The sequence below is a fragment of the Stegastes partitus genome, unplaced genomic scaffold, assembly GCF_000690725.1.
Source record: "Stegastes partitus isolate 25-593 unplaced genomic scaffold, Stegastes_partitus-1.0.2 Scaffold43, whole genome shotgun sequence".
NCBI lineage: Eukaryota > Metazoa > Chordata > Actinopteri > Pomacentridae > Stegastes > Stegastes partitus.
Window position 1 is genome coordinate 262,543 of NW_007577774.1, and position 139,915 is coordinate 402,457.

A 139,915-nucleotide genomic window follows, 5' to 3' on the forward strand; every position below is an offset into this window, starting at 1 on the left:
AAGCTGCTCTAAAGTCTCATCTTTCTGCTGAGAAGAGCCACAGGTGCAAACTTTCATCACCTCATTTAGTTTCACTTCCGTCTCCTCCAAGCTGTTACCCAAGACTTCCATCTTGAGCAAGACTTCACTCAGCTCCTGCTCCTTCCTGTCCAGGAGCCTCTCATAGCCTTCTCGTATCTCCTGTGTTTCCGACTCCCTTTGCTGCACCTTCCCCAATGCCACCTGCAGTTCCTCACAAGCTCTCTCGTACGAGTGCTCCAGGTTGTAGTAGTGAGTTTCATCTGTTTTCAAGCGGCCCTGCAGCCTGCTCACCTCCCGGTCCGCCTCTGATAACTGGTTCTGCAGCTCTTGGCAGCGGTGGTCGGCCTGTCCTCGTTCTTCTTGGAGCTGCTGCACGGCAGATACAGTACATGTCAGCTCCTCTTGAAGCTGCCGTTGCGCCTCCTCGATTTCCCTCGTCCATGTCTGGCTCTTATTAAGGCTCTCCACCTGCTGCTCGGCTCTGTCCAGTTTCTCTTGAAGGTCTTGCGAGTGTCGCTCGGCCTGGGCCAGACTGGTAGCCAGGCTCCTCCGCTCTCTCTCCTGACTCGCTTGAAGGAGCGCCAGGTGCTTCTGCAGTCGAACCTCTTTCTGAGCCTGAGCATCCTCGTGAGCCTGAAGCTGAGCGGACACTTCTTGGAGATTATTCCTCAGCTGCTCAGCCTCCTGCTGGAGACTTTGGTAGCTCTGTAACTCCTGCTGCAGCTGTGCCAAGCGGGACTCGGTCTCCCTCCTCTTCTCCTCACTGATGCTCAGCTGGGACTTCAGGGAGGCCACACGTTGCTCCCACTCCTCCTGCTGCTCCTGGAACCGCCGGCGATCCTGCTCTAGATGAGCTTGTGCGAGTGCCGTGGCATCTCCTGTAACCAGCAGCTGAGCTTGTTGGGCTAAGAGGTCGACTCTTCGTCGTAGCTCAGCTTCTCTGGCTTCCTCATGACTCCTCTTTTGTGCCTCCATCTCAAGGCGGAGGTTGTGATTCGTCTTCTGCAGCTGCTGTAAAGCCAAAGCTTGCTCTGAAGATGAACTTGTGCCATTCTACAAGACAACAAAACACTGCTTTTTACATATATAACATTTTACTTCCTGACATTTTAAAAGACAAGTTTGCATTTTCAAGAAAGAATTTGGTGTGACAGAGAAATGTAACCTGGATGATAGACACTTGCTTGTCAGCTGAACTTCAGAGGAAATGAGGACGGTGGATTTTGTTACACATCACAGACATTAAAAATCATTTAAGAAGGAACCTTTTTTGTCCAGCATGGACAGTGGTAACTATCACACCAATAATGTTTCAGCTATACACATGGGCACATCAGTGTTGTTTTACAATAGACTGTATTTTCTGGAGTACAGGGTGATTTTTAGAAGACTTTTAAAGTTTTAAAGGGAAAACACTGAGCAAGAAGCCAGTTTCAGCTCTGTACCTTTGCTCATGGACAAAAAACAAGCCTCCAAAATGTCACTGGGCTCAAACGCAGCAACAGGAATCCACTCCAGCTCCACCAGAAAAAGGATGATGCTGGATCTATGGTTATTCATGGTATGGTAAAACAATCCAAACAGCTAACATTTACTTATTTTTACTTATTTCGAATGCTCTGTTTGTGTTACATGTCGCTAATTTGGTTAAGTTTTATATTATAATCTTTGATTTGCATCAACCACAAGGAAGAAAGATCATCTTTTAGGCAGCGTAAGGCTGAAATGTTGGAGCCCTAACAATGCACATCAATGATTTTGGGGGGCGAGGCCTCTGAAGGAGCACTGAATGGAACTGCTTACACCACCTTTAATCATAATATATATGCAACTTATTAAAAGTGCTGCTCATATAAATTCAAATGCATATGTTTTTGAGTCTTTTCTGCATTGTACCTGTGGACAAAACCTCAAATGGCTCTCCCGCTCCTGTTGCAGCTCATCCTGCAGATTCTTGTTCAGTTGCTGGAGTCGAGACAGTTCCCTCTGAGTTTGTTCCAGCTGTAGAGAGATTTTAGCAAATACAAAATGCATCATTTTTTTTGTACATCTCACTGAATGTCTCACTAGATTTAGTTGCTTGTTATTTCCAGGTCGGTATCACTTCAGCGTGAAGGTTGGCATTGTTATGTGGTGAAATTACAAATGTGATCTCACCTCTTTGACAAGTTGCCCAGTTTTCTGCTCGCACTGAAGCGTTTCTTTGCCTTTTGTGCAGTTGCAGGCAGTGTTTGTTGATACCTGTTCATCTTCCCTCTGGGGTGTGGTTGTAACATGCCCAGTCGAACTCTTGTTTGAATGTTCGTCAAAACGCTCGCCATTTTGGAGCACATCTGTGGAATCAGAGCTTTGGGATCCTTCAACACACGATGAGGCCTCCGTCACACCTGGCGCACAGAAAAAACACAGAAGTCCATTTTGTTCAGTGTGATCTGTGACAAAACAATATGTTGCCATGTATTTCTCATATTTCAGTATTCATGCAAAGCTGCATTTCACACCCGCAACTTAAACTTTTCTGGATTTCAATTAGGATTATATCAAGAACTGACTCACTGAATGTAATTTAATTAAAGTATTTCTATATCATAAATGAAAATCTAATATATACAGAAGGAATCTACATCAATTTTACATTTGGAGCTTTCATTCTCAAACCAGCTAATAAAAAAAACAACATTTATCTCAGTTAGTTTAATGGCTCACCAGTTTGTGTGGTTTCAACAAGGCATTGATGAGCACCTTCGCCCTCCTCCGCCTGATGTGGAGGACTGGTAGGAGATGATTCAGAGGAGGCCGAGGGCGAAGCAGGGAGAGGAGAAGGTAAAGAGTTCCCATCAGTTGAGCTCTGTGCAGTTTCCAGCTGCAGTTTGGGCTCCTGTTCTTCCTGCTGTCCAGGTGAATCCTCCGTTCGGTCACCAGCTCTGAGCTCTTGGAGCAGCTCTGTCTCCTGCTCTGAAAGGGAGCTGTGAACAAAAGCAGAAACTTTATTACACAAAGGCAAATTTGTTGAGTTAAATCCACAACCATCCTGATCAGCCTGCTGTGTCAATTCAGGACAGAATTCAAGAAATATGCTGCTGCAGCATCTCAGATTTTGTACAGTGTTTACTTCTTTGCAATTAAGAACCCAAAATGAACTTCTGCAAAATATTTTTGCTGAATATTGAGAATTTTATCAGTTTTCAGACCTGGGAATTTTTTGATTGCACCCTCAAAAAATGTCTTGTCTGGAGAGCTATTTTAAGGTTTTAATAGTTCCACAAATACAACGCTAATAGCCATGAAAGTTGGTGAAGACAGAACTGTTTCCAGCAAATGTATGACTTCTGCAGATGCCACTTTTTTTTCTTTATTGGCACTTGAAAATAGAAGAAAGCACAAGTATCCATTTTTCATGACATTTCACCAACGTTAAAGCCTCTAACATCAGAAGAACTTGATCTGTTGCAAGTATTATAAGCAAAGGCTCCACTTTTTTTTTTTTGTTGTTGCTATTTTGACATGTTAAAGTGGTGATGTGGACTCATTTGTAGGAAGTCTGGTGTGCACACGGGTCTATGTGTTGTCATTATATGGGCAAAGTTGCATGTTGTCTTCATGTTTGAATACAGCAACACATTCTGCCTGACTGAATGTTCCTGTACATGCGTACTTAATGACATAAACCCTCAGTAAGTCAGACCTACTGGCAGATCCCTGGAGATCTGTTAATAATGGAGTAAACAGTATTTTATCTACAAGTTTGACACCAATGATGCAGCACTTGAAGAAATAAAATAAAGTCTACCTCGCAGCGTCATGTGTAGGACTGGGCCGCACGTTCTTCAACACTGCTTGGACCCAGTTGCTTCTCATCCCGGCAGTCATTGCACACAGTGTGTACACGCCATCTTTTGTCTGTGGAAACAGAAATGTGATTTATTGCCACATCTTTTAGGGAAATGTAGTGGATGTGCTGACTATAAAAACTGTTAACCAGTTGTATTCATTGCCAACACTGTTTATCTTAACTGTTAGATTTCTTCGATTTACCCTCAAGCAGCTTGATTCTTGCTAATAAAAAAAAAAAACAGCACTTTTTAAACAAGCTTTTAAAATGGTCTGTAAAAGAATATTTATAGCAAGTACTGATGCGTTTTAAGCTGTTTTCATCAAGTGGGATGTAACAAAAACTACAAGTGCAGAATTGTGAGAGATAACAGATTTGTACTAGAAAATTTTCATTAAAAAAACACGGTACAGAAGAAAAATTGCTGAATTAAAGGTCAATACAACAGGTAACTTCAGGTAAGTAGAGAGATAAAATGAGGAGTTAGTTTTGAAAGGAAATCACAAGAAACTATGTTTGACAATAATACCTCAGTTTTAGAATTAGAATAGTAAGAACTGGATTGAATTTGACGACATTGAGATCCATTCACTGCACACATCTTTAAAAAGAACAATGCACAGCTTGACATAGTTGAGTTATTTTACATACTTTCCCTTAGCTGTTTCCTAATTTTTTTGTTATACACTTCTAAACATTTAACATGTCAACACAAAAGCTACTCATACTCGCTGTGTGTGTTGGATTTTGTTTTATTTGCATTAACTCAGTTTAAAGTAAATACTAAATGATCTTGCAGTGCAATAACAGAGTGACCAAGTTCCACAGAATCAGCAACACAGTTTAATGATTATGCACAGGAAGAATTATATTGCTTCGATAAATAATAAAAGCCCGTGATGGATCCCACCTTTAGCACCCAGTAAAAATCCAGAATAGACCACTTCTATAATTGTATAATTAAGTTAATGTAGCTCTCACGTTTATGTGGAGGGACAAGATTATAGTCATTGTATGTAATATGCTGATCATGCTGACAGACCATGACCTCTGTGGCCTTTAAACATTTACAGCAGCATCAGTGTGTTAACGTTTAATTAGAAAACAGTATTATTATAAGTACCTGTTTCTTTCCTTTGTTGCAGTGATGGAGACATGCAGCAGTGGGAACCAAAGAGGACGACTCCGGCGGCTGAGGGGAGCTGCTGGGTTTCATTTTCTCAGCATTATCGCCGCGGCACTGGTCGTTTTTACTTCTTTAATGAAAATATAAATAAAATAGATTAACACAACCCCAATCGTTGCAAAAGAATGACATTTCAGAGCGCAATAACCAAAATGTAAATTTAAAAAAATCTTGAAAACAAACCTCATTTGCTCCACAGAGGACGAACGTTGGCCAGAGTTAAAGATTTTCTTTCCTGTGGGTTGTGATTTCTTTACTTGTGAACTTGCAGCTATGTGGTTTGGATCTGTTGAAGAAATAATGTAAAGAAACAGCTGAATATGAATTTGAGGAGATTCTTAAGTGCACAATTATCATTATTTACTATTAAAGTGAGCAAAAATTTAGATGGCATAATAAAAAAAAATTGGCACAACATGTAGATTAATACAAGTATTAAAGAATAAATTCTGATAAATATCTGTACATCTACATACAAACTACAAATACAGACACACAGATTAACCATGAGTAGTATTACCATTTCCAGAGGCTCTTTGGTCCAGTCTGCTGAGCGAGCGGCTGCTTCTTATGAACGGAGCAGCAGTGAGGGAGCTGGTTTGGAGGGACGAGAAGCTCCGGCTGCTGCTGAGGCGGAGAGCTGATCCGGCTGTCTGGTGGCCGAGGCTGCCTCTTTTCAAACTGCCACCGACTTTATTGCCAGTCGAGTCGCCGCCTCTGCTGCTGAGGCTGTTGCTCCTTCCACCACTAACGCTGGTTTTACTGCTGACGGCCTGTTTCAGTCCACTGCTTACAGGTGCTGCTGGATCCTTTGAACAGCGCAGAGAGAGAGAGAGCTGAGGTCACAAAAAGGTCAAATTCTGCATGTTGATGATGATATTTGTATGTCAAACATCACACCTCCTTAACCTCGAGTCCCGACTTGGACCCTTTGACTCATGCAATCCGATCACCACTGGAGAGACTTTTAATCCTGACAAGAGCTCTTAATTTACTTAAGTACCATCTGACCGACGCTGCGATTATGCACGCACACAAACACGCGCTTTAGACTTAATCACACTTTGGAGAGCACGTCAGATAAAAGCAGTCTATTTCAGTCCGAGTAGATGCAACCTCACCAACTGCAGAGGCAATGAATCTGTGGCTGCAGCACGCGACAGAGAAATCAATTAGAAGAAGCTTGAGGAGTCCTGACTTTGCGATTCGTGCAGGTTTTAACTGCGCTGACTTGATCTCCAGCCACTAATGGCTTCATAAATCAAGTGTACGCACATCTCGCGAAAAACAGGAAACTGTGTCCACGCTAAATGGACAACACAGCTGGTGGAGTTAAACACCTTCACATATACAGTTAGTTTTAGTTACACTGCTCGAGGAGGGGAAGCTGTTTAAACAGAGAAACACAGGATGCACATTCAGCACAATTTGTGTCTTCTTCCCCCAAAATGAAACAACAACATGCAAAAATGTAAAATAGGTCTGTTCGATGTGCTCATGCGTGAGAATGGTTCTGGTTTTTGGATGCCACTTATTGGGAGGAGTAGAAAATGATGAATCAGTTTCACATTTTCAACAAAACTGCTGCGTTGAAAACAATCGACTGGAACAGGAAAATTAAAAAAGGTCTGAATAATTTGGAATATCTCCTACTGGCAGGTATCTCGTCCTAACTTACTCTTGTTGTGATGAAATATGTTCTATATGTACAATGTGTGTATTCCACCAAAACAGAGCAACAAAAAATGCATATTTTATGTCATGTTACCTGATTTTGTGGCATTCAAATGTGCCAAATTGTAATACTTTACCCCTAAATATATATTTTTTATTGCTGAATGTTTTCTAATCGGGGCAATAAAACAGCGAGAGGTGTCACCGAGCAAATCCTTGTTTCGACTGCATTTATATTCCCAGAAGCATCACTAACTCTGCAGCATTCTGAATTTCTAGACGAGCACTCACCTTTCCTCCTTTCTTCTGTGCAGGTTTGCTGGTCTTAGTGTTGACCAGGGTCTCGTGCCAACTGCTATGAATGAGATGAAGACAACATAAATCATCGATGCACCCTGCACTTCCACGAAACACTTATTTAATAATGTTGTTATGTTCCTGTGGGGATAATTTAATTTATGTTCTATAACAACACATTCACAACAGATAAGTCCAATTTATGGCCTTAATTTGAAAAGAAATCATAGATATTATGTTCATTTCTAAAGCAGCCAGTGAATGCTTAGTGGATGTAACCTAACTTGAATGTGACCCTGAACCTGTGTGGCTATTTTTCTCATCAACTCAATAACTCATGTAGCAGATGAGAAGTGTTCAGACAAATTGAATTGAAAGACAGGCATTTATGTACTCAATATGTAAGCTGTCTACTCTATAGTTTAATATCTTTTTCTGTTGGAAAGTTGTCAGTCACAACCATTTATTAATTTATTCTTAATTTTAACTGCACATCTCTGGAAGACAAACAGCCTAGTAACTGAGGCACCGATCTACACAATATTGTGTTGTGTACATTTCAGGTATATCTTTGTTACATTAACTAAATTAATCTATTTTACACAGACACTAAAGAAATAAAAATTGACCTACCTCTGCTTCTTGGACGTCATATTCAGCAGCACAATAAGACAAAACACCCTGATTGCGACTATTTTAGAAATGTGACAACTTCTGGCTGATATTGTTGCCCATCTGCAAAAAGAGCCTCAAGTGAACAAACACGTCTGTACAACAGCGTCCCAAAGAAACAAACATAATCCCACGTGAGTCGACCAACTCCATTAGAGTTTCACAGGATTAGGCCGGCAGATTAACAGGATTACTACACTGTAATTTTAGTGAACTTGACATTCCAGCCTACGGTGTCCATATACTGCTAATATCTATCAAGTTAATATCAAGTCTCACATCAGGAGAAAACAGCTGTGGAATGAAAAACACACTCAGGTCTCAGGATATTGGCTGCTGAGTGTGTGTTTGCTCTGCTGAGGACACACAGCGACACAACTGTCCCCGTGAATCAGTGAGCCATGGCCTGACCTGAACTATCGAGAACAATTACTTAGATACAACACTTGTCTGAGTAAAAGCCCCACTGATACGATGAGAATAAAAGAGGGCTTTCACATCATGAAATTAGAGCCAAAGTGCCAAAACTAATAAGTCATTTAGCTGTGTGTTGCCAAGACAGTAAATGTAAAGCAGTAGATAATAGCTGAGAGATGTAAAATTATTAGAAGTACATAATGTCAGAAGAAAAAGCAAAATGAAGTGGTAATTGTTTGATAATTGGGTGAGTGAGGTTTTTTTTTCTTAGAAATTACAACTTTTCTGAAGTTTAATCTTATGCCATAATGCAACTCTGACTCATTATATTAGATAACATAAACTTTAACACTGAGTCAGTTTCCTCATATGACTTGAAGAAAGACAGACAGTTAGGAATAACTGGATAAATAAGTTCAAAAATTGTTTTACAATTTTAATTTAAATTTAAAAATTAAAAAAAAGATGATTAAAAAATATAAATATAACAATAACAATAATAATAACAATAACAACAACAACAACAACAACAACAATAATAATAATAATAATAATAATAATATCGAAGGGAATGCAGTGTGAAAACATTTGTCTCAAAGTTTTGGTTTCATCATTCATAGAATAGAATAGAATAGAATAGAATAGAATAGAATAGAATAGAATAGAGTTTGATTGCCACACCTACATTACAGTACAGGTACACTTGAATTGTTTGTGCATTTTCTTGGGTCAGCTTTTTATATAGGAAAATAACAATAATTAAAATAAATTCAAATAAAATAAAGAAGAAGAGCAGCAGCAATAAAATAATACAAATATATATTTTAAAAATAAAATAAATACCCTTTTTTTTTTTTTTTTTTTTAAAGTACTTTGTATAAAAGTGTTAAAAAATAGATACCCTGAGAAAGTAATTGCACACATTTTGTGGTACACAAAAGTTATATTGCATTTTGTTTTTTCACCTATGCATCTACTGTATCTACAATTTGATATTAGATATTTTATTTTATTTATTTATTTTGTAATTTATTTTATTTGATCTCATCTTGGGTTTCCGCCTGTGTTATTTAGGATCGCTTTCCCTTAGTTCCTCAATTATTGTTTCACTGCATTTTTATTCCTTTCACCTGTAAAGCACTTCATTTGTATAACAAAGTGTTATTTGAATGTCTGACTGATTTATTTGTCTATGTTTGTCTCTGTAATCTTAAAGATGCTGTGTTTTCTCAGCTCTGAGAACTCGGCCGCTGATTGGCTGCCGGCCACGTGACCTCACAGCTGATTTTGTTGGATGAACTGTTTTGCTTTTAGCTCATCATTCCATGTAGCCATTTCTGGTTAGCATAGCTGTAGGGTAGCATAGCCGTCATTTGCCAGCTTTAGCAGCGCTACTATGGCCCAGGCAGCACAGGCTAATGCATTTGACGCAAACAACACTCAGATTCAGGTGGAACACGACAAAAAGCGCCGACAGTTTGTTATAAGGCTAAATGGTAAGTTCACCATGCAAACGTTAGCGTGCTAGTTAGCTGGCTACTGCTAGCTGAGAAAGGTTGGTGGAACATTAGCTTCCTCTGATGCTAACATCGTCGGCGTTCCCTTATTGATAACTCCGGCTGCCATTTCATACACAACAGGCATTATTCAGTTCACATTGTGGCTATTTTGGCATTGTTTTATTGTCAGGAACGAGGCCAAGACAATAAAACCAGATGAAAGCTACTGACTTCCCTGACTTGTAACTTCATCAGCTTCTTGTGGGCACGATGAAAAAAATTTTCCTTGTTGCATTCCTGAAGACAAACATGCCACAAATGGACATCCCTTAGCTTTATATGTAAAGGTTTCTTATAACAACCCAGTTTCTTTCTCCAGCCTTAATTAATCCCTAAAACATGAGTCGTTTCAACTTTCCTGATTTGGCATTCTCTGCATTTTATTACCCACACCTATTTATGGGTTGTGGCACTTCTTCTTTTTTTAGTTCAAAACCAAAGTATGTACTCAGTGATTTATACTTTTTCAAGTTTTTAAACTAACTGCCATTCATTTTTGCTTTGAATGTTTTAGTCTATGACAAACTTGACCATTTCTGTTGCATGTGTCTTTTACTTTAATGTTTTCATAGCTGTGTGGGATGTGTTTACAGCAAAATGTTGGAAGCCATTGTTATCAGAACCAAGATCTTTATCAGTCTCTGCCTCTCTTCACTTAGCAACATTATCCCATTTTCACTGGTCTTTCTAAGCAGCCATTTTGCAGTATCATATGTGGATCTGCTATTACACCTTGATTGATAAATAAACCCTTGGCTTACATATAGCTGTAAATGTTAAAATGTTGTAAGCACATGCTACAAGTTTTGTGTGTGTTTGCTGCCTCTCATTTTTTCCCTGCATGCTCTTGCAAGGTGGGGTCAAGCTGCTGTTTGGAAAAAAAAAAAAAACACAAAAAACTGGATGGGGTGGAGGCTAGTTTAACACCAACATGAGCTACAACTTCTGTCTGCCCTCAGGGTCTCACGATCGTGCAGTTCTTCTGTATGAATATGTTGGGAAGAAGACTGTGGACCTGCAACACACCGAAGTTCCAGATGCTTACAGAGGGAGAGGAATTGCCAAACATCTGGCCAAGGTAAAGCTGACTCTTAGAGTTTAGTTTGAAACAAGACAACTTTTTGATCAATATGCTGCTGTTCACTGCTATGCACTAAAACACCAAGTCACATTCCTTGTGTATGAAAACCTACTTGGCAGTAAAACCTTTCTGATTCAGGCATTTGAATTCATATTTTAAAGGCTTAATGTGGTCATATGCATAAAATTAAGTACATTTAACACCAGCAAGTTGTGTTGATATGAACAGATAATAATAAAAATAAAGATTTTTTTTTGAGTCGTGTTGCTTTGGCCACCCATTTTCGTCTACACTTGAACCACAAATAGGTTTTAGAATCGTGCTTTAAAGGGACATTCAAAGTAAACTATTGGTTGATTAATTGATTAACAATTATGTGGATTATTTTTTCTGCTTTTTGTGGTCTTACAGTAAATTGTCATTATGTTTGTGTTTTGGACTGTTTGTCACACACACAAAAAAACATTTCATGGCATTGGCTTTTGCTATAGGCTGGACTTTTCTGATGCTTGACATATTGATCAATTATGAAAATGATCACTAGTTTAAGCTTTAATTTAAACCTCATACATTTGAGTGAATGGCACTCAAGTGTATGTGTGTGCATATGAATCCAAATTTTCACAATCGATTAGTTGTCAAATTAATAACTTCCTGTTTTCATAATCAACTAGTCGGTCTGAGTAATTTATTGAGAGGAAAAGTCTAAATTTTCTTATTCTAGATTCTTAAATATTTATATTTTCTTATTTTTTTCAAACCTATATAACAGGAAAACCTTATGTAGTTTATTTTGAAAAAAGAAAAGGTATCGTATTTCAGTGATTGCTTTACAGTTTTTACCACTTTGACGTGGCAAATGTATTAAGGCACACTTGAGAAAATTGAATGTTTATGTTTCAGTATAAAATGTGTTCTGAAGACTTGCCTGAACAGTTCAGTTGTGATTTTATGCATTGTGTGACGGCAGGCAGCCATGGATTTTGTGGTGGAAGAGGACCTGAAAGCACACCTGACCTGCTGGTACATTCAGAAATATGTCAAAGAGAATCCTCAGCCACAGTACTTTGAACATATTTATCAATGACTCTACATGGCTCCAAAACAGAGAAGAGCTGGAGAAAGAGACTCCCAGGAGAGAAATACTGTGTGGCAGCATGCTTTGGAGTTACAGGATGATACACAACAAAGGACCTTCCAGGCCTTGTTAAACATGACAGCGGGTGAATCCAGAGACAACTGATCTCACACCAAAGACGCCTGTGAGGTGAACGTTGGATCGACCGGTCAGTTAAGTCCATACCAGGGGGATTCACGCTCTACACAGGCAGGAGGGGAATCAGCCAGTCACGACTTGTAAAAACAAAGCAACCAAAGGTTAAGCATGTTACCTCAGGCAGAAACTTCCAGGATCTATACTCAGCACTGACTTGAAGCAAATGTTAGGCATGTATTGCAAGCAGATGTGAGTCAAACGTTAAAGTGTGTTGCAAACTTCTGTCCTTTCTTGGACTCACTGGTTGTGAGCAGCGCCCCCAGACGACCGACCCTGGCGTCTTTCTCTGGGACGGTTTGGATGAAAAGCAATTATGACTCCACTGACACTCAAAATGATTGAGACGTTTAGTTTTTAACTCCTTTATGATGTTTTATTATTATTATTCTTTTCCAGTTTTTCCCACTTTTAGAAATTGTGTTTCTTAGGGCTAAAGTGTTAGATAGAAGATTGTGTGTTTGAATGCATCTTCAACACATCAAGCTACTCTACATATTTTTTTAGGTGATTGCAAAGAGGCATAGGCACATTTGGTGGGTAATGAATTGTTTTTAAAAAATAAAAGCTGTATTTTTAAGATGTGTATTTTCCCAAACCCTCAGTTTAGTTCAAATTTTCCTCCAAACTACTTCCCACTTACAGAAATGAAATGCTCATTATTGGAGTCATAAATAAAAAAGTGGTGGGATGCGTAAGCCACAGAATCCAAACTGAAATTGAAAGTGCAATCCTAACTAAGCCTCAAGACAAGCTCATTTTCTTTAATGTACATGTTAAATGTGAGATGCACCCTTGTGATGAACTGCTTTTTAAGTCTGTCACTGTACGGCGCAACACTTCAGCGTGGATATAGATGAATATCTCTGCTCAAACCAGCAACAAAAACAACACTGTTATATTCAGGGCATTTATTTCTATGGTGTCAGACACTCCTTTGTTCTGTCATTCAGGAAAATGACATTGGGTGGCTGAAGCTTAGCCTTTTCCTGTCATTTTATCGTTTTTTTCCCCATTAAAGACTACTGTACTCATCTGATGTCAAATGATAAAATTAATCACAAAAAAACAATATTTTGGAGAGAAAAAAAAACAACCTTTTTTGGCTCTTCAGGTGGTTTTGCTGTTGACAATCTTAAGTGTTGAGAAGAAAAATACCTCAGGTTACTCAACACGCCTTGGCAGGACAGTGCAGAGTCTGTCTCCTTTAATAACTTAGAAAACCACCTGCAGGAAACCAATATCTCTTTGTAGAACTTTCCTTTGGTGGCACTCGTCTAGTCATAGGTCAAGGCACTCGAGCTTAATATTTCATTTTTCTTTTATATTTGTGTGCTTCTTTGGAAGGAAACAAATGCCCCACTTAAGTTTCAAGCTGTTGTCTCTAAGAAATGCATCATGATGTTGCAATCCTTGTTACATTGTTTTGTGCTTGAGACACTTTTTATTTCTCCGTACTTGTTGTCAATAAAGAAATGAATCTAATACACATCATATTATTCATGGTATGTGTTGCTCACAAAACGGAAGAATGTGCACATACGTATATGGCAATTTCTTAGGAGAGTATTTGACACTGTTACAATGATCACATGCTGATAACTTATGTGTTTACAATGACAGTTCATGTTTTACTGCTTTGACTAGTTTCTGTCTGCAGGGAAGGTCTCTTAATGCTTCAACTCAGCTGTTTGTGTTTCGGTATTTTTAAGGGTGTGGGCTTAGAGTATTTGTTTTTCTCGTATTCACACAGTACACACATTTCAATATTGAGGCACAAGAGTAGTTTATCACACACTGTCCACCTCAAAACACTTCTACATGGTCAGATAGACACTGAAATAATTACTACATGTGCAGCAATGCATGAGTTACTTAAGAACAGACTACTTTAAACTATGAGTGCATATCAAATGAAATCACAGCAGGCAATTTAAGTTTGTTGTTAATTTATGTTTTGTTGGTTCACGATGAGGGACATTTAAAGCTACTCTGTGTAGGTCCTAAAAGGCTCTACGTTGGCGCCATCAGGTGGCAAAACGAAGACAGGCCATTATAAATTAATTGACTAAGCAGGTGTAGGGTAGAAAATAAGATATACTCATTTCCACACCAAAGCAAGTGATAGCATTAATTAAAATTATTAAACCAACCTTTGAATTATTCGTCCAGCGATATAATCTCAGAGTCAGCATAATAATTCTAATAAACTGTTTACTCTTGGTGATCAGTCAAGAGTGTTTTATAAAGTTAAGGGAATTAACTTAGAGCTCAGGTAGCTAAAGATCGGATGCGTAAAGTGACTGAAAGTAAGCTATAGAAAACACAGGAAACAACTGTATACACACACAACATTTATTACTAACTAAAACAAACAAATAACAACAACAAATATAAATTAAAGCCGCAAGCGGCGATGGGCGGGTCCTCGCCCTACGCTTGTCGGCCTTCGCGCATGGTGGGGTGTGGCGCAAACCTGTTCCGGGCGGGACTGTGATCCGGCATGTGGAGTTTGGGGCAGATCGGAGCAAGTGTGGCCTAGTTACGAGTCACTTCCTGTTTAGTGGCAAAAATGGCAAAAAGCAAAAATGTCCTGGCATGGTTGCTGTTTTTCCAACATGGTGGATTTCCTGTTGAGTTTACAGAAACATGCTAATGGACTTTTTTGTGCGTCACAAGTTGTTACACATGTGTGGCAAATGTCGTAGTTGTAGGTGGAACGTAGCCGCGATGGGACTATGTTGAAATATTGTAGGGGGCGCAGTTGAGCCGTGTTGCATTTTAGACCTTGGAGCGGAGAGACGTTTTTATTTGTGCCGACGAGCTCTACATGCCTACCAAATTGCGTAGCTGTAGGTCATACGTGCTGTGGAGCCATTTTGGCAGTGACATGTCCAAGTCCCTTAAAATATCAAATTTTTCGCCAGTCCTGGTGTATGTGGTGATTTCGGTGAGTTTTCGTGCAAGTTAAGGCCCTCAAAATCGCGTTTCAAAAGTCGGTAAAATAATAATAAATAATAATAATAATCACAAGGGTTACAATAGGGTCCTTGCACTGGTGTGCTCGGACCCTAAATATAAAATACAAACAATGATGGAAATACTGGTTGAGAATATGAGTGTGAAAAACCAAATGTGGAACAGAGTGATGGCTTGGAGACTTAAAAGTCCTTTCACCTGAAGCAGCAGATAATCTGTTAAATTTGGAATATTGGTCGAAAGGCCAATTGTAATCATGAAACACCCGTTTAGAGACAGAAGCTTGATACTTGCAGTTTCCCGGGTGCAGCAGCATCTGGAAGACAAGGCCTTCAGCTTGAGTTGGGTCAGGGTGTGGCAGTTGAAGTTGCTAACATTGGACCAAAGTGGGAGATTCTATGGCCTTCAGAAAATCCGCAGTCTTTCGGGTGAAATGCCTTTTAATAGTAAAACTACTGACCAATCACAGCGAGCTCCGTTCCCAGAGAAGCTGTTAGATATGACACCCTTGTATTACAGGGAGGTCATGAGGTGGTCAGAGTTTTGCTCTGAAAGTAACAATGTTCCTTCAGAACTATATGTACTTGTACTGATACAAAGCTAAGTTTGTTGGAAATGAATGTGTCGCATGTATAGCTTCACGGGGAGTCTAAACATGAGTTAGCTATCTTGTACGATTACAGAAATAACACAATGCTTAGGATATGGTTATATAACAAGCTGATAAATTAAAGAAGGACTTATCCAACTGTAATTAAGCTTTGGGGTATTTATCAGAATAGCATTTAACAACACTTAAACTAATATCAGATATTAGCGTCCCATTAAGATCCTCTGGTGCTTTTTCCCATTGTCTGTTGATCGCATTCCTTTAAGTCCAGAGCAGAGAGAGGAGGAGGGGTAGAGCAATAAAGATCACCCATTTGGTTAGTCAGGCTCTCCTTGAGTGTCTCTTATCTGATAGTTCTCTTTGAAGCTCTGGTGGTGTGATCTGTTGCTTTACACTCTGGGTTCTGGTTGTCCTGGCTTTGGCTACAGGCCGTCTGCGAGGCTGATCTACACACACCTATGACCTGCAGGAAAGTTCTGTGTCTTTTGGGCAGCTGTGTCTGTTCATATCCTACCCAGGTAGAGATGATCCATGTGAAACAGCAGAAAGAAAGTTCACATAAGGATGAGCGCTTCATGATTCCTCTGTTGCTCTCATGTTACCAGATACCGTCTTATGATGCTTAAAAAGACATAACTAGTAAAATCTAGATGTGTTCCTAATTGCATCAGGTCTGTGAATCTTGATATAAAATGTTTTTTGGGAACTTGCATTGAATGACTGAATTCTACATAGCGTGCATGTAAGTCATTCCACTTTTTGTGAGTCAAACATGCACATAAGTACCTGATAAATCTTTGATAGTGTGGCCTGGCATGATACACCACCAGCAACACAAAAACAGACAGACTGAGGTTGTGTCACACTATTGTGCGCTGCTAACAACACAGAGGCACTTGCTCCACAAATAGGTGAAAAATAATCAGCAATTGGGTTCAGACTCCTTAAAGTCTTGAATGTAAATCATCTGCAAAATATCTCCTGGTTACTGAGGAACCTGGAACATATAGTGCAACATAAAGTGAGTGACGCAGCTGCCCGCGGTGCTGCAGTACTGCATGTCCCCTCAGTCACCACATTTAACCAGGCAGCCATGTCCAAGGTCCTCTACAAATGTCAGTGTCACAGACAGCAGCTTAGGGTTAAAACAGAGTCAGTCTGTAGCTGCCACTGAGAACATGGAGGTCGTGTCCTCTGATTTTGTTCTGGGAATCTGTGCGGATGAACAATCTGAGGGGTATTTATGATTTACAATTAATAACCTACACATGGTAATTATTTTACAAGCAAACTCCACCATGTTTAGGATTGATAGATATACCTAAGTTTGACTACTACAAACCCCCTAAAAGTCTACACTGGGATACTGGTGCTGTTACAGTCCCTTGCTTGGAAATATAAACATATTTCTGACTCTTTTAATTTGAAATTTCTCAGCCTGCTTGCGTAAATGTGACCCTGTGTATAAATAATTTTTTTTTATCCTGATCAAAGAACAAGTAAATAAGCCCAAGAATCTTATCAGGCATTCATTGAAACTTTAAATGATATACCATGGATGTATTTATAATATAATCATTTATTTATAGTTGTCTGGATGGGAGTAAAATGGCCTTTAGCTTATGTTGAATTTTTTTTTGAAGAAAATCCAGAATAAACAGCCAGTTGCTATGACTTGGACTCATCGTCTCAGTATAGGAATAATAAAATCATGTGTGCAACTTCTTCTATCATTCATAATTAATTGGTTTATTTTTAATTAATGATTATGGCATTCATTTATTAATACACTTCAGCAGCACATACACCAAACTTTCCAGTTTCACTGAAATTATAAAGCTATTTCACATATTACACTGATATTGATATTGAACATACTATTGAGAAAGTAATACTGCAGTTATATTATTGTTCAGTGTTAAGATGTTTCAGCTGATCTTCCTGCAGAAGGTGGAGGAGTTTTACAGCAGAAAAGATCTCTTGTGGCATTATAGAACATTTTATTCCTAAAAAAAAACATAGCCAAAAAATAGATTTATTAATAGAAGGACAAAAAGATAACAAAAACCTTGTGTAAAAACCTTTGACTCTAATCTGAAACAAGAACTTTGAAGTTGACTTTATGCAACATTTAGACTTCTGTAGTGGAAATGTACGTAAAGTGGCACATATTTAGACAGATACACGCCTCCTTTGCATATTTATTTACTGAAACTAAACATGTTTGCATATGTTTATACATTCACACAACTGCACTTTGCACTACTTAAGCCATTACTTTTTTGTACATGTTCAGCAATGTGTGACTCCAATTTACTATCTTTAAAAGAATAAGCTGCTTTCATAGATACACTTGCACAAGCTATTTTGTTTTCTACTAGATGTTTCTGTTGTATATCTGACTGTGTGAATGCACTGACAGGATTGCTGCTTTATTTCCTTGTGAACTGTGAAATGACAATGGAGGAATTATTTTCTTTTCTATTCTATTTAAAAATAAAATATCATCAAACTTGTAATGCAAAACATAATCGTCCTATTGCCAGTAATCAACTGGGGAAGTTTCATGGTGATATCTATTCACCTGTTGTGACTCCCCCTGAATATTCTAAGTCCTGGTTGAGTCACAGCCCCAGGGTTAAATATCATTTAAAAGTCATGCACATTTGCCGATATGTGTAATTGATTGATTGATTGATTGATTGTGTATTAATACGTCATCAACACGTCATTTGAAGCTGCTACAGTTGTTGTTTCTGTCACAGTGTTTGGTTCCAGCTGATCTTCTGACCGCAGCCATTATTATAGTCAGGTTACAGCACGCGAACACGCAGCTCAGACCAGCGCGCGGACCCACACTGAGCACGCGAGGACACAATATGGGTGAGGAGTCGACACGCACGCATTTCACGGCAAAACTACACAGATAGACAACGTGTTATACTGTGTATTGTATTACATATAGTGTGTTGCTACGGATTTAACAATGCATGCAATAGTACATTTAAATACCTAATGGCTCCTGTGTTTATTTGCAGTTTAATTTCGTGTAGTTATTTAACTGATTATTAGAGTATAAACAAACATACCTTCATTCATTTCTGCTAAATTTATTTAGATTGTGGTCTGACCTCTCAAACTTCTGTGTGCCATTACAAAATACGTCAAGGCAGGCACTCTGCCTTCATAGCATTATGGGAATTGTAGTCCGTTGTCCACTCCATCTGAGGTGCCAATAATCCTAATACACTACATTACCCAGAATGCTGAGTCATGGTAAACGTCAACTGCAATCACAGTTGTATCTCCAACATGGCGTCGCTGGGAAGGAGGCGCGGTGTCCCAGTAAGCAGGGAGAGGTCAGTTACTCCACATCTTGGCCATTAAACGAAAATATTTTACCACGTTGCATGTTTTTGTCGATGTCACCGTTCACCTGATCCCGAACATGCACACCGTTCGGGACTCAAAGTTAAACGCCAACACGAGAAGTCGGAATTTTAGCCCATGGTAAGCTAACGTTAGCTGGCTAACGTGTACGGCTAGCTAACGTTAGCAAGGAAACAAACTAGCAGCTCATGTGATGTTTTGGTTATTCCGCAGCGGCCGATTAACTGCGTGAAAAGTTAGATTTTACCGTGTGTCAAAGCGAAAACCGGAGCGATATTATGCGGCTTGCACGCTGCACGACTGCGGCTCAGCTTAGAGTGTTGTCCGCTGTGTTTGTCGACCTGTTCTGGAAGTAAAACGGTTCTCAACTTAGCTGGCCAGTCCTCCAACTTTCTACCATGTAAGCGAGTTAGCTAATGTACCGAACCGACGCTCAGGTACAGTGTGTCCCCTGCATCGGGACTCTAAGAAGACTTTCACTTGAATCTAAATTATTTTAAATTTTATCTTGGCTAATACTCCGCAGTCTTTGGAGCCGCTTCTTATCTGTTCAGTCGTTGAAGTTTGTTTGCCATTTACTCAAGGTGCACTTAAAGGCCTCGGAGTGTTGACACTGATCCACACACGTCTCTGTTGTATTTAAACGGAATTTGCGGGAAAATATCAGTTTGTATAAATGTTTTTGTCCTTAAATAATACTCTTATAATTACCTAGAGAAATGCAGACGTGCTCTCTGCATTTTGACTTTTGTTAATTATGACCTGATGTAAAATAGGAATTAACACGTGTTTTTTCCAGGGCTGATATCAACACCGAATATTATTAATGAAGGAAACTAATATTTACAACTGATTTTTACATTTGCAGTAACAATATAGAAACAGGTATAAAAACACAAAGCTTTTCGATATATATACTTAATTAATAGAGAAGTTTTCAACATTTATTCTTCAGTGTTTACAGTCTGTTATTCATGACATGTAAGCAATCGGACAGTGCAGTGAGCAGGACATTGATCAACATTGCTATAGATGGAGGTGACTGCATCAGAATCAAAGTAGGGTGTTTTCAAACTAACTTATTTTTTTTAGCCAGACGTCAGTTCAAAACAACACCAACAATTAGAAAATTTCTGAATATTGGATCAGATAATCAACAGCAGTCGATCAATCTCTAATGTGAAGCAAACCACAGCAAAATCGCTTATGCGACCCAAGTATACACATTGAAAACAACAATGTTAATAAATAATTTGTGGTTACATGTAATGTAGAACACCATTAAGAATTTAGATTGAACTTGTGTTCGTATATTCACACATCTCACAAGTATCATTGTAACCAAATGTCAATAAGTTGTTGGTATTAGTATGCTAAAGCATTGACTGAACATCAACAAATTAACATTAAATCCCAACTGATATGTCTCAACATAAGCAGATAATTAGGGAACACAATCTTAGATTATTGAGTCTTTTCATTCTAAACTCTGTTCTTTCTCTTACTGTTACCTGCCTGCTGTTTTGTTTCTGCACAGGGGAGTGATGGCGGCGTCAGACTGCTACATCGTGCACGAGATCTACAATGGGGAGAATGCGCAGGACCAGTTTGAGTATGAGCTGGAGCAGGCACTGGAGGCCCAGTATAAATACATTGTTATCGAGCCCACGCGGATCGGAGATGAGACGGCCCGGTGGATTACCGTGGGCAACTGCCTGCACAAGACGGCTGTGTTGTCAGGCGCCGCTTGCCTCCTGACACCACTTTCACTGCCCGTTGAATACTCGCGCTACGTGGCGTTGCCCGCGGGCGCCCTCAGCGTGGCCTGCGCTGCCCTCTACGGGATTTCGTGGCAGTTTGACCCCTGCTGCAAGTACCAGGTGGAATATGACAGCCAAAAACTCTCGCGGCTGCCCCTGCATACACTGACCTCCTCGACGCCCGTGGTATTGGTACGCAGGGATGACATCCACAGAAAGAGACTCCATAATACGATAGCACTGGCGGCCCTGGCGTATTGCGCCAAGAAGATCTATGAACTCTATGCGGTATGAGTGCACTCTGAAGAGGATTTAAGAACCAACAGAAAAAGGAAAAAACAAACAAAAAAACAGAACCTACCCACCCCCAGATGTAAGAAAAGTGGAAGTCACGATCAGGCCCAGCAGTTAGCGCCACATGTGGTGGGTGCTTCCATTTTGAACTTTGATCAGAGGGATATAGTTAAAACTAGAAGGAATTGTTTTTTTCCCTTACATTTCCTTTACTTCTATGTGACAACAACAGCACACTTATCTCTGTAGTACCCTTGCGCCTCCTCCCCTGCGCTCTCCACCTGCATCCTTGACACGCAAGAAGCTAGTTCACAAGGGTATGGCAGCAGTTCCTGCGGACTGAATTGTATTGGAGTGCCGTGGACAGACATGTTTTGTGTACCAAACTCTTTCCCTTTTCCCTCGTAGTTTTACTGTACCCCTTTCTTGCTGATCAGTACATCACCCTTCATTAAACATTAGGATATTTCAAACTCACTTTTCTGTACTTTACTTTTTTCATTAAATGCATTCTACATGATGTCATAAAAGAGCAGATGGCTCAAACGTATTTGAGATTGTGTCTTGTTCATGTAGATTTTCTGGTTTAAACAAATGCAAGGAAGATCTTGTGAGACAAAGATGTGGCTCAATGTCCTCTTTTGAAAAAAACTACCAACTTCTACTAATGTATAGTACATGAAGATCAAACCAAACCCAATATAGCGACTGTTTGACAGCACAGTTATTACTCAGCAAATTCTACGTTCCTACATCCTTCTATATACTGTGTTTATCCCCAGAGGCAGCAATACTGATTATGAGATGAAAAACAAGTATAAATGAGGTGAGGGATGATGGAAAAAGGAGATTTGGAGAAACTGGATGATGAAGTGGAATTTTGTTGTTTGAATTATGGTAGAATACTCAGTGACAGTGATCACATTGCAGACACTAATTTAAAAGTAACTAATTTTAATCTCCATTACAAGCAGAACAGCAGATTGTTGAAATACATGTAAATGTATGTGAAATAAATTCCACTGATTTGTTTCAAACAGGAGTCTGTAAAGCATTTTCCACCGACTCTAACTGCAGCGCAGTTACAAAGAGTTCAGTTTTTCATGAAAATGTTCAGCTGTTGACGTTGATAATTGTCCTACAATTCAATACAAGTTGCTTTTGTTTTTGTTTTTTTTAAAAAAATATATATGTGGTGCTTTCATAGGTAAAATGTATAGTTTCTTAATTGTGCACAGTGTATGAAAGCACCTCATCAGACAACTGAGACCCCGGCTGTTGGCTTTAACCGGGAGAAGATTCCATTTGCAAACTGCTATTTTGTTCACAGTCAAACATTGACTTTGCAGCCTCGGCCTCGGTGTGTATTGGCTGCTGTATGTGGAAAACCACAGGCATGCAGCTCTTGCATTTCCTGCTCAGTCATTTTGAAATTGGAAAAAAATAAATAAAATGCAATGATGCACACTGATTGCAAATCCTCCTAATGCTATTTATTCTCACCATACACACATATATTTATATCTTACTGGATAAGTAGAACTGAAGTGGGGAGATAGCGGCTCTGAAGCAAGGGGACGAGGCTCGGAGGAATGGCCAGAGACAACCTTGTTACTCTGCTGATTTGTGGCCAGACGAGGGAATTATTTGTCAGCTGACCTGCTGAAACTAGTGGTCTTTCACACAGGTTGGGCTGTTTGTCAACCAATTTAGGGAGACACTGCTTGGTCTGGCGGTACACACAGAATATCTGGATATCGATGACTGTCGCTTATGCTGTTTATTTATGCTTCTTTAATCTTACATAAATATGAAACAGTAACCTTTTCTCAACCTGTCTGCTCAAGGAATGACACAAATGGATCTAAAACTAGTGAATCCTGTTTACCTCCTCCCCTGTTGAGCTGTTTTGGTGTCTGGCTGACGTACAAGCTGTATGGCACAAATGACAGCTCACTGGCCTTTCATTCACAATAGAGTTTAAGCGACCTCTGCTGGCAAAATCTATTAAAAGCAGGATACACTTACACCACTACTACAAAGAAGTGCAATAATCCATTGAAACTGAGTTGCAAGTACTCTTAACCAGCATGACTACCACAACATTCTGCATAATGGAACCATCGTTTTGATTTCAACACAACAATGAGTTAAAACACACCTCCAGGTTCTTCAAGGACTTTTTCACCAAGCAGCAGAGCGATTTACTTGACCCAAAACCAGCTGAGATCGTTCAGGATCAGCCGAGTGAAGAAAATCAGCCAATGCTCAGCATATGTGGGGCTCCTTCAAGGCTGTTGGAACAAGCTCCATCATGCGCTGTTGTGAAGCTGCAGAGGAGAGTAAAGTGTATGCAAAGCAGCTATCTTGTCTTATTTTAAGCTCTGTATTTAGTTATATATTTAGGCTAGCCAGTTCTGATATAAATGAGATGTTCTGGCAGCCAACGGTATTTGTATCTAGATGTTTTACTTAAGTTAAAGTTCTCTATCACACGTGGAAATCATGCATGAAAAATCCTACTGAAAGTACATAAGCACTAGCAATAAAAAGGAGTTCGAATAGAATGAAGAGAATACTTTATTGATCCCTCATTGGGGGAAATTTCCACACCACATTAATTAATTATTACTTTATTAGTTAAAGTAATAACTATAACTGATATGTTATTATACATACCATCTTTAGAACATTAATACTGTGGCATCAGTGTGTCAGCAGCAAGTTGTAGCTGCTGTGAACTACATTATCTACATCAGATAAATCTTAGGAGTTGTCAGAATGTGAATGTGAGAGGAAATAAGAAGAAAACAAAGTTCTGAAATATAAATGTGTTTACATCTAAAATGGGGCTGTACATTGCTTTTATAAGAAGCCAAAATGGTCAGAAACTGGTTTAATATTTTAGAATGTGTATTCAAAAGCTTGTTTTATTAGAACACATTGTGTAAAATCTCAATCCTAACAGTTCCTAAAACTGTCAAATAAAACCAATGGAGCAGAAAGAAGCTACACAATTTACTTCTGCAATGTAGTGTAACTGAAGCTAAAGTAGCTTAAACTGCAAATACTAAAAAATGAAGTAAAGGCATCTTAAAATGTACTAAAGTATAGTAATTAAATTAATATAGTTCGTTTCTGTCCACCACTACTGGAAACAAATAACATATGACACGAAACACACGGGTGTAAATGATCAAATCACCGGAACTTCATCTCCCATAATTCCGAGCAGCTTTCACAGCGGAAGTGAGGTAATTGGTCCGCTGCCTTATAGGAGAACACGGACGTTCTTGAAACACGGACACACACTGCAGCTCCACATAGCAGCACAAACCAGGTGAGGTCTGTAAGTAAAATATAAACCTGTAAGTGAACTGTAAACCTGCAGTTGTGTTTCAGTTAGAGGTTTATTAGACTGTGGATGTTAGCTAACGTTAGCTTCAACAGCTAAGGTTGTAGTTTTACACAGTTAGCCTGTCTGTGCAGAGAAAGCAATGCTGAACTCACTGTGTACTTCTGTATTTAGGGGTTTAGCTTAACTAATTGTATATGTTGTCAGTGTGAATTTCTCCCTTATTAGCATAAACATGGTTTGCATCACTGCATAGGATAATTGATGCCTTTAATTAGCAAAGCTATTCAAAATGGCTTCAAATAACACGTGGTTTTAACTCATGAATACAGAGATTTATGTAGCAAAGTTTTCAAAAAAATATTTGCACTATAATGTTTAAGTCATGGAGAATATTTGAGTTACTGTCCTTATAATTATAAGCGTGTTCATCTGCTAAAACAGACACTGAAGAACTGAAAGCATTGAGGCTCACAAAAAGAAAAAAAAAATTATGCATCCTGTTGTTTGAGGTTTATTCAAGAACTAATCAGCAGCAAATACAGTTAACACGTGGTTGCCACACACTTGATAATGCCTTTGTTCCTGACACTACACAATAAACAAATCACAAGAAAATGCAAAACCCTTGCCATTATTGGTGTGGTACACCACAAACCCCTTTTGTTTAATTGTTTGTCATGTGGTGCACTGTTGGCAGAGATGTGTTGGCAATAAAAAGACACTGAAGATGCTCAAAATACAGACATAAAGTATGTAATATTTTCTATGCACTCTTGTTTCTCTCTGAATTTCTTTTTTAAGCAAAAATCCTGATCTTTTCTGAATATTGCTGTCTTCTCTGACTGACTTGACTTGTGGACATGTGGAGTTTGGGAAGCTTAAGCCATGGTCTGGTTGAACTGCTTAGTACGTGTAATTTATCAGTAATTTATGGAGACTGTCCAGTCAATCAGAATCAAGCATTCTCCCAGTCCATGGCATAATACCTGATATTGGACACCTCGTCAGGCAATATGCAAGGTTTTTTTTTTTTTTTTTTTTTTAAAGGGCTGATACCAATACAATAATTATTGATCAATTACACTGATAACAACACAAAACTTAATTGAATTGCATCTGTTTTTTACGATTGACATGTATTCAAATAAGGGCTGCAAGGTGGTGCAGTTGGTAGCACTGCTGCCTCACAGCAAGAAGGTTGCCGGTTCGCGTCCCGGCGGGGGCACCAGGATCTTTCTGCGTGGAGTTTGCATGTTTTCCCCGTGCAGCGTGGGGTCTCGCCGGGTTCTCCGGCTTCCTCCCACACAGTCCAAAAACATGTTGAGGTTAATTTGTAATTATTAATTGTCCGTAGGTGTGAATGTGAGTGTGCTTGGTTGTCTGTCTCTAAGTGTGGCTCTGCGATGGACTGGCGACCTGTCCAGGGTGTCCCCTGCCTTCACCCTAAGTCGGCTGGGATAGACTCCAGCCCCCCCGCGACCCTAGTGAGGATTAAGCGGTGTAGATAATGGATGGATATGTTCAAATAAACATGAAGTTTTCATCATTTTCCCCTTCAGTGTTAACCAATCAGACAGTAATGTGGGCGGAATGTTGCTCAATACTAGAGCGTGGTGACTACAGATAGAGAGAGGCGGCTGCATCAGAGCCAAAGCATTAGCCTGATCCCTTATGTATTTGACACTGTTGCTATGCTGGCTGTTTGTGTTGTGTTTTGGATACGGGACAAGTGGAAGGGGCTTAACTCAATGATACAGACATTAAAACATCCACAGTCCCATCAGTGTTGGGGTTTAAGAGCTTACAGAAAAGGTCAAAGTCACCTTGTAGCCTGTTGACAGAGCTTTTCTGTGCATTTTCTTTTTACATTTATAGGCAAATATGCTATTTTATCCCAAAACCAGTCATCGACTTAAGAGCAACAGTTATTTACATTATATATACTCTTCAATAGTGTACTCTATCAATCAGCTGAGAGCAATTGCAGTGTTGCAGCAGCATCCCTCAAAACACACTTAAAAAGTATAATTAAAAAAATATATACAAGAAAAAACATTTAAAAATAAAACACAACAATGAAAATTGATTTAGAATAGGATAAGATAAAAACTCTCACAGTGCAAATTAAGGTTGAATGTTAAAAAAAAAAAAAAAAAAGATTTAAAATCAAGTTTAATGTGCAAATTCCTCAGAGGTCTTGTCTCTTTGCACAGAGGGGAGTCATTCTACAAAAAAGTAAACTATACCCTTTGAGTTTGCTATTTTTGATGTTATTATTTAATTGAATTTAATTTTGTTTTCTTATCGATGGAGCGCAAGAGTCACCCACAGTTTGATATCAAAATAAGAAAGTCTGTTGCATGTTAGCAGTGGAGGCTCACTAGGGTAAGATGCATATTTTAAGCAGGCCTTAGTTGGTTCACTGCTCTGTGCAAGAGCAATGGGTTTGAATGTTGTAATACTCCAAAGCTGCAACAGTTACAGATGGGAAAACTTTTTCTCCTCGCTGATTTCGTCTGTCCTTGTGACTGCAGGTTATCTGGTGTGGAGCAGAGCGACTGACCGTCAGCCATGGAGCGCGTCATGGGAGGAGGAATGCTTCCAGTGGTTTTAACGAGTGTTGGTGTTTTGATGCTGTACCGGATACTTGTCCGCCTCAGAAGAGGAACTTCTGTACAAGGAGCTGTCGTGGTCATCACAGGGGCCAGCTCTGGACTCGGCAAAGGTCAGAAGACGCTTAGTCATCTCTTTCTCACTGCAGCTTACATGGAGATGTTCTCTACAAATCACTTCAAATTCATTGACCAAACTTTTGCAATATATGTAAGATGACTAAAGGAAGTTTTAATTTATGTGTTAAATTGAGAATTCAAATGTAATAAGTCTGAAATCACTCTCAAGTGTGTGGTCTATGTTTTCATCAGTTTGTTGCAGTTTTTCTCCTGCCACTTCGAGTCCTCATTTAGTTTCAAAAAGTTCTTACTCATACAATTGTCAATATCAGTATTATTTGGCAATGCAGAAATATACAATTGTGTATCATCAGCGTAAAAATGATATTTGCATGGTGATGACTACTAATATTTCTAATTGGACACATTTATCATGGAAACAAAATTGTCCCCCGAGTGCTTCCTTGAGGAACTTAATGTTTAGTGAGTGTCTGATTCATGAGCATCCGGGCTGAAAAAAAACTGTCTGCCAGTTAAATAAAACTGCGAAAACATCGCCATAGAGACCCACTTATTTCTCAAGTCTGCCAACTGAAACCTCATTGTCGACTGTGAAACAAGGACTGCCACGTTGTTTGTCTCCTCAATAATCCTCAGATTGTTAAGTTTCAGTAGGTCTGTCCATTGCTTTGGCCTGTTCAATGACTTGATTGGAGCTTCTATAAATGCTGTTTGATGAACAAGTAGTTGATTAAAAGCATTTTCCTTCAAAGGTTTACCAAGGAACGGTAGATTATGAATAGGTCTGTAAATGTAGATCAGGAGAGATTTTACAATTGAAGTCTTTGAAAGCTGAAGTGAAGAAGCCAAGGCTAAGAGAGGAATGTATTCTAGTTGTTACTTTTGAGAGTCAGTGTTAGCATGCTTTAAACAGGTCGACTGGGATGAGGAAGGAAGTCACCTGGAAGGAAGATCCCAGCAGGTTTAAGTGTCTGCATTCATAATGCTGCCTCGAATAGAAAGTACTTTTTCTTTTTAAAAAAAATAACACATTCTCTGCATTTAAGACCGCGTCACTCTGAGATATATTGCTTTATTGGAGTTGTGAGATAAACTGCAGCCTCGTGGTTCGGTGCCGAGATGCAGGTGCTTGCATGGCGTTCTTTGATATTCACAAATTACAGGGGGTGTGCTTCTTGTGTTGCAGAGTGTGCACGGGTCTTCCACGCTGCAGGTGCACGGCTGGTGCTGTGTGGACGAGACGCATCTCGCCTGCAGCAGGTGGTCCAGGAGCTCACAGCAGGCTCGACAGGCGCACAGCAGCAGGTATCTACACCACAGTGACATACTCTGATTTCTTGTAGTGCTTTAGCATTTTTTTTTTTACGCATATTTCTTTTTACAAGCCTCATCATTATCAGTCCTTTTCTCAGCTCTGCTTATCAACCATCATTTAGCCGCTAAGAGTTCCTGACTTTGAAACATCTTGTATATTAGTGACAGAACATAACTGTTCTGCGTTGCTCATTCACCAGACTCACACTCCCAGCACTGTTCTCTTCGACCTGGCTGACGTTGACACAGTGGACAGAGCTGCAGAGGAGATCCTGCGATGTTATGGACAAGTGGACGTCCTCATTAATAACGCTGGAATCAGCTACCGCGGCAACATACTGGAAACCCACGTATCGGTTCAACGGGATGTTATGGAAACAAATTACTTTGGGCCCATTGCTCTCACTCAAGGTTAGTGATGGAGCATGTTGATTTTTATTTATTTTGTGTTGTCTCCAAAAATAAAGAGTCCCAAAATGAGCAGGGAGTCATTGTCATGGGCCTGGGCCTATTGATAGCATCACTTCTCACAGGACAGGCATGTTGCTTGGTTTCTCTGATAAAGATGCAAAAGGGGTCGAGGTTTAAACATTACAGATCTAGAGTTTAGTGGCGCGACACAATACAGCAGCTCCGTCACACTCACTCAAATTTAAATTCACAGATGATGAATTCAACTCAATCTCCCAACTGTACTGCAGAGAATCAATGATTACTTAAGTCAGAAATACGATTAGAGCAACATGATGCAGTTTCATGCAAGACTTTTTCATCATGGTGATCATTTTCTACATTCCTCAGAAGGTTTTTTTTTTTTTCAATCATTCAGAAAATAAAAAATAATTAAGACAACAAGTGTAACGCTGGATCGTCCACACTGTTGGTATAAAAACATGAAATTCTGATGTATTCCAACTGGAAAACCGTAAACCATACGGATCACAGGTCCTTCATGCAGATTTATTAGGAGGGTAATATTTTACGTTACTCTTCTTTCTTTCTCTCCTCCCTTCACAGCTCTCCTGCCCTCCATGGTTCGCCGGCGCAGCGGCCACATTGTCGTCATTAGCAGCGTCCAGGGAAAGATAGCCATTCCTTACAGATCAGCCTGTAAGTTGTCTTTACTTATTTCTTTAAACAAACAAGACAAAAGGTTTTTCCACCGAAACGTGACTCTGGTTTGTCCACCCTGTGGTCAGATGCAGCCTCGAAGCATGCCACCCAGGCCTACTTTGACTGCTTACGGGCAGAGGTCGAGCGCTATCAGATCCCAGTGACGGTGATCAGTCCTGGGTACATCCGGACCAACCTGTCGGTCAACGCTGTCACAGGAGACGGCTCCAAGTACGGAGGTGAGGCAGTAAAAAAAAAAAAAAGAAGTGTGTGTGACTGTGTTTGAACTAACAATAAGAGATTTGGTGCAATTGTAGAGGAAGTCAGCAAAAAAAGTGCTCATTTTAGAAGTTGACACATTGATTACTTGGTGAATGTGTGTGGATGGGGCTTTGCCAATAATGTGTCCTGCTGGGTTTTCTGTCTGACTGGGTTTTGATGTTTTCATTTTAGGAAAAGTTACTTTCTCTTCAACATTACAGATAAAGTAAGTTCTAACAGTTCATAGACCCAACTTGTGCAGGATGCATTGCCTTTTACTTTCTCATGTGCAAAGTTTTAGTTTTAATTTTCAACAAAATCTGGAGTAACAGAGCAGTTCTGGTGTTAGCATGAGTGCGTTTGTGCAATTAGCATCTATTTGCCCACATTTAAGGTGGAGAAAGACATTACTGTGAAAATTTGTTGATGTTTGAACACCTTACCTGTCAACATTTCCTCAGAAAACTAATCTGTCAAATTAATGAACCCACATTGCTCTGGCAACAACTCTAACAGCTCGGTTATTTGACCGAAAAAGAAATGTCCCAGCCTTATTGGCGTGCAAGTGGATGTCTTTTTCCTCAAAGCTGAAGCAAAACAAAGATTCTGAAATAAAATGAGCGACATGCAAGCACATGAATGCCAAATAAAACACAACTGGTCAGAGTTAGTTGATTAAATTGTCTTTACTGACCAGTAGAACCACTCCTGGCTGCAGACAGCATCCATTCCCCGGTGGAGTCCGAGCCAGTGACCTGTGGTTGCTGTGCAGACGAGCCCAGAGTAGGATGGGAGTCTGTGGCAGAGCTCGGTGGTGCTGAAAATGGCTTGTTGCTTCATATTTCCCCTCAGAAACTATGTGAACAGCAACGCCGTCTCTCACACCTTCTCTACAAGCTGCTACAGCACAACAACCATCCACTGCAAAAAAAAATAAGGGGGAGCAGAGATTTAAAAATCCTGTGAATTTACGCTGTCGTCCACAGAATGTGCAGGGATTCATAGAGCTGTTATGTGAAGCAGCACAAATGTTATTGGTTGGCAGGAGTAGTGTGTGGAGTCAGGGCTGTGTATAAATGCATGTTTTTTTCAGTGCACATACACAACGGACAGCTACTGGACGGCAGTGAGATGGTTACTGAATTTGGCAGAAAGTGTATTAAATTAGAATGTCTTGCTCTACCTTTTACGTTCTCCTACATAGTGACAGGAGTAATACTTGTCAGGTTTTAAAAAAGACTGGATCAAGATGGGCTCCCAGGCAGCACAAGTACATTTGTATAGCGCATAAAGACAAAATATGATGAATTTAAATCGATTAATCAAGTGTTTTACATAACAAAACCACCATTCCCCCTTAAACATTGCTATGATGCTTATGAGGGCGATATATTCAAAAAACAATATAAGTATTCGATGGAAATAGCTCACACAGAATAAAACAAGACATACGCAATACAATCCCAGTCATGGAGCAGTTTTCTGCTGAAAATCCTGACTCCCTGGTGTCACTGATGCAATACGTTTCTTGTCTGTGCAACTCTGATTTCAGTTGTGGATAAAACCACAGCTATGGGTCGGGACCCCGCAGATGTGGCTCGGTCGGTTCTGAAGGCTGTCCGTCAGAGGAGCAAAGATGTCGTTTTGGCCGGACTGGTGCCCAACCTGGCCATCTACCTCCGCACGCTGTGGCCTGCGCTTTTCTTCAAACTCATGTCCTCTCGCGCTCGCAAGGAGCAGAAACTGAAAGACGAGTGACGAAGCAGCAGGTGAGGAGACGGATGTTGTGGTCACGTGGACCAAAGACTGAACGGACGACGACAGACGGAGCTTTTACTGTGCTGAAAACCTGTAGACGGTGTGGTGTGACAGGACCTGTGGTTTGTGGTTTACTGTTGTGAGCAATATCTGGGGCTGAGCAGCAATGCTTAGTCAGTGAGCTATTTCTAGTTTAACTAGAAGTCATCAGAATCACTGCTCAACGACGAAGATGTTGTGTTGTTTAACTTGACTCTTGAAGAATGTTGGTTTGAAGCAGCTCTCATTTAATTTCCAATGCACATGTTAAAATTGTCTGGGAGATTGGTGTTTGTGGGGGATTTAACCTGTGTGTGTGTATATATATATATATATATATACATACACACACTGTTATGCCAAAAGTCACATATATGAGAAGAACCTAAATGCAGGACTTTGGTAAAGCTTTGCTGTACAGTGTTTCATCAGATGATTAACCTGCAGCAGTTGCAGTTTCTCTGCTGTAAAGCATGTTCTGTGGTTGAAGAGTTCCACTTTAACAACAATCTCTCTTAGAATCATGGAACAGCACCTGACATGTTTCTGGGTCATTTCTTCCACGTGGTTCTCAGAACACACCACTGAAATGATTCTCAGGTCATTTTAATGAGTGTAGGGAAAACACTGCATAGTCGAGTTGAGTTTCCCATTTGAGTAATTCAAACCATTTTTTCTCACTTTCAGTCCAGATGAGCAACGTTACAACTCCCCGATGATATTTGTGTCCTGTATATTCCTGCTGACTTACTTTGATAAGTTGTGTTGCTTTGAGAGCTGTGAATTTAGTTTCTGTAATGGGAACAGTGAGGGATTCAGTCTGCACATAAACCACTAATCCATCTCTGGAAAAGCAGGCAAACCTGAAGCTGTTAGCAGTAACCCTCAGGCCACACACTAACCTTTTAAAAGTTTGCATTTGAACTGGCTTTACCACAAAGTACACGCAATAAATACAAGAAACAAGCAGTTTTTATAACTATCTTTAAACACAGAATAAAAACACCTTTTACAAACTGAAAACTTAAAACAGGTTTTTTTCCTTTTTAGATGCCACCTTAATATTAAGTTAAACAGAAAACATTTTTTTTCTCAGAAATGTTAACAATAAATAGTCCAAACAACAATTTACATTATGTTACAAAAGCGCAGTGAATACTGGAATTGCCATTTGTACAAACAAAATCCTTCAACAGCAAAAACAAACTTGCCAGATTAAAAAACAAAACCTGCCGTTTATTCCATGTTAAGAATCATCTAGGGTGACAACATGAAGATTTTCCAGATGTCCTTCACAAACGAATAAACATCACAAGAGCTTGTCGTTTTAAAGTCAAAGCCCCCCCCAAGGTGCTCGAAGAAAACCAATGTTTCAGATCTGTGGAATGACAAGAGCTCTCCTACAATTTACACTCAGAGATCCAATCAAACATGTTGATGAGAAGATGTTCACAATACTGCATATTGATGATGCTGGTTAATAAAAATGAATCTGAACGCAATTCAGTCTGGACTTCACATGTGTGTAATCCCTGTTAATAACAGTACGTTAAAAGGTGAAGCTGCATGGATATAGTAGGCAAAAACGCTTCTGTTCACCTTTTGACCGCAACACAAAGAGTGAGCTGGTGTTAAAGGGTATTTAGAGCCAGTCATGCTGACATTAGCCATAGTGTTTTGTTAGTATCCAGTACCAGTCAAATAATGTTTTGGGATGTGATTAAAGAATCAACGCAACACTTAAAAAATAAGTCAACTATGGCTTTAGTGTTTGATTTAATTACACACATCTGACTGTTCGTTCTTACAGAGTTTAAATGGAGTGTAACACTACTGGTAACGTTAAAAGGTACCCCAAAACATTTTCAGTCTGTCATTAAAAAAAAAAGAAAACCCAGCTCCTTTATTTGAACTCTTTAAGGACTGCAAGATAAAAGCAAGAGCGCTAAGGTAAAAGAGCAATGTCATCATTTTTCACTGTAAGTGGAAAAAACAGTCAAAGAGCTGCCACCTGCTGTGACAGGGTTATTCAAGATTAGACTAAAAATCATCATGTTTGGGTGTACCATCAACCTAAAGTTAAGAATCAGCAACTGAAAAATACATAAATACCAGCTTACAAGGCCATCTCACTTGCTACCATCCCTTAAAAGTGGTGAAAATTTCACACAACTGGCAAAATCCCATGTGATTTCAGCACAAAATTCAAAAAGTAGTAACTGCAGAGAATCACATCTGTAGAATTACTGCCAAGTGGAGTCAACCATTGAGCTGCCATTATGCATGTGGCTGTAAGAAATGATTCCAAACACGCATGGCTAAAATACAACCAATAAAACCTGAACTGATAAGAGAGAAAGAGCACATGAAATGGAGGGCAGCAGGAAAGATTGTATTTTCTACCTGCCCTACTGTGTTGTGCTCCACTTTTGCAACATAACTATGGCAAATATTCTCACCATATTCAGCCTCTTTCTCACTGCCATTACTTTCAAAATCACACTCCAGCAGGGATCTGAACTGCACATTTTGGTGGATTTACACATTTTGGGGGTCAATCTGAGAGCGTAGAAGACACACACACCCACACCCACACTCACTCACACACACTCATACACACAAAGAGCAGGAACAGACATAAAAGATTGGTGAAAATATTTTGTTCAGATATGGCATAGTATTTTCCTGTACATGAGGTTGTGTTTTGTAAACGCATTTCTTTATCTAAAGTGTTTGTTTTTAAAGGGCATTTTACCTTAGTTCAGTTCAGTTCAGTTCAGTGAAACCATCGCGTTTCAAACCCGCTTTGAACGATGGTCAAGGTTCACTGTTATTATTGCACTTTTACAAACGGGGCAGGGATGGCTTTGAGGGTCATCCCCCGCAGTCGTCTTCCCTCCAAGGTAGACGGAAAGACAAAGAGGAGAAAGCTCTCATATCTCCGCTCACTCGACGACTCTTGTCCTCCAGATGGCGGCGGCTTGGTGGAGCCAGTTGCTCTCTTCCTCAGGGAGGCGGGATGGAGGGCTCGGTCACAGCCAGCTCCTGAGCCAGGTCATTGAAGCGAGCGATGTAGTCCACGCTGCTCTCGCTCATCATACACGCAAGCTGAGAGTCCATCTGCAAGCACAACCAAAGAGCTTTTTATGTGACAACAGCCAGAACAGCAGTAAAGACAAAAAACAAAGATGACACTTTCTTCACAGGAACAGTTTGATATTTTGGGAAATATATTCATTAGATTTTTGATCAAAAGAGCAAGATTAAGAGGAGTCATACCACTCTCATGTTTGTCCATCATATATAAGGCTACAGCAAGTTAGCTTAGGTTAAGACACATACAGGGGGATACAGCGGACTCTATCTCGCAGCCAGGTCTGAACATAAACATGGGGGTTTATAAAATGGGAACTGATAATTGTACAGTTCAGTTTTTGTGCACATTAAACAAAGATGAGGCTTTAGAGGTGTCAGTGGGTAGACTTCAGTTACCTTGGAACAGAGCCAGGTTAACCGTTCCCCTCTATGCTCAGTGTTTGCGCTAAGCTAACCAGGTGATGTTCATGTTTACTGCACCAACATCTGTCAGCAATTTCGCCATTTTTAAGACCGCCCACATAGGCAACTAAAATTACGAATTAGTAGATGACAAGATGCAAGATGTATTTTAACTTTCATATTTCTTAAACTCACTTCTGCCACGTCAGGAAGGCCACGGGATTGAAAGGAATCGTGAGAATTGCAGTCCAGGAGGCTTGGACCAAGCAAAGCTGTGCCGCTGGAGGGGCCAGAGGGGGTTAGGGTGGTCCGCCTGCCCTTATCAGGAGACACCATGCTGGCTGGAAGGGAAAAAAAGCAATAGAGACAGTGAATAGAAGGGAAAGCACACTGCCTTTATGAGCCACCACTGCAACAGGACGTCGAAAGATGTATTCGTATATTTGTGCATTAATAATGGAATGAATTTGAAGGCACAAAGACTTCCGAGTGGGAGTTTTCTATAAATAATGTCTTTTGTTTGAATTTATTCAAAGCTGCTGCGCACCGTTTTACAGTCACATTGACAAAGCTTTGATTTTCCAACAGCACAGGTACAATTAGACCAGTCTGCTTTCAGCATTAAAAGTTGTACTATTGTGAAAAACAATTATATGAATAAGCTCAATTACTCTCAACTCCTGGAAATTAAATGCACAGTAGACTTAACTAGAGCTACAATGAATAATAAACACATGAAAAAAAGTCTACAAAGATCTATAATTGCATCTGTTTATGAGACAAAAACACTTACAAAGGAGGCATCCCAGTGTGGAGTCCGATGAGTCGCTGGGGTACCACTGGGGGTCATGGCTGGGCGATGGGATCCAGCCTCTGGAGGGGCTGACGGAGGGAGACGAGGTCAACAGTTTGGAGCCGTCACTGTTGCCTAGCTTGGCTGGAGAGAGAGCCGCCTCCTCACCTGCAGCAGAGCAGGAAACAAATGAAACTGCATACACAATGTTCAAATACGCCTCTGAGGTTTCGCTGGTTGCATCTCAACATATTTTCTCTTCTCTTTCAAACCTCTCATAAGACCACAAAACCAAACTCGGTCATTGGGGATTAGAAAACTTCTCGCTGTTGTCATTCTTCATTTCAGTAAACAATCTCAGCTCCAGACGTATAATTTTACTATAGTGAAAGACACTCATCTTCTGTTTTGTTTATGAAGTTTTCCTTTAAGCAATTTGGCAGCTTCACAAAAATAAATTCTGTACCCAACATTAAATTCCTGCATGTGGGAGTGAAAAACACACACATACCATAGTGGGTAGAGTTGATGGCAAGCTCGATGATGGAGTCACTGATGTGTGTTTGAGGTTCTCCGGGGGCAAGAGCCTCTTCAGGGGGGCCTGGGAGAGAGATGTCAAGGAGCGAGACAACGCTGGGCGGAGCGAGGAGTGAGTCTCCACCACCAGTCGCTCCAGGAGACGGGGGAGGCAGACCATTCTGTGGAAAGAACAACTTGATTCAATGCAGCACAAACAACTTTAGCAATCCCATAAGGGGCAATTTGTTTGGAGCAGCTGGTGTAAAACAATAAGATGTAGACAAATATACAATATACAAAAGGAGAGTGAATACACCAGGGAGCTGTGTGTTGGATAAAAAAAAAAAAAAAGAAAGAAAGAAAAAGTTTACAATCAACCCTCTGAGCCTCATGTAGTTTATGGGCATTTTTGCTCCCGTCACATTTTTCATCACGTCAGGCCCATTTTTCACTGCAATATAAAGTCCTGCACCTCTATGGAAACAACAAAACCACGGCTACAAGAAAAGAGCACTTAGAAATGTCTTTTGTGCAATATGAAAAAGTTATGAAGCCATAAATTGTTTTGTTATTTAAAAAAAAAAAAAGAAAAATACAAGTTGAAGCCCCAACAGGCATTACCAATATGGGGAAAATTGTGGCTCTACATAATATAGATATTTTACCATTTACATTTTTAATTTGTCTTCATACTTAATTTTTTGTTACAAGGCTGCTGTTCACAGCTGAGTCCGTCACGGCTTTTCACTTGTGATGAGAAGTGCAGAATTTTTCGTTTTTATAGAATCTGCAAGTGATGCATTTATCTATTTTATATTTAAAATTTTGAATCAGGGACATCACTGTTACAATTCCAAGGGTATTACGTTATATTACTTGGGGTATTAATTATAATGTGAAAGCCATCTTGCTGAATTTTCTACCTATGCCAACAGGTCTGCTCCTTTTCTCAAACTCCACATCGTAAAATCTAATATATATAAGTATGTGTGCTCCTGACCTCTGGGACATTTTCCTGGATGAGTTGGGCGTCTGGTTCAGCATCAACAATGGGTGTGGCGGTGAGCAGAGTGCTGTTATCAACACTGGGAGAATCGAGCTCCCGGCAGGGACTGCCGGGGATGATGCCTGCAGACTTGGCTGCCAGGTCAATGGCACCTGAAAGAGTATTAACAGTTTAGGGACACATGGGATTTGTAACACCTGCGCATGCAGACACTTGATAAGCATGAACAGTAAATGAGACTTGAAATACCATAAAACAAACTTTATATATATAACTAAATATTAAAAAACATGTTACATGCATGTTGCTTTTGTGTAACATAAATGGAGGATATAAAGAAAAGGTTAATTAAAAATTAATTAAGCTTGAGCAGTATATACTCAGTATATAGAATTGAACAGCATTTCAAGAAAACAGAAAACTATATTTTCTAATAGAAGCAGTCCATACTGGAGAGCTGGCTGGTCACTGCAGAGCTGGATGCTGCAGAGGAAGTTTTGGACAGAAGAGGGCGGGAGGAAGGAGCCAGTCGAGTCTGGATTGGCCGGAAAGATCCAGTTCCTGAGGGAAAAAACAGGAAGAGAAAGAGTGAGAAATTAGCAGGGTTCCTGTTGATAAAGAGAAATCATGTTTACCAAAGCGAACACATAAATAAATGTGAAGAAAGTTGCTTCAAGGAGCAACTTTCAAGAACCAAAGTTTAACAGAACTCTGTTCACTAAACATTTGCTCCCTCAGGTGATAACATGTATTGATTGGTCCTAATGTCAAGAGTACCTGTGGCAGAGGAATTGGAGAGGATGGAGAAGGAGCAGACATGCTGAGGAGTGTCTCCTGTAGTTCTGGGTAGCAGTGTTCGCTGTGAACAAAACAGAAGCAATTCAACAAAATGCACAGTTAATTCAAAACAGTCTTTTGGCCATTGCTGCCAGCAACATGAGCCAAATCTGTACAAAGCAACGGACATGGTGCTCGCTTTAATCCCACCTAGTGGACTGAAATAAAACAACCTTGTGTTCTTCTCTTACCTGAACTACAAGTGGTTTCCGAAGCTGTCTGTTGCGAGGCTTTCTTTGTCTAGAAAGGAAAAGATCTGACTGCATCTGTAAAGGAAAAAAAGCATATGAACGTGTGCATAGTTATGTGGACGATGCATCAGTCTAGTCTTGGTGTAAAAACAATGTCTTACACTGATGGAGTCGAGCTGCTGTCTGAAGGCAAGCTCAGCCTCCTTGTTGGGGGAGAACATTCTGTTGTGGCGCGAGCTGTTGGGGGGCAGAGTGGTGGGTACTGCGAACACACCGCCTTCTGCATCGCTGCCCGCAGTTGAGCCCAACAGAGAGCGGGGAAGGTTGCGCCCACCTGAGGAGGGGAAGAACAGGTAAGATGCCATGCGAAGAGGGCAGCTATCTGAACTAAAGGGAGTAACCACATCTGGGAAAATACTACAAAGTATTCAACAATCACCTATAAAGCAGGAAGGATTTTCACAGCATTATTATTTCTCACTGTCAAACAACAACTACAGTGCCATCAGTATGAACACCTAATAAATCCCATCATATCAGTAAAATTGCTATTTGGGATATAATTTATGATTCTTCATGTATGTATTCTAACTAGTCCCTAACAACTAAAAGATTTTAAATGAGTTCTAACCCAAATTAAATGTTGTCAGTTTTTACACAGAGACAGCTACATTGGAGATGACCTCATATTCAGTGGCTGGAGTAGCAGCTTTAGAATATGCAAAACAGAGCCACAAATACCTGAAGCTCCAACAGTTGGCAGGTGTAATCTGGCCACTCGGACAGAAGCCTGCTGCCGGCCACAGCTGGGGCTGCGAACACCTGCTACAGGACCCTTCCCTGGAGGTGTGACAGCCTGGTTCTGCTCTTCTTGATGGGTCTTAAGTGGTGATGTGGCTGTGGAGCAGAGCTCTGGAGCCTGAAGGAGAATGCACATGATAGCATCCATTCTTTATGTACATTTCTAAATAAGGCTTTCACTACAGTTTAAAAGCAAGGAGGACACGGTTCACAGCCACTTCCCACAGTGGAAATCAACATGCTGTGAACCAATCTAAACCTCATCTGTGGAGGAATGAAAATTAAAATTCTGTGAACACACAGGAATATACGCCCTTCATACTGCTGTCCAGCTATAGAAAAATGATTGAATACCCTAAGATATTGAATATAAGTTGCATTCTTGTAACTGGGATGCATTAGTGGCAGGTTTTCAACCTTAATCTAACATTAAACATGTGTAAAACTTCTCATTTGAAACACGACTGCACAAAAAATCCTGACAGAAATTTAGTTTTCCAAGTTAAAATGGGTATCTGGCAACAAGGAATAACACTGGGAAAAACAGAAGTGAATCCTTACCAAAGGTTTAGGATTGACCTCAGTTGCAACCAGCTTGAGCAGGCAGCGCAGAACTCGGTTCGTCTTGTTGGGCTTTGGCTGTACTAAGGCTTGTCCATTTTCTTGGTTGCTGGGAGAAACCGCAGCTGGCAGCCACTCATATTCCAGCTGCAGCTTTCCTGGCTTCCCAAACATTAGGTAGAGCTCAGCCAGGGTGACATTCTCTGCGTCACGAGCACTCCAGCCCTCCTCTCTGATCTGCTCAACAGTCCGTTCTTTGGCTGCTGGTGCAGAGCCTTGCAACACGCCCTCCTCTGAGCCAGTCACTAGAGGTTTGGCTGTAGGAGTCTGGTTTGCCTCTGGGGAAGAGGTGCTGGTGTTTTGCTCTTCTTTGCACTGCTCTGATGAGCTCTCTACACCACCACACAACTTGTCCGTGTTTTTGGTCGCTGCTAAGCCAACAGTGGTCTCAACGACAGGACAGGTCTTGCTTGCCTCAGAAGATACCGTCCCATTTCCCTCCTCTCTGAGGGCTACAGTCTGCTGAGAGGAAACAGAGACAGAAAGAGACTGAGGTCTCTTCTCCTCTACCTTTGTAGAACTATCTGGCGATTGTTCAAGGTTAGGGGGTTCAGTCCGACGAGTATCACCCAAAACAGCCGCTGAAGCACCAGTGACAGCAGTGTTGCCGCGTGCAGATTTGCTGCCAGTTCGAGGTAACGGAGCTGTGTGAATGCCTAGGATCTGGGCAGCTGGCAGTTCCTTGGCATTAGGTCGGTTCTTGCCACTCTCTAACCAGTGTACAGTGCAGGAGGCCTTGGAGTGAACTACACGTGCCACACCAGGCAGCGTGGTCAACGTGCTGCTCTCAGCTGGAAAAAGAAAGAGCTCCTCTTGCCGAGGTTTGCTGGGAGAGGCTGTGCTGCACTGGCTGCCCTCGAGCGCCTCCCTCTCCATGAGACTCTTAAGCTGAAGCATCCGTGTTAAGAACTGCAACATAACTGACAGAAACAGATACATCCCCCAAAAAACAGCTGAAGTGCAATACAGCTGCCCTAATCCACATACCAAAGAGGGGGGAAAAACTTGTGGGGTACTGTGAAACATATCACAGTGTGTTTATAGCAACAGTTCTCAATATTCCTCAGAGGCAGAATAACATCTACTGTTACCTGCCAACCTTTCATCCAACACTCCCACTCAGGAAAACATTTTTTAAAGTTAAGTGCGCACAATGTGATTTCAAGGATACAATCCGCTGGTCGTGGTATGCCCACTTCTGTTTCAGATACTCGATGAGGCTGGAGACTTTCCTGTGGAGCTCCACCACCATCCTGGGTTGGACAAAAAAAAACAAGTTGAGTGATAACTGTAAACTCACAAGCTACAGAACACTAATAAGATTCCTGACATAAACAGTACCTTTGGGTTTAACACCTATCAAATGACTGAGTAAACATATATTTAGTTATTGACCTGAGCATGTACACTTAATATTATTGGTGACTATTTTCTAAAGCATATTTTTTAGTCAGTGTTATAGCCTTGTGAAACAACAGCTGCAAACAGGCATCATTTTCAAAACTGCTTGGTAATGCTTCAATGCCGAAAATCTTTAAAAAGTACCAAGTATTGCATTACTGCTGTGCTGTTGACACTTCAAAAAAACACAATATGAATTTGTCTCTTTTTATATTACAAAATATCTAATTGAAAAAAGCATTCTGAGGCAACATAAAGTTTTAAAAAACTATTTTTCCTTGTGGCAATGTTGTGACTTGGAAAAACACAAAAGTGGACAAAATGTTTATGGATCTTCAGGAATTATATGTCTGTGATTCCAAGACATGGTTTGCTTTTGAAAATTGTACTTTAGTAATTAGCAGGCCTCAGAAATTAGTTGACTGGGATGCCTGACCTGAGGCGAGGGTTGTGGGCTAGGCTCTGAACGCGGGCCCAGGAGTGGTTACTGCGTGGCTGGAGCTCCATTGCAACCTTCAGGGGTAGACGCACTGGTTTCTGGTCCTCTTCGTCACTCACTCCTGCAGGAATATGAAGATACACCATTGCTGAATGAGAGCAGCTAACAAAGCTCTCTTCAAAGACTCGGTCAGGTGTTTTTAAAGAGCATAGCAGACGGCCAGCAAGAGGGGTTTTGTGACAGTACGCAATGGAAAAGCTACAAAAGCATTACATGAACAGTACAATAGAGCTGTCAGTGTAGCTGTTATGAAGTTAAGTATACGCTGTCGCAAACTTCCTTGCTTAATGAACTAACACACAATGAAAGAGAGTCATCAAACTCAGCGGCACTGGAGAGCAGACAGAACAGATCGGGATGAGGCCCTTTTCCAAGATGTAGACACAACAATGAGCGCGATGCATGTGGGACTGATGTTCTGCACTTGATTGAAGCAAACGTTTGTACTAACTGTGGATGTTACTGAACAGAGGGGTTGATGACAGCTGGTCACAACAGTCATCTCCTGCATCTTCCTCCTGCTACTCCTCCTCATTCTGATTCCCAGAGTTACCATGGAAACGCCACTAGCCCACACGCTGCCATTGTTTTTGCCAAAAACCCCACCCCCACAAGCCCCGTGCCTCAGCATCAATGTGGTTTGTATTTTGAGCACTGATGTTTGTTTACTTGGTCTACGTTGCTTTGTATGTGTTGTGTGTCTGCGTGCACGGACTCACCATCTGGATCACACAGTTTCTTCAGCGCACGGCACATGGGGGCTTTGATCCGTAGGTTCCTCCCTTTAGAGCGCACAGTGGTGGCCCTGGTCAAACAGACAAAGCAGTAGTGGAAAACTTTAGTGTTTTTGAAGGTTCACTTTTTCTGATCATGTTACATCCATCGGTGGAGTTTCATCATCGCTCTGTTTTTTTACAGAGAAAGTGAGCTAATCATTCAGATGAATGAAGATTTGTACAGAATTAGCTGAACACCTGAAATATTTCATAATACAGCAGCCGCTTAATACACTAAATTATACCATGCAATATTGAGCATATATTATACAATAGTACATAATATTTTGAAGAAGTATCGCTTGTTCAAGCTGCTAAGGCACTTTCCTTGTATTTGACACGTCATCATGACCTCAGATTAGTTTAGTCTTTCTCAATGAGGGTGACAGCTTCTTTGTGTTTTAGCAGATATCATACAGTACATGACATTCGTGCTGTACGATCCCAGATTTGTGCATGTAAACACACCCTTTGGGTTATTTAACACAAAAATAGTAAACTGTGAAGCTAGAATATGCTTTTGCTATTTACTTACCCTTGCTGGATGAGTTCGTTCAGCTTTGCCACGTTCTTGTCATCCATTACTGTCAAACACAAAACACAAATCCAGAAAGCCGTTTGTGACATCGTCCCTGAGGGGCAACAGTCCCCCATGACGGGGATCATGCAGACTTTAATCACATCCCTTGTGTTCCAAAGCAACAGCAGCAAAATGCTCACGTACAAACAGCTTTCATAAAGACATGCTCTGAAACATTGTGTAGCCTTCACTTACATCCTCCAACTTTTTTGCGGAGCTCTGCATAGCAGATAAGACCATACAGCTCTTGAGAAGATTTCTTCAGCACTCGGGAGTACGCTGAGAAGGAAAGGAAGCACAAGTCACAACACTGGTGTCACTAGCCACTCAGGAGGCCTGTGTATGCTACATAAAGATAACACTGAAGGCTATTTGTAGAGGAAAGAGGCTCAAGCTTATCTGGTGAACTTCATTAACATGTGTTTTGGGAGAGAATCTCCTCGTATAACAACATGCTACATAAACATTAGGGCTCTATCTGGTGAAAAAATGGTATATGTGTTTGTTTCCCTTTGTGAGTAATTTCAACAGGTTGTTTTACATCACTTTGACAAAAACTGTTATACAAGGCATCATTAAAACACATGCACAACAATTAATTAACAAAATAAGACAGTTAAACTGATGAAAGCTAAGGTCCCTTTCAATTCCAAGGCACATATGACTGTCACGTAAACAGCCTTCACAGTGCTACTGCACAACTGCAATAACCACAACAGGACAGATGTGATGACACAGTAAAAGTCTGACATTATTACTGTGAACAAACGTTATATGTGGGTCTCTAAATTTCAAAGATTTAGTTATTTATACAGTCCAAATTCAACCTGTTTTGGATGACAAACACAAAAGGCAACTCACCATTGGCAAAGTCAATGTGTTTGGAGATCTTGTGCCAGGTGCGGTAGTAGAAGTGGCGGACCTGCTCCTTGTTCTTCACCATGTTGGCCGGCTTGCCTCTTTTCTTGTACTTCATTGCAATGTTGTTCTGGATAGCCTCGAAATCCTTCCCATGCTGGAGGCAAGAGCAATAGAGGTGAGTTTAAAACATCAAAAGACATACACATGGAAACATTTTAACTTGGTTTAAGTTGGTTGCACTCTTTACCTCGTAGAGCCCCTCAAAAAAGCTGTTTTTGTCCTCTGCGCTCCAAGACTCCCACTGCCGACGGGCTCTCTTCTGGTTACCAGCTTGTTCCTCCTTCTCAGCAGACCCTTGGCCCTTGGAGGCCTTGGACACTGCCCCAGTGGAGCCTGCCACCGGCCCCGACTGTCCCACTGCCCCTTGGGAAGAAGAGCCATTCTCTGCCCCTGTGTTACACGATAAAAAAGGGAACCCGCAACTCCATCAGTTATGAAGGAGTCATAGAAAAGAACTTAAATATCAGAGTAGAAATGGAAGGATTCAGCCGAATATTTTGGTTGACCACTCTGGCTGATTTGCATAACATGGGAATAAAATACAACCGTTGTCCTGGCATGTGTGGCTTGGAAGAAGTTAAAATACATGCACACAAAGCCACCTACTGCCATTACAGTGCGCAACCTGCAGAGCTTCCCCCTCTGTGGTTCAGCTCTGGCAAGGAGGCAGGAAAAGCAATCAGTCCCTATGGCCAGGTCCACAGTACACAGATCCAAAACCAACTCGTGGTGGGCTCCACTGGCCAAGTTTGCCGCGGCAGAGAGCACAATGCCAGGAGGCATTAACACAAACACCTAGGTAGTTACTGTTGCAGCCCTGTGCTCTGTTAAGGAAACAGTATTTCCAGCCTAAATGGGTGTTCATTTACAAATGCAAATGTGTGTGTGGCTCATAGCTCTAACCTAGATGTGTCTCTTCAAAATAGATGCGTACCAATATAGCATCACATCAAAATAAGTAGGGCTTTCTTGGTCAAGTGGTCAAAACTTGGGGCAATCTAAATATATTTTTTGAAATAATCAGTCGCTTTTCCAAAAGCAACACAAGAATTACACCAGTCATGCCTGTCAGAGCACAAAGATGTAAACTGAAAAGGTTTACTTCTGTCTGATCAAAGATTAACGAATTGATAAAGATATTTTCAAGAGAAGAAAAACTGACAAATTGCAGAGGCAAAGCAGCGATAACAAACCGGGAATCATTTCATCTGAGTCTGTGGACAAATATAAAAATCTTCAGGAAGGAAGACACATTTCTTACAGGCAGCTCTTCAATGACAGGCTCTCAAATGAACAGCCACTTCGCTGTAAGTGTACAACATACCACAAAATAACTCTAATGCCACCACATTTCCTATCTTTCTTTGCCCGTTGCGGGATTTGTGGCGCAGACACCGAGAAGGTGATGCCTCATTCGTACGGATACACCGACACGAGCCGGCTCTTAGTTAGATTATTCGTGATTAGTAATCCACGAGGCAATCCTTTGGTGTGTTTAAAAGTCAGCAAAGCCTGCGAGCCTTAAGTCATCTCTAGCTTCAGTTCATTGCTCGGACACTCGATATTACTATGTCAGTTCACCGGTGGGAGCTCCTGTAGGCATCAGCAGATATTGCTCACACTGCAAGTTACCACAGCGCAGAGCATCAGCAAATTAATTGCAAAAGCAAACCAGCAAACCACCGCAACTAATAATAAGCATTCTGGCAAATTGAATTATAAACTGTGTGAGTTCGCTAGACTGAGATTATTTTAGTGTTTGTTGTGATTAATGTATAAAGGTACACAGAATTTTCACAAGTTAAAAAAAATCAGAAACACAAACTGTTAATAGGTTGGATCAGTGGATCAATTAAATAATTAGCTGAAGGCAGCAGAGGCAGACTGATCTCTTTAGTTTCTGTTACCTATGACAAAGAAAAAAACCCACAAAAATCTTAACAGTAATGTGGCTTTTCTTTCTTGTTAGTAGACATTTTAAACCTGTGATTTATTTCTCCTACACTGAGTTGATAACTGCTGCTTTATATTTTTACTGCCATTGTGAGCAAGTTTACCAAAAAGAAAACTGTGATTGAAAATAGACAAGTGGGATCCTAACTGAAAGGTAAGTTCTGGCCTCTCCTCCTTTCCTCAGAAGTGCTTCCTAGGATGGTGTTATAAGTTGGGTTGGAGCAGCCAGAATTACAACCCAGCCAGTGGCCCACAGGGGGATACACAGCAACAAAACGGCACCGGTTTGGCCACCACAGATGACGAATCACAAACACAGTGACACAGTAAAAACTGAGAGTAGACCCCCTGCTAATTTCCACCTTCACACACTCTTATCCGGGCCGGTCAACCACGGTACCTTTCGATTTTGCCCCGCCATGTCCATTGATGGTCGAGCCGATTGAATCCTTCCGTATCCGTTTGCTCGGAGGTCGAACGCTGGATCGGAGAAAATGATGCTGGTCGTGACACGGAGGGGCGGGCTCCGCTGAGGTGTGGGGCTGTTGGGTCGAGCCTAGCCCGGTTCGGTTCGGCGGAGACGCGGGGAGGACCGGGGCTGAACCGGGGCTGAGACCCGCGGCTGATGGATTAAGAATTTCCACTCCGTCGTCTCCCTTTGTACTGCGCTCCTCGCTCGCCTGCTCTCCGCTCTCCTCCTCGTCGCAACCTTCGGGCTTTCTGGACGGATTCCTCCTCCCATCGACACCGATCCCCTCCCTGGAGCCCGGTGTCATGCTGTCAAAGCACATTCACACAAAATTTGTCACATTAGGAGCAAAGCGGTGGGCAAAATTAACTTCTAAAGACGACGTTCACTGTCTCTCAACATGGCCGCCGCTGTTTGTTTCAAATCCCCTCTCCAGTCCCGTCAAAACAACACCAAATATATGCATTTAACGTCTTGGGATAAATTACATTCAACAACTAAAACAGTTTAGCAAGTGGCGACGATGTTTTACCGAGTGTCTTTGGGCTCTAACGGCCAATATTGACGGTATAATTTAAACTAAATTCAAATGCGAGCGCTTTTCAGTTTAGCGCCCTGCAGAAACGACAACGAAAACCCCTCGGTGCGTTCGACCTCTAAATAAAGTGTTTATTTCAAATATAATTTTACCCATTTTCGTGCTCTTCGGTAGTAGGCGATGTCTTCTTTCTCTTCACCATGGGTCCGACCGGTTATATTGGCAATTACTGATCAAATTGAGCATAATAAAGCCGAGACCGATCTCTCCGCTTTCTGCCCTCTCCTTGCTCCTGCTTCGACTGAGCTGAACTCTCTGCGCAGTTCAACTGTTTTCTATCAGCAACAACATTACTCAATGCTTCTTTGAAACAAGGAATAAAATTGTTAAGCCGATGCTATAATGTGACATATCTACTGCATGCGATGCAGAATAATTTCCCGAAGCTTGTGTCGGTTGAGCTCATTTGAATCGATAGGCAGAGATAGTTTTATTAACCTGTGTGCAAGTGGACTTCGCTTGACACTACGTCACCATCGCCTGCAGAAATTATGTCTGCAAAAGAAATTATTTCATGCATATCCTGCAGTCATAAGGCTTTCTAACAACACTTCTACCATCTTTTAGCATCAATATGGCCTCGTAAATATTATTAATAATGCGTCAATATCAGGATCAGGCTTTAAGTGCGCGGTAGACATCGAGACAAGGGGTATTACATTTGAAAAACTGTGTTAAAATGAATTTACACCATCAGACTAATGTCACTGCATGTTCTCTACTGTTATTCTTTGATTTATTTATTTCTGAATAATCAGGAGGAGGGCAGTGCAGAGGGATGACAGCAACAGAAAGCTACACAAAGGAAGATTAATTAGACATGAGTAGCTTGAGTCTAAAACTCATAAAGGAATTTCCCCTATTTCTAAATTCCGACACTGAATCAAAATCCCTTATTTTTACCACCGAAAAGCCGATTCTCATGCAAAATCAATCTGATTTATAATAACTAGTATAACTAGTTGTGAGAGCCTGAAACTACTAGTTAAACTGTTTAATGTCAACTTGCGCTCTTTGGGATTTTACAACTTCAAAATTATTTTAATGTCATCAGAAAGATGCAAGTATAATTTTAATGTATTCGGTGTCAGAAGATTGTTTCGGTTTATGTAGATTCTTATGGCAGCACATTTAGATCTAACGTTTTTCCACAGCATTGCATGACTGATTCCCTCTGCCATGTTAAAGTGCAAGCAGCCTGGTAGTTTTAATACTCTCACCACGGGTATTGTGTCATACCAGAAAGTTAACACTGCTTTAGAAGTGTACTTTTTCAATAGTTTAAGTTGTGTCCCATTAGTTGTTAACTTGTTGTAGAAAGTTGTATTAAAATAAGACAAGAATCCCCTCCATGCCAAACACGGCACCTAGCATGGCTGCTGTGTCGGCTAGCTAGTGTTAACGCTATGCCCAGTCAAACAAGCGATAACGCTATAAAAACTGCTTGCGACGTAATGGTTATTCTATGTAGAGCCTCGAGTGGTTTATTAGATGGATAACTCTACCAGACATTAGGAATTACCTGAAGTGGAAGCTTGTTGGTAGTATTCCCAGCCGAGTCACGGGCTAGCATCGCTAGCTGACGGCAGACCTCCAGCTTGATGCTACCGATGACAGTTCCTGCAGATCGAATGTCCACGCGCATAGGCACGCCCACTTCGACTCGAAAACAAAGCCTGTGATTGGTTAGAAATACACGAGGACGGCCGTTAGAATTTGATTGACAGATCGCTCCGTCAATAGTTAATGAAAGAGGTTCCACGGAGGACCAATTATCATTCTCTTCCTGTCATGCCCTCCAAGTTTTCCGATAAGTACTGTAAAAATTTAAAGTAACTTTAACCCTTCTGTAATCCAAACAGTTTTGTTTTAGTAATTACTCTATGCTTAAGCAAGTTTATATCACCTTAACGAAGGCTGCTGGCGCTATAAAAATAAGTTCCGCCCAGAAAATGATTGACATTTTGAAGATCAAATCAACAGGCAGAACTCTGGGGAGGCGCTTGAATTTATCACAGCCGTTAGCTGAGAAATCACCCGGCAAAGTGGTAGTAGAATGTGATTGTGAAGGCAGTGAACAAATAATTACAGCAACTATTTTTGTAACGTAGCGTGTAGAGACATAGAAAATATGGCAGAAAGGATTTTGGATACACTAGCATGTCCTCTTTATTATAGTTGTGACCGCAGACTCAGCCCACATTGCTTTTGCCGAGGCTTAGCACTGCGAGAAAAACAAGCGCCCCACATGGAGCGAGATGCACGGGTGCGATTGTTTAATTATTCTTTGTCAGACGAGCAGGGCGGAGTTCTTAGGCATTCTCAATAGACGTACCTAAAAGTTTGCATCTGGATATAGCAATTTACATGTAACAAAGAAATATTTTATAGGGCCATAGTGACCGGTTTACAGCTTTGTATCAGAAGACTATATAGTCTAGTTTTAACGTAAAGGGACTCCAGGTGATATGAATCGAGCGCACCAGCTTGGCAGCGGACCAGTCAGTGCTCAGAGTGTCACAGCTGGGCGGGACTCAAATTCTTCATCACGGAGTCTGGTTGGGCACGCGCACGCAGGCAGGGGGAACTTGCTGGTCGTCCAGTTGGCAAACTGACGAAGTTGTCTTCGGAAACTTGAAGGCTCAAAACAAAACCACTATGACTTCGACGAACATGTTTCAGGGGTTGGAATCGGGCGCAAAACCAAGCTCAAGGTGAAAAAATACGTCAGTGTGGCTTGTTTATCTGTAAAAGAAACGGCCAAGCAGTGCGTTATATGGAGCCGCTCGGTGAGCTAGTATCTCAGAATGTAGGTTAACGTATTGTGACAGAGCGTCTTAGTTGTCTTCTTTTTTGACATCATCACTTTTTCTGCTTATGTCTTTAAATCCAACATGTAGTGCTGGTGTGAGTGAGTAAGCTTAAATTCCTCTGTGGTCGTTTAACTTGAGCTACCCTAGCTGGAGTTGTCGTCTGTTAGCAAACTTGTGAGTGAAGATAGCTTTCAAGATAGCTTTCAAGCTAGCTGACCAGGCGTTGTCTGCTGCGCCTGCGGAAGTGTGAAATGCTCTCCAGGCTGCTCCTCTTTGTATCCGCCAACAACGACAGTGTGGCCACATTGTTCTAATTACAAGCGGTTCCGTTTTAGTTGTTTAATTATTCGAAAGCATCAGTTTTTTGGGTCAACACATACACGCACATTGCGACTTTTAGCAACGTAAGAAAGTTTAGCGACCATCTAGCAAACAGCTCTTTAGACGTATGGCGCCGTTCCCGGGTCTATAATCAAATAACCTGTTATTTGGCTGCGTTGGCTCAAACTGTCGCCTCTACTGCAACATATTTATAGCCAGATTACATCTACAGTTTTCTAAATCTCCTCTTTGTGTGCGAAGATATGACCTCATGTTTCTAGCCGTAACCAGTAGTGAAACTCTTTAACCACTTCTATGTGTACTGACGAGCAGAAACTCAGATATGTGCAGCTTTGGAAATAGTTCTATCACCTGCTGTTTTCTTTCCAAAATCTACACATAATGACTTCAAAATTGCTAACTTTGCTTGAATGTTATAGTAGTGAATAAATAATTACATCATCTTCTAAAATACTTGAAATGAGCCTTATGGTATGCCAATACATGCCGTAAAGGATGTTTTAAAATGATTAAATGAAACAGAGAAAAAAATCACAATAGATTGCTGAAAGCACTGTATGAGTCAGCATTATTTTTGTGCCTGAGCACAAAGTCTACAGATAATCCAAGCTTAATTGTCGCTCAACGACGCCTTTTAAAAGATTATTGAGAGATGACAGGGAGGTGGTCATCTTGGTGTTTAACGAAGAGGGGTACAGCGATCAACCAGCCATTGCTAAATTGCTTGTAATCAGCAAAACAGCTATCAATGACAACCGTAAGAAGAAAACGCAGTGTGGCTCCACCAAGAGCCGCAGAGGAAGAGGCAGAAAACTGTGGTCTAAAAATAATTCCAAGGCTGTATTTAACCTTTTAATGTAGTGACAACGTCAGTCCGTTATGATTCAGTAGGATGAACTCCAATTAAAACAGTGTAAATCAATGTAAAGCAGGTCTTTGCAAGGTCACACTTGTATAAGTTAACTGATTTAACTGAGATCTGGTCCTTAAAAGCTGTATTTCTTTTTGTTTTGTCTGTAGGGTGTTGCAGCCTCCTGGGGGTGGCTCCAGTAACCTGTTTGGTGGCTACGAGGATGATTCTGCAGCAACGAGAAGACCTAATAAGATGGCCTCTAAAGTTTTTGCTCCACCAGAAGAGCCCCAGAGTGTACCGAAACGCTCCAACCCTCCAGGTCAGACCAAGCCGCCAGGGCTAATGGATGTGCAGAGGCAGAGCAGTCAAAGCATCATGTCCCAGGGTGTGAAAACTGTTACTATAATGTCATAATTCCAGGATAAACACTTGCACTTTTCTCTGCGGCTGCATGTAGTCCACCTCCAGATTTTGTGAAGTATCTGGTATAACCAAGTATGTTCTGAGTTCAGTTTACTGAGAGTTTCTAGGAAGAGACTGTGTGGTCATTCTGACTACCTTATCTGCAAATGTTTTTATCTGAATGGCTGCCACTGTAGCGGTATATGACACAAATTTGCTCATGCAGTAAGTGTGATTCGAAAGGGTGACTTGATGAAATAGCTCAATTCACATGTCAAGTTTCTTAATCCAATATGTGTAACTATAGAGGATGGTGTCATGATGATGCTGCCACTGCTGCAAAACTGAAACATCTTGGTAATACTTTATGTAGGCGGGAAGAGTAGTGGAATATTTGGTGAACCTGAAGCTCCAGCTCAACCACAGAGACCCGTACCTCCAGGTGGACCCACCAGCAACATATTTGGGGCTGCAGAAAGTGCACCTGTCCAAAGCCCGAGCCGAAGCCACCCAAATAAGCCAAAGGTACTTTTACACCCAAGTTTTGAATTTATTCTTCACTTTGACTGTAATGTTACTTATGTTTTAAACTAGTTTTTGATTTTCCTTTTTTCTAATTTACTTGTCACTCATGATTGGGGTAAAAAACGACACCAGCTAATAAACTTTTAAAGCACTAGTTGACTCTAAATTAGAAGTGTATTTGTCTACTCACCACTGTACAGGAAAATAAAACATGTAGAATTTCTTGGAAAAGGTTTGCGGTTACACATTATGTTGCTGTATTTATTTGGAAAGGTATTTATTTTTGGAAGACATGGAAACTTTCCAGTAGTACCAGTACTTATGATAAACATATGATGGGGTGTTATCCAAGGCTGCTGGTATGATCTGAAAAAGCCATTTCACGTCAAATGTCTTTACTTGCCTTTACTTGCTTGCTTTGTGTACAGAATTTGAATAACCACTTTAGCTTTGAGCAGAGCTTTGATCTGAGTGAGACATTTTTACCTTTTGTTGTTTACAGGACAATCTAAGTGTGGGAGCTGAACCTGAATCACCAGGTGAGTACTTTCCATAAAGACAAATGTTAAACTCATTTGGACATTTGTAAAATATACTGTCCTACTCCTGTGATAATAAAATATCTCTGATCTCTGAGGTCCTCACTCTTTAGATAGATCAGTCTGGGTCAAGTTAGCTCTCATCAATATCATACAGTTAATGGAACATGAGTTTTGCACCAGGTTTTATTCCCAGCAAAAGCATCTTGCATACCAAAGAGTGTCTCATGTTAGTAGAGAAAACACCCATCCATTATGTATACCCGCTTGTGGGATGCTGGAGCCTCTCGCAGCTTGCATTGGGCGAGAGACAGAGTTAGGGCTCGGCAATGTAACTGAAATGTCTGTCAAGATAACGTGTTTAATTTCCACTGATTATAGATAATTATTAAGACATTTTTGGTAGCATTTAAAAAAAATAAAATAAAGGCCAGGCCTAGGCATGATACACCCTGGACAGCTTGCCAAGGCTAGCTCAAAGAGACAGACTCCAATACACGCTAACATCCAAAGCCCATTTAACATCACCAACTACATGTCTTTAGACTGTGGTAGGAAAACCTGGACAAATGTAAATGCAGAAACTGCGTTGTAACCCTAACCCTTGTAATGAAGCCTGGAGGACCCTTAATCCCTCACAAGTGACAGAAAGAAACATGGTTGCTGTAGAGGACCCATGTTGTGTCAACGTAAAGTGTCTATAGCGTGCACTGTTACAGATTCCTAATTTTATTTATGGTGTCAAGAGCAGTATTTTCTGTGGGAGAAAACAAGTTTGCAGACCTTTTTACAGGCACAAAAAGCTCTGTCACACAACAGGAGAGACAACACCCTAAAAGCATAATATGGGCCGTTATAGTACTGAAGAATAATTTTAGACTGTAATGACTGCAGCGGGATCAGTTAAGCGCTTGTTTATAGTGTTGAACTGGCTGCTGTAAATATGAGATGCATCCATTAGCTTTGAATTCTTACCTTTATGAATTCTTCTCGCATATTAAATATGACTAAAATATGTAATTTCCATTATACATTACACATTGATTATTGATTTTTAAGCTATTATTCTGCTCTGGCGCTTGTGTAAAATCTTTTTTTTCCCCTCCTTCCTAAAGCACCTGAACCCAAGGTGAGCCTGCCTGAGGTGAAGGAAGAACCTGCCCCTCCAGCTCCTGCCCCAGTCAAGGAAGAGCCTGCTCCTGTCTCAGCCCCTCCAGCACCTGAGCCCACCTCCACCTCTACCCCCACCACCACCACCACCACCGAGACCGCTGATGATGGTTCGCTGAAGAACCACGAGCCTCACCTTGGACCCAGGCCTCGCTCTCACAACAGGGTCCTCAACCCCCCCGGAGGAAAGTCTAGTGTGGTATTCTACTGATCAGCTGAGCACACGCCCAGTTTGTGTCCATACACTCCTTGTCTGCTCCCCTGTCCATCTTCTCTCATTCCTACTCCCCTCTCCTGATGGTTATGCCACCTGTACATCTGAACACAGACCAGAATTTTTTGTTGTTCACACCAGATTCCTGGTCTCGATATTTTGTCCTCAGCTTCTTGCACTTTCAGCTCTGTCTGACTCTCAGCTCTTTGTCGTTATATTCTTCTTCACTGAAACTTGCAGTCATACAATCACCAACAAGTCAATCGACTGGCTAGCTATTATCCAATCACTTTAACTGTCCCACTCTTCAATCTCTATTTTGCGGTTCCTGTTTTCACTGTTTGTGTTTGAAGCATGTGTAAATGTAGGTCGGTTGAAGGCACAATTTTCAGATTTTGAAAACATTTTTTTGCATCTCTAGAATGGTTTAGACGTTGGAACATGTACAACTTTTAGCTTTAAACAGACCTAAATTCTGATGATTTGGTGTAGCTAAAATCTATGCATAAAGATTCATGGCAGACATGTGCGGAAATTTCAGGGTGCTTGTTTTAAGCCTTAACGCGTTCAGTGAGGGGAGGGTGAACAGATCTTCTCACCGATGTCAAATGTTTCAGGGAGTTCCACTAGTGCTACGTTTTTTAGCGCTGCCAGATCCTCATCGGATGTCTTTAGGAAAAATATCGCAGAATGCGTCACTGTATAATCAGAAGCCTTATTTCCGCTTAGCATATTCCATCTTTCTTGCCTAATCATTAATTATTCCCAAAGCAATATGTGTAGAACATTAATGATCTGCTGTCGGATCACAATCAAATCATAAATAGATGCCAAAAATTGACTAGAACTAAAACAAAGATGAATGCTGTTTACTCCCAAAAGTTTCTGCCTCCTTAAAGAAATTCCATTTTGATTTTATGCGAATGTATTGTGCAGGTACTTTTCTGCTTTGTCCTCATTGCTTGCTTGCTTTATCCGAGAACATGCCTTTTTCTTTGTTGCTTGGGGTAGGCCTCTGTTTATGTTTTAAATTAAAACGGCTGAAGACAAGTGAACTCTGGACAAGCGCGTGGCCTATCTGAGTCCAGGTGGGCTCATCGTTAATCACGTTTTCACCCACATCATGACGCACATTCATGGTATTCTGGTGCCGGCCTGTCCCCTCTGTGTTGATGTGCCTGGCAGGCAATGAGCGCAGCAGAAGGAAGAAATCCTGTGTATTGCAATAAAACTGTTGTTTTGCATTTAGAGTTTGTTTATTGTGTTTATGTCTCAAAAAAACACTGAAGTAGTATTCACTCTGAGAACATTTTAGAATCAGTGATGACTCATTGAAAGCGGTGCAGGGAGAGAAACATCACGGGTGAGTTCACTTTTCAAATGATGAAATCTCATGCACATGTTGTTAAATGTTTGTCTGGTTCAGTGTAACTTTTACGCACAATCCAGGTCTTGTCTGCTCCAAATTTGTAGGTAATTCTTGAATCTCTGACACTGGTGCTTTTGTCTGGCTCTGTCCTCAGGCAGCACTCTGTGCAAGTGGCTTTTTTCAGACTAAATGGCCATTTTCCGCCCTGGGGGAAATCTTGTTTTAGCTTTTCAACCACACTTTAGAATCTACATCATGGTGTTTTTCCATTTTCCCCTTCAAGCAATGGTGCAGACAAAATGTTTGTGAGTAAATACAGATACTGAGCTGAGTAAGAGTTCTTTTTTGTGTCCGCTCACAGAATTGGGGCCTCTTATTTTACAGGCTTACTATTGAAAATTATGTTACTCAAACAAGCTGCGTAGTTGGTTCACGGGTTACAAGCGATTGATGAAAGTTCAAGTACTATTTTTGTACTTGGCTTCCTCTTGTGCTTGATTGTGGGCAAAAAAAAGGTCTTGGTCTTGATGGAACAGTGAGTTGACCAAAGTCTTCAGTAGCCACATGCAGCTTGTCAGTAGTCACAGTTTTAGACAACTCATGTTTCTTGGGGAGCCTGAATTTTTGATTTGAGTAAAGCTGTGAGCAACCACATAAACTGCTAAATCATGATTCCTGCGGACCTTCGGGTGAAATAAAAGCAAGCAGACAATGTCTCAGGTGACCACAAATAATGAAGAATGGAACTCAAGCTTGTGCTTTGTTCATCTAAACTTTTTAAAGCTTCAGTTTCTTCAACTATTTTTGGAGTCACACCAAAACTAGACCTTAAACTTCCATCTTATTCGAAGGACCACACATCTACTGCTGTGAGCTTCTGAGGAAAACTGATCAACGGTGAGAAACGTAAACTTTGGTAGTATTTCACTGCCACCTGCTGTGTTACAAAAGAACAACTAAATCTTTACACTCATAATAAAAAAAATGTAAACTGACATTAGGACATGAAGTCAGTATGCATTGTGGTAGATTTATTTCCTTTCTGCAGGTTAATATGCATTTCATAAGACAATGTTTTCCTGATGGATTAGTTTAATTATTAATACAGTAGACTCCTTAATAATGCTATTGGATGCATTATTTCTTTTTTTGAGTGGCAATTTCTTTATATATTAAATGTAAAATGTGATCATTTGGATCTGCTTCAGATTCTCACTGTAAACTGAACTTCATTTGCATTTTACAGCCCATTTATGATGTTTTTTTTGAAGTCTTGAGGGTTTGTTTTTTTTCAACATTTTCTTTGGTTGTTGCATAGGTTGCTGCAAAGGTTTTCATAATATGGAGGTAGTTGAGATGCATTTGGCATAGAAGCTGTTCACCCTTTAACTTGGCAGTTTCTATGCTTCATTAGCTTGTTTTTGTCTCCATTGTTGATCCTCTCCACGGCGAACAATAGCCCAAGCTACACTTGTCTGACTGAGAGAAAGTGCAAGACAAAGATGTCCGCTCTCAACTTCATCCCCTTTCAAAATGTTATTCTCTGAAGGTGATTTCCTCCAGGGCAGGCTGTTGTATCTGGGGGGTCTGTGAGGCTGAAACTTCCTCTCTTTTAGGTATTCCCTGTAGTGTTGATTTGTAAATGACTTAATTTTCAGTTTTCTCTTTTTCTTGTTTTAAAGGCAAGGAATGCAGACTGCACATGAGCCTCTTTAACACAGAGATCTTAATCAGGTATTTAGTGATAAGCTATGTATCATGAAGCCAGTAATCATCTTTTGCTTGTTCACAAGTAATTTGACTGGCTCTCAGCTAGTGATGGGGAAAAACAGATTCTGAAATCAGATTAGACCACATAATCCTATCTTGGTTTGGATCTAGAGCAAATCTTCAAGTATATGTAGTTTGAAACCTTCAGCAGGATCAGGATACCTGTCAGGATTATCGCAGCAGAAGGCTGGAATCTGGGTGGATTACAACAACAAACCAATCACTTTTATTTTTTTTTAAAAAGGTCAGTTATACAGCATATTTTGTAGCTGATTTGTTTAACTGTTGACCAACGTTGAAGCTGTGATGAAGTAGAGCAGACACTAAGTTACTTAGTAAGTCTTCCAGTGCAACAAAATGTCGCAGATTTTATCACCATCAAAGAATCCTTCAGATTTATGTCAACATCAAACAAGATCAATGTGTTTATATTTAACTGTGATGTATCACTGTATGGTAATTAGAATGGTAGAATCATCAAAAAGATGGTCCTCCACAAATGAGAAGAACTCTTCTTTGTTTTTTGACCGATTTGTCATTCAACCTAGTTATGATTAAAATGACATTTAAACATTTCACATGTATAAATCCATTGTTTGTGGGTCAGATGAGGGGTCTAGCTGAAAGTAGAAGGGGGGTGTTTGTACTATTTTATCTTGCCTGCTGGTCTTCACATAACTAGTAGGTGTATTTTGTGATGTAGTCCCCTTTAGAGCACCAGTTATTTAAATTTGTTCATCTTGAAGAGTCTGGATCAGGGTGATACAATTGATGTTGATTAAGCTTTTTGAGGAACTGGGCTTGTAAGATGAATGAATTTATGAAGCTGAATTCTTCCCACTCACTGGACCTGTCATGGGGGGAAAAAAAACTTGTTGCTGGTGTACTCAAGCCACTGTTTATCTGAGCTATAATTTATTTTAACTGAGCAGCGTCCACCATGCTGCGTCTGCAAAATACTAAATACTGGCTTCAAGATGTCAAGACAGTGGTTTGGAAAAGTGAGCGTCACCTAAAACTAGTTGTGTATTGTCTGTGGATATCTTGCAGATAAGTATTATTAGTTCATTTCAGGTGGCTGAAAAATTACTGTCGGTAACTCAGTTTTCATTTTATGACCAAACTGAGCAACATCTTTTTTTTTCAGAAATAAAGGGTTGGACATGTGCATAGCAACTATAATATTTTTGGATTTTTTGGCAAGACATGAAGTGTCTTAAAATCAAAATTTATGAGAAGATGAAGACAATTTTAAGTGTTCTGACACAGGAGTCCATTCACCTGAAGTCCCTTTAACGTGAGATGCTTTTGTTCTGAAAGGTGGGAAATCAGTCAGTAGTGAGGTACATCATTTTTATTTCTCTCTGTCTAGATTGAGAAGCATTTTATTAAATTTTTGGAGAGTGCATTGTCACTTTTATTAAATTCTACCACTTAGTCCTGATGCGCATTTGAGTCAAGCAAGCTATTATGGGGGGAAAAAAGCAACTTCTGGCTTCAGCTTTCAAAATAAAATTCCTCTGAAGAAACCAAAGCCCACAAAATGGGACAATGAACTGCTGTCAAATGAAATACTGAGTTATGACCACTAAAACAGTTTATCCTGAAGTCCAAATTTTAGCAAATTAAAAAAAATTCTGTGGCATTCACAAAAATCAATTCTTTTTTTTTTTGAGCCCAACTGCAGGTTTTGGCCAAATTTAAAGATATTCCCTTAAGATGTTTAAGGGCAATAACATTTCTGAGAATAGGACAGATAGATGGACAGATAACCCAAAAAATGTAGTGCCTCTGCTTGTATGGAGGCACAATAATGCTGAACTTGTTTGCTTTGTATATTGTGTTATTCACTGTGCAGGAAAACTGTTATTTTAAACACTTGTGTGACCTGCAATTTCTGCTCTGTGTACAAAAAGCCTGCAGGTGGACCAAATATCTCTTAGTCTGCTTATTTTCTTTTCCCCCCAACGGTATTAGAACTGTTGTAGAATAAGAATCAGCTTTGTTGGCCAATGATGTGAACGCATTCAAGAACTTTTTTTTTTTCTCTCTCTCTCTCAAGGTGCTTACACTGAAACATACTTTAAACAACAAGTTAAAGGAAGTAAAATGAGTGTTTAGCTCCAACGTGCAGCTTTAGATTTGTGTAAGAGAGCACGTTTAAAGTGAACCAAAGTTTGCTGCATATTGAACAGATTGTGATGATAGGGGTAGATACAGCTATCTACAGTAAATGCAGATTTATTTCACTTTGTACCCATGATGCAGGTGGATGATGACAGCAAATATTAACAGGTGTGTGATATCGAGCAGATACAGTGGCTCAAAATTAGAGATTCACAAAGAGCTGCCTCACCATGTGTAAGTGCTGAATGCAAGGCTGGGGATTTTCTTTGCAGCCCTGACTTGTACTTTTAAAATTAAATCATTATCAGAAATACTTAATTGATCCCTGAGGAGAAAGAGCCTGTGTTGTTTTTTTTCATTCAAAGTCAAGAAATATGAACAGTTCATAATATGTAGATAAACGTAAGTACAAATTATGACCTAAAGGTGCCCCTGTAGCTCACCTAGTTGAGTGTGTGACCCATAAAAAGGGCTTTAGCTCCCTGACGCAGCAGTCGTGGGTTCGAGTCCTGCTCACAACCCTTTGCTGCAGGTCTCTCCCTGTTCTTCTCACCCTTTCCTGTCTATCTCTACTGCTAAATAATAAAAAGGCAAAAAAATAAAAATATGACCTGAAAATACAAACATGAGTAGAAACCGTATTAGCAGAGATTCAAAATGTGCTTTTCCTAAGAAAACAAAGTGTAATATATGGTGTAATAAGTTGTGTGTTATTGCACATAGATGCATTTTGAAGAATGTTGAATCATTTTGGAAACGTTTTGAGTCATTTTTGTCAAATTTTAAGTCATTTTGGACAAAGAGAGAAGTTTCTTAACTGTTTTGAGGATTTTTTTTGGCCACTTTGGAAAATTTTTTAATCATTTCTGAAGAATTTCGAATCACTTTGGAAACATTTGGAGTCATGTTTATCAGATTTTACATCACTGTGGACAACTCTAACTATTTTGGAATAAATCTGAGATTATACAAAGTTCTTGCAACAAGAACAGAATAATTCAGTGAATGTGGGAGTCAGAAAATACTCCACAACACAGTTGTAGTTGTTTTTTTTTTTTTTTTTGTCATTTTCTGCACTTAATGCTATGTCAAAGCACTGTGTTACTCTTTAGTCATCAGATTGAGCGCAGACTAACTGCAGGCCTTTATTTTGAAATGCGGAAGCTGGATTCGTGTGTCGTCAGCGCGACTTGACGCAGCGCCTCAATGCAGACGGTGTGACGTCAGCCAGAGTCGGTCAGCTGGCTCCTCCATCTGAGCAGCAGAGAGCCTCTCCCATAGGGAGACATCACCATCACCGCCCGAGCCTGGCCAGCAGCACCGGGGACAGACATGGCACGAGCGGCGCTATAGTGGCGGATCGGGGCGTCGGCGGCGGATCGGGAGCCGTAGATTATTTATTTAGCTATTTATTCATTTATTTATTCGCCCCGCCGGTGATGGCTGGGGTCCACGGCTGCGGCTGCTGAGAGGCAGGTGCAATATCATCGACGAAGGCGTTTCGCTGCTCGGCATGGACTCAGCGAGGGCCGATCCACAGGCTGGCCCACTGCGCACCCACCGCTCCCCGGATCTGATGCTCGCTGCGGGAGGAGAGCTGTAGCTGGGCCGCTTCAGGGGACCGATAGACGGTAACTGGTGGTGGAGGAAGAGGAGCAGGAGGAGGGGGCCTTCATCATATCAAAATATTACAGACAATATTCTCAGCTCAAGGTTATGCGCACACAACAACAGTCTGCCCTCCTGCAGTAAATCTGCGCTGCTGCTGCAAAATGGCATAAGTCTTTATTTGAGGAACTACAGTGATTGAATGCGCCCCTCTCCGTGCGCTCCGCGGATCCAAACCCTGTGACTGTCTCAGCCTCGATACAGGCCTGAAAATTAAAAAAAAAAAAACTGTTGAGCGCAGCCTCATCTGGATAAGTGACGCCGGCTCCAGCTGCCAAGATGATGGAGCTGCAGATAGACGAGGTGGTCTACCAGGACGACTACGGCTCCGGCTCTGTCATGTCGGAGCGGGTGTCGGGCCTGGCCAACTCCATCTACCGGGAGTTCGAGCGGCTCATACGCAGCTACGATGAGGAGGTGGTGAAGGAGCTGATGCCGCTGGTGGTGAACGTCCTGGAGAACCTGGACGCGGTGCTGACCGAGAACCAGGAGCACGAAGTGGAGCTGGAGCTGCTGAAGGAGGACAACGAGCAGCTCATCACCCAGTACGAGCGGGAGAAGGCGCTGCGCAAACAGGCGGAGGAGGTGAGCCACCGGCCGGCTACTGCTGGGCCTTCAGCCGCAGCATCACATCCAGAGGTTTCATCAGACATGTGACTCATGTTCAGGCCTGTGACATGAGATTGTTGAGCTTATTTATAGTCTCAGTGCACTGACAACAACACTGTTTACTATATGCGGTGGAAACAACACTTTCACTACATCAATTAACTGTTAGGCTTCATATTTAGGATATTTTAGCAGTTTTGCAGGTAACTTATGGTGCCAAAACATAAGAACAGGTTAGGCATCCATGGAGGTATTTTGTAATGTAGTAATGCAATTATGTGTCCTGCAGAATGTGAATAACTCACAATTAATGGTACAGTGGAGTAGAGCCTGACTGATATCCTACATGTTGTCCCGCATGAAAACTTTTCTTTTACAGAACATGCAACAGACAAAGATGCTTGGAGTTATTTAAAGATCATCTCATAGTTTGTACTTACATAGCGTTTGCAGCACATGTAGCAGAGTATGAAGCTGAGCCTACAGTGGTGCGGAGTCAAACGGTGTCTTGCACTCTAGTTTGTGAAATACTTTATTAGATAGTTAAATAAAGACACCACCACATTTTATATCTGTACTAACCAAAAATGTTTTAATTATAGTCTACCATTTAATATTACATGCAAATTATACAGTGCATTGTCACAATACAGGTCATGTCAGTTCAGTACAGCAGGAAGTTGCTGTTTAAAATACTTACATTATGTCTGCAGCACATGTAGCTGAGCAGATAGTGGTGCGGAGTCAAACAGTGTCTTTCACATTAATTTGTGAAATATGTTGCTAGAAAGTTAAACAAAGACACCATTATTTTCACTTTTCAGTGCGTTTAGGATATAAGAATAACACAGTGTATAAATCTAAACAATATTGGCTGTTATGTCGCCCTGAAGTCAAAAGTCCACTACCAGTCAGGTTGTACTGTTTTGTATAATCACACGCTTTCTGTTTCAGGAATACAGAATGTTACTTTAGGAAATGATTGTTGCAGAGTAAATGTCTGAAGTTTAAGTTAAAATATAAAATCTATTTAAAATAATGTCACACATGTGTATCGATGACACATTTTTATTCCAGTTGAAATAAGTGATGCTGCTGTTACACCTGCTCACACTTCTCCAGGTCTGCTGAGACTGAAATATACATTAGTTTTTGTTACTAGGTGTGACTATTGCAGGTACTTCTGCTAACCAACGTACGGTTTTCTGCTGTTGCCATAAATTTGGTTTATTTTTAGTGCTCTTTCCCTAAACCTGCAGCAGAAGTGCATGCAAATGTATAAGCACACAACATGCAAATGCAAAGTACATACAGTCCACGGTGATATGGGGACAGTGAGCAGATGGAACAGTGCAAGCACGACTCTCAGTGGGCGTTAAACAGAGGAAGAACAGGGACACAAACAACAAAAGTGTGCATCAATATGGAGCTATTACATTACAGGTCAGACTCCACCTCCTGCGTTTTTTTTCCCCCCTCCTCTGGGCTTTCCCCCTGACCGGTGTCACAGCAGCCGTGAGATCCAGCAGGCATCATAAAGCGACTTTAATCCTCCTCCCATCCAAAGAGGCCTCAGCATATCAGTGGCAGCCCTGCTAGTATCAGCTTAGCTCAGCTTTTAGGCTGTTTCATCATCTGCTCTCCCCATTGAGTCTGTGTCTCCCTCTGGCAGTTAGTTTTCACTTTGTGCTGTTAATTGAGGAAGGACTCGGTGGTCTGAATTTAAATGTTGGAACATTCAAGCTTCTTTTAATGTAATGGCGGAAAATATTCTTGGTGCATTTTACTTAAAAACCAACAGGAGTGATTGTTTTAAGTGATAGATGCCACCAGATGCAGACAAGATTCTTTTTTTTTTCATAAAAGTGGTACCAATCCTGAAACTGAAAGAGAAAGTAGCCTAATAATGACGGTGCATCTCTTTACATACCCTTTGGAGTTGGGTTTTTCCTGCACTGTTCTGTGTATTGATGTAGGAAACCTTTTTTGTGGCTCAGTAAGCAGGATCAGATTTAACCTGTGTTATCTCATCATACAGAAATCTATGCGTTTTGGGGTACTTCTGACAATTTTATGAACAAAAATGTCCAATATGCTTGAGAAAATGAGACCCAGATTAAGCAAATGTTTTTTTGTTTTTAAAAAAAAAAACAAGCTATATTAAATTTGCAATTCTTCCCATTTTAATGCTGCATAAAACCTCTTTGGAGGTAGTGAAAAATCCTCTTTGTAGGAAAAACCCAGAGTTAAGGCAGAAAGTATTGGTAGCACAGATAAAAATCAGAGCTGGTACCTGAACTAGACACGGGGATGATAGAACACTTGTTTTTTTGTAAATAAGACGAAACCAGGGTAGCTTAATCTGCCAAAACTCTCAATAATGAAGCACTCTTTAAAAGCCGACTTCGTCTTTCTGCAAAAGCTTGAAATTGCGATTTAATCATCTGCGTCTTTATTTTGGCTGTTTCTGACTTTAAGATATCCACAGTTAGACTTCAGCACCTCATCGCACACTTACTTTTTACACTCATGTTTGATGCAGTGCAGCTGCTGGTATTTTCAGTTCAGTGACACACTCACTCTGGGATTATATTCTGTGTCTTTCTTTTGCCTGAATCCAAACACAAAACTGTTTGTGTTGAAGCTGGTTGTAGGAGACGGTGCAAAAAGTTTGCATCCCTTACTACATCAGTACTTTGCAACCATTCTTTTGGCAGATTTCACGGCTTAGAAATGCTTTTTTTTAAAGGCTAAAATCAGAGTCTTTCTATTCTTGAATAAGGAATTTTCAGCAGCTTGAAGATCACGTCAATTTCTGGGATATTTTTAGGATGTCTTGCAGACGCAGCATGTTGAAGATCTACCCGCAGATTCTCAATGACTGGGTCTGCAAGGGTCATTCAGATTCAGCTTGTGTTTGTTGTAATAGTTCATGGAAAATGCTTAACAATTGGTAAAATGTCCATTTTTATCAAAGATTTTGGTGATTGTGGAAAAGAGATCAGTTTAACTTAATTTGTCTACAGCATGTGACAGCACAACACGACTGTGCCTTGTCCAGATGTTGCTCTGTACACTGGAGATGTTGACTTTTAGGATGTGGCTGCAGATAAGGTTCCCTTCTGTTGGCTCTTCCTTGTAGAAGCTGTATTTGCACCATCACTGCACTTTTGTGTCAGATAAATCTTCCTTAAGGTTTCTTGATCCTCAGATGTTGCCTTAACTCCCGCAGTTTCCCCTAATCACCATTTCATAGCGGTATTTCAGACAGTGAAAATTGCAAGGTGAAAGCACTTTAGCGGGGCCTTTTTACAGGTTTCCTTTGCTTTGTAAGCGTAAGTTAGACCCATTTTCAAATCTTTAAAAACTCCAGAGACCTCACAGTGGTTGAGTGTTACCACAAGATCTGAGGAGTCAGAGAATTTATCAGCTCTAAACTGTCGTCAGCTGACCTCTAATGACGCCTCACAGGTTCAAATGCGTCAGTTGACTACTAAAATTCAGGACGACGCATTAACATTTGGTCATTTTTAAAGTTTGTAAACTACTTCTCTCATTGCCAAAATAAACAAATTGCCCAGAACTTTGCATGAAACTGTGCATCTTTGTGCAAATTAGGTGACACATTTGACTGCAACGAATAAACAGAGACAGTTTTTTGTCTGATTTGTCTGAGGGCACAATGGGGGATGGGACCAAGTGTTAGGGTTGGGAGTCGTAGCAGATCAATAGTGCACAGAGCACACTGAGGGAGCCTGGCACTGTAACCTGATTTGTGTTTATGAGAAGCAGCAACAGAGAGAGAGAGAGAGAGAGCGACAGCAGAGAGAAAGAAATGGATTGAGGTTGTCTGGAGCTGCGGCAGAAACGAGCAGATCGGAAGGAGTCGAGGGCTAACAAGAAGAAAAGGCAGGATCTCAGAGCCTTCAGGAAAACAATAACACACCCTCTGGCCAGACACGCCGAGCAACGAGCAAAAAGCGGCTCAGATTACAAGGTTATTAGGCTCGAGCTGATGGTAAACAAAGCCAACAGCTCTGCTCATGGAGCCTTCACCGAGATGTATGTGATTAGAGTTATTACAGTTCACAAATTCAACCTTTTTTTTTTTGAAAGCATCTTTGTTGCTGCAGTCTTATTATGAGGCCGCCTGCTGGGATGATCCAATCAGTTCCCATCACTAACTGTCCTGATTTCACACTCCTCATAGTGCGATGACAGTAAATGATTGATCATCTCTGCCTCAGCTTTGTCTGACCACCTTCTGTTTTGATGTGATTTGCTTCAATTAGATTACCAAAAACAAATGATTTTACTCTCCGGCAATCTAAATTCTGGGAACAATTTTTTAAAAAAGGACACCTTATGCTACTATATTAGCCTACGTGCCATTATTTTCCCTCACTTTATTTTCTCCTCACGCAGTATAAACAGCTGAAAGTGTGACCGCGATGCAGTCAAACACACTTAGCCCCGGTTTGTCAGGGAAGCCCGTTAGTTCCACTCAGTCACCGCAAGGATACTTCCTGAATTATTCATGTTAGACACAATGAACGAAATACCCCAAGCCACTAATTCATTCATAAACTGTGCCACTATTACCTGTGCAATTATTCCTTACGCATTTAAATGTTATTTCTGAAAATGCAGCACTTATTTTTTTGCATTTTTAGTCATGCATTCACTGTCGCTGCATGTCATTCCTGCTGCGTTCTAATGTTGAAATCTTGAATTTGAAGGTGTCTAATGCAGGTAAAGGCAGCAGATAGAGGTGTGGATTTGAAGGACGTGCTCCCAGCCTGAGGGGGGATTGGTTGAAGGATAGTATTTTATGAAGCTTTGACTCGGGCTGCTCGGAAAGTACAACCGCTATCTAATATAAAGGCTATATTACATTTTCAGTCAAAAACAAAGACATTATATATGATCCGAGAACATCTCTGCTTTTATCTTTTTAGAGAAGAGTTATTGCTTCAGCTAAATGTGGGGAGAATTACATTTTTTAGCACTAGAATACAAAACATGGTGCTCCTCATGCATATGTGAAATGTTATGATTGAAAAGTTGTGTAACACTGGAGAGGGCCGTTTGGTGCTTACCTTTTACCACATTTTCTGTTATTCGTTAATGTTTTGCTCATGAAACTTGTTAAATTAGCCTCCTAAGCAGTTTCTGTGACAGTTTCCTTGCTCTTTTTTCTTCAGAGGTGCAGAATTTTCTCCTCAAATCCATTTTCCGCATTAAAAACAGATCTTTAAACGATCATTGCTGTTCTCCACAGTGACTTTAGATACCAGCATCATCAGACGGCCGTCATGTTGTGGCATTTGTTATTTTGTGTGCTGTATATCTGCTGCATATTGCTGGTTCCAAGGTCTCCCTGCAGTCAGAGGATTACAGTGTTAAGACTTTGTGGACGTGCTGCATTGAAAAAAGGACGTCATTGTGAGCAGCTTTATAAAGAAAAAAAAAAAAACAGGCAACGTGAAGGAGAAGTAGGCAGCTCTGTGCTTCTCTGTTATGGCTGCTCAGTTACTGGGTTCATGTCTACACTCAGAGGCAAATTGAGGTATTTTATAAAGCTGAAGGATATTTTAGATGAGTTTTTAAAAACTGCATTGCATTCCATAGAGGTCTGTGTGTAACCGGAACGCAGTCTTATTTTTTGACACGTGCACTGAACACCTGAAATGTCCTGAAACCAGAACTGATTTTAAAGTCTTGATAATCCTGTTTCATAAACAAGCACAGTAGCCATATTTTGTTGTTTCTATTTAATCCATATACACTATTATTAATACAGCAAACTGATTTTGAGGTCTGTTTTTTTTTTTTTCATCAGAAATTCATCGAATTTGAAGATGCGCTGGAAGCTGAGAAGAAGGACCTGCAGATACAAGTGGAGTTTCTGGAGCTGCAGGGAAAACAGCTGGAGCTCAAGACAAAGAACTACTCTGACCAGAGTGAGTAGACAGAATTGTTTACTGTATCAAAGTCTGTAAACTGTATATTTACTGCACATCTGGCTGTTGATAGCAGATCTAAGTACACAGAACCTAAAACCCTGAAAGTGTTTTGAGGCTATATTTAGATTTAAATTGAAACGTTTGTGTCTCCTCTGGAAGTTTTTTTTAATGCACTAATAACAGAAAAGACAACATGGAGGCTTGAGGATGTGTTTTCATTGTAGTTCTGTGGGGAAGATGGAAAAGGAAGTGGACACGCTGAGGGCGTATTTTTAGATTGTTGGTGCTTCTGAACTGAAACATTGATTTGCTTTTGTTCATTTGTCTTCATCTTTTGAATACCGGCACACATCTTCAACTGGCTGATTAGTTTTGTTTTCTTAGCTATAAACCCGGAATGTCATTTATGTTGTTTTTCTGTCATAATCACACAACATAGAGTTAACATAAGTTAAAAATCCCGTCTTTGAACTGTCCTATTTCACCCTTCGACAGTTTAGTCATCACGAAATGAAGCTTTTTGTCAATTTAATTGGTGGCAAATTATAAAGTGAACTGGTCAACCGGAAAGGATTAGAGTCAGGGCTGTTTGAATGTACTATCCTACTTCTCAAGAAATCTCTCCTGGTTTCTTGCTGCTCAGCTCTTGTCTGTCTGTTTCACAGTCACACGGTTGGAAGAGCGAGAATCAGACATGAAGAAAGAGTACAACGCTCTGCACCAGCGCCACACTGAGGTGAGAAAACATTCGGCTTGGGAATTCTGCTTTTAGCGTGTTTTAAAACAGATCCATCCTCATATCCACATATTCCACCAAACATACATACCCATTAATTTGCCAATATTATCATCTTTAACCCTCTGAACTGCCAAAATTACACCATTGACCAGAGCAAAAAACTGTCAAAACAGAAAGAATTGTTGGATTTTGTACATTTCTAACAGTCCTTGAACTACTCATCTGTGATCAAATGTTTAGTCGTGAAACTGAATCAAATCTAAACTTAAAATCATGACATTTTGTCAAAATCACTTCTATATGTCTCACTTAGAAATGGCTAAACATGAACTTTATCAGAATCTGTAAAAAACAACGAATTGGCACAACTATTAAGCCGTTAATGACTCATTTGCTACCAACAGTCATGTGCCAACACTTCAGGGATTTTTTGGCTGTTTGACTGTAGGATGTGTTTGTACAGAGGAGACAAGTATGGAAACACAATTAAAATGGAAGTAATTCATTGTCTATAGTATGTAGAGCCACAATTGTTTTCTTAGAATCGATCACACCTGCAGGCACTTAGACCATGCACAGGTTGATTCTAACTTTTATCAATTTTTGTAAAAGAAATATTCAAAGAAGTGCTTTCGCTGTTTCCATAGAGATGAAGGACATTTTAGGATATTGAAACAATGCTGTAGCATTTAAATTGTCTTGTATATTTTTCTTTTTTCCTGCTTTACAGTCGTAAAAAAAAAAGCTTACAAGCACACAAAACTGCCATTGTGGTGGATCCCCTAAAAACAATAATGAAATGAAGTCAGTGTCTGCCTATGAATGAGAAAACAATTTAATTTGAATATTATTAACAACATCCTATGCATTTAAAAATGATAATAAGAGCTGCAGTGGTCAGAAATGTGGAAAAGGCAAAATAAAACACACCTCGTCTCGCAGCTTTTGCGTCCAAAGTCTTTCCAACTAGACAAACATAAGCATATAAACTGTGCATGAAACACTAACTTAGTAACATTATGCGGTGCAGTAACGTGTACTAGTAGGCTTATTAGTCATTCATTCAGTCATTGTGATCGTGATCCTTGTGTGGTTCCATAGCAGCCATTCTTTGAGAGCTGTCATCCTGTTTAATATACGAACCAAATGCAGTTTATGGCACAAACTTGTGGACCTGTAAAGGCCTTTGATAAGACAGAAGCTGACTTAGCAGGTGTGGAATTCAAAGTCAGCTTGAGGCAGATGGGATTGCAAAGTTCTCTCTGTCTCTGAAAGGTTTTGTCAAGTTTACATGTACATGTTTTTGTTAAATTGCGTTACCATCGACTCTTTCTTGTGAGCCCGTTTTTCCTTTGTGGTGTTGATTTGCAGTTTACTCTACTGCTGGAAGAGCAACTTTCCCTGCAGGGTTTTCCGCCACTTAGTCAGACTTTCCACCATCTGAAGTAACGTCCACGTGTATTTGCATTTGTAGAATAGCCAACAGATCTCTGAAAAGACCTGCGATTGGTCAAAGTGTCTTCTTATGGGAAAAATTTTCAAAATTCTGAAAACAGATCCAAGACGAGGTGCAAAAGTTAAATTAAAATGTGCTGAATGGTTATTATGCAATTTTCCCCTAGTGACACCAAAACAATACGGGAGCACAAATATGTCTTGTTTAGAAAAACATTATTATGCAAAAAGACCCAATATGGTCCTTTGAGCGCCGTAATCTCACAGTCTGGTCGTCCTTTTGGTTCAAAAAATCCAACAAGTTGCAGATAATAGATGTTGTCATTAAATCGCTGAAATCCTTTTACATGCTTCCTCTAATGCCTTCTCCGCTGTTATATTATATAAAAAATCTGTGATATTCCTTGTTCCAATTTCACTCCTGTTTGCTTAAATCAATTCTTGTGCTTTTCTTTCGGCTCACAGATGATTCAGACGTACGTCGAGCACATAGAGCGGTCCAAGATGCAGCAGTCAGGGAGCAACAGCCAATCAGAAGGCCCTGGCTGTGGACGAACGTGAGTGTTTTTTTTTTTTTTTTGTTTTGTTTTTGCGTGTGCGTGTTATTGTCGTGCATCTTTGTGCGGATTTAAACTGTAACTTTCACCCATCGTCCTGTTGATGACGTTTCATGTTCTCCAACGCGCTCAGTGTGGCGTTTTGTTTGTCAGGAGCCGAGCTTGATGAGCAGCTGGTCCTTCCCACTGACAGAGCTGATGCACAGAGAAAAGCTGCAGCAATTATGAGCCTTGTGGGAAATAATTAGAAAAAAAATGAGAGTTTGGAGTTCATTTTTTAGCTTGCAGTGATCAGCAGTTACCCAACCCATCGGCGTGAAGCAGGATGAGGAGCAGGACATCTGCTGCAGCCTGCAATATGTTCTCTAAATCCTAAATCTCAAAACTCAATTTTACTACATTATCTAATGACAAGAATCCTAATGCAGCCAATCTTCATCAAGTGTCTGAATTACTGGAGTGACTAGAGTTTGCACCGTGAACCCTGCTGAGGTTTACAGAATGTATAATTTATTAAGACATGGAGGAAGGAACAATCCATTAGTGGCAGAAATGTAAAAATACTTAAAAACTACAACCAAGGTGAAAAGCGTGTGTGTGTGTTTGCGTGGGGTTTTTGTTGTGTGTCATGGCATGTCCCTGTCTCCTGTCTTTCTCTAATCAGTGTCTGTCTTGTCTGTCTTGCTGGCTTGCTCTCTGTGCCGCTGTTTGCACAGTCAACGCCACACATGGAGGAAAAGGTAAATCCAATAAAGTCCCACAACTCCACTCCTCCCCTCAGTTCCGCCTTCTAAACGGGCCTGCTTGGACTTAAAATGTGACTGAGACATGCTGCCCTTTCCTGTTTATGTGCTTCCTATGAAGGCGAATCCCCCCTCGTGCATTTGCTTTACTAGTTACTGATGCCTGTAATGTATTAATGATGTTGCATTTTTACCACAAATTCGGGAATAAGGAATGGATCAGAGGTCTTGCTGAGCAGTGCGATGCGTATTTTCCAGATTTCTTCTCCCTCATGTGTTTGTCTGCCAGTCCGTCCGTCCGTCTGCCTTCCTTGCTTGTCTGTTGCTCTGTCCTTGTTTTATATGTAATCCTATACGTTAAGCTGTAGCTTCGATTGTTGACCTTTTGTGTTTCTATGTTAAGCTCTGGTAATGTTTTGAGTTTCCTCTGGGTGCTTTCTCCACACAGTTACAGGAATAGTTTGACATTTTGGAAAATACTGTTATTTGCTTGAGATAGATTAGATAGACATTCTTATATCTGTACAAAACGTAAAATTAAGGTAATATATCCAACTAGAGTTTAAAAAAAAAACACCACATTTACAGACATTTTCATTATACGTTTTGTGGAGAAACACTTTTTTTTTTTTTTACTGATTTTCCTTAATTATTACAGTCAAACACCTTCAGTGAACTAAAAGACCTAAAAGTTGTGCAGTTAAACAGTTTATTTTTCTTCATTTGGTCTAAATTATTACAATAAAACACCTTTAATGAAGTGTCAGTGCATGCTCAAAATTAGTTCTATTTGGAAGATGAAAAAAGTATGCATCAAAATTGGTTCAGAAATTATTTTACATTTACAATATCAACCAATTATTCACGAATAAACAACCTCCGAGGAGCAAATGAAAAACTAAAAAAAATTTCTGTTAAGACATAAAGTGTAGCCCAACACCAAATTTACAAAAATAAGAGTTACAGTTCAACAAATTAATATCTTTGGTTAATATGTAGGAGACCAAGTCCAAAAAAATAAGCAACCTCGAGAGAATGCAGCATCAAGAATGTGGAGGCAAATAAACTCTTTTAAAAACCGTCTGTGCATTATGTTGGTTGTAAAATAAAACGTTTGTAGCAAGAATTACAGGAGTCGGATGTAAATGTCTCATGAAAATAAAGCTAATAAGAACAATTAAACATAAAATCTTTAAACTGATATTATGTCCATAAGCTTTTATATAAACAGTTACATACAGTATATAATTACAGGTAATAACTGTCACTTCATGTGAATTTGTTTATAAGTTAAGAAAGTTGGAAAAAGTGCTGTATAAGTAACATATAGTACATTTTCTGCATTAAAAAAAGAGAGAAATTATGTTACTATGTTGTTCATTTGTTGGAAAACAGCAAAATTTAGGATATATTTTCTATAAGATTTGGATTTATTTTACAGTTTACAGTACATATGTAGCTGGTTAGTTTAGTTCAGCATGAACACTGTAAACAGCTTCACTGGGTGTTTCCAAAGGTAAAAATCAGCCGATCTAAAGCTCATTGATTTACATGTCACTGGTTTAACCCATAAATCAATACAGTGGGAGTTTGCTGTTGGACTTTTTTTTTTCTCTCCTGGCAACTGGTTACAAACAAGAACATTTTCATTAATATATTTGAAAGGTGCCAGTTGGACGGATCCAGTCTTGCTGTTGACTTCAGCTTCCAGTTTAAACTCCACATTTAAACAGAGTTAATTCAAATTTCTCATCAAACTCTCAGCAAGAAAGCACTTCAGCCTAGTTCTCAAAACGTTGAGCTTCTCCTTTAAGCGTAATACTTTGACATTTCCGGCAGCGTGAGTGACTGCAGGTTATTTTGTGCCTTGATTCTGGTGCATGTCGGGATGAGCTGCAGCCCAAAAAGAGCTTAAATGCAGAGAGTGAACAAGCGACAGTCGTTCTCACGTCAGTGCTGCCTCCTCTGTGTCCTTTCTGCCTGCAGCAAAGCGGAGCGCCCGCCGTCGTTGAGCCTGTACCCCAGCGGCGAGGGCATGGTACGTGGGGGTCTCGGGGGGGCTAGGATGATGCCCGGGAAAGACATCTGGCAGGTCAGCGAGCTCGGCCGATCCGCCTTCACCTCCGCCTCTCAGGTGGGACAGACGGCGGCCCTGTCCTCCTCCACGACCACAACCGCGGCCCGGGGAGTGGAAGGGGAAGGGGCCGGCCTCACCGCTGCTAGCCGTGGACCGCCTGCCCTCCCACGCCTGCTTGTGTCACTTTACAGGGAACTATTTTACATCAGAAATCTGCTCCTTTTAAAAGCAGATGTGTTGACTCAAGCAAGCAGGGACCTTTTTTCCTTTTTTCATGCAGTGTCTTTTTTTATGACTGTGTGATTGTTTTACTATGTGATCGTGGAGTCTTTTTTTAATTTTTTTTTTTTATCATGTGTCATGTTTTAGTTTACACTTGTGTTGCTTCAGCTTGTGTTTCCAAGTGTACTTTTTTTTTAAAAAGAAAAACTATGCTCATCGTACAAGTTGATGGCATGTAGTGCTTTATATGTGAGAAAAACCAAGGAGCCAAGGATAGTTTTGCTTTCTTGCTGTGGCTCCTAGTGGTATTAGGAAATCTTTGAGATGCTGAGAGCATAAATGAAGGTTAAAAAGTACATTTCAGGATTTAGAAAGCGGCGACCATGACTGTGAAGCTAGAATGCTGCACGTCTGATAAAGGTCAACACTGTTTTTAATCCAGGACTCAGCTTGCAAATCGGTGACAAACTTCAGTGAGAACATTGAAGTTTTGATCCCTCAAGTCATCACTTTAAATATATATACGGATTACTTGACCGTTTATCTTCCCAGAACAGTTGATAAAGATAAAAACAGCGGACGTTTTTCTTTTCAAGGCTTTCATGCATCAAGAAGTCACGAAACAGTTTTTTTTTTTTTTTTTGATACAACACCAAATTTAGCAAAAAGGTGACTTTAAACTTTACAATTAGTGACATAAAATAAGGAAACTTACCATCAAACTGTTGCTTTTTTTCCCCCCCAGAACAGTTTGTGCTTCAAATTGTTGGTTTTCTTCCTGATATTTCTACAAAACTTGAGATAATTTAACTACAAAACAAGAAAGTCAAGTGATAATAGACTCTTTCTGGTATCATTTCAGTAATAAATGCTTAAAACCAATAAAACTAGTTGCTAGAGATAAATAAGTTGTGCCGGCGTTATTGGTAGAAACTAAGTGTTGGTCTGCCTTCATTGCAAGATGCTCATTTGTTGCTTCTCTTTCGTTCCCATGCCGATGCTTCGTCACGTCAAGGAGGACGGATCGGAGTCCGACTCGGTGGCGGCGACACCCAGCAGCACAGGAAGCAACTCCAACACGCCCACCTCCTCCGTCCCCTCTGCCACCGTCACCCCCATCAACGAGGGCTTCCTCCCGCCCTCCGAGTTCGACGTGATGCGGGCCGGGAACCGCAGGAAAAGTGCCAAGCGTCTCAGCCGGAACATGGAGGTGCAGGTTTCCCAGGAGACGAGGAATGTCAGCATCGGTAAGAGGACCAATAGATCCTTTAGCTTCCCCCCTCTCTAGAAAAAATACTCATCTAACCTGCTGTCCTGGTGTGTTTCTGCTGGGTTTTTCCAGGAATGGGAAGCAGCGATGAGTGGTCAGAGTTTCAGGAGATCATTGATTCAACTTCTGACCTGGACATGTGCGTGGACCCCCGAGTGTACGGAGGAGGAAACAGGTACGACTTTATGATAAAAAACCACCCACAACAAGATCAATAGCTGTTTTTTAATAACAAAGGGATTTAAATGGCCTCACGGTATCTGTGTTTATGAACATTTATGCATATTTTACGTACAGCGCTCAACAAATTCATTAGATCACCACCTTTATGGTAAGCTTTATGCCACAGCTGCCCTAAATTAACAGCATTGGTTTCTGTCGTGGTTCATACACCAGCAAAATTATGTTTTATTGCTTGATTAAGATGTGAAATTATAGGTTTATTTACTTGCATTCCTGAACAGAAAAAGGAGTTTTAGTGGTTGACTGCTGAATGATTTATTTCTGACTTGTCAGAGAAGCCCAGTGAATCGGCTCAGATTTGGATATAAAAAGGGATTCAGTTTGAAAAATCCTCATTCCTGTTCAAAATGGTAAAACGTCAAGAGCTGAGTGCCAATTAAAGCACTTCATGATGCTTCATGATGTTTTTGGGTTTTTTGGGGGGCCTCTTTACAAGACACACCGAATGGTTTTAGTTCACAGCAAATATCAACACTTATCTTTGTCAAAATAAGGTGTTTTTGTTGTACAGAATTCCTGTTTATTAGGACTCAAACTTGCAAGTAAATCAGTGTTGTCATTTCCAAATTCAATCAAGACCAGTAAACGTTTTTCAAACCATAAAATATTCGTTGAATCCTTCAGCTAAAGGTGAAATGCAAACATCTCCACGACGCCGACTGTGGTGTTACTTCTGCATGTGCAGTGTTATGTTTTTATTGACACAAATAAAAATAGATTTAGCTCTCGTTGTCTAATTAAACCCTGGTTTCTGTGTGTTGCAGCCCCTCTCAGGGCATAGTTAACGAGGCCTTCGGCATCAACACCGACTCCCTCTACCACGAGATCAAAGACGCCAAGTCAGACATCATCGGGGACGTTGATGCAGGTGCCGAGCTGCTAGGTACGAACAGGACTTCAGCTGCAACGTATTGACATGATTTTATTGGTTCTTTATGGATTACTTTATGTGAGAGCCCTAAGTTGTGCCATGAACTCTCAGTGCTGGTAGCAGCTCAGTGACATTCTTCTGTTTTGGTCAGTGGAATGTGTTTCATTTCAAAGGAATGCTTGAAGACAATACAGATATCGCTGACTTGATTCGTACCGAATGCCAGCAGGCCGATGTGTGATATTACTCAGAATAAGTGGAATCTCGAGGGGCGGATGCATGTGTGTGCTGCACAAAGCCGGCATCTGTTTTTTCTTTGCGTTCCTGCAGGGTGTGAGCTCCATGTGAGGCTGCGTGAATGTGCCCCTGCACTCATTTTTCTTTCCTTGCATGAAAGGCTGCAGCACAACTCTGTATCGCTGCAGTCTCCTGAAAAAGTCTCACACATTGGATTGCAACCACAACCCCAGCAGCCCATTCATGCAGTGTTACCTTTACTACTTATTTGTCTTTTAAGTTTGCTTGTTTTCTTTTTTCATGGGGAAGAGGCATGTTTAGTGCAGTCCATTATAAAGGTTTTCACTTTAACCCTCTGAATCCCAGGCAGGTTCTATGTTGTTTGCTCCTATTAGAGTTTTTACACCCAGTAGACTGTTTTTTTTGTTTTGTTTTTTTTAAAGAAGTCCTGTCTCTCTGTGGAAGCAACACAACCCTGGCTAGAAGTAGATATGACTAATGATCTCTTCTGTGCAGCATAACAAAGTTGTAATACCATACTCATAAAAAACAAGTTGAATTTCTTGATTATTTATTTTTACAAACATTTTGGAACACAATTTTTCTAAATGCCCACAGCTGTAAGCAATACTGTAAAAAAAACCCCCAAAAAAACGCTTGTGTTTATTTGCTCTACATACTATAGATATTTTACAACTTCCACTTTTAATGTGTTTATACACTTGCGTCATGTCTGCTATGTGTAGACACAGCTGGCAGTTCAGGCAAAAAGTCACAGAATTTTTGTAATATCACTGTTGGTCACAGATGAGTCACAAGTAGTTTCACAGTTGCACAGAGGAGCTCAGATTTTTTTGTTTTTTGCAGAATCTGGTTAATGCAAATGCTTAGTTTTTTTAAAGGAATTTTTAGTCGTGTAGAATAAAGCGATTTTGATAAAATATCATGACTTCAGGCTTAAATTACTTCAAGGACTGTCAAAAAGATGGAAATCCAGTGGGTTTTTTTTCTGTTTTTACAGTTGATTAATGGTGTAATTTTGTTCATACCATCAGCAGGATTAGAGGTTCAGAGGGTTAAACATTGATTTTTCTATTTCCTTTCTCACATTTATCAGTTTCATGATTTATCTAAGATGTCACTTTTGAAGGGGATCCTCATTTATTTTTTAAGGGATTTGGGGATTTGATTTACTCTCCCTAAATTTCCTTCCTGCAGCAGAAATAGGAAGGGAAGTTCTGAGCCGTTTTCTTGTCCATCTGTTAACCTCTCACCCGTTTCTTTTTTTCCCCCTTTTATGTGCTTCTGCTGGTGACACCCATAGGCGAGTTCTCAGGTGTGTATCTGAACGTGCATTGGTTGGTATCTGTTTCTGTTACTCTCTCGACTCCTCTTTTCTCTCCAAACTCCACATTTAAGAGCAGAAGTCACTCAGTGTGTACAAATCAGAAAACTGCACTTAATTGTAGTTGTAATTATTAATGTATTAGTTTATTGCTCGGTTGAGAAATTGGAATCATGCAAATTATACTATACCCATAAATATGCTCCGGAGCAGTAATCTCTTTGAACATTGAGATTAAATTCATATTTAGTGATTAAGCTGTACCTGTTTTTATGTTCACAGATATTGAATTATACTATAAAAACATGAGAAAAAACATAAAATAGAGTCGATATTATTTGATTAATTCACCTTCTGGGTCACAGAAATCTGCTCCGTCTTTGATTCCAGCACAAAGGTTGCAGCTTTTGTGTAAAAGTCCTTTAACCGTTCTTCAAATCCAAATTAATAAATGCTTATTATCAGCATCCTCTCTCCTCCCATTCTTCTCTTTTTTCTTGCTCATCTCTAATCTGTGCCCACTCCTCTTTCTGTCTTTCTGTCTTTCTTTCTTCTTCTTCTTTTGCCTCCAGTCCGCGATGATTTCTTCGGTAAGGCGCCTCTTGCCCTGCGCTCGTGGCCACGTTTGCTTGTTGTGTCATTCCCTGACCTCCAGCTTCCACATCCCTCTGGTCGCTTCTTTGTGTCTGTTTTTATGTGGCTTTATATTTATATTTTGTGCCACCTTTGCATCTCACCCACCTGAATTATTAATACTCTCCTCTAAAGAGGGCCTTGAGGTAAACATTTGGTTCATTGTGTCTGCACTAAGGATCGTCGGATGTGGTTTTTCAGATATTTGGAATAGTTTGCAGTAAATATGAACGTTTTAGTAACGCAAAACCTTATTTAAGTTTTCACACACTAATTTGAAAGAGAATTTTCAGCATTTATCCTTCAGTGTTGATCGACAGATCAGATTACAGAGTGGCTTTATCAAAGCAAAAATACAGCATTTTTAAATTAATTACCTTTATCGGGATCAGTTAAAGAAAAAAAAACATACAGAAAATTGCAAAAACGCTGAATACCAGATCCGATAATCATCCAGAGTGAGAATCAGTCGACCCCTAGTTGACCCCTTTTTTGACAATTAATATAAAAGAAATAAAAGCACTGTATTGTTTTGAACCAGAACACAATGATCTACTAATAATCTAATAATACAGACACAGTGCAGAACTCAGAGTCATGAGATGAGGCTATTTTTTGCTCCATTTTGTAAATAATATGTGAATTAATGTATCAGAAATATGTAAACTCATCAAAAAATATATATCTTAACACCTGTTTGACTCCTTCAAAGTGAGTTATTTATATGAGTTAATTTCAGGTAAAAGGTTGTTTTACAGTTACGACTGTCATGACGACTCATTTATCCGTCTCTGCAGTCGGATCACTACCTAATCCCTGCAGACTTTTCTAATCCACTTTAACCGAGAGCCCTGTTCTCTGCGTCCAACCCACCACCACTCCTTTGAAAGTACAACAACCTCTTGGCTTTTTCTTTTATTTTTTTATTTTTTTCCTTTGTTTGTTTTTGACTCGTTCTCATGTCTGAAATTTTCTCTGTGTTGAAATTTCAGCTTAAAGTTTGTTTGTGCTTGGCTTATGTTGCACAGTGCTTGCTGCTTCCGTGTGCGTTTTTCAGTTCATTTATGGCGATAATTAAGATGATTAATAACAAATAAGTAGGTTGAGCTTGATCTAATCATGGTTGAGAGATAAATCTGCATATGTTTGCACCTATTGATCGATCTGCATAACCTCTGTGAAACTGCATTTTGTATTTTGAGGTGTAAAACAGTAGATTTCAAATATTTTACAAATAACTTTCCTTTGTTAGCCTGACTTTGCATCATTGTTAAATTAGAGCAATAATCTGACCATAAAGTTGAGATTTTTGATTTATTAAACCTGTCATGTAGAAATAGGCATTTACAGTTGAAACCAATACATAAACCGTATAAACAGACACATAACCTTTTTTTTTTTTTCTCACGGTCTGACATTAGACCAGACTAAACTTTTCCTGTTTTAGGTCAGTGAGGATTACCAAAATAATTTCTATTTGTTACATGCCTGAATAATGAGAGAGAATTTTCTTAGAGATTTTTTTTTTTTTACTACTTTTGTCAAAGTGAATAGTTTGCATGTATTTCCTTATTATTTGGTAGCGTTGCCTTTAAACTGTATGACTTGGGTCAAACGTTTAGAGTTTCCTTCCACAAGCTTCTCACAATAGTTTAAAGGCGTAGTAATCTCAGTGTAGTGAACTTCTGACTTTGAAGAAAATAATAAAAAAATTCTCTTAAAAAATCCTCTCTCATTATTTTGGCATTTAGCAAATAGAAGTAGTTTAAGTAATCCTAACTGACCTAAAACAGGAAACGTTTAGTCTGATTTAATGTCAGACAGTGAGAGAAAAAAAAAGGTTATGTGTCTTTTTATTCAGTGTATGTAAACTTCTGGATTCAGCTGTATTCTGGTTGGCCTGAAAATCAGCGCTACCAAAGAACCTGAGAAATGCTTTTACTTGATTGGTTTTATTGATAAATGGAGTGTGTGTAACGTGTGATAAGTAACAGACATGAATGTTTCAGGGATGGGCAAGGAGGTGGAGAACCTGCTGACGGAGAACAAACAACTCCTAGAGACCAAGTAAGAGAAGATAGTGTTCGTGTTCGTCTTCATTTGTGTTCACTTTTCCATATTTGCTGAAAGATTTGTCACGTTAATTTGAGTGAGACATTCCGTGATTGGTTTAAAATGCTGGATAAGTCTGCATGTTCTCTGTGTGTGGACATGAAAGCGAACTCGTAGTTTCTGCAAACTGGTTTCAATTTCTGATTTCATCGTCTTTCTGCTCTTTGCTCGACAGAAACGCTCTGAACATCGTGAAAAATGACCTTATTGCCAAAGTGGACGAGCTGTCGGGGGAGCAGGAGGTGCTGAGGGAGGAGTTGGAGGCGGTGAGGCAGTCCAAGAACAAGGTGGACGCAAGAGTCAAAGAACTGGAAGAAGAACTCAAGAGGTGACGTTTTTTAACAACTGAAGGTGCTGATGAAGAAAACAACATGCTCCTTTATGTGTTAAATTCAGTGTGAAAGAATTTCTACCTGCAGAGCAGGAGTGATGGCAGTGTGATGACATTTACATTCTAGAAGAAACTACTGACAAAAGACGCATTAAAAGCACGTTGAACAGCAGTTAGAGGGAGTTAAACACAAAAGCCGTTGACCTGGAATCCGAAACCGATGGAGTCTGAGTGCGTAAACGAATGGATTCGTCTTAGAAACAGACACAGGAGAAGTAACCTGATAGTCTCGAACAACACTGTCACCGTCGTCCACGTATGAGAGCCAGAAGACGAAATGTTTCAGTACAGAGCTCAGTTTTTTTTTTCTCATTTTGATCAGTTGCATCAAACACAATCATTTCTTTAAGTTAACTGTTTGTATCTGAGTATCAACAGGAGGAACTCTGTTGTGCTCTTCAAATCCATAAAGAAAAAATAATTTTAGTACAAATATGCTTCTTAAACTAATAAAAACCACATTATTTTCGAGTGTGGCTGCCAATGTGTGTTTGTAGAGAAAGCTGATTATATTAGGAGTTATATTAAAGCTGGTGTGGGACCAACATTTACAGCCAAAAAGACTGAAGCTGGAAACTGTAAAACTCACCCGAAGCACAATATTTTCACACGTCTCAGTAAAGCTTCAGGTTCTTCATATGCACTCAGTAAGTTAGTTTCACAGGACTTTATTATTTCACAATTCTTTTGGCATCTCTTGACCTGTCCAAGATTACTACTTCCTGTAATAACTACTACTATTTATTACACTGTAGACCTACATTTTTATTTTCCTGTAGAATGTACTTTTTTGTTTTTCATTTTCTGCTTGTTTTTTTGTACTAATGTTTACATTTTTAGGACATATTTTTTCTACTTGTGTTTTTCTTTTGCTTTAGTTTCAAAAGACTTTGAATGAGAGCAACTGTAATGTACGTGGTTTCCCCTCAAGGGTCAATGAAGTGTTTCTGATTCTGGAAATAAGCAGGAAAATATTCAAAACAAATAGTTTAAGAATGACAATAAAATCAAAATGTCAACTTTGTGGAATACAGATGATTAAAATGATTAACAGAACACAGTGGCACCCTGATAACTTAACCTCTGGCACTTTCAGACTTTCGTTAATGAACTTAAGCTAGAAACTCTCTGTGAAAACCGTGATTTGGACATTGAGAAGAAAAGCGTAACTTAAAATACTACTATTCAGTACTTTTTTTTTTTTTTTGGAAAATAAAAACATGGAAGTCGTGGAAATTTCAAAGTAAAAGCACCCACTTGTCAGCTTCTATCCTTGTGCTGCGTCATGTTGTGTATTCTGACTGAAGCAGCCTCAGAAGCCTCTTTAAAAAGCCTCAACCCCCATTTTTTCCTGCTTAAATGTGTTCCCTTGTATTAACAACATCTCCTTAACTCTTCACACACCTCAAGCAGAGATAAAGATGTGTGACTGTGTTTTTGTCCTGCAGGTTAAGAGCAGAAGCTCTCGGAGCATCTCGGGACTCAAAGGATGAAGGAAGTGATGATGTGAGTAAAACCGTCACTGACCTCTGGAATCACTGTTAGTGGCTCTAAATTTCACATATTAGCTAAAAATAAATAAATCTGCTGCTCTTATTTCATGAGGGTTTTAGTCCTTTGGTTGACATGTACAGAGTTTGTACAGTTTTTAGAACAAAATTAAGGAAATGAGCAATATATTTAGTGCAGACTTTAATGAGATGCTTCCATTTGCCCAGTTTTCATCACCAATGCAAGACGGCGACATGACAATGACCCAGCGGCGGCGGTTCACTCGGGTGGAGATGGCCCGAGTGCTGATGGAGAGGAACCAGTACAAAGAGCGACTGATGGAGCTGCAGGAGGCTGTGCGGTGGACGGAGATGATCAGGTGATAAACAACAGGACGCTGCTTTAAACTGGAGATCGAGAACTTGGATGGAATTTTTTTTTTTTCTCCTCCCGTCACATTATCACTGCAATACAGCCTTTTTTTGAAACAACACAACCATGACTAGAAGTAGAGAGAATTCAGAACTTGTCTTCTGTGCAGTTATGAGGCTACAAACCTTGTAAACACAACCTGCACTTCAGCCACCTTCAGTCAAACAGTCCTTGAATTTTTGTCATGACACTGTTGGTTCCAGCTGAGCCTCTAATAACTTCTTGGTTACGTAGCATAGTGCAGAATTTTTAGTTTTTCACCGATTCGTGTTAGAGCAAGCCGTAAATTTATAGCATTTTTTTTTAGCGAGATTAAAAAGATTTTAAAGCTTAGATTTGGTTGATTTTTCTGATGGAACATCAAGTGGCAGATAATTCGTTCAAGGACTGTTGCAAAGTCCAAAATCTGACGATTCTTTTTGTTGGCACAGTTTCTGGGTCTGATGAATGCTGTCGTTTTGGCGGGTTTTGGGTTTCAGAGGGTTAAAGTCAACATACTAAAATAAAGGGTTTAAATTTATCTCTTTATTCTCAGAGCTAAGAATTTAAGCCGGACTGAGCTGAATTTTTGCTGCATTTATTAAATTGTGATTTTAAGGTTAAGTTGGTTTTCACGTTGTAGACATTTAATTTTGCTTCTTATATATTTAAATGATTATTTTTAGTATACAAAAACTAACTAAAAAGGCATCTCACTTATTTAAAAAGCACTTATTTAGAAAAAAAAAAGATTTTTCTTATGTTAGCTAAGTCTTTTATTTTTCCAGTTCCAATATTTTTTGCTTATTTTTTTTACTTCCTTTATGATATTTTGAGTGTTTTATTCTGTTTTATTAAATGGATTGTTTCCATTTTTTGCATGTCTTGTAAATCATTTCATAATGTTGTTTTTTTCCCAGGTGCTGTATAAATAAATAAAGTTTATTTTTATTATTTAATTCCCTCTCACTTTAAACCTCTGTTTCCCCTCAGGGCGTCCCGGGAGAGTCCTCCGATCCAAGAGAAGAAGAAGTCCACCATCTGGCAGTTGTGAGATTCTGCTTCATTAAACTTGTTTCGCTGGAGCAGAATTAGAAATACAGATGATTTGGTGAAGAAATGCAGCAGTAAAGCCTCTCCTCCTCTTCCTCTCTCCTTCCTCCAGCTTTGCTCGTCTCTTCAGCTCGTCGTCCAGCCCTCCCCCGGTCAAGCGGCCGTACTACAGCGTCAACATCCACTACAAGTCGCCATCCCCGGCTGGTTTCTCTCAGCGACGCAGCCACACCATGTGTCAGATCTCCACCTCCAACCGAACACTGGAGTTCTTCCCTGAAGAGTGAGCAGCAACCGGCACCACATTTACACTAATTCACGTTAAACCAAAAAGCTCGTCTGCTTCTCACTCTGCTGCGGGTTGCTTGCTCGCTTGTGGCGGCTTGGAGAGTCGAAAGCTTCAGATTCAGTGTCCGGCATCGAGATATAAGGTTAAATTCACGCTCTGACTTTATATGGAAGGAGGTTATTGTCACATTCACACAGTTCTCGTCATGCATGCATAAAGAATATCACTGTAGAAACAGATTTCTCAACTAATATGCATAAAAAGTCGTCTGATTTTCATGTAAGTCACAATTACAGACAAACACAAACTAATAACACAAAGCATACTTTATTAATATAATTTTTTCATCTTTATTGGCTTTTTTGAACACATTGAGTTGATAATTGTGACCTAAATGAACGCCAGACTGCATTTTATGAGGAATTATTGCAGAAATCCTGAAAAAACGTTTTAGCTTTTTCATTGTCGATGATTGTAGATAATTTGTTAATGACTAAGAGCACATAAAATCACATTTAAGAGATATGAATAAACCTACTGGCCTCCTTGTTTAAACACGTCTTCCATCCACCAGCTCTGAATGTAAAGCATAATTAATTGGACTAGAAATCAAAATTTTAAGGCCTCATTCTTAACACGTCTTCGTTTTTAAGCTCTATTTGATTGCAATAAACAGGTCAGGGATACTTCACTCACGATCATGCAGCACGCATGAGTGAAATTTGGTTCTCTTTGACATCTTGAACTAAAGGAACTCTTGGCACATCTATTTCACGAGGCAGGTGTGTAGGAGAAGATTCAATTGCACAAAGACACAAATACACTAAAGTTGGATAAATGTTTGCAATGGATTTTACATCTTAGAATGAATACATGTACAGGAATCTTCTCAGGAGAGTTCAAATGAAGACACGATTGCTTGGCTTCAGCTACATGAGAGCTTTGTGTAACCGGAGCGAGTATCTTCGCTGCTGTTTGCTTTCCTCGTCTTCCCTTTTCCTCCTCTTCCTCACATCTTGTTCTCTCCGTCTCTTGCTGCTGGCTGGCCAGGCTGCTAACGCTTCGCTGTCTCTCTCTCTTCTTCTTCTTCTCCTTCCCTCTCGTTGCTTCCAGACTGGCCAGTAACGGTGTTGCATCTCTCCTCAGCGACTCGGCACTGTTGGCCCGCCGAGAGCAGCGGCGCGAACAGTACCGGCAGGTCCGCGAGCACATGCGCCGCGATGACGGCATCATGCAGGCCTGCGGCTGGAGCGTGCCGTCCAGATTCAAACAGGTACAAACGGAGAGTCCACATGCAGAAGGAAAACACACAAGTAATGTAGTTTGCATGAGGAGATCCAGATGTTGGATTAGATGAGCCACCAACAGCTGAGGAGGTTAAAACCTGTGGGGCTCTGATTTGTTGGAAATGGTGTTCAGGAATGACTTTTAAAGCCTGCATGGAAAATATAAATCTAGGAAAATCTCTCAATTGAAAAATTATGTGTAGAAACAATTTGTAGTAAAATGTAAAATTGGTGCACAAATTATACCAATGATGAGGCCACACAAAGACCCACTTTGAACACCTTATTTCAGATTTAAAGCAAAAATACAGCAACATGTGAAACAGCATTCCTTTGGATTGATATCTCAGCATCATTTCACAATCTTTAAATCTTACTGACTCTTATTTGAACCTGTAAAAACCTGTTTGAAGGTTAATATTCACATGTATAAGTGGAGGCAATGCTGCTGCTGTGACAAGACTTTCAAGATTTTTATTTATCGAGCTTCTAATTGGTTGTCCAGCGTCTGTAATTAAATTATCGATGGGACAGCTGAAATTGATCGCAGGTCAGTGCTCCTGTCAGACGGCTGATTAAAGCTGTTATTGTTTCCGGTAGTCTGGTTTGTTCTGGCACATGTGTGAACAGTAGAAGAAACCAATTTGCTATCTAGAAAATATAGTTTCTTAGCTAAAACGTGCAGAACCACAAATATGCTTTAACAAAGGATAAGGCTGCTGTTATTCTGTATTTTTTATTGTTTAAAAAATCAAACAGGAAAGACCAAAACCAGCAAAGCACAAGTCAATCTCTTAGTACTCCTGCTGTCAGACTTTTAGCTTCCCACGTTGCAAAGCACACAGTGGCTTTTAAAGGAACTTTTTTTACCTTTTAGTGGTCAAAAGTGGCAAATACATCCATCCATTATCTATACACTGCTAAATCCTCACTAGGGTCATGGGGGGCTGGAGTCTATCCCAGCTGACTCAGGGTGAAGGCAGGGGACACCCTGGACAGGTCGCCAGTGCTACACTTAGAGACAGACAACCAAGCACACTCACAGTCACACCTACAGACAATTTAGAATCACCAATTAACCTCAACATGTTTTGGGACTGTGTGGGAGGAAGCCGGAGAACCCACACTGCACGGAGAGAACATGCAAACTCCACACAGAAAGATCCCGGTGCCCCCACCGGGACACGAACCGGCAACCTTCTTGCTGGGAGACAACAGTGCTACCAACTGCACCACCTTGCAGCCCATGGCAAATACAACCATTCTAAAACATTGGATTTAGCTTGATTTAAATTGATCACTGTTCCTGTTTAAAAAAATAAATAAATAAATAATATCTGTTTTGTTGTGTGCGTGACATCTAGGCAGCTTGTTTTTTTCAGATTTTTTAATTTAGGTGAGTAAAGTTTATCATATTGCCTCCCCACACTTCCATTTTAGTTGCAATAACAGCAAACATGGCACTATTTTTATTAAAAATGAATCAGTGATGAATCACCCTCATGCATGAATCATGCATCAACAATAGGCTGCTTGATCCATGATGAAGAAGATACAGGAAAACAGAAATGCATGGTGAAAATACTAAGCACACTGTTCATATTTCAGAAACTCGCCAAAAATTTCACAAAACATGTTTTTCTTTTTTTTAAGAGCAGACAAGTGTTCCCTGGCTCCCCTGCAGTTCACACGATAAAAATCTTTCAAAAGAACTCATAAAAATGTGTCTTTTCTGGATAAAGTTTCTAGAATTTCTTTAAAAATTTGAGTGCTGTAGTTTTGACACAAATTGCCGTGAATATTTACAGGATGTATAAAGATTCAACTTGTCACGTAGAGCTACAGTTGACAACAATTTACTAGTTAGTGGGACAAAACCAGCCTTTTTATTTTCATACGTTTACATTTTGCTGCGAATACTTCTGTACTTTTGCTTAAGTAGGATTTTTCATGGACAACTTTTACTTGTACTGGAGAAGTTTTGCAATACTGTGTTAGTACTTTTACTTATATAAAGAATCTGAACACTTCTTCCACCATTGCAGACAGTCGTATCCTGTCTTTTTCCACTGCAACTATCTAGTAAAAAAAGGTCTTAGAACACGTGTGAGTACAGTCAGTTTTCTGCTGGTTTTGGTCTTTTCTGAGATTCATACGTTAATTAACCCAGCACCAGTAAGAGTAGTACAAAACCTTTCACATTTTCCACTTTGGTTTCAAGCATAAGCAGCATGATTTGAGAGCATGGAAATGTGCCTTAAGCTGCTCTGGCAGACTCAGGTGTGCAGCCCGAAGGCCAGAGTGTGTTGGTAGGCAGGTGGCTCTAACTCTGGTCTCCCGCAGACTGGAGGTCAGACGGACAGCGCTCAGGACAGCCCGCTGAAGAGACAACAGGCAAGTGAGACCGACAGAGAACCAGCATGCACCTTTACGGCTTCCCCTCCCTTTAACCTCCCACCTAAAGCTCCGACCCCGAGACGGCAGCACAGAACAAAGACAGACGGCACACTGAATACACAAGCAGATAATTCTGTTTTGTAGACAAACTCTGTGAGCTCCGTGTCAAGGTTTTGTAACACGACTTTACCATATCTTCTGGAAATGCATGAAGATTTTTCGGCATGATGTGAGTCAGAATCATACATTTCAAACCAATGCTACTTGCAGACACATAGCACACTTTAGGACTTCATAAGATCCTCTTATTTTGTAGAGTTAATTCCACGTAATTTTCTGTCCCTCTGCCAATTTTGTTGCAACCTTTTAACCTTTAACCTCTGTCTGTCTCAACCTGCCCGACTGAACACACTTAACACGCTGTCATCTATTTACTCCTGTCTTGTTTTCTCAAAGGAAAAATCCACTCTAAGTGTAGTTTTTCAGTTTGTCTGTGTGTTTCTGGCATCCCTTTGTTACTTCCAAAAAAACCCCAAAAAAACCTTGCACCAAAGAAAAGCTCTGCAAAATCCTGCATAACAGCGCGACATCTGCTTTGCCTGCAGCTTGCTTCACCCTTTACGCTTCGGTGGTGCATTTCTCTAATTTGAAGCTGCAAAATGACGTCGCATCAGGAGAGTTTGAGTACAGTGTAGAAGCAGAAAAACTAGAAATAAAGCCAGAATCAAAGAGTAAGAGACTCCTTCTGAATGCACGGTTTTGCATCTATCTTTACTGCAGTAATCACACCAGATGAATGCACTATAAAAGAGGCAGAGGTATCAGTTCTTTCCTCCAAACTGGGAAAGCTCTCCCTCGTCCTGGTTGTAACTACATCCTCATGTATTTCTTCTCTGAGGACAGATGAGAGAAAGTGAGTGTATTAGATCACAGTGGAGTTTTCCTTTATTGCCTGCTAAGGATGTGCTGTACATGTATACGGCACATTCACAAACACTGGATGTTTCCGTTGTCCATCAGCCCCCAGTAAAATTGGAGATGTTTTTTTCATGGAACCACACAGTAATTCTCTACTTTGTTTGTCTCCTGACCTCTTGATTTTTTGTAGACCACCAACGAGAAAGAGGACAACCGCATGAAGAATGTTCCCGTTCCGGTTTACTGTCGCCCTCTGGTGGAGAAGGACCCTAACAGGAAGGTGAGAGGTTCAGGCGTGTAGCCGTGGCAGTTAACGTCTCAGTCCGGTTAAAAATGTGTTTAACTTGACGATGTATGTGTTCAGTTTAACACTAGAAGCGTGAGATCTGTAGACGGTGGAAAAATAATCTCAGCTTGTTTAAAAGCAGGCAAGGATAGCAATACACATCTTACACAAGTCTGATGTGAAAACCTCAAAGTCTTGAGGCGGAAAATCTCTTTTGTCTCATCCTAGAAGGAATTTTTCAGTAAAAATGATTTTTATCTATGATCACCGGTGAAAAGATATGAGCATTATTCACCGACTGTTTGTAGACTATAGCTGAAAGTTCACATTTCGACTATATTTTACCAGGATTTAGGGAAAATCTTTATCCTTAAATGTGCAAATAAGAGCTTCAGCTTAGATTTGGTTGTAGTTTTCTATTGAAAACAATATCGCACGTGATTCAAATCTTGGAAAGTAAAAATCAGGCAATGTTTTCAGTTTAAACAGTCAGTGGATTTTTGTTTTAAAGAACTTCCAAAGCTACTGGCAGGTTTTAGGGGTGAAAGTGTTAAATGCATTGAAATTGTCCTGAGACATTTCAGCTCTCAGTGCAACATGGCTTTGAAGAAATACCTTCACACTCATCAGTATCATCTCTTACAATCTACAACTGAGCAAATATGTGTTTAGAGACACGCTGATGTTGTTACAGCTTTTTAGCAGGTTGAAAAGACGGCAAAAATACATTAATATCAACAAACTCAACTAGTTTTCAATCAGAAATTGACACTGAAATCTCAATTGTTGCTCACTGGGGGATGTAAACTTTTTACATAGTCAATACTTGGATATTTCAGAATCAGAATTTCTTAACTGTCATTGTACAAAGAAAGCACAATGAAATTTGAAATAGCAGCTCTCGTAGGCAGTGCAGATATCAGGAAGACAAAAAAGTGCAAAAGACTTATTTGTAGATTCTAGATTTTCAGTGAAGAAGAAGAAATAATCCTTGTGCACAAATAAATCTTTTTGTGGGACTATTATGTCACAAACAAATCATTAATCAAAGCAGCGTTGTTTTGGTTGAAAATGCAGTAAAATGTAATTTTCTCTACAACACAGCAACATGTTTATATGACCACAAGAGCTTCTGACAAAGTTACAGCTTTGTTTTCCTGGTTCTGTAGAAGGGATTTCTGTATTTGTTGGGTTTTCTGACCTTTTCTCCTGAGAAATGCTGCTGAAAATCAGTCATCAAAACCTGGATTTAGCAACAGCATCAATCCATTTATGTGCTATTATAACAACAATATCACAACCTAACATTTAATTTAATGTATTTAGTCTTGAATGTTTCAAATCAAGCAGGAATACTTGATACCTGATGGCACCAGATGAATTCATCACCCAGCACTGAGTCTAAACTACATAAAACATGGATGAAGTGTCAGTGTTGTTCATCATCAAGCTAGAGCCTTTGTTCCTGAAGTTATAATAACTACATTAACAGCAGCTTTGATTTGGAAACCCACAAATGTCTTTCATCCTTTGTGCAGCTGTGGTGTGCAGCTGGAGTGGACCTGACGGGATGGAGGGCTGGCAGCCAGGAGGCGGCGCCGAACAAAGCAGCGTCGGGCAGCAGCAGCGACCCGCTTCACGCCGAGGAGGACGGAGCTGAGAAGAAGAGCAGCCACACGTCTCCGGAGAAGAGGAAGGTAGAGCGACTGTAAAAAAAAACCCACCTGAGGGCTTTTATCACTGCAGTTTAGAATCACATTCACCTCACCTGTCCTGTCAGTTTGTTTTCAAAACCCCGGTCTCCATTTGCTTCCTCCTCTCAGTCCAAGGAGCTCCAGGAAACAGACACCATGAGCAGCCGAGTGTGGATCCTCACCAGCACCCACTCCGCCAGCAAGGTGGTCATCATCGACGCCAACCAGCCCGGCTCGCTGGTCGACCAGTTCAACGTCTGCAACGCCCACGTGCTCTGCATCTCCAGCGTACCGGGTAATTGTGCTTTTTGTTGTGTTATATGTCAAATTTTCCTTTTTTGTGTGTGTTTTGCACATGTTGACGTTTGTGTCGTTTCACCAGCTGCTAGTGAGAATGATTATCCACCCGGAGAGATCGTGTTGGATCCAGGTGACGGTGGAGCAGGTGGAGGAGGAGGAGGAGCAGGAGACGACACCGGCAGCATGGAGGGCATGCTGGCCGGTATCACGCTCGTCGGCTGTGCCACCAACTGCAGCGTCGCCCGTAGCAACTGTTCCTCACGCACCGACACGCCTATAATGGACAAAGGACAAGGTGGGCCCGTCACAAATGCTCCTGGGTCATTACACCTCAATTCACCAAAAAAGTTCACACCTGATCATCTTATATTTGACAGATTTCTTTTAAAGTTGTGAATATTGATTGTGTTGACGATGTGTAAAATCTGGGGGCACAGGTGACATTGGCTTTTGAGTTAAATATTCTTAAAGAAGGTGAAGTCATTTTTGCATTGTTTCCTTTGCGGATCAGTGTTTGAAGTTCCATAACTTGAGAAATAACGAAGCTGGATCCCTGAAATGTTGGATGCTCATTGACATGCACATCTGGACTTCAATGGTGCAACCCTGTTGTAATAGAATAAAGCAAACCAGTTCTTATAAAAAATTATTTGAAGCAGTATGAGTTAGGAACCTGTGATTTTTCTTTTAGCCCTGTAGCAGCATTATAAACACTCTTAATGTTGGGAAACTGTTGGAGTGATTTCACATGTCATACCTGCTCAGTGTTCTAATACTAGCCATAAATGCAAAAAAAAATCAATATTTTTTTTTATAATGTATGTCTCTAACTGCCACCATGCTCTAGATTTTTAACACTTACATACATGTTTTGGGTCAAATTTGACCTATTTTGACATTTGACAGCAGTAAAAATGCTCTAAAGGTCCGTCTATTCACCTGAAATTTCATAACTTTTCCTAAAGTGACCAAAAATTAAATGTTTTAAAATGTTATACCTTTGTACAGGTGCTACAAATATTTGTGCACTGACAGATTTTGGGTCAAATTTGACCCATATAGCCATTGAGATGGATTTTAGATCTATTAGTGTGGGTCAGATCAAGGAAAATGGTGGTTTTAGGGAATCTGGAAACTGAAACCGTCCAGCCCATGTTTTATGTGTTTTTTTTTCATTTACATTTATTAATGTGACATTGACTGTTTAGACATTCTAAATAGATCTGTAGTTTAAAATTTGGTGTAGACAATTACTCTGATAAAAGTGCGATACTAATTCATCCCACATCCACCCAACCGGTCGAGGCAGATGGCCGTCCCTCCCTGAGCCTGGTTCTGTCGGAGGTTTTTTTTCCCCTGTGGGGGTTTACGGTTCCTTCCCACTGTTGTGGACTGCTTGCGGACTGCTGAAGCTTATAGGGAATCCAGATGTTTTGGATTGTTGGGTGTTTCTGTTTCTGCCTTTCTGAAGCGCTATGAGATGACTTGTTATAAATATGCGCTATACAAATAAAATTGAATTGAATTGAGGGAATTCTTGACAGGAATACTTCACAGTATGGTCCCTGTTAAAATTGACCCAAACCATACTGTGAAAACATAAAATATAAACAGTATTTAAGGGTTCATTTTCCTATTGGTGCCAATCACTGGGGGAACAAATCAGCCTCTTAGAGTGAAAAAATAAAGTTTTTTTGGTTGGTGGAATATCAGAGTAGACAGTAGCATTGAAATTCTTTTGACCAACTTTGCACCATCACATAACTGGTCTGTGTTTTTCTAACCAAGCAGGGTTGCACCATTGAAGACCAGATGTGAATATCAATGAGCCTATAAAATGTCAGGACTCCAGCTGCATTATTTCTCAAGTTATCGCACTTCAAACGTTGATCCACAGATTGGTGCAAAGAAAACGATGCAAAAATCAACACGAGTCCACCTTCTTGAGGATTTTTTTAAACTCAAAAACTGACGTTACCTGTGAGACCGGAATTTACACAATTAATATTCAGCACTTAACAAAGAAATCAGTCAAATTGAAGATGGTTAGGTTTGAAGAATTTGGAGAATTGAGGCAGAATGACCCTTCTGCAGCTTTGTTGCATGATAGAAAGATAAGATGAGTGTCAGGGCTGTTGGTCTGTGCATTTAATTCACTGTTGTTGTGTTTCAGCTCCCACTGCTCCCCCCATGAATGGGAAGATCCACCCTGCACAGTCAGCTGAGGAAGCCACGGAGGCCACAGAGGTTCCCGAGTCGACGGCCAGCCACGCAGAAATGGGATCCGGACCTCCGGGACCGTTTACCGAACACGTCTTCACCGACCCACAGCCTCGTATAACTGATGCCTCTGACAGGTAGGAGGTCGAAGTCTTGAAAAGTCATCAGGAATGTGTGAGAAATAAAATGAGCCAGCTAGGGGTTCTACATTTTGAAAGTCTGTATGGTGTCGGTCCACGCAGGGGCTCGGGCCAGTCCAAGGAGGAGGCGTCTCAGCCGGCAGAGTCGGAGGACGGCGGTGAGGAGACCAAAAATTACACCAGCGTGGCCCCGACCATGTGGCTTGGAGCCCAGAACGGCTGGTGAGTCGCTCAGCTGAAATACTCACAGTTTTTACACATATGTCATCACAACATCTAACTTCTAACTGTGTCCTTTAACCTGCAGGAGCTCCACATTAACTTTTTACTCTGTCAGTGATTCACAATCAGCCACAGGCACATGACTGGCTGAACATTGTTCAGGCCAGTTTTGCCAGAAAATGTTCTGTAACCTGTTGTTTTTCATGAGCATGATGTGGAACTTAAAGTTAGCAAAAGGAAGCTCTTCTTTGACTATATTATAAACAGTGTTAAAGTGTATGATCATCCTTGAATCCTCACTGGTTTAGGAGTTTCTCTGAGACATTTTGTGATTTTTTTCGTCTAGTTTGAAGCTTTGTTACGAGCCATGCTTCGGCTGCACTTCTTGCAGTAATTCTCACAGTTTGAGAATCTACTCGTGGTGGTGGGTGGCGTAGGCGATGTGCGTGCGTCGACTTGTACAGGAGAGTGTAAGCCAGGGTGTCTTCTGAAACTACAGTTTACAGAACAGAATAGAAAGCCTTCATTATTATTATTGTTAAAGGTACAAGATTCGAGGTCTGAGATGTCCCCTAAATGCCTCACATGAGGACGGGCGTGTGGATGATATTAGTGGAAAAAGAGTAAAATAAAGTGTTATAATTTAGGAATGTTTTTTTTATCTGCCTGCTTAATAGATTTTATTTGATTATTTATTGATTTATTTTAGTCTATGTAATGTGCAGTTTATTTTTTTAATCATTTCTTATTCTGTTTTTAAAATTTTGGATTTCTCTCTCAATTTTAATAATAGATTGTATTTTATTTATTCATTTAGCTTATTTTATCTTATTTTATCTCATGTGGTGTTTCTTTATTGCATGTGTTAAATATTATAGCATTTCCTCAGTTCTTCAGTCCCAGTGTTTGAGAGTCCTTTATTGATAACTCGACTGTGGGGGGTGTTTGTACTGTTTTATGGCACTTTTATTTGTTATCTGTAAAGCACTTGCATTCCTTCTTGTCTGAAAAGTGCTATATAAATAAATACAGATAGATTTTTGAATCACGAGACTGCAGATAACAATTAGTCCTTAAAATCTGACTTTAGGTTGAGGTTAAATAATGTGTGCTGTCCCACGTACACAAAAGTAAAGTAAAGCTTTTCTTTAACACTGGGAAAACAAATGAAAAACGTTTGGCTTAGACACCTTAAGTAGGAAGATTCTGCATTATTTCTGATGCACATGAAAACGATACAAGTACTCGTGCTTGTATCGTCCTGCTGAGACACGTAGAAATGTCATGACATGCATCCTATGAACTCTGGAGTGACTTTGTTCTGTTTTTTCCTTCAAGGCTCTACGTCCACTCAGCTGTTGGAAACTGGAAGAAGTGTCTCCACTCCATCAAACTCAAAGACTCGGTGCTCAGTCTGGTGTAAGAGAAAAGCATCACAGCAGCTCCTTCTTCTTTCTACAACCGTTTTATTACATGAAGTCGTTCCTCCAACAGTCCGTCTCCTCTCTAATTGCAGGCATGTTAAAGGCCGCGTGCTGGTCGCCCTCGCTGATGGGACATTCGCAATCTTCCACAGAGCCGAGGGTATTTGGTTTTTATTTCAATTCAATTCAATTCAATTCCTTTTAACGGCGGCTCCGCCAAACGCCTGCTCCGCTCCAGGATTTTTACACATTACAACCATTCAGGCTCCATGTAATCTGATTTGAACTATGAAATCACCAAAACAAGCCGGTGATGCGTGTCCGGTTAATTTCACGTGGATTTGGGCGGATTAGTCGAGGGTTTTTAAAAGCTTGTGCTGCAGCTTAATCGAATGATGACAAAACAGTAGATGGTTGTCAACCGTTGAATTAAATTGTGTTTCCATCAACAGATGGTCAGTGGGATTTGTCCAACTACCACTTCATGGACCTCGGCCGACCTCATCACTCCATCCGCTGCATGGCCGTGGTCCACGACAAAGTGTGGTGCGGCTACAAGAACAAGATCCACGTCATTCAGCCCAAAACCATGCAGATCGAGGTGCGTCGTGATGTGACAGCAGCAAAACGAGCCCAGCTTTTTCAGCTTTTGCCATCAATGTTGCATCACTTTTCACTGATTCGGTCCACCTCTGTTCGGTAGAAGTCCTTCGACGCCCACCCTCGCAGGGAGAGTCAGGTGCGGCAGCTGGCGTGGATCGGGGACGGCGTTTGGGTGTCGATCCGGCTCGACTCCACGCTGCGTCTCTACCATGCGCACACGCACCAGCACCTGCAGGACGTCGACATCGAGCCGTACGTCAGCAAGATGCTCGGTGAGTCGAGACTGATGGTTTATTATACTGAGGAGATTGTTGGATGATGGATGTTGTATTCTCACTGACAAAACAATCTGGTTGTAATTCACAGGTACTGGAAAGCTGGGCTTCTCTTTTGTGAGAATCACAGCACTACTGATTGGTGGAAACCGTCTTTGGGTGGGGACTGGAAACGGTGTCATCATCTCCATCCCTCTGACAGAGAGTGAGTTTTACATGAGTTTCAAGAACAAAGTTAATACAGACAGGGCAAAAAAAGAAAAAAGAAGGACACTCAGGAAGAACAACGATCAACATTGAAGGCCGCTTGGTCCAAACATGGTCAAAGACTCTCACTATAAATTAGTCCAACACCAGGTGAAATAATAAGAAGCCACATTCAAGAAAGGTAAAGAACAAGTGGAATAAAAGAAAATAGAGACTAAAACCATAAACACAAGGCTAAAAGACATAATAATAGTAAATAAATGGTAAAAGAGAATAAAATGAACAATGAAATAAAGCTAAAAAAGAATAAAAAATAATAATAATAGTGGAAACATAAACATAAAGCAAGCCTATAAAAATGGGTTTCAAGGATCGATCTAAAAGAAAACACTGATTCTGTGAGCCTTATTCAGTTTTATTTGAATAAAATAAAAGGTAGGTTGTTCCAAACCCGAGGGGCCCTGATCGGAAACGCTCCGTCACCTTTAGGTTTCAGCCTCGGCTTTGGAATGTCTACAACCAAACGAGTAATGAGAAGTAATTAAAAATCTTAAGTTTTTCAGATAACTTAAAAAAACTACAGAGATGGTGTTCTCTGCTGAGTAGATAGTTTGGGATGGTGATTGGTTTGACTTTCTGGAAGCTGAATATGTGGAAAAACTCAACAGATTTTAGTGGAAAACACATCAAGTGATTTGTTTTTGGAGTGAATATAAATCTATTAGCATCACCATGTCGTCTTAAGATCGTTTATGAGGCTGTACATGACTTTTACACGTCAAAAAACCAACAGCGTCTTTATAATCTTCTCAAATTGCTTCAGTCCTAAAGTGTCTGAATTTGTCCATCTATAAAAAACAAATGCCTACCACAGCAGAAATTTTTCTTCATCTAGACCCACCACACATCCAGCTGTAGCTCTGTTTATCTGTATCCTTCTTTAGCTTTCCTCCCTCTTCCCCCCTGTAGCTCCCTGACTTCCCACCTCCTGTTTGTCTTCCTTCCCTCAGTGGTTTCATCTCTTTCACACACAGTCTCAGTCGTAACTATTGCTGTCACTGTCCTCTTTCTCCTCCTCCTTCCTCCTCCTTCCTTCCTCCTCCTCCTCCTCCTCCCGTAGCGGTGGTCCTTCACCGGGGACAGCTCCTGGGTTTGAGGGGTAAGTGGGAGCCTCCCAACCTCCTGCTGTTGTGATCTACCTGTTCTCACCCAGTCAAACCTCTGTGTCCCTTCAAGCTAAATGTGCCTCTCTGCAGTATTTGTGTTTCTGTATGTTTATGAAACTCTCATGGATATTTAGCTGCAGAAAGTTTTCTGTGTGCAACGGTCTTATGTTTCACTATGTTATCAGTTGATGTAGTTGCTTTGCATGCTGTTTATCATTGCATCGGTGACATGTTTAAACTCACGTGAACCAAATCTGTTGCATGGGTTATTCTAAAAACATCTTCCGTTTTCAGTTGGTTTGTGGAAAAATATTCTTGGTGGTTTTTCCTGGAAAGATGTTTTTTTTGTTTGTTTCTGGCTACCAAATGTGATTTTCCAGTAAATATTGGCAACTGATTTCTGGTTTCTCATCCCAGCCAATAAGGTGTCTCCCACGTCGTCCGGCGGGGTGATCCATGTGTACGGCGACGACGGCTCCGAGAAGAGCAGCGGCAGCTTCATCCCCTACTGCTCCATGGCACAGGCCCAGCTCTGTTTCCATGGACACCGCGATGCAGTCAAGTTCTTCGTGTCTGTACCGGGTAAGTCTGCTGATGTTTACAGCTTAGACACCCACACTGAAGGCTGGCAACATCTGTCTTATCCCATAAGAGCATAAATCAGTGATAATTCTGTACTTTGGCGCTAAAAAAAGACAGTTTTAAGTAAATAGAAGGGTATAGAAGCAAGTTTGACACATCCAGGCTTTCTTTGAGTAAGTTGGCTCGACAAAAACTAAAGCCTCAGCCAGAGATCACGGATATCACGAAGATGGTTCCCAACTTTCTTTGATAACTCAGGCTTTCTGCTTCAGACTCTGTTCACATAAAAGGGGACATTTAATGCGTCACGTGACTCTTCTTCTGCACAAAACGAAACAAAGTGCAGCTGCTTCGGTCTACAGGTTTTTATAATGGAGGAATATAAACAATTATGATGGTAAAAAGCGTTGCTACTGCAAATGGTGCCAGACAGAAATGCTGGTAGAAAACTGTTAAATGTACGTATATATTTTACCAATCAATGCAGCCGCTTATTGACAACTGACAGCTGCACATTAAAACAGTTTGACTTAAAATTCATATATTCAAACCTGATGTTGTATTGAAATGCATTTAGGTCTGACACTGTCCCATACTGCAGGATATCGCCGTAATGTTTGGCATAAATCAAAGTGGAATTAATGTTATGAATTGAATATTCTCTGTAATAAATACCAATAGAATAATCAATTTTCTAATCTGTTTTCTATCAGCTGCAGTAAATGGACCTGACAGCAAATCAGAGCCAAACATAAAAACGTATTTATGTGATTTCTGCATCGCCAGCTAAATACACATCTGGTTCCCATGGCAACATGATATTTACAGTGTGTGGTACTGTAACTACATGGCTTCATTCAGTGATATTAGCAACTCAGCAGATAAAACTTTTTCCCTCAGCTGAGACTCTGCATCGCTCATAAATAATAGTCAGGAAACGATTTGGTTAAAGGGAGACGCTTCTTACAGCTGACTGATTTAAATCCGAAACTCCCGACCAGGTTAGCTCCACAGCATCAGTTGCCGTGGAGATCTAGCTCCACAGCATCAGTTGCCATAGAGATCTAGCCAGGTAAAAGGAGAGACACCTTCGTGACACTGAAAACTAAGTTCAGCAAACCTCGCTAACCCACTAATATCGCTTCGCAGTACAGCCCTCTGCTTCAGCGACAAAACACTCCAGTCCAGATGAAATAGACAGCATGAATGTGTTTCTGTTCTTGATTTGATTTTGAGTTTTTTGTTTTTTTTTTTGTGACAGGCAATGTTTTGGCCACCCTAAACGGCAGCGTGCTGGACAGTCCGTCAGAGGGTCAGGGCTCCACGGCGCCCACAGAGACGGAGGCCCAAAGTGTTCAAAACGTGTTGGTGCTGAGTGGAGGGGAAGGTTACATCGACTTCCGCATAGGTGAGCGTTCACAGCTGTCCTTAAACCACCTCACATGAGTATTTGTGCTGAGATAAGAGAAGTTTGTTGCTGCATGTTGATATTTAATCAACATACTACGAATAAAACAAGTAAAAAAAAAGAACAAGATACATTAAAACATTTATTTGACAGTAATTAAGTAATGTTTTATTCCCTATTTATGACATGATTAGTTTGATAATGATAATAGAATGTAAAAATCTATGAAATGCAACTTTTCCTAGTTTTCCATAGTTTAAAGACTTTTTAAATACAGTATTTAATTAACATATTGGGGCCGCAGGAAAATAAAATGAAAAAACTAACAGAAGGATAAATTACCAGTTACATGACAATAATATGGTAGTTTTTATTCCCTATTTATGACTTTATTAGTTTGATCTGTATGACAATACTGTGTAAAAATCTATGCAATATAACTCAATCTGTTATATCAATGAACATTTTCCTAGTTTTTGCTAATTTAAGGATATTTTTAATGCAGCATTTAATCAATATATTGCAGACACAACAACAAAGCAACTAAAAAAGAACCTAGGACAAATTGTTACAGTTAATTGACAATATTGAAGTACTGTTTTTATTCTCGATTTATGACATTATTAGATTTGTATGATAATCTATGAGATGTAACTTTGTCTGTTACATCTGTAAACATTTTCACTAGTTTAAGGAGTTTTTAACGTAGCACGGTGTTCATTAAGTAAATTATGGTCCCATTTTCAGTAAAATAAATAATAAAGCACCTTGTGATTGCCACATAATTGTACATCGTCTCCTGCAGTCCCACTGAATCCTCCATCATTACATTTCAAAGGGCCGACCAGTTTCCAAGCTTGAGGTTTTGTATCTTTCCATGCAATTCTTTAAGTTCTTCCTTCGTCTGTTTCGTTCCCAGGGGACGGAGAGGACGACGAGACGGAGGAAGGAGACAGTTCTGCCACCGGGGCTTCGCAGATGAAACCTGGTTTGTCCAAAGCCGAGAGGAGCCACATCATCGTCTGGCAGGTGTCCTACGTACCTGAGTGACGCCTGGATCTGCTTTAAAACCCCGCCCACCCGTCTCCTTAAAGAAAACCACCTCCCGCCCTGAAGCTTCCAGCCGCCCAAACCTTGTAATTATCCCCCCGGTCATGTAAAAGTTCCCCCTTGGCTCTAAAACGACCCTCCAAGCCTTGTATCGTCCCCTGTAACTATTATATCCCCTCCTGCCCCGTCACCTTGTAACTTTAATGCCTTGTAAGTACCTCCTCTGATCTAGTAATCTGCCTGCCATCCTGTTTCTGTCCCACCCAGGGCATTGTAACTATCTCCATGAGCCTTGTAACCCAGCCTCATAACTACCTCCCTCCTCTGTATCGATCTTATATCCACCCTGTAAGCACACTGTATCTCCTCCTATATTTACCTCAATTGTCCTGCATCTGCCCCCAAAAGTTACCCCTCATCTTCCTCCATTTAGTTCTGTGAAACCCCCACCTCATCTTAAAGCAGAGCCCAGAGCCCCCAACATGCAACAAATGCACAAAAAGAAAAAAAAAAGAGCCGCAGCAGGTGCAGCAAAGTGACTTGCATTTTCAGTAGGAATCTGATTTTATGAACAGTCAATGGACCCTGTTTAAATGGAGGCGATGGATGCAGAAGAGGTGTTTGTGGTCTTGTGAGGGGGAGCTGCATGTCTTGGTTTACGATTGTAGTTAACGGTGAAGACGTCTGGCTTTGTTGGACTTTGAAGTGGAGATGAGCAGACGAACCTGTCAAATTCAACACAGACATCTGGGTTTCTTTTGGCTGCTACCTGAAATATTTCCCATCCCATCTTGCCGTCACATCTATCTGAAGTGTCCTGATTGTTTCACCAGTGTGTGGTCACAGACCCAAAGTGACAGATTTGTTTTGCACCTGCAGCAGCAAGACTCAAATTTAGAATAATTCCAGTCAAAATGGTGGTGGAGGGGTTGAGTTGAGTTTAACGTGTCCGTAACTCATCCCTCTCATCTGGCTGGCTGTTGATCGGACGGTTCGGCGTGAAGCAGGTGAGCGGTGTTGTACCGTCGTTACGTGTACGAGGATTACTGTAAATCTCCAGACGCACTGAAGCCCATCCTCTTTGTTCAGTATGGAAATTCTTGCATTGATCTCTATCTGTGTGGATTAAATATTAAACATATTTGTGTGCTGAAAACAAATACGGTGGATGTGTGTGTCTCACTTCAGAAATAAATATGAACATTTTAAAAAGGTTAGCTTTATTGTTTTTGGACATTTCCAATACAGCGTCATAGCAGTTGATAAAAGCACGATTGTGACTAAACTGGCAAGATCTCTATAAAAACAGCAAACTTCATTCAGTGCAGTTTCACTTTCGCTTGCTAACTGAGCCTGATATGAACATGAAATTACAAAACAATATTAAGAGCTGTATGCTTTTGGAAAGCTGGAAACTTTACATTCAAGTAGTTAAGAGTGATCTGTCTTTAACAATCCTGCATAAACTGACCTTAAAGGTGCAGGAAAAGGCAGTATTTGTCAGTTATTTGCTTCCATTGTGTTGGGTTTTAGCACAACAGCTGTTGCAGAAGATTTTCTAAATGAAAATGACCAACAATTAAATTAAGAGGCTTATTTTCCAAGTGCCATGTGTCACGTACATATCAGCGGAACTAGACAAAATAGAATCTAAGCTGTTTTGTGCAACTTCATAAACTTTCCACAGTACATCACCTGTCTGTCTGCATGTCGATATAAATCAAATCAAATTTAAATTAAAGGTAGATTTGAATGCAGCCACTTCCCTGACACATTATCTCATGAACACAACACTTTATTGCTTCAACTCAGCCTTATTGCTTAAAAACTGACCACATGAGCTAGTGTTCTGGACTTATCATAAATTACAATGAACACAGAAGCAGACACTGTCAAGTTTCAGATCAGGTTATTGCTCACCTTAGTGCACTTTTGCTTGGTAAAGTCATCTCATCTTACTTTAGATAGACAAACAATGAAACACGAAAAAAAAGCAACCAGCAAGGCAGGATGACCCTTTTCCTTTGTGCGTCTACAAACTACTAAAGCCCGAAAAAATATCTGAGGTACGATGTGATCATCTTGTAACAACACCCCACGTAAAGAGAACACTGGCAGAGGACGGTGTCGATGCAGCAGCACACAGACCTTCAGTTGTAGATCCAGCTGTTGCAGCTGTGCTCCCAGCACTGAAGCTCGTTCTGACGAAACCACAGAGAGATTTCCTTTTGGGCACTGGACACCGAGTCACTGCCGTGTATCACGTTCCTGCAGCAAACATGGTGACAACACTGAGACTCAAAAACATTTATAAAAGAACATTCAATATTTTATCATATTCAGCTCTGTGTAATCATTTAATACATGTTGGTTCCTAACACGATGTAAAGTGGAAGTGTGTTGGTCAATTTATCCATTATTCACATTACTCTGCTCATCATTTTCTCAAATAAAACATGCATTTATATTTAGAAAACACCAGAAAATGCCCTTTACATTTTCTTTAACTGGAAGATGATCTCCTCAAAGATCTAATTTCATTCAGTTTACAATGATATAAAGTATATGATGTTTCTGAAGCCAGGTACAGCAGACAAGACAAGCAGGAAATCCTCACGCTGGAAAGTACAAACTACAATATTAGAACGGTTAACACTTGTGTCAATCAACTAATCATTTAACTCTAATCTAAATATGTGCAACTTCTTTTTTAAAAATACCTCTAACATAATAAAACTCAGCTGTTTGTTGGAGACACACAAATGTTTTAGTGTCGTGAAGCTTCTTGATGCTTGTATTTGCTCTTTTATGTACACACTTTCACACAGAATAATAGCAGCAGTGTTTTAACCCCCCTGTGGTTTAGAGATTTCACAAGGCTGGAGCCATGACAGCCAGGCAGCCACAGAATCAGAAACTGTTCTGATAAAAATAATGAATATCAGACAGAAATTATGTTTAATTGCGCTATGAGATGAGTGTTGTTGTAAATATGCGCTATACAAAAAAAATTGAATTGAATTGAATTAATTTCTTTATGCAAATCAAACACAGAATCCAGGCTTTGAATGTCCTTATTCCAAAGCTACTGAAGAGAGAATGTTGTGTCACAGCATTGGCCACATTTTGTCTCAAAGCTCCAAAGTACTGAGACTGTTTGAATTCTGCTTTGCTCTAAAACATGCAGGTTAACATATGCAGACAGTCAGTCGTCACTAAGGCTTTCCCCACATTTATTTCCTGGGGTGGAGGGTGAAATGCTTACCTGCCCACTTCCACACAGTAATCTCCTCGGATGGTTCCCGGCAGCGAGTCTGCAGGGTTGGTCTCTCCCAGCATCTTACGTGCGGTCTTGACCACGTCCAAACCCTGCCACACCTGAACAAATTTAAAAATGCAGACAACGAAATTTGTTCCCGACACTGAGACACAACACAGCATTCCCACTCAACAGCAGAAGAGGAATAAACTGGGACTTGTTGTGTGTTATTTAAAGCCCTACACAACTCTGAATGTATTTACTATGCTGTGAACACGTGCACATCATCTCACCATTGCAACCACCGGTCCAGAGCTCATGTAGGCTATCAGTCCGCTGAAGAAGGGTTTGCTCCTCAGGTCCCAGTAGTGTTCCCTGAGAAGATCCTCAGATGCCTGACGCACAACGAGAAAAACACATGTTCAATAAATAGGTAATATTACTCATTTATTATGGTCTCCTGGATCGTGTGTTCGAGCCATGAGTTTAAAAATCTACACTCAACATACCTGCACAAGCTTGAGGCCCACCAGTTTGAACCCTTTCTTCTCAAAACGGCGCACGATTTCTCCCACAAGCCTCCGCTGCACGCCATCTGGTTTCACTGCAATGAAGGTGCGCTCATTCACCCCGGTCCACCCTGGAGTCAGACAGAAACACACGAGTTTAGCTCTTCGTGTTCCAATGAGCAGCAGCAGCCTCGAGCAGCTTGCATGCACCTCAGCACACACTGTGAAGGAGACTAAACACTGGTGTCAGGCAGGACGGGCATAATATGTTATTCATTTTAGATTCAGGACTTTAAAGCACATTTTTTATAAACTCACAATATGTTATTTTCACCATAGGTTACACATGATTATGATAGTATCACAACACACCAATTCTGCAATACTGAAAACACGACAAGACACTCATCAACAGTGCGTCACATTCAATGTTTAACTGGAAAAAAAATACCTCAAAACAAGCAAAAAGCAAAGAGGATGTACATATTAACTGTATTGTTCTGTCAGAGTCAACCAATATTTCATTTTTACCCTCTAAAACTCAAGCAGTTCCTGGCGATTTTTGGCTCCGTCACATTTTTACTCACTGTGGACTCATTTTTCACTGCAACATAAAGTCCTGCACCTCTATGGAAACAGTACGACTTGTGCTAGAAGTTGAGAGAACACGTCAATTTCATTTGCACAGTATGACATCGTAATAAGGCCATAAATCATACAAAACAAAAAAAGACTACATTTGAATTTCTATAATTACTTATTTGACACCACAGGAGTTACCAATACTGGGGGGAAAGTCTCTGCATGCTTGAAATATTTCTACACCCTTTACAAACCACATACATCAGCTGAGTGTATCTTCCAACAACTTGCTCCTCTGCATACTGTTTGTAAGCCATGTTGCATTTATTTTATTGATCAAGCAAATATTATTTTGCTCTCACTCCCTACATTTTTGTCACATGGCAGTTGTTCACACAAAACTGGGTGCACAACTTAATATTTGTCTGATATTTTTGGCAAATTTTCATGATGCAAGTGGAATAAAATGATTTTGACAAAATATCACAGTCTAATTTGTTTGTTTTTTTCTGACGGAACACAATATTATACATGATTACTGCAAGGACTGTCATTTTCTGGCTCTGATAAATGTTGTAATGATGGTATTATTTTTCATAAAATAGAGTGTTCAATTAAATAACTCTCTGATTTGCTTTTTTTCCCCCACTATCTTCCATTTTTATCCAGTGAGTTTCTTCTAAATTTCAGTAGATAGTTAACTTTCATTTACTCTGCTGTCACTTATTGCCAAGAAGCTGTGACTCTGGTAAGTCAAATCAGTTGTGCCTGCATGTTTTAGTAAAATATCTACATTATGTGCAGATATATTGATAATGTATTGCAAGAGGAAGCTATACTAAATCAATAATTTGTCCCAGCCTTAGTAGTAAACAGCTTGGCACAGTGGCAACACAAAACCGACTACTGCACGATCGACCGCAAGTATTTTTCTTGCAGACAGCCTCAGTACTGACACATAAAACCCCTCACATGCAGCCATGCATACACAAAACCACTCTGCATGCCCCTCTGCAGGTTTGGTGCTATCTGGTCCTTCTTCAAGCGCAGCCAGGCTGTGGAGGATAAACTTAGAGCCCCAGCTTGTACAACTGCATTCTTTAAAGGACATTAAAACAACGCCTTAAACCTGCTCTTTCTGCAACAGACCTCACAGTCACGGAGTCTAAAAGTTTGCCAGTCTCACCAGACACGTCGATCCTCGCCTGTTTAACCACCAAATCCTGCAGCTGCTGCAGACCTCGCTGTGACCTTTTTCTCGGGCCCATGTCGGAGCTCCTGCTGCGGCAGCCTGTCGGAGCTCTGAGGCTCCTCCGACACCGACAACAGCGCAGCTATTAATAGGACGATGAATCAACTTTTCTCACCGAGGACACATGGACTAGCAGGCGGGCGCACACAGTAGCCGCCGAAGCTAACTGTAGCTTCAAACACACGAGTCATGCTGCTACCGGGACAGAAACGAAACGCAGGCAGGCTGGGAGTTATTAGTCTCACTTCAAACCAACTCTGCAATGTTCAATAAAAGTTACTGAAGGCTCCATGTTGTAACTCTGCGGCGTGTAACTAGCTGAGCCGAGCCGAGCCGAGCCGAGGCGTCCGTCCGGCGGCTTCTTCTGGAAACTGTGACCACATCATCAAGTAAAAATCAGCATGAAGGTCGGTAAATGACAGGAGAGGTACAGACAGACAAACCGCCACCAACCTGACTGAAAGATGTGGGCGAATATGGACAGAAAGAGGCAGATCATAGCGGCGGTGGACGAGCAGCTCCAAGGACCGAAGGAGGGAACGAGGACGTACGGACGTTCAGGCAGACGCACGTCGCCTAGCAACGGTCCCAAAGCGTGGGCACGTGGCGCCTCTCACGGAAGTCATAGGAGGCTCGTTTTTAAAAAAGGCCTACAATATCGCATAAAAAATGTAAATCTGAATTATGACATACTAGGAAAAAAAAAACATGATAATAAATCAAAAATATTTATTTACCCAATATATTATTTTGCTAATAAAGTCCCAAAGAGTGATGTATATGCATATAGTACACAATAAAATAGAATAGAACTTTATTGATCCCTTTGGTGGATACCTCAGGGAAATTGCTGAAATAGTTGTTCACCCTGGATTTGTAAATCAATAAATCACGACTACCTATTTGGTCATCATAAGATGTTCTCATATGCAACATTTTGTGTTCATCTACAACGCTGTCAGTGTAATGTTCAGTATTTCACATTTCATTTCTCAGGTGCAAATCTTTCAATTTCATGTGCATCATTGTGATCACGTGCAATATTTCACTCCCATGTACAACAATGTCAATGTCGTAATGTGCAATCCTTCATTATCATGTGTGATATTATTTATTACCGGAGTATCATTGCCAGCATTACTTTTCACTGTCTCATTTTGGCTGACTTATTTTATTTCAGTAATGTATCCTACTGCTTTTCCACTTTTTAGGCACTGCATTTCTTATGAGCCCTGATTTTCTGCTTTTTCTGAGCATCATCTGGCTAAAGAATTTCCTTAAAGATTGATAAAGTTCTATCTTATCCTATCTTTAATATCTGAAAATTTAGGTTTACTATCGACTAATAAGACCAGAAGCTTCAGTAGACACCTAATGGATGTATCTTTCTGGTTCTTGAAAACTTTTCACCTCATATCTATATTTCTTCTTATAAATTATAATCTAAGTGCAACATGATCAAAGATCAATTAAAGGGGATATTTTTCATTTTAAATTTAATATTCAGCACATTATGCAGATGCATACACACAGAGAGGCCTGCATCAGAAGAACAGCGAAATATATAATAAGCAGGACATTGAGACACGTTTATCAACGCTGATTTGGTCCAAAAAGTCCGAGATTTGTGACCCTTCAGGTTGAGCAGCACGTTGTTATCACACCGCTGTCCCTTCTTGTCTCTGCCTCTCTAGGTCCTGCTGACGGAAATAGTCTTTGTTGAACAGGACATTCCTCGTCAAAGGTAAAGTTGGCTCCTCTCGTACACAGGCTCCTGCTTTACTGCGCTGGGCCAGGATCATGGCACGGAGCAGCGGAGGGTAGGGGACATAGCGCACAGGCGGCTCAGGAAGTGGTTCAAAGTCCTTCATCTGCTGCTCTAAGTGTTTGGGAACCAGGCGCCAGTCGTGGTACATCACCTTGTCCATCTCCTTGACCTCAGTCTCCTTTTTTCCTGCAAATACCAGTTTATTTAGAGAACAGTTATCGCTTCATGTTCACTCAATTTACGAACAATTGTCAAGCAGTAGCTACTTCACAGCCGGCCTTTAGACTATAAACTTGTGTCACAATGCTCAAACATAATCAACAGCACCAATTAGGGATGTTAGTCAACATTTCAGGAATATAAGGTCAAATGAAAAAAACAATAAATACAACAAAACAGAACACTCTAAAATAAAATAAGTAAATAATGAGAACTGATGAAAAAAATATATGTTACTAAAAATTGAGTAAGTGAAAAATGCAGAAAACTGTGTGCCAGTCCATCCATAAAACCCTCTAAAATGTTTAAATTAACTGGATTTTTCATTTTGTATTTACACCATTAACGGTGGTATTTATTATTATTTTTTATGTAAATATTTTATGCAAGTTATAGAAGTCAATTTCAAAGTTTTCTCACACTTCCATGAATGCAATTCTGGTGGAGAAATAAACATGTTTTTGCCTTAAACCATTTTAATTTTGCTCAGTTCTATGTCAAAAAATAATGTAATCAGTCTATTAAATCCACTTGTGTTACATACTTTATTTTTCGCATTAGTTTTCTCGTTGATATATACACAAAATAGAATGAGAGATAAACCAGATAAATGTTAATATATTGTTGAGCTTTGGCTTCAAGTTGAATTGAATAAACAAAGTCTAATCTTACCTTTGTATGTGAGGATCCCCCATGCTTTGCCATGATCCATGTTCTAGAAAACACAAGAAACAACTGCGCTTTAGTTACAGGATTTATAGGGGTTGACTCATATGTCGTTTGTCATCAATACAGATTATCTGTAATGGCAGAGACTGATAAACATTTGCAGCAAAAATGCTAATCTTGGTGTCAGAATTTAGAATAACATATGCTCCAAAACTAAACTTTGTTAAAATTCCTTTCTTTTACACATGTTTGACTGAAACAGAACAGTGCTGATGTGCTGTTACTCATGATTAGTAACCTGTCAGGTGCGAACACAATGGCTGCATCTGTGCCAAAGTGGCATATTAATAAATTACCTTATTTCACAGGAAATAAGGTTAAAATATTACGATAACAATACTCAGAAAACTTCAGAATATTGGATCCTATAATCAGCCAAACTGATCATCGGCCAGTAAGATATATTACTGTATACAACAAACCCTGCTGCCTAACCAGACATGTTTTTTACCCATTTCTACCCTCACTAAGCGTGACAGCATGCACCTGACTCTCAGTGGCAGTGAATGGATGTGTCCCACTCTCACCTCAGCTGTGTAGTCCACCTTGACCTTGGTGATCTGCCAGTAGCTGGGTTCTGTGTGATCTTGAAGCCACGACTTGCGGGTGAAGAGGCGACCCACTCCGAACAGCCTCATTCCCGCCAGCAGGGAGAAGAGGCGGCTTTCCTTGCGGACATCCTGCCAGGCCATCACAGGCAGCATCTTCCCCGTCAGAGGCCGCCTCATCGTCTCATAGTCCAGGTCGTACTTCTGGGACTCCCGCGGCTGGGACTTCATCTCTCGATATGCCCGGATCTTTCGAGCCATCTCTGCGATGAGGCGAAGTCTCTTTTTCTTCGCCATGACTGTATGAAGTAAAACAGCTTCTTCACAGTTGTCTCTGATACACAGTGGTCAGCGTTTATCCTGAAAAAGTGGGAATAAAGCAGTTACACTCGGTCATGGAAGAAGTACTTGGATATGTCCCTTTACTAAAAGTATGGCAATGTAAAAATATTCCATGACAAGTTAAAGTATTAAAATAAAAGTTCTGGACAGGCCCCTCTGACTGATGTACTATTATATATGTTATATGATATATATTAGTGTGTCAGCAGCATGTCAGTGTTGTAGCTGCTGCAGGTGGAGCTAGTTTGAACTACTTTATACACAGTTTATGTACAGACTGAGACAAATCTGAGGGGTTTTCAGATGAGTAATGGAAGAGTAAAGAAGAAAAGTTCTGACACTCAAAACACATCTGTTTTGTGTGTCTGGATTGTAATCTTTAATTTTTGGTGAGATATTGGACCATTTAAACATGAAACCACGTGTGAAGTTTAGAGTGAAAAATAACTATTTGGTGGAGCTGGTTACTGCTCATAGAAATGTGAAATCTGAGCCAAAAGGGACTGAAACGACTGCTTTAATTATTTAACCCCATTGTGGGTTATATATTTAAAGCTTCTATAATCCATTGTGATAAATCTTCTATTTAAAAGTAACTAAATCTGTCAGATAAATGTAATTGGAACAACATTACTCTCTTAAATGTAGTGGAGTGAAAGTAAGAAGTACCATAAACAATTTTAAGGTGTTTTTCTTGGGGTCATTACAAAATAAGCCCAAGAAAAACACCTTAAAATTGTAATTTAATACATTATTCGAGTAAATGTACTTGATTACTTTCCACCATTGGTTATATCTGAGCTTAAATGATCTATTCGGTGTGTTGGTTAGAGCAGAAATTATCTAAACCTGTCAGCATCGAGAGTCAGAGAGCAGAGACACAGTAGCGGTGGTTTTACAGGGTTAGCATGTTAGCTATCTCGATGCTAAAACCACTTATAAACCGTTTCGCTCACCGACCGACAGATGCTGAATGTTTGTATTCTGAAAAAAAATAAGATTTAAAATACCTGCAAGTCCCTGACGTGCAGGAGTTCTTCTTGACCTCCGCAAGCAAGGCGCACCACTTCCGCTCACTTGGTCCGTACGCAAAGTGTTCCGTGTGGACCGCCCGTGTACTTCGGTTCCGCATCAGGGAACTTAGAGAATTTAGAACATTTAAAATGTTAGAAACGAGCTACCACTTAAATCGAACATATTCAATAAAATATATTTTATCTAATATATAGAAAATATCTATTTTAGTCTCCAAACAAATAAAGTTGATTCATGCATTTTTGCATATGATTTTAGTAGATTAAATTAATTTTAAATACATTATCAACAATACATTCATTGGAGAAATTAATGACACTGTCTTAACATATGTTTCCTAATACTGATTCAGTTAAAAGTGTTTCTGAAACATTTAAAATAGGCTTTTACAAGTTGAGTAAAGAATGCTCCAGAGTATTTTGGAGTGATTTTAGATGCAGTTTTTGACATAAACAATTGACGTGTGAAGTTGGAAAAGTTGCTTAATTGTTTGTTTGTTTTTTCAAGGGAAAAACGAAAATGTTTTCAGCCACCATGCACACAGAGCAGACGCCTGTGTTGTGAGAAATTCGACAGCAATGACAATGACTCACTGGCAGCTGCAAAAAACAATCAGAACAAGAGTCCACTAATCTCTGCCCTGGTGATCTGCCATCAACATTTGTCCCAAGCACATACAGCATGTCTAACTTGTTGAAAAAAAACAAATCTTAAATACTACTCTGAACCAGGAGGCTACAAAAAGTTGTGCAAATTCAAATGAATTTACAGTCTTTTGTGCATATTTAGCATTCATTTTATTTTCAGCTGAAAATCATGCTGATAAGTTATACAGAAAAAGGCAAGTAAAGGCCTTCACATACAGTATTATTAATATGACATGGTACAGAAGAAACACTTAGAATTTTTCTATTTACAGTAGAGCAGTAAGAAAAAGTGCTTCAATGCATTAATGCGAAGACGAACACCGTGAAAGAAGACAAAAAGATTCATCTGCTGGACCACGATTAACCTTATGGTGGATACATTACTCCATCTATACAGAGGGGAGAAATCATTACTCGACTGGACATCATGTGAGTCATGACTAATGAGCATGGTCCTCTGGTACCATCACCACTGTTGTTGTGCCTCCACGATGACATCCTTAAACATCCACCATCATAGAAAATGCTTGTATTGCATAGTACCTTAAATCTTTGTATATCCTACATGTACTAACACCAAAACCTCGAGGAGTGAACATGATCAGAGGCGTCTGACACAGCAGTTGGAGCTTCAACACCTGGGTCAAATACTAACATTACATTATTATGGTTTGTTCCTACAAAGAACCTAAAAATAACAACTATTTACATATCTGACCCAGGTGTCGTGTTCCCCTTCTCAGGTATTACTGATTAATCAATACTTAAATCTATCGTTTGAGTACTCTCAGCCTCTGTAGGCTGGAAAGATGGCTATAAAGGTTAATATTCTGGGACAAGGAAAACTACTATCAAACCACCCCTGCTATTCATTTTTTAAATGTTGATCCATTTGCTCAATAGAGATATCAGTTACATCAAAACATGGCTCGATTACATAGCTTTAGCTTCAGCGGTCTCTCTGAAATCTTTGGCCATATAGAGCCATATTTAGACAAAATGATGACCGAAAGTAACTTATGAAGAATAAAACTGAGAGCACAGGAGCTGACTTCACTACAGGAGGTGTAGGAAGTTTCTATAGACATGTGCACCACAAAGGATTCAGCTCATCGAATTGTTGAGAGTTGAGAAGAGTCGATAAAAGAAATAAAGGAACAAGGCTTTGAGAAAACAAAACAAAACACAGTTGCATAAACAGATTAGTACAAAAAGTTAAAACTACTGTAAAAGAAAATCATTTTCAAAAGTTAAAAAAACCAAAAACAACAATAAGGTGGAACAGTGATGAAAAGTGACCTAAAATGTGTGGCAGTCTCTTCTGAGTGACATCTCATGATCACAGTTAAAAGAGCTACTCTAAATAACAATGTATACTGCTTACATATTGAGCATAAGGTTTCAATTTTCAAAAGCTGGTGACAGATGGATGCTGCCATGAATGTTACAAATACAACAATTATCTGATGTGCAATCAGAGGTGCATGAGTTGCTTAATTGGGGCTGTTTTGTGAAAAACAAAAAGACACATTTTTGACTAAAAACTGCTGAGTGCATTAAGGTTCATAGGACATCTTTGTAACACGTAAGATTTTAACAGTTTAAATTTTCAGCTTTTGAGTCGTGACCAGTAGTTATGAAACAGAGAATCAACTGATCCTCACTTTGGCAACCAAACAGAAACTTGCTGATGCCAGTGAAACAGGTAACAGAGTACGCTGATAATGCACTGATAGGATTCAGGTTCAGGATAACATATATTAATTGCATACAGGATGAAAACACAGAAAATATTTATACAGTCTTTTTTTTTTTTTTTTTTAAACCCCCTTGTCCCCTTGTTTGCAAATATACCACAATGACCACCAAAATCTGGCCATACTTGCCTTCAGTGTTGCACTGTACAGACCATTCCTGTACATCACCACTCCCCAGACATGAATGGTAACAAGTTATGTTAGCTAACAAAATAACATCATATATTCTCACTTATTACTGAAGCTAAGTTTGGATACTGAATGTGTGCTAAACATGAAGATGTCAGAATGGCATGAGAGAAAAATCACAGTAAAAATGTGCAGGCAGGAAGAATTACCGCCGTCACAGTTTTCCACCGATGCACCGCTCCCTCTGCTCAACCGATCCCGGTTCTTTTCTTCACTACTGGTAACACTGATGATGAAGAAAGCTTGAGGCAGGTAGGTAACACTAGATTAGATGCCAGAGGACAGTAACGTCTGCCAGTGTTTACGAGGGGGTACGATCTCAGCTGTCCAGTCACGTCCAGCGGCATCTCTTCCTCTGACAGGCTTCGGGGTCAGACGTACAACCCTCCGAGTCACTCTCAGAGGAGGAAGGTCCAGCCAAGGGGGGGACGGGCAAACGCGAGGACCCCTCAGGCCCATCTGGGGTTTCTTCTGTGGTGCCACTGTTAAGACTGAGCACCCAGCCCAGTTTGTTGTGGAGCAACTGACGAAGGCCCGGCGGCAGAGGCAACACATCCAGGGTGTCCATACTGTCTGGCAGCAGCTGGCGAAGACGAGCACAGCAAAGGTAGAGCAGGGAGGTGGGAGCAGAGCAGGATCTGATTACCTTCATGCTGCTCTTCGCTGCAGTGGAGCATGCCATCGGATAAAACCTCTTATTTTGTAGCTCTGTGGCTGCAACACCTACATCCAGAAAGGTGACAAAGATGTTCATTTCCATCTGTGATATCTTGCTCCAATGCCCCACTATGGTTTATATTTATTTAACAAAGAATCTGATCTGCACACATTCTGTTTGTATTTGTGTTTATAAAGGCCTATCTATCTATTTTATGTGTGGAAACTTGCTTGGCATCATGTTGGTTTTTTTGTACTGACCTATACACTTTCGGTTCTTGAAGAATGTAAGTGTGCCGTGCCACGTGTCCAGATGAACTCCAATGATGGATCCTTGTCCGAAGCGGGAAGAGAAGTTCATCTTGTCGCCTTTATGATGCAACAACCCTGAAAAATGAACACAGTCAATGATGTCCAACGAGTAAAAACCCTTTCAAACTGTTACTGCGACATCACAGCATCGTGTGTTGGTCTCACCAGTGTAAGAAAGACCCCAGCTGTCTGCATCTTTTCCCAGCAGGCTGCAGAACGTGTGTCTGTATTTGTCTAGATTGACATCAGATGTACCAATACCAACCATCTGTGCAGAAACAAATACCACAGGCATGCATAAACTTGAACAACAGAAATTTTGCTCTCCTGCTGTTCCATTTTGTTTTTCGTTTCATTTTCACAAGAAGAGCAGATGAATGTAAGGAGGCGAGGAGTAAAGATTTACCATGTCTGTTCCATAAACTGGGGACGTCATCTTGATTTCCCAGAAGTGCTGACCTTCAGCCAGTTCCTTGGAGCCACGGATCGCTGCTGTGCCACAGCTGTATTCAGAGTGGAAGTTTACTTTGCGATTGTCACAGCTCAGCAACGTTGCAGTCGATCGGCTGTTGGCGTCCCAAACCCAGTCAAACTCTGAAACATCAAGTCACACAAGAAATTTAATGTCACATGCCTTGTCTGTTAAGTGCTCTTTTGCAGACTATCAACAAGCACACAAATATGTTATAATCATGATCTGTACGTGACCAAATCACAAAGCACAAAAGAAATAACACAACTGGTTACACTGGTGCAACTTTGTGATATGACACTTGGTTGAAATCCCCATATAGCTGGTCCTTAAATTGGCCAGCCATTAACATGCAGCATCTGTCTTGTACCTTGGTCATCTTCTCCACAGTGGCAGTCTTTAACTTGGTGAAAACCTCGCAGACGAGGGTTGTAGCTGGTCTCTGCCTGGGAGTCGCAGCCACAGTAGGACTCTCCGGTGACAGGCACTGCGCTGGGGACCGGAGGGACCATCACAGCTGAGAAGTCCGCCTCGGAGTCTGAATCACTGTACTTGGGAGCAATAATGCAGAAACAAAAAGCGAAATCAAATGTCAGTAGTGCTGCTTATGTAACTTCACAGCATAGGCTTTGACGTCAGCCTGTTAAGAAGTTATTGCGGTGGAAAAATAATGCATGCATATAGAAGCTTCCCAGCAAAACACTTACATTGTATTATATCCCTTTCTATGTGACTAGTTGTGACACAACACATAAAAACACCTAAACCTGAAGCTTCAAGCACAGTAGTAAACACACACTCTTCATACCAGCAAAAGGTGAACGAGAGGCGTTTAGTTTGACAGCGTTCAATGAGGTGAATTGTTTGTGACACATCTTATCTCCTGTATCAAGTAACACAAACAAAAACTCACATTACGCATCCACTGACACTTATTGTCTGCTTACCTCTAGGCGGTCATAGCCCCACTCTTCACTTTCAGAGGCCAACACGAGGGCCCGGGCATCAGCATCCCGCCGTATCCCGCCCCAGACGTATCCGTATCGCCACGCACGACTGTTCCTGCTTCGCCTGGACATGGCAGCAACAGAGTCTGACCGGTGGAAGAGTCGCTTTCGGTTTAGTCCAGATGTTGGAAGAACAGCATCAGTCCAACTGCTGAAAGACCCAAAGTTACAACATGGTTATCTTGAGAGGCACTGAAGAATGAAGACTACAGTGTTAGATAACCTGGGCTGCTTTTGAAATTGCTGCTTGGAGCATTTTGTACTTTAGGTCTTCTGTTTAAAAATAATTTGAGATATATTTGCAAACTTTGTATGGCATAACTTTGTTTTTCTCATTTAACCCTGGTTAATTTCAGAGAAATGCGGTTTCTTTCGGTAGTGCTATATACTACACAATTCTGGTATGAGACTAGGACTTGATCCTACAGTTCCAAATGTAGTTTTATGTTCTTATTTCAAATGCAATTTAGCACTGACATCTGTGGAAGCTCTCATAAAATCGAGAATAGACATGATCAGACATCATCCTAGCTGCATAACGTGATGGTAACTCATTGATAGCAGTGTCATCCTTGTCCACAAATCATTGTCATCACCAGTGAAGTTAATTTTATCCTTGGATGCGCGATGTTGTTGTTCTAACTAGCTTCAGTTAGCCAAGCTAACAGGAGCGGCTAACGCTAGCTACATCCTGAGCTCGTTAACATGTTAGCTGTTATAACAAGGTCAGAAGCATAACAATTCAAGTCAGGCTGCCGGCTATAGGTGTGTGCACGGCTTAGCACACAGGCGCGCGTCGCGAAATTGTAATTTATTACACAAGTATTAAGAAAAGGCTGAAAACACTCGGCTGCTGGTGCAGACACAGACCTAGCGTAAACTAGCTAGTTAGCCTTCGTTAGCTGAGTGCTGCTAACAACCCTGGAAAAACAGGTTGCTGTTAACGTTACCTGTTTGTTGTCACGATCGGCGTCCACACGAACTGACAGCACAGTGGAGATGCTGTTCATTGAATCCCAGCGTTGTTAGATGGTAAATACACGACAGCAGAGAAGGAGGCTGGCTGGGCTTCCTTTTTCCATGACCTACTTTACATGAGTGTGACCGTAAACAATAACAGGCAGCGGCTCCTGCACAGCAAGTTTTCAGCTGAGAGCAAACACTCCAGTCAGCCTGCTCAGCTAACGGGTGATTACACCCAAATATTTCACTTTAAATGTCATGAAATGACTACATTACCTGTAAAAGTTCTGCGTTTAAACAATCAAAAATGCTTATTGTGATGAGGGTAATTATTCTTCCTGTGTCAGTGTAATTGATGAGGGGAAAAGATATATGAAGCAAAGATGAGACTTCAGCAGTTAATTAAAAAAAAACAAAAAACAAACAAACATAAAAACAGATGTTTTAGCACAAATTTCACCCTTTTTATTTTTGGTACTGTCTTTCTACATAAGCTCACCATAGAAATAATTATTATAAGGAATAGGCAAAAGAAGGGGAATCAATATATTATACTCTATAAACCCCATAACAATATATATTTTTAATATGTTCTTGTTTCTTAACATTTTTAGGCTTTCCTTTTTCCTTTTGTGAAAGTTAAAATCTCTTTGGGGAAACACCAAAAATGCCTCTTTGCAGGAAAAAAAAAACCTGCCTTTTAACTAAAAATAGAAATAAAACAAATAAATTTAAATGCAATAATTTAAATTCTTAATTTAATTCTTAATTGCGCTGCATGTACTGTAATATCATGGTGAAGGATTACAACAATGGTCACTCAGCTCTCTGCAACCCCTAAGGTTAAAACAATCACAAGTATTTTTGTGGTGCACTTCCCTCTTTCTTACCTTTTGTAGTTTAAAGAACAAATTGAACACCTTTCAGCAAAAATAAAAATTCAACATTTTGGCTATTTTTATGTTGCAGTTCAATAAAGGTAAAAGGAAGTTCTAACTGCATTACTTTTGTATTGTATGTTTGGACATCATATTAATACAAAAACAAATGTACGTGACAGTGGGATGAGGTTTCAGCAGGTAGTTTGATAAACGATTAGTAAATACAGACATTTTAGTACAAGATTCCCTCTTTTTCTCTTTTTGGTTCTGTCTTTCAATTGGAACTCAACAAGTAAATAATGGGCCAAAAAATAAAAGTAGAATCAGTGTATTCTGAATTTATGAACTAAAAGGCAATAAGTGGTGGAAACTGCTCCTGGTGCTCCTTAGCATCATTTATGTAGAAACGGTATGTATAAAAAGTATTCACCCCGTTGGAAATTTCCTCTTTTTATTGCGTTTCGACATTCAGTCATGGTCAATTTAATTGTTGTTGTTGTTCTGCTGTATTGACAATGCATTGAAAATTTTTTTAAAAACTGACAAAGTAATTTATGTTAACTAAAAATATAAAACGCAAGTATGAAACTGTAGAATAGTAGATCATCTCGGTGCAGCAAATGTGTCTCAGTGACTGTAATATAAAGAGTCCTGTATCTGGAAGGTCCAGTCACCGGTGAGGCAGTACGATTGGTTATAACTACCCAATAAAAACACAAGCACACTCCAAGCACAGCTATGAAAACATTATTGAGAAGCATAAGTCAGAGGATGCATACAAGAAAAGTCACTGAATACTCAGTGGAGTCGAGTTAAATCCATCATTTAGAAATGGAAGGAATGTGGCTCATATGTAAATCTGAAGGCCTCATTGTGGCCAAATACCTCCATTTTTGTTTCATCTAAACCACAGAACCACATAGTTTGATTCCACCTGCAACACTGAATAACTTGTAAAACAATCTAAAGCTTGACTCATTTTCATCCTTTGGGCAATACAGGTTTTAAATTTCCTTTTTTATTTCTTTCTTCTTCTTTTTTTTTTAACTTTCAGCTGCTCCTGTTTTAGTTTATTTATGTTTTTGAACCTTAATTGCAATATTTAAAGTTTTTATTTTACTAACTTTGCCTTTAATATTACATCGCTATCCGAGTTTATTTGTGTCCAGACATCTTTTGTTCTCTTACTCGGCTACACTGTAAATGAGGCCTTCAAACCTCAGTGTGGTTTAAATAAAGGTTGATGCTGATGATGAACTTTCCTCCAGAAGGTCTTTTCTTTGTCCATGTGATCAGCAGCAGACTTCAGTGGAGCTTTAAGGTTCTGCTTCTAGAGGAGGAACTTCCTTCTTCATCAGCCTCTGAGCTCATGTTGATGTAAAACCCTGTGGACACTGACAGCTGTGTTCCAGTTGGTTCTAATTCACTGCAGATCTGCTTTTTGCTGATTCTTGGTTGACTCTTGACCATCCCGACCAATCATCTCTCAGCAGCAGGTGATCACATTTTCTTTCTGATTGTGGCAGTGACACAACTGTGCCAGGCACTTTATACTGACAAACAACTGTTTACATAGATGATTTTGTGATCTTTAGCTACTTTGAAATGTCTCCAAGGGAATTTCTTGACTTATTGAAATCAATGATTTGCTTTTTCAGAGCTTTACTGAACTCCTCAGACTTTCCCACTGTGGTGTTTGTGGCTGAATCTAAACAGTGAATCATCCATCCATCCATTATCTATACACCACTTAATCCTCACGAGGGTCATGGGGCGCTGGAGCCTATCCCAGCTGACTCAGGGTGAAGGCAGGGGACACCCTGGACAGGTCACCAGTCTATCACAGGGCTACACTTAGAGACAGACAACCAAGCACACTCACATTCACACCTACGGACAATTTAGAATCACCAATTCACCTCAACATGTTTTCGGACTGTGGGAGGAAGCCGGAGAACCCGGAGAGAACCCACACTGCACGGGGAGAACATGCAAACTCCACATGAACCAGCGACCTTCTTGCTGCGAGGCAGCAGTGCGACCAGCTGTGTCACCTTGCAGCCCCAGCCTGTAACAGTAAATCAAATATTATTAAACTGTTTGGACTGGTTTCTAGGAGTCAGCAGCTGTAGTGGAATTGTAATCACTCACAGCAAGTTAGAAGACCATGATACCAGACAACTGTTTACATCACCAAAACTGATTATTCAAGTTACCGTATGTATATCTTTGACCGAGTAGATTTTGTCATATGTCCAAAGACCTATCATACATTTACGATGCTGAACTCTGCCTGTTTCTATATGTTGTAACTATACCGTACACACGTGGACAAATAGTTGGTACCCCTCAGTTAATGAAAGAAAAACCCACAACAGTCACAGAAATAACTTGAATCTGACAAAAAGTAATAATAAATAAAAATTCTATGAAAATTAACCAATGAAAATCAGACATTGCTTTTGAACCGTGGTTCAACAGAATTATTTAAAAAAAAAACAAAAAAACTCATGAAACAGGCCTGGACAAAAATGATGGTACCCTTAACTTAATATTTTGTTGCACAACCTTTTGAGGCATCACTGCAATCAAACAATTCTGTAACTGTCAATGAGACTTGTGCACATCTCAGCAGGTGTTCTGGTCCACTCCTCATGAGCAGACTGCTCCAGTTGTCTCAGGTTTGAAGGCTGCCTTCTACAGACGCCATGTTTCAGCTCCTTCCACAGATGTTAATAGGATTTAAATCAGGGCTCATAGAAGGCCACTTCAGAATAGTCCAATGTTTTCCTCTGAGCCATTCTTGGGTGTTTATAGTTGTGTGTTTTGGGTCATTATCCTGTTGCAAGACCCATGACCTGTGACTGAGACCAAGCTTTCTGACACTGGGCAGCACATTTCTCTCTAGAATACCTTGATAGTCTTGAGATGTCATTGTACCCTGCACAGATTCAAGACACCTTGTGCCAGATGCAGCAAAGCAGCCCCAGAACATAACAGAGCCTCCTCCATGTTCCACAGTAGGGACAGTGTTCTTTGCTTGATATGCTTAATTTGCGTCTGTGAACATAGAGCTGATGAATTGAATTTCCCTTCTGGGATGAATAAAGTATTTTTCATTTCATTTCATTTCATTCATTCATTCATTCATGAACCTTGCCAAAAAGTTCCAGTGTTGTCTCGTCTGTCCAGAGAACATTCTCCCAGAAGCTTTGTGGTTTGTCAACATGCAGTTTGACAAATTCCAGTCTGGCTTTTTTATGATTTGTCTTCAACAATGGTGTCCTCCTTGGTCGTTTCCCATGAAGTCCACTTTGGCTCAAACAACGACGGATGGTGCGATCTGACGCTGATGTACCTTGACCTTGGAGTTCACCTTTAATGTCTTCAGTGTCAATTTTCCTCCTGCGGCCACGTCCAGGGAGGTCGGCTACAGTCCCATGGATCTTACATTTCTGAATAATATGAGCAACTGTAGTCACAGGAACATCAAGCTGCTTGGAGATGGTCTCATAGCCTTTACCTTTAACATGCTTGTCTATCATTTTCTTTCTAATCTCCTGGGACAACTCTCTCCTTGGCTTCCTCTGGTCCATGTTTAGTGCGGTACACACCATGTCATCAAACAGCACAGTGACGACTTGTAACCCTATAAATAGGCCGACTGACTGATTACAAGTTTGTAGACACCTGTGATGCTAATTAGAGGACACACCTTGATTGAACATGTCCATATGGTCACATTACTTTCAGTCTTTTCTAGGGGCACCATCATTTTTGTCCAGGCCTGTTTCATGAGGTTTTTTTTTTTTTTTTTTATTCTGTTTGAACCACAGTTCAAAAACAATGTCTGATTTTCATTGGTTAATTTTCATAGAATTTTTATTTATTCTTACTTTTGTCAAATTCAAGTTAATTCTGTGACCGTTGTGGGTTTTTCTTTCATTAACTGAGGGGTACCAACAATTTTGTCCACGTGTGTAAGTGGGATTACTATAATCAGTGAGCAATAAAGACAAAGGCAACAAGAGGCAGAAGCTGCTCCAAGTGCCAAATGCATGCACTGTAGAATGAAAACATACTGTAAGCATCTTTGTCACTAAACTGTTAATTAGGTGTTTTTATTTCACTTTTTACACATTGTAGATTAAAGTGTTTTTCTTGGTTAAAAACAGGCTTTTGGGAGACAATGACTCTGCAATTTTCTCTTTCTTTTGAACATTTGGTAAACAGAAATGTCACTTACGCTTGTGTAAATGAAACCCTAATTAACAAAACTCATTTAAGAAAAACACAAATTAAAAAAAAGTTCTTAATTCTATGTATGCTTGTGATTTTTCTTTCATGCCAGTAAAAATATCTTTTGGGAATGTCTAAAAATGCCTCTTTGCAGGAAAAAAAAACTGCACTTTAAATAAAAATAGAGGTAAAACTAAGGAATTTAAATGTTCTAGTTTAAGTTCTTGATTTCAGGAATGAAACTATACCGTATATACTATAATTATGGTAAAGGGTCAAAACAATGATCACGTAGCTCTCTGCATCTCCTAAGGTTAAAATGTAGTAAGTTAGGAAACAATCTGAAGTATTTTTGTGCAGCATTAATCAAAATAAAAATTCCATACACTGGCTAGTGTCGTGTTGCAGTTCAATTACAAAAGGAAGTTCTGAATGCATCATGATGACATAAAGAAATACATGTGACGGCGCCGTTCTGGAGGAGGTTGAGTTTTATTTGGAAATCTGACAGGCATGGCTGAACAGTGAGCTCTCACCTTGAACAAAAAAAATCAAGACAGCAGCACTACAGGTAAACGATACTAGTGTTTGAGAATGTCATATTAAACATAAATCCACTTTCACACGCATTTTACACTCAGACCATTCACACGCACGCGCACACACACTGTCAACTCCATGTGAACATGTGGACGTCCTCCATTAATAATCACACTACATCCAGAGGAATTCCAAGCACTTAGAACAATTACCCACAGTGCAATTAATCTAACTATACACAGATAATTTATATATTTTATGTATATAGGGTATTCAATAAACAGTATTCCATTTAGACAGTTTCAAAATCTTCATAGCTTTCCATAAATAGTGAAAAAAAAATGTGATTCAAAAATGGTCCCCGAAAAGAACATGAAAAAATAAAATACTAGTGTGCACAATTTTTCAGCAGTCTCAAAACAGAGAATGACAATAAAAACCACCAACGAAAAACAGAAGTCAAAGGAGGGGAATGGGCAGAGGGGTAAACGTTGATACTCACACTCACAGCACAGACTGGTTACTACATTTACTGGGGGTGGAGGGACTCTGGATCACTGTACAGTTTAAGATCAGACAATAAATCAGGCAGACTGTCCACACATCATCCCACAACAAACAGTACATCTTCATGCCCGTTCTGTACGCACAGGACCTGACACAACTGGATGGCTTTAAACAATATGGATAGATCACATCTACTGAGGACTGAGCTGTCGAAGTCGACCGCCAACTTGTTTCTGTCGCCATCCCATCCTGTCAGACCCACGGGGTGTAATGGAAGTAGGTGAAAATCTCCTATTTGTTCTCGCTGCTTTGATGTGGAATGAATGAGATGGTGTTTGATGGAGACACTTATTTTGTAGATAGGATGAGGGCCACGATAAGGCCGTAAAGACCCAGCACCTCGGCGAAGATCAGGATCAGGATCATGCCCACGAAAAGCCGGGGCTGCTGAGCGGTGCCTCTCACGCCGGCGTCCCCAACGATGCCGATGGCGAACCCGGCCGCCAGACCGCTCAGGCCCACACTCAGACCGGCACCGAGATGCAGGAAACTCCTGTAGACAAAAGCAAAAAGAGTCAGTTAATAATCACCTCTTCTTACTTTGAGAAGTCGTGCACGAAATCAGGATTTATTACTTGTGTCCATACCAGTGCAGGCATCACAATCTGCCTCATAGAGGTAGTTTATTTAGCGTTATTTTGGAAACAATACACTGGGAATCTTTGAAACTAAAAATGTTTCAGGTGGTGTATCATTTAAAGAGAAAGCTCCCTCAAAAAAAGTTCATCTAATCTCCTTAATGTCAGTCAAAACTTCACTGAAGGTTCCTCATCTCTCATATTCTCATCATATAGAGCAGAAACAACAAGAACAAATTTGATACAGTGTCTGTTTATTGGGAGATGACCAGTGAGCTATGGTTTCAGGGTTGATACCATTAGTGATTATTAGTAACTAAGTAGACTGATATCCAACAGAAAGAAACAACACATATGCAGTAAAAACAAACATCTTGGCGTCAAAAACCTGAAATGCACAAACTCCGAGACATGTTTATTTATGTTTTACATACTTGCAGACTTTTCAACGTCATCTGTTCAGTGCTGACATACTAATACTCTGGTGCATGCATCAAAGCCAAAGCAGTGCATTTTAAAATCAACTTAATTTGATTGTGAATGGGTTTATTAAAAAAAAAAAAAAAAAAAAAAAAGATAGTGCTAATTGGAAATGGAGAAGCTGAACATCAGATCTGATCATCAGGTGGCCTCTTACTGTTTAGACTCTTCCTGCCTGCTGTCTCCTGCTTAATGACTTCCTCTGGAACTTGAGTAACATAAACAACATGTTTCATGTGCTAGAAATATGTGTACCAGTGTTAATTATGTATGATTATTATTATTTGCTAAATATGCAAAACCACCTTTTTTTTTTTTAAAAAATATGAAAATCTCAGTATTGTGTCTTCCTGTATATGCTTCTTACCGCGGACACAGTTTATGCATACATTCTTCACATCAGATGTTATTTGAGGAGACGAGTCGACCCTGTCCATCATCAACATCATTTCACTATGATCTACATACATTTTATCAGGCTGGAGTAGCTAACATGGTGTGTTTTCAGATGTTAGTTCAAGTCTCCCTCTTCTCTTTAACAATACAAATGGGGCAGATTCCATGTTTCATTCTGGTAAAGAAACCAGTGGGATGTGACGGACCAGTGGTCAAAATGCATACATTAACTCAAGCTTTATCTCACACGCATACAAAAATGCCAAAGGGAAAAACAACAACAACTAGTTTTCTCATAAAAATCTGTTCATCAAGGTCGCTATATGAATAATGTGAAAGGACCACTCGAGACAGCATTCAAATACGTGTTCATGAGCGGCTGCCTGACAACATGCCGCACTTCTTTATTTTCACTGGACACAGTGGAGCAGGAGACGGCGACCGCTTGATGTCCGAACGCAACTCAGTCATGTAAATTTATTTTGGTCATTCATCCCACATAAGCCTGTACGGCTGAGTCTCAGCAGCCTCTTAGAACTGTGGTCAGTCATTTTCAGGAAACAAGTTGTGATGAGTCGACTGTCTGAGGCACCGAAGAGCCGGACACAGCAAATGTACCATGAAGAAGGAAGTCAAACATTCAGTCAACCGAAGACCCAGATGTTTTTCTCAAGAGTTGGCAGAGATTAAAACGGAGCTCACAGAACAGAAGTTACTGGACTCAAAGTCGAAGTGGAATTTTCAGTTGTCAAAAATCGATTGATTATATTATTTGACTGGTTGTCGGGACTTATGAGATTCTAACTTTGTTTCGTGTGTTTTGTTTCTAAGTTAAGGTCACTGGGGAGTTATGTGCACATGCAAGATGTAAACTAAGTGCATAGATATGACACAAAGATATGAACCATGTCTCTCATGTTACACAACTAACATGAGCAGAAATAACATGTTAAAAACTGAACCTGTGGGCGCATCAGAAGTTCATCTTACTTGTAAAGGCTGACTCTCTCAGAGATGTTGTTTGCTATCAGCACAGCCACCACCAGCCCGTAGATGGCGATGATACCAGCCATGACCACAGGGATGATGGACTTCATGATGAGCTCTGGCCGCATCACGGACATGGCAGCGATGCCTGTGCCGCTCTTTGCCGTCCCATACGCTGCTCCTAATGCTGAGAGTGAGAGATGAGAGCTCCTGTTAATTCAGCTGTTCGGTTCAGTGTGAATTAATTCTTCACAAAGGATCAATATTAACTCAAACCAGACAACATATGGATTAAGATGGAGCTTAATGGAACATAATTCAGCACGTTCATTGAAGATAGTTGAATACAACCCTGCACAACACGAAAACACAACAAGAAACACTGCAATATGCTCCACTGCCTCTTATCTCTTGTGCAGCAATAAATACTTGACATTAATACTTTAAAAAGAAAGAGACATATTTGCAAATCACACCTATTTTCAAGTTTACCACAGAAACCACCTTAGAAAAATAAAATAGAAACTGTGACAAATGGTTGCACTGTGAAGCAAAGATAACACCGCCCACTTCAATACTTTGATATATGACTATTTTCATGACTAATGACACGGATGGGAGCTTCTCCTGCAGTTTTCCTCTCCGCTCTGCTGTCACCTCATGTTTTACTGATGCCTGGTCTGCTTACATGGTTATTATCGCTGCATGTCTCCAGCCAAAAATGTTGCAGTTACAGTTTATTGGTTATGTCTACAATCTACAGTCGTCTACCGTAACACAGCAGCTCTGTGACCATCCCAACCTTTAATTTGTATTTTTTTCTGATTTTGATTATAAGTTTCCTTTTGTGTTCATTTTACCTGCTCTTACTTCTGTTTGCTGTGAATTTTTGTCTGTGTCAGAGAGGACTTTCTAAAAGCCACCTGGTCAGAGGTGTATTATTGTATGTATTTAATCAAAATGTTTTAATCGTCTAGACAAAGATTAGAAGATTGACAACTATCATTTGAACATTGTAATGTTTAGTGGATGCTGACACTATCAGAGGAGTGTTGATTAGACTGTTGATAGCGACAGCGTTGTCTTGGATTTCATGGTAGCTAAAAAAAAAAAAAAAGCAAACATGACGAATCCCAAAATGAATACCTTCCTCAACAGAAAAACAGAATAGGTTTTGATTTTCATGCACACCTTGTAGTCCCTGTTGTGTGTTGGTAATGCATTCGTTTTGCTATCAAACTAATCTGATCAAAAGAAGGAAAAGAATGTGTCACTGAGCACAGCATCACATTATTTGTCTCACATCTGCACTTCTATAACAAATCAACTCACATTGCAGACATTTATGCAGCTACTCTTTGTCACCTGGAGAGCGTAAATCATCAGCGGCCAATTACAGATTCACTGTATTTGATTTCGCTGGACACAATCAGTGAGTGGCTCTGAACACAGGATGCTATCTGTTTGCAGTGACGACTAGCGGGAGTGAACGAACAAACAAGTCGCACAATAACACAGCTTTTAACACTTCTCACTTGGCTGGCCGTGCCGTCACATTCAGGGGCTATGTACTGAGACTAAAACCAATTTTTAAAAGGAATTGTACAACCCAGCATCTCATCCAACAAATTATCTGCTTCACACAAAGCACCACTTGTCTTTATAATCTGGGAAGGAAGGATATTTTTTGCAGTTTGTATGGGCATAAAGTTAAAGATTTAAAAACTTCCTTTTTTCAAGATTTCATAGACTGAACCTGCAGTGCGTGTGATCCCAAAGCTGTTGTATTTACATCAATTTGATAATAAATAGTGATGGACGTTTCACAGATGTCAACTGTTAAATGCTCGATTGAGCTTAAGTGCTTTTTTTTTTTTTTAAAGACTTATTTTCCTTTTCTTAAAAGTTACACTAGGTGTTTCACTTCATGCACCTGTTTCCTTTGAGAAATCCTGGATCAGAACTATAATAAAGAATCAAACAGCACACATTATCAGATTCACAGCAGTAAAGCCGAAAACATACTGCTGTATCGAGGTGTTGCTGTATTCCTGTGGTACATGAAATAATGTAAATTTAATGTGAGGTGCAATCAATACATTTGTAAGGTATAAGGAACAGGAATTACAATTAAATAGTTTGTGAAAATATAACCACAACTTTCAGATCAGACACCTCTTACACACACACCTCAATACACAAGTGTCAGTAAGTCTTTAAACTTTAATAATGGATGCACTGATCCAATTAGATGTCGGCCAGAATGTCACTAATCCACATTAAAAATGTTTAAAATTTTGGACCTACAATTCATTCATTCAGGAACAACATACTTTCTGATACTTGAACAATTCCTAGATACATTTAGTGGGGGGAAAAAAGAGAGAAATGATACATAACTGGGTAGAAAGTTTTAGCAGACATCCTAAGACAAGATGCTGTCGTTTGTATCGGATGTCAAAAAGCTGGATTAGTGTATTTGTAGATTTATCATTTTAAAACTAACCAAAAAGTCAAGTTTGTCACTCATCATCAGTGATTTCATGGTGATTGAAACAGTGACATTTCTGATTCTGCAGAAAATAACATCACTTCACTGACAACTTTTTCAAAATTTCTCCCACTAAGATGTGAATTCTTTAGTGGAGCCTATTTCCTCTGTGACAGGCGGTGTTGGATATGAATGAATGAATGAATGAATGGATGGATGAATGGATGGATTCCCCCTTTAATTCATCACACTGATGTTTAGGCCTCAATGCTCCCTCTCCTGAGCAGCTGATTAAAACCAATGAGAAACCTGTGCTGTACCCACACCCTGCAGGAATCGTGTTTTTTTTTCTCCTTTAATTCACTAAGACCTGGCCTTCCCCGTCATCATGACAGATTATAAATGGCCTGACCGGAGCAGCTGTGATGGTCTGCGTCACCAACCAGCAGCAGCAGCAGCAGCTTCCAGAGCACATCGTTACAGGCTGATCTGATATAACCTGGATCACACCGAGGATGTCAGCTAGCTAAACGAGGAGCTGGCGGTCAGCGGCTTGATGTCGTCCCCCGCCTCTCCCTCTCGCATCCCTGGCAGGTGTTTGTGAGCCGTGACCGACCCAGCGACCACCGACACATTTTCTCGACCGCGACAACTGGCCCGCTGTGTTCGCCGTCATTGACACAGACACGATCGCCTGGCTAAGCTAGCGGTTGACGGTGAAAGGGTGAGATGTGAGATGGAGAAGCTGGTGTAGTTACCGCTGAAGACCATGGCCGCAGAGGCACCCATCACGGCGAAGAAAGGCGAGTACTCGGGGCTCTCCTCGGTCATTCTCGCTCTTTTCTCGGGGGGCGATACAGCTAACGGAGCAGACAGTCTTCTCTTCGGGGTCTCCTCTGTCCCACCGTCACCTCGGGGCAGGTTAAAACACTGGGAGGGGGCGACAACTTAGCTGCCAGCAGGAGCACCGGTGTAGAGGAGGAAAATGGCGAAACGGAAAAAGTCACATGACCAACCATCTCGGACGGATCCATTTGTGCGGACACGGGGGGTGCTCGAAAAAAAAAAACAGGGTGTCTAATATCCCATTCTTCCTATTTAGTTAATCCTAATATACCGTTTAAAGTTATCGCCACTTTAGGTAAATATTAAAATAATTATGTGTTACAGGCGGTTGTGTCACTACGACATATGATATAAATGGTTTGTGCGGTGCGTCTGTTGTGGTATGTTCTGCTGCAAGTGCACTGACTGCAGTTGAAACGCTAGTCGTCACTACACGCTGGCGTATTAATTATTAGGCATCAAATAGGTAGTAAAAATCAACCACAAACAGCGTTTGTTCTCTATAATTTAACAATACGACAACAGCAATTAAACAGTGCGATGTAGACAGGGTGAGAAAACAGTCACACGGGGTGTGCATCCCCTCCAGCATTCATCCAGCCGCAGGCGCAGCACAGTGTGTGACTGTTGTATGTTGTTATAAGCATACAAAAAAAACCTGTCAGGCACACATTAACCTAAAACAGGATTAGATTCTCTCCAGGAGTCAAATAATCTAACACTGTCTTTGCTGGAGGAGCTGGAGTCGCATCCCGGAGCTGCCTTTGTCAAGGTGACACTAATGAAAATGGGTGTTACTGATCTGAGCTAAAGGGACAGTTCACCTCATAATTTACTGCAGAACGTACTTTTTTCTTATTTTGGGCAGATTTTGTTCATAGATTTTATTTTTGCCACTCCATATGTTTAAAAACACAATTTAACTTCCTAACATGTATATTTTCTCCACAGCATATCCAACAAAACCCCCTTTAATATTTTAACTCCTTGACAATCCAGTTCTTAAGATATATCCTCTTGTAAATTTGATGATCTGAGAAAAAAAAAACTAATCAAAAAATTAATTTGATTAGATTAAACCTCCAAATTATTTGCATCACTTGTCCTCAAGAATATTTCTGCTACTTTACATTGACAGACTTCAATAAACTTTGTACCAAATCATCAAATTCATTAATAAACTGAATTTACTGTTGCACAGGACAAACATTTATAATCAGTGAAGAATTACTGCTGCGCCTCCTGCTTTATATGCTTAAAATAATTTCTGTGCATGGATTGAAGTTTTTGCAGTCTTGAACCCAAACTTTTGATTTGGTTTGACATATTTCATGACTCCAGCAGCTCTGAACACAACATGAATTACACTCATTTTCTGGTTAGTTTGGTGGATTTGTCCAAATCACAAACTAGGATGGCATTTTGCTCCTTGATGCCATGTTTCACACTACATAGCCGTCCTTATGTATGCAGCTGTGTTATTCAGGATTAAAGAAGAAAAAGGTATAATTAAGACCTCAAGAGTTGTCACGTGGAAATATACTCAGACAACAGCGTTTCCAGGAATGAAAAGTGGAAGCAGAACCGCTGATAATGTATCGCATACACATGACCGTCAGCAGCCCCTCCAGCCCATGTGAAAAAAAAGAAGAAAAAGAAAAAAGCTATTAGTTCTGGTCAGAGCTCATTCATGTGACCTGCTGGTGCTTAAAGTATGATCACTATTTCTTTAATGTTTCAGGGATTCACAGTTTTATATTCCCACATATTTCTTTTTACAATGATAATGACTTCTTAGGAAGCATAGTAAGTTTTACAAAAGGTAAAAAATGTAATTTAAAATGCATAAAAAACGCCATAGTCTGTGGTCTTCTATGTAGGGCAGTTTAAATAGATGGTAGTCAGAAAGATGGTTACCAGTGGTGGTAAGTGTTTAAATCTTTTGGGTAAATTAAAGCACGAACACCACACTATTAAAATATAATGCAAAACAAATGCAAATAAAAGCCCTGCATTTAAAATATTACTTTAGTAAAAGCATGTAATCACAAGAATTTACTTAAAGTATTAAAAGTAAAAGTATTCAGTGCAGAAAAATGTCTCTTGTAATGTTATTACTATTATATATTATGTCATTACTTTAATATTACTCACATATTAATGTAAATGTTGGACTGTAACTGGCTGAAGTGGAGCTAATTTTGAACTATTTTGTATATAACTGCAACTAATATTTATTTTTCCATCATTGTGAGTTAAAATTCTGTTTATTTTCTCCATTAATTGATTGTGTGTAAAACCTTTGTTTAAAAAAGAGAGAAATGCTATCACAAATGCTCTCATGTGTGTCAGTTTTCTGTAAATTTACAAATTGATTAATTGACAAACCATTTCAGCTGTACTTTTATAAACATTTAGGGTATTTTAATTGTAATGTAAAATGTAAAGTAACTAAAGCTAGCAGAAAAAATATCTCTCTCTGAGATAGAGGAACACAAAGTGGCATGAAAAAAGTACCTTAAATTTGTTATTAGCCACGGTATTTGAGTAAATGTACTTGATTACATACCACCAGGGGAAGTTACAGAATATAAACCCTGGCTGTTATAAATCATGTCCACCAGACATACACATAGGATTCCTGCTGCAACAAACCTTAAATGACCATCATTTGAGTAAAATAAAGCCTGTTCAGTTTATTACTTCACTACTGTAGATTTTATTTATTTATTTTTTAAAAATGTACATCATCAGATCATCCATGAGCCCACAACTAATCTGATCTTCTGACAGTGTTTAATTTGAGTTTATAACAACTTCCACCATGTTTCATTTTGACTTCTGCTGGTAAGCAGTACAATACTACTGTAAAACACAACTATGATCCATTCACAGTAATTTGTGGACAAACTGGTTTTGTCTTATAATTGCAAATATTGTTTATATGACATTTTATTTTATATTATCTAAAATGCCTTTAGGATTGAAGTGCCTAATTTAAATTTTGCAAATTAAATTTACATTTGAATCCCTTCATCTTTTTTGAATGGACTGTGGTAACCTAATAGGAGCAACGGTGTGATATTCTCTAAAATTACAATACACAGCATTTAATACTTGAAATAACTGTATACAGAGTGTAGTAAACAGAAAAAACTTAAATCAAACCAACATTGATGTTACCACCCTTTGCTTCTCCAACATTTGCACACAGTTTTTCCACCCATTTGGCAGGTTACTTGCTCCAAGCATCCTGATGACCTTTCTGCTGTTCCTCTGTGGATTTATGCTGCCTCAGTGTCTTCTGTCTCTTCATGTAATCCCAGAGATCAGGGCTCTGTGGGGCCCCCACCATCTGTTACCGGACTAATTGCTCTTATTGTTGCTGAAGACACTTCTTTATGACTTTGACTCTATGTCTGGACTCATGCTGAAGAATGAATCTGGAACTGGTTATATTATTACACGATAAATATGAATCAAAGGCACCGTAAATCTTTCCAAAGAACTGGATTGAAACATGGAAATATACCTACAACCTAGCAGAACCCACAGCACCATCTGCTGGCTGAGCTGCAGAACAGTCAGAGCTTGATTTCATCCTTCATGAAAACAAGAACTCTACTAACCTGCATAACTGAAACTGTAACCTTTACTTTGTTCCAGCACTGTTATGTCACATGCATCAATAAATACTGGCTAAAAAGGAAGTCAACATTATGTCGCAAGTCTGGAATGCATGCTAAGGTTTATCGCTTCTTCACATGGGGATCAGATCAGGGCTTGTATTCTTTAAAAAGATCTTATCTTACCACTAGGAGTCCTCCTAAATGGCACTAGATGCTCCTAATGAAGTTTAAGGGCTATTTTTGGTTTGCATGAGACCGCTGAGATATGAGCAGTGCAGATTGTATTTTTCCAGCGTCCATACAGACGAGTGCAAACCTTCATCTCCGGTGTTGTTGAATTGTTTTGACTTGTCACTGAGCCAACAAAATCCTTCTATTGTTAACCTTTTCAAAAAACACTGAGGAGAAACCTTCTCTGAAACTTGACATCCTGAATATTTCCGAGTAGTTTTCTCTAATTCTGACAGCTGTTTTAGCTGTTTTGTGAACACAGCCCCAGACTTTCATGTTGTCTCTGTACTTAAAAGAGAAACTTCCTCAACGTCTACTTTATGTATTCGTCACTGAGCTAAATGAAGAAAAGAATGTGTTTCAGGAACCAGAAGCAAGATTTCATACAACATGAAATGACAAAAGAAAACTTAACCACAAATGTTACTGGCACACTATTTTAATGAAAGATCAGGTTAAAATAAAAACACTTTAATGAAAGAAGCAGACATTAAAAGTCACCATAAATATGCTACATTATCCTAATCACACTTGGCTCTAACACGAACTAGCGAATGTATCTGTGAGGACAGCTCGGTGTTAGGTAATACACATATAAAGGATAGATCTCATCAGCATTAAGGAGAAGTGAAGATATCCCAACTGTGCAGTGGAAATTCCAGACGTGAACTAACTCCAGACTAATGCTTCTCAACACTGTCCAGCTTAAGACATCTCAGCAAACACTGCACACACACACACTCACATCCTAAAAGGTATACCTGCAAGCAGAAGACATTCATACTCCAGATTTAAGAATTCTTGCAGGTGGGATTTAACATTACTAATTCCACAGCCTGATTGCCTTTGGCAAAATATAAACAAGTATTACTGATCTTATCATAAAAACATGAATTTCACAGATTTAAAAAAACAACAACAAAAAAAACAAAAAACAAGCCCTCCCGATGCTCTTAGCATTTCCATACCCTCGCATCACATGATCAGTGGGTTAAACAAGCCTAAATACTTAGTTTGGGCCAGATAAATCTAAATGTGCACCTTAAAGTCAAAGGGAAAACCCACATACCTGCATCCGATGTGTAAGAAGATCAAATAATTTGACTTGCACTAGCCTCGCCGTCACAGAGTGAGGCTGTTTGGTGGTCACTGAAAACGGTTTGATCACTAATACACTTGAAAAATCCAACACGCACTGGTGCCTGTGCAACTACATCTCCCAGGTTTCCACACACAAACCCTGCACTCATTCAGTCCATGTCCCGGCACAACTAGCAATTGGGATAGCAATATCAGCAAATGTGTTGTTGTGCTCGCTGGAAAAACATGAAGAACACATAAAGATAAGGCATCACATGCTATTCTTGGCAAAGCTTTATGAAGTGATAAAGTGTGGCACAGCGACGGCTCGAACGCGGGATGAAGAAGCTACACTGGAACCCTTTTAAGTTGAGGGGATGCAACTTTTGAAAAAGTCATGAAGAAAGATGAAGATTTCCCTCTCAGTCCCAACCGTTGTCCTTTATCATGTGGGACAGCTCGATGATGTACTTCCCCTCCTTGTACTTCTGACTCAGTTCGAAGGCCTGTTCCTGCAGGAGAAAGTTGCAAAAGGGTTGTTCAAACGAGATGAAAGTGTAGCTTCAACAAACGGTCAAAAGGAAAAAGGATTCACGCTTTCAAATCAATCTGAATATTCATTGTAATCCTTGAGTTTCACCCACAAATGACTCAATTATTTAACTGACACACTGAAGCAGCTGCAACATCAGTGCATTTGTCACTGTACTAAATTTCGACATTCAAAGCTAAATAATATGAATATTCTGACAGATTTGGGTGTGTGAAACCTTATTGTACTTCTTGGATGACAACTTTGGTTGCACACATTCGAGCTTAACTGTATTTCACAAAACTATGCTGACAATGAATGTGTCATTTCCTCCGTTTTTCTTTACCTTCAATGACCTACAACAAAATCTGAACTCTTGGGGTGACAAGTTAACTTTTTTTTTTTTTTTTAAACAATGTGGTTGTTAGCTAAATAATATCCTGTATTTTTCCCCTAAAGCAATTTAACATAGTTAATGCATATGTGGCAATGTGTGTTTCACATCTCTTGACATTTTACATAAAATTAAAGTGAAGTGTGTAAAGCTATATTTGGCAGGTAGAGTGTAGGTTTGGAGCGCGATCACTAAGAAATGTAACGTCAGCATTGACTACTAGAATTGTGACTGGTCATCTTGGGTCTTTTTTGATGCTGATGGAGATTATTAAGAGGGAAGTAAATGTAAATGAAGTTGAAATAACAAAGAAAGACTTCTGCTTTTAGGTAAGACACATCTAGTGAAACCATCTCTACCACACAACTTCTGGTCACCGTAATCATCTTCTCCATTGCAGCGAATGAACAAATGGAAACTTTCATGCATAAAACCGATTTCACGAACAATCAGCCAGCATCTGTTTGTCGGGGACAGACTTACATATTTCCAGCCCAGCGTGGTGTGACAGTTTTCACAGTAGATGTCGGCCACCGCGTGAAGTCCTGTAAGCAGCAGCCTCTCCTCCGCAGGTCCACAGCCGACGTTCACCCTGAAACAAATGCAGCTTCGTCAGACAACAGCTGCTCTCTGAGTCACTGAAGGCTTCACAATAATGATTAAACTACTCTGCTTAGCTTTGCCCTAAACAGCGAAGGATCTCCTCTCCTGCACTGCTGCCATAACTTCATTTAAAGGAGACAAAAACAGTTGAGGGGAGGACACCTTTCCAAGAATTTAAAGCAGAGCTTCACTGAACACATTAAGGTTTAAACTGAGCATTCGCTGAAGCTGGATTAAAGTTATTTAATTGGCTCACATCTCAGTGTGCATTCCTGACCCACTAACACAGGATGGCCGTGACGAAAGTGAACTCACCCAACTTCAGGGTTCACTCGAGAGCAAATCAAATTATCTGTTCACAATATGCTCTGTGTAAACATATGTAATACAGGGAATTGGCTTTCACAGACAGCTAGACTATTTCAGAAACACAATCCTGGGAAAATAAAGATCCTAGATATCCCAACAATAGGAATAGTTGGAGAAATAAGTTTTTACAGCTGTGATGAATATAAATCAGTGGTAACTGAATTCACTTTTTGCTTATCTCCGCTGAGATAGAGATAAGATCTGAACTTAAAATAAGATTATGACCCTTTTCTACTTTCAGTGTGAAACATGTGGTAGTACTTCAAAGCAAAATACTTACACAGAGTTGAAGAGGTAGGCTCGGCCCTGGCTGCCTTGGAAAGACTAGAAGACAAGAAGGAAAAGGGAGATCAGGGAAGGAAACCCAAGATAGTGATAATATTTTTAAAAGTGCATGTATTTAAGTTTTGCCCACTTTCTAACATGAAGAGACACCTAAACATGAACAAGAGAGGTGGGTGGCATACTGACCTTGGAGATAAGATCGTCATGGTTGGCCAGATGGGCGCGGCAGTGCACACAGCTGTACCGACGGTGGCAGGAGTCCAGGTAGGCCTGGAACGTCTTGGCCTTTGTCAGCTTCACCATGACTGACGAGATGATGGTAGAAAGAGACAGGAGGGTATTTTATTGTTGCATACGGGTCACTAATGTGGTTATACTGGCTGGTTAATAGAGCTTCAGCGATTCATCAATTAGTTGTCAGTGATTGCAATAATCTGCAACTATTCTGGCCAGTGATTAATCAGTTTGAGTAATGTTTTTAAGAAAAATAAATAAATCTACATCCTCTAATTCCAGCTTCTTAAAATTGAATATTTGTGTTCTTCCTTTATTCCTCTGTGACAGTAAAATGAATCTTTTTGGGTTGTGGACAAAACAATACATTTGACACCTTGGGCTTTGGGAAACACTTAAACATGAACAATGTATTTTTTTGTTTTTTAAACCAACTTTTGACATTTTAGAGTCAAAATACCTAATCAATTAATCAAGAATTTAATCAACTGATATAACAACAATTAAAACAGTGATTCGTTGCAGTCCCTTTGGTTAACCATAACAACAGATCAGTCGTGTGGAAGGCGTTCCTTTAATAGTCTCTTTATCTATTACTTTATCAGTTAGCAAACCCAGGACAAAAGACACAAACAGGTTTTCCAGCAGCTTTGAACACACCTGATAACAGCAACACAACATTGTAAAGCTCTATCCTGACCCAACTGTTGCAGGAAAATAGGTGGTTGCCTGATCAGACGATGTCCAGAGTAAATGCCAGGATTCACAATAAATGTAGTGTTTTAGCCACATGGACCAATAAGTTTCTGGTTAATGATAAAATGAAAAGCAAATAAAAAAAACAAAAATTAACCCTCCTGAGTCAAAATGATGAGGTGTGACCTACTAACCCTTAAGTTTGCGCTAGAAAACCAAAACTCTTGTTTACTAATTAACTCTGGACGCATCACTTTGAACTATATTTGTCACAACCTGCCATGTTCACGTTTCTCATGTTAACATTTCATGTACATTTTATTTTCCTAGCAGAAACGGGGCTAGTTAAACGTCAATGAATAAAAATGAAATGCACCCTTTGTGAACAAAATGTCATAATTATGTAACTTCTTGCAGCCACTATGCAGAATATCAAACAAGGCACATATTATTAGTGGAGACTAATGCTGGCATACAGGTTTGGGCACAGTTGCTTCCTGGTTCAGAATAGCCTGCACAGATGCAATCAGTTAACCCAAATTCAAGCCCTGGCAACGAGTGCTGCGCAGTTTGTGCATCATCCGACACTGGTGACCGTCTGTCGGTCGCTATTTAATAACACACGAGTCCAAAAACGGCCTGATGCATCTGCAGCCACAACACAAATCGGCCACTGGCTCTGTGCTAGCTTGTGTTAGCTGAGCATGCTAGCTCCGCACAGTAAACACACACAACAGCAGCGCAGATGCGCATTGCAGGATATTTTCCGGTGTTTGTCCGCTCACCTGATATTACCGAAGCTCCTCACGGTCCCACACGGCGGATCGACGTGACCTGACAGTCGAAAAACACTCGACAAAAGCCGATAAGACGCCGCAGCTCGGTTCGGTGTAACGGACCACCACGCGCTGACGGTCCGAACAGAACAAAAAGAAGAAGAAGAAAAAAAAAAAAAACGACAACACACGCAGCCCTCCGGTTTGTTGCAGCGGAGCCCGTTTACCCGCGTTTCTCTTTTGAATCTCAAACCAGTGCTCGAAGTTCCTCCACGGCCTCGGTTTCAAAACGGGAGCTGGAATTCGACAATGCTGGCAGGCTGACAGAGAGAGAGAGCGGCGGCCCCGGCGGGAGAAAAATGTGGTTTGTTTATGAAAACACGCAGAGGAGGAAGTCTGAGGAGTGCAAAACAAACGGCGGCCGACCAATCAGAGGCGCCCGGTGACGTCTAGAATGTGGGTCAACCAATCAGATGCGACTTCACAGGAGCCTTTTATGGCATATCAGTTGATTGCTGCTGGTCCAGTTTCATAAATGCTGTTAGTGGGTTATCACTTCAGCTGTGGGTTTGGGATAAAAGTGCAAACAGTGAGTGACAGAACAAGAACAAGAATTACTTGTTATGCGACAAGATCCAGTAAATCTTTAATATCACTGCACAGGAAGGACTGGGAGGTGGTTGTTGTGGTTCCTTTATTGCTTTGCATGTCTGACTTCAGGTTGTCTGTTGCATGATTTAAACCAGTCCCTAAAGAAAACCTGCAAAAGATTCTCTCTTCAGTTCACATTTTATAGACTCAAGTGGCTATTTTAATTGATTTGTCTCTTCTCAGTTTAAAGGTCAAAAAATAGTAGTGCTGCAACTATTGGGATTTTTCTAATTTAAAGTCACACCTTATCATTTTTAAGGTTTAAATTTAGATTTTCATTCATAAGCCAGCGACGGATTAGCTCATGTGCCTTGATGAAGAAAGTAATTTTCTTTTATTTTGATGATGATTAAGAAAGTCATTCTCTTTTCACAGACCCCCGATTCCACCCCCTGTTGTTCATTGTCCCCTTACCTCCTGCCAGTTGATTAGCAACTGTATGTTAACTAACCACCATTCGTTTCTGTATTTACATACAGGCACCCCCCACTCTCTGACGTACCCTATAAAATGTGTGACTCGGCAGATCTTAGGGGTCGGTCCACCATCACAGACTCATGCTCTGTGTTGGTGAGCCCACCGTATACCGAAATACTAATAAACACCCCCTACAGCAAACTTCACATGAGGACTATGGGTAAAATTTCTTCAACAGCCTAAAGCAATAGATCGATTGTGATATTCACTCTGGGCATCACCTGATCACGTAACCACCTAATATCCTGCTACACATGGGTCACATTATGTCAGCATAAAGTTTTACACTGTTGTATTGCTGCTATCAGATGTGTTACAAGCTACTGCAAAACCTGTTTGTGTCTTTTGTCCTGAATTTCCATTACTGAAGGGGCAAAGGTTAATCAGACCGACAAAGGAAAGCAACTTGTCCTCCACAGGCTTGATCTGTATTAACCACTAGGGCTGCAACTAAACATTATTTTCATTGTTGACTTTCTCAGTCATTTGATTCGCCGTTTTGTCGTAAAAAATGTCAGAAAGTGGTGAACAATGTCGATCAGATGTGGTCCTCCAATACCTTGTTTCGTAAAGAAACCAGAAAATGTTAAAATGTAAGAAACTGGAATCAAAGAATTTTGACTTTTTTACTTGAATGATCAAAATAGTTGCAGATTACCACGCTGAAGTCTGAGCCAGTATACATAGACGGCTAACCCACGTAACTAGAAATTCCAGTTGTACAAATTATGGTTTTATAGTGAATTTATTAGTTGAGAAGCCACTGATTCATCGTTGCAGCTCTATATAATATTGAAAAATCTAAAACCCAACGATGCAGTGATAGTTGATTAACACTAACACCAAATATTCATGTGTGATAAGCTGACACCACTGATGTTTGGCTCAAAACAATCACTTGATGATCAAAATTGTTGCCAATCTATTTTATTTGGAGCTAATTTATTAATCTACTAATTGTTTCACCTCTATTAAAGAGCTTTCTGTTCATACTGTAAGTTTTTCTTTTGCCTGCGAACTCCATTTTAAGGTAATCACTCACAGCTCGTGCTCTGTAGGAATGTAAACCCCCCCAGATTCCTAGAAATAATTCTAATGACATCCTCTTGTTTTCTTTACTGGGTCACTTATTCAAACTTTTGCTCTTTGCGCCTACTGTTCTAAAGACCTCAGTTAACACACATCCACTTATACTGTATTCCATTAACTGCAGCCAACCTGGGCAGAAAAATACAGCCATTGTTTCACCAACAGACGAGGCGATTATTATCACAGGCAGACTTTGACCGCGGCTGCCTGGGAAAACCAGGCCACAGGTGAGATTTACTGCGCATGCAAACCTTAGGTCTTCAGTGAAAAGAAATGGATTAAAAACAGCTGCACTGCAATGCCTGGATAACATTCTGTGCATATATAGATCTCTTTATAGTGTCAATTAATGCACGTTTTCTTCATTTTTATTTTCATTCTGATGCCGTAAAACAACATGAAAGCAAAACTCCAAGTGGTTTGTCACATATGATTTATTCCTTAAGTTCAGCACTTACTCAAACCAAGAAAATACCACCAGAGACAGTCAAAACAAAGTCACGTTTGCTCTCTTATCATGGGTGGACATGATAAGACTGGTTAAATATTGACTCTCACGACTCGCTGCTGACAGAGATCACTGACTGTTTCTTTAAATACTGACCCGTGTTTGATAGATTGTGGGTGGAGGCTGTAGAAATACCCTAACAGCACCGTAAACAAGCAATTCTATCAACAGTAAAGGGGCTGAACTTATACCTTTGTCCCCGCCAATACTAGTCTTGTCACGGTGGAGGAAATGGATCTCATGATTCTTGTATTTCTGTCTCTTTAGCAGTTGTTTCTTTGTTTTTTATTTGTCGCTGTCACGTGTCTCATGATCAATCCTGCCTTCTGTTTCTGCTGAGGTAGCTTGACAAAAGAGATGGATAGTCACTCATCACCCCGG

General features: G+C 40.2%; 12 protein-coding genes across 17 annotated transcripts in view; 5 read left to right on the top strand and 7 right to left on the bottom strand.

The window, feature by feature from the left end:
- The first annotated feature begins 9,414 nt into the window (after positions 1 to 9,414).
- natd1 (protein NATD1) lies at positions 9,415 to 13,506 on the top strand. The gene is made up of 3 exons (XM_008305194.1): positions 9,415 to 9,595; positions 10,618 to 10,736; positions 11,710 to 13,506. Exons 1-3 carry the CDS (start codon positions 9,496 to 9,498, stop codon positions 11,824 to 11,826), a joined length of 336 nt encoding a protein of 111 aa, XP_008303416.1. The 5' UTR covers positions 9,415 to 9,495; the 3' UTR covers positions 11,827 to 13,506.
- A 4,889-nt stretch (positions 13,507 to 18,395) lies between these two features.
- Positions 18,396 to 22,516, top strand: tmem11 (transmembrane protein 11). 2 transcript variants are annotated; one of them, XM_008305225.1, is made up of 2 exons: positions 18,396 to 18,484; positions 20,529 to 22,516. In XM_008305225.1, the coding sequence occupies exon 2, from the start codon at positions 20,536 to 20,538 to the stop codon at positions 21,043 to 21,045; it is 510 nt and encodes a 169-aa protein (XP_008303447.1). In that variant the 5' UTR covers positions 18,396 to 18,484; positions 20,529 to 20,535; the 3' UTR covers positions 21,046 to 22,516. The 2 variants fall into 2 exon arrangements, with proteins under 2 accessions (XP_008303447.1, XP_008303440.1); XM_008305218.1 differs by lacking the exon at positions 18,396 to 18,484 and adding an exon at positions 18,888 to 18,960.
- A 1,806-nt stretch (positions 22,517 to 24,322) lies between these two features.
- On the top strand, positions 24,323 to 33,083 carry dhrs7b (dehydrogenase/reductase (SDR family) member 7B). The gene is made up of 7 exons (XM_008305250.1): positions 24,323 to 24,385; positions 26,938 to 27,128; positions 28,283 to 28,401; positions 28,611 to 28,821; positions 29,428 to 29,520; positions 29,610 to 29,762; positions 31,337 to 33,083. Exons 2-7 carry the CDS (start codon positions 26,975 to 26,977, stop codon positions 31,540 to 31,542), a joined length of 936 nt encoding a protein of 311 aa, XP_008303472.1. The 5' UTR covers positions 24,323 to 24,385; positions 26,938 to 26,974; the 3' UTR covers positions 31,543 to 33,083.
- On the bottom strand, positions 26,651 to 47,216 carry cramp1 (cramped chromatin regulator homolog 1). Of its 2 annotated transcripts, XR_521176.1 has the most exons (21): positions 47,137 to 47,216; positions 46,378 to 46,754; positions 44,212 to 44,414; positions 43,965 to 44,118; positions 43,299 to 43,382; positions 43,059 to 43,107; positions 42,467 to 42,552; positions 41,685 to 41,808; positions 41,019 to 41,100; positions 39,788 to 40,735; positions 39,167 to 39,344; positions 38,587 to 38,759; positions 38,426 to 38,500; positions 38,175 to 38,256; positions 37,848 to 37,958; positions 37,392 to 37,549; positions 36,384 to 36,570; positions 35,873 to 36,040; positions 35,275 to 35,420; positions 34,273 to 34,701; positions 26,651 to 26,661 (listed from the first exon to the last, which is right to left on the bottom strand). XR_521176.1 is itself a non-coding variant. In XM_008305237.1 (20 exons), exons 1-20 carry the CDS (start codon positions 47,184 to 47,186, stop codon positions 34,588 to 34,590), a joined length of 3,549 nt encoding a protein of 1,182 aa, XP_008303459.1. In that variant the 5' UTR covers positions 47,187 to 47,216; the 3' UTR covers positions 32,549 to 34,587. The 2 variants fall into 2 exon arrangements, 1 of the variants encoding a protein (XP_008303459.1); XM_008305237.1 differs by lacking the exon at positions 26,651 to 26,661 and having other exon boundaries at positions 32,549 to 34,701.
- A 2,374-nt stretch (positions 47,217 to 49,590) lies between these two features.
- On the top strand, positions 49,591 to 55,152 carry jpt2 (Jupiter microtubule associated homolog 2). 2 transcript variants are annotated; one of them, XM_008305261.1, is made up of 5 exons: positions 49,591 to 49,758; positions 51,220 to 51,437; positions 51,828 to 51,979; positions 52,482 to 52,518; positions 53,634 to 55,152. In XM_008305261.1, exons 1-5 carry the CDS (start codon positions 49,703 to 49,705, stop codon positions 53,897 to 53,899), a joined length of 729 nt encoding a protein of 242 aa, XP_008303483.1. In that variant the 5' UTR covers positions 49,591 to 49,702; the 3' UTR covers positions 53,900 to 55,152. The 2 variants fall into 2 exon arrangements, with proteins under 2 accessions (XP_008303483.1, XP_008303492.1); XM_008305270.1 differs by having other exon boundaries at positions 51,220 to 51,371.
- Positions 55,153 to 60,436: 5,284 nt separating this feature from the next.
- On the top strand, positions 60,437 to 100,888 carry mapk8ip3 (mitogen-activated protein kinase 8 interacting protein 3). Of its 2 annotated transcripts, XM_008305282.1 has the most exons (33): positions 60,437 to 61,421; positions 67,288 to 67,408; positions 68,077 to 68,147; positions 70,071 to 70,162; positions 72,892 to 73,051; positions 74,223 to 74,451; positions 74,547 to 74,649; positions 75,482 to 75,600; positions 77,150 to 77,161; positions 77,743 to 77,760; positions 79,813 to 79,870; positions 80,091 to 80,243; positions 81,755 to 81,812; positions 82,025 to 82,176; positions 83,202 to 83,258; positions 83,374 to 83,544; positions 84,697 to 84,836; positions 87,111 to 87,118; positions 88,354 to 88,431; positions 89,976 to 90,134; positions 90,261 to 90,426; positions 90,514 to 90,726; positions 92,605 to 92,788; positions 92,894 to 93,013; positions 94,352 to 94,432; positions 94,530 to 94,597; positions 94,890 to 95,038; positions 95,141 to 95,312; positions 95,407 to 95,520; positions 96,643 to 96,681; positions 97,106 to 97,270; positions 98,532 to 98,678; positions 99,598 to 100,888. In XM_008305282.1, exons 1-33 carry the CDS (start codon positions 61,116 to 61,118, stop codon positions 99,726 to 99,728), a joined length of 4,014 nt encoding a protein of 1,337 aa, XP_008303504.1. In that variant the 5' UTR covers positions 60,437 to 61,115; the 3' UTR covers positions 99,729 to 100,888. The 2 variants fall into 2 exon arrangements, with proteins under 2 accessions (XP_008303504.1, XP_008303512.1); XM_008305290.1 differs by lacking the exon at positions 77,743 to 77,760.
- A 43-nt stretch (positions 100,889 to 100,931) lies between these two features.
- nme3 (NME/NM23 nucleoside diphosphate kinase 3) lies at positions 100,932 to 105,897 on the bottom strand. Of its 2 annotated transcripts, none has more exons than XM_008305306.1 (5): positions 105,784 to 105,897; positions 103,497 to 103,627; positions 103,281 to 103,382; positions 102,994 to 103,106; positions 100,932 to 101,996 (listed from the first exon to the last, which is right to left on the bottom strand). In XM_008305306.1, exons 1-5 carry the CDS (start codon positions 105,827 to 105,829, stop codon positions 101,879 to 101,881), a joined length of 510 nt encoding a protein of 169 aa, XP_008303528.1. In that variant the 5' UTR covers positions 105,830 to 105,897; the 3' UTR covers positions 100,932 to 101,878. The 2 variants fall into 2 exon arrangements, with proteins under 2 accessions (XP_008303528.1, XP_008303522.1); XM_008305300.1 differs by lacking the exon at positions 105,784 to 105,897 and adding an exon at positions 105,265 to 105,574.
- A 912-nt stretch (positions 105,898 to 106,809) lies between these two features.
- mrps34 (mitochondrial ribosomal protein S34) lies at positions 106,810 to 110,031 on the bottom strand. The gene is made up of 4 exons (XM_008305316.1): positions 109,947 to 110,031; positions 108,574 to 108,954; positions 107,990 to 108,032; positions 106,810 to 107,284 (listed from the first exon to the last, which is right to left on the bottom strand). Exons 2-4 carry the CDS (start codon positions 108,889 to 108,891, stop codon positions 106,989 to 106,991), a joined length of 657 nt encoding a protein of 218 aa, XP_008303538.1. The 5' UTR covers positions 108,892 to 108,954; positions 109,947 to 110,031; the 3' UTR covers positions 106,810 to 106,988.
- Positions 110,032 to 110,744: 713 nt separating this feature from the next.
- On the bottom strand, positions 110,745 to 116,064 carry spsb3a (splA/ryanodine receptor domain and SOCS box containing 3a). The gene is made up of 7 exons (XM_008305327.1): positions 115,963 to 116,064; positions 114,953 to 115,163; positions 114,376 to 114,556; positions 113,940 to 114,127; positions 113,699 to 113,801; positions 113,483 to 113,608; positions 110,745 to 113,287 (listed from the first exon to the last, which is right to left on the bottom strand). Exons 2-7 carry the CDS (start codon positions 115,082 to 115,084, stop codon positions 112,896 to 112,898), a joined length of 1,122 nt encoding a protein of 373 aa, XP_008303549.1. The 5' UTR covers positions 115,085 to 115,163; positions 115,963 to 116,064; the 3' UTR covers positions 110,745 to 112,895.
- A 5,504-nt stretch (positions 116,065 to 121,568) lies between these two features.
- atp6v0ca (ATPase H+ transporting V0 subunit ca) lies at positions 121,569 to 128,128 on the bottom strand. Its single transcript, XM_008305339.1, has 3 exons — positions 127,893 to 128,128; positions 124,647 to 124,830; positions 121,569 to 122,695 (listed from the first exon to the last, which is right to left on the bottom strand). Exons 1-3 carry the CDS (start codon positions 127,963 to 127,965, stop codon positions 122,491 to 122,493), a joined length of 462 nt encoding a protein of 153 aa, XP_008303561.1. The 5' UTR covers positions 127,966 to 128,128; the 3' UTR covers positions 121,569 to 122,490.
- A 4,135-nt stretch (positions 128,129 to 132,263) lies between these two features.
- On the bottom strand, positions 132,264 to 137,170 carry ypel3 (yippee-like 3). The gene is made up of 5 exons (XM_008305348.1): positions 136,819 to 137,170; positions 135,290 to 135,408; positions 135,099 to 135,142; positions 134,330 to 134,438; positions 132,264 to 133,432 (listed from the first exon to the last, which is right to left on the bottom strand). Exons 2-5 carry the CDS (start codon positions 135,404 to 135,406, stop codon positions 133,343 to 133,345), a joined length of 360 nt encoding a protein of 119 aa, XP_008303570.1. The 5' UTR covers positions 135,407 to 135,408; positions 136,819 to 137,170; the 3' UTR covers positions 132,264 to 133,342.
- Positions 137,171 to 139,442: 2,272 nt separating this feature from the next.
- The window catches only part of gdpd3a (glycerophosphodiester phosphodiesterase domain containing 3a), a 9,785-nt gene continuing 9,312 nt past the window's right edge, over positions 139,443 to 139,915 (bottom strand). The window contains exon 10 of the mRNA XM_008305369.1: positions 139,443 to 139,915. This exon is cut by the window's right edge and continues 61 nt beyond it. Within this exon, the coding sequence (XP_008303591.1) occupies positions 139,848 to 139,915 (68 nt within the window). The 3' untranslated portion in view covers positions 139,443 to 139,847.

What these genes read in the sequence shown, in the direction of transcription:
- tmem11 (XM_008305218.1), top strand. Translation starts at nt 18,914, where the DNA reads ATGGCGTCGCTGGGAAGGAGGCGCGGTGTCCCAGTAAGCAGGGAGAG. An exon ending in GTCCCAGTAAGCAGGGAGAG is followed by an intron (nt 18,961 to 20,528) that starts GTCAGTTACTCC and finishes GTTTCTGCACAG; the next exon opens with GGGAGTGATGGCGGCGTCAG.
- dhrs7b (XM_008305250.1), top strand. Translation starts at nt 26,975, where the DNA reads ATGGAGCGCGTCATGGGAGGAGGAATGCTTCCAGTGGTTTTAACGAGT. An exon ending in CAGCTCTGGACTCGGCAAAG is followed by an intron (nt 27,129 to 28,282) that starts GTCAGAAGACGC and finishes CTTGTGTTGCAG; the next exon opens with AGTGTGCACGGGTCTTCCAC. An exon ending in CATTCCTTACAGATCAGCCT is followed by an intron (nt 29,521 to 29,609) that starts GTAAGTTGTCTT and finishes CCCTGTGGTCAG; the next exon opens with ATGCAGCCTCGAAGCATGCC.
- mrps34 (XM_008305316.1), bottom strand. Translation starts at nt 108,891, where the DNA reads ATGGCGAAGAAAAAGAGACTTCGCCTCATCGCAGAGATGGCTCGAAAG. An exon ending in AGGTGGACTACACAGCTGAG is followed by an intron (nt 108,033 to 108,573) that starts GTGAGAGTGGGA and finishes TGTGTTTTCTAG; the next exon opens with AACATGGATCATGGCAAAGC. An exon ending in GGGGATCCTCACATACAAAG is followed by an intron (nt 107,285 to 107,989) that starts GTAAGATTAGAC and finishes TGGTATTTGCAG; the next exon opens with GAAAAAAGGAGACTGAGGTC.
- nme3 (XM_008305300.1), bottom strand. Translation starts at nt 105,346, where the DNA reads ATGGGCCCGAGAAAAAGGTCACAGCGAGGTCTGCAGCAGCTGCAGGAT. An exon ending in GGCGAGGATCGACGTGTCTG is followed by an intron (nt 103,628 to 105,264) that starts GTGAGACTGGCA and finishes GTCTGACTCCAG; the next exon opens with GGTGGACCGGGGTGAATGAG. An exon ending in TGGGCCTCAAGCTTGTGCAG is followed by an intron (nt 103,383 to 103,496) that starts GTATGTTGAGTG and finishes GTTGTGCGTCAG; the next exon opens with GCATCTGAGGATCTTCTCAG.
- atp6v0ca (XM_008305339.1), bottom strand. Translation starts at nt 127,965, where the DNA reads ATGACCGAGGAGAGCCCCGAGTACTCGCCTTTCTTCGCCGTGATGGGT. An exon ending in TGCGGCCATGGTCTTCAGCG is followed by an intron (nt 124,831 to 127,892) that starts GTAACTACACCA and finishes TCTCACTCTCAG; the next exon opens with CATTAGGAGCAGCGTATGGG. An exon ending in GAGAGAGTCAGCCTTTACAA is followed by an intron (nt 122,696 to 124,646) that starts GTAAGATGAACT and finishes TTTTGTCTACAG; the next exon opens with GAGTTTCCTGCATCTCGGTG.
- cramp1 (XM_008305237.1), bottom strand. Translation starts at nt 47,186, where the DNA reads ATGGTGAAGAGAAAGAAGACATCGCCTACTACCGAAGAGCACGAAAAT. An exon ending in ACCGAAGAGCACGAAAATGG is followed by an intron (nt 46,755 to 47,136) that starts GTAAAATTATAT and finishes GTGCTTTGACAG; the next exon opens with CATGACACCGGGCTCCAGGG. An exon ending in AACGAACTCATCCAGCAAGG is followed by an intron (nt 42,553 to 43,058) that starts GTAAGTAAATAG and finishes CTGTTTGACCAG; the next exon opens with GGCCACCACTGTGCGCTCTA.
- natd1 (XM_008305194.1), top strand. Translation starts at nt 9,496, where the DNA reads ATGGCCCAGGCAGCACAGGCTAATGCATTTGACGCAAACAACACTCAG. An exon ending in GTTTGTTATAAGGCTAAATG is followed by an intron (nt 9,596 to 10,617) that starts GTAAGTTCACCA and finishes GTCTGCCCTCAG; the next exon opens with GGTCTCACGATCGTGCAGTT. An exon ending in TTGCCAAACATCTGGCCAAG is followed by an intron (nt 10,737 to 11,709) that starts GTAAAGCTGACT and finishes GTGTGACGGCAG; the next exon opens with GCAGCCATGGATTTTGTGGT.
- mapk8ip3 (XM_008305282.1), top strand. Translation starts at nt 61,116, where the DNA reads ATGATGGAGCTGCAGATAGACGAGGTGGTCTACCAGGACGACTACGGC. An exon ending in CCTCTCAGGTGGGACAGACG is followed by an intron (nt 73,052 to 74,222) that starts GCGGCCCTGTCC and finishes CACGTCAAGGAG; the next exon opens with GACGGATCGGAGTCCGACTC. An exon ending in GTGTACGGAGGAGGAAACAG is followed by an intron (nt 74,650 to 75,481) that starts GTACGACTTTAT and finishes TGTGTGTTGCAG; the next exon opens with CCCCTCTCAGGGCATAGTTA.
- spsb3a (XM_008305327.1), bottom strand. Translation starts at nt 115,084, where the DNA reads ATGTCCAGGCGAAGCAGGAACAGTCGTGCGTGGCGATACGGATACGTC. An exon ending in GGGGCTATGACCGCCTAGAG is followed by an intron (nt 114,557 to 114,952) that starts GTAAGCAGACAA and finishes ATTGCTCCCAAG; the next exon opens with TACAGTGATTCAGACTCCGA. An exon ending in CAGTTTATGGAACAGACATG is followed by an intron (nt 113,802 to 113,939) that starts GTAAATCTTTAC and finishes GTTTCTGCACAG; the next exon opens with ATGGTTGGTATTGGTACATC.
- jpt2 (XM_008305261.1), top strand. Translation starts at nt 49,703, where the DNA reads ATGACTTCGACGAACATGTTTCAGGGGTTGGAATCGGGCGCAAAACCA. An exon ending in GGCGCAAAACCAAGCTCAAG is followed by an intron (nt 49,759 to 51,219) that starts GTGAAAAAATAC and finishes TTTTGTCTGTAG; the next exon opens with GGTGTTGCAGCCTCCTGGGG. An exon ending in GCCACCCAAATAAGCCAAAG is followed by an intron (nt 51,980 to 52,481) that starts GTACTTTTACAC and finishes TGTTGTTTACAG; the next exon opens with GACAATCTAAGTGTGGGAGC.
- ypel3 (XM_008305348.1), bottom strand. Translation starts at nt 135,406, where the DNA reads ATGGTGAAGCTGACAAAGGCCAAGACGTTCCAGGCCTACCTGGACTCC. An exon ending in GCCTACCTCTTCAACTCTGT is followed by an intron (nt 134,439 to 135,098) that starts GTAAGTATTTTG and finishes CATTTGTTTCAG; the next exon opens with GGTGAACGTCGGCTGTGGAC. An exon ending in CCACGCTGGGCTGGAAATAT is followed by an intron (nt 133,433 to 134,329) that starts GTAAGTCTGTCC and finishes TTTCTCCTGCAG; the next exon opens with GAACAGGCCTTCGAACTGAG.